Source organism: Hemitrygon akajei, chromosome 1 (assembly GCF_048418815.1).
Source record: "Hemitrygon akajei chromosome 1, sHemAka1.3, whole genome shotgun sequence".
In the NCBI taxonomy this organism is placed as follows: domain Eukaryota; kingdom Metazoa; phylum Chordata; class Chondrichthyes; order Myliobatiformes; family Dasyatidae; genus Hemitrygon; species Hemitrygon akajei.
The window spans coordinates 106,297,634-106,441,812 of record NC_133124.1 but is presented as its reverse complement, the minus strand read 5'-3'; the positions used below and the strand labels follow the sequence as shown (position 1 = coordinate 106,441,812).

Sequence of the window (144,179 nt, the reverse complement as noted above, 5' to 3'; positions counted from 1 at the left end):
GACGGTGACCAGTGGTGTGCCTCAGGGATCTGTTCTGGAAACCCTTCTCTTCGTGATTTTTATAAATGACCTGGATGAGGAAGTGCTGGGATGGGTTAGTAAATTTGCTGATGATGCAAAGGTTGGGGGTGTTGTGGATAGTGTGGAGGGCTGTCAGAGGTTACAGCGGGACATTGATAGGATGCAAAACTGGGCTGAGAAGTGACAGATGGAGTTCAACCCAGATAAGTGTGAGGTGGTTCGTTTTGGTAGGTCAAATATGATGACAGAATATAGTATTAATGGTAAGACTCTTGGCAGTGTGGAGGATCAGAGGGATCTTGGAGTCCGAGTCCATAGGACACTCAAAGTTGCTGTGCAGGTTGACTCTGTGGTTAAGAAGTCATATGGTGCATTGGCCTTCATCAACCGTGGGATTGAGTTTAACTGCGAGAGGTAATGTTACAGCTACATAGGACCCTGGTCAGACCCCACTTGGAGTACAGTGCTCAGTTCTGGTTGCCTCACTACAGGAAGGATGTGGAAACCATAGAAAGGGTGCAGAGGAGATTTACAAGGATGTTGCATGGATTGGGGAATATGCTTTATGAGAATAGGTTGAGTGAACTCGGCCTTATCTCCTTGGAGCAGCAGAGGATGAGAGGTGACCTGATAGAGGTGTATAAGATGATGAGAGGCATTGATTGTGTGGATAGTCAGAGTCTTTTTCCCAGGGCTGAAATGGCTAACATGAGAGGGTACAGTCTTAAGGTGTTCGGAATTAGGCACAGAGGAGTTGTCAAGGGTAAGGTTTTTACACAGAGAGTGGTGAGTGCGTGGAATGGGCTGCCGGCAACTGTGGTGGAGGCGGATATGATAGGGCCTTTTAAGACGCTACTGGATAGGTACATGGAGGTTAGAAAAATGGAGGGCTATGAGTAACCTTAGGTAATTTCTATGTAAGTATATGTTCAGCACAGCATTGCGGGCTGAAAGGCCTGTATTGTACTGTAGGTTTTCTATATTTCTATGTTTCTAAATCCTTCCCTTCTCTGCCATCATGCTTCTGAAACCATGAGCACTACCTCGTTATTCTTATTTTCTGCATAATTTATCATATAAAATAATGATAATAAACCTGATTATCATTCTAATTATAAATGGCTTGCTAGGTATTTGTTTAATATTCAGCCACATTTCTGTGAGCCTGGAGTTATGCACAGACCAGGTAACAACAGTAGGTATCATTCCTGAAGGATATTGATCGACAAGATAAGGTTTTAATGACAATCCTGTAAATTCATGATTGCCTTGACTGAAGCTAGTTCTGTTTTCAACTATTCCAGACTACTTAGCTACCTGAATTAAATTCCATAGCTGCTGTCTTGGAAATTGAATTCATATTCCTTATTTATTAGTTCATGCCTTTCGAATACCTGTCTGGTAACTTGATACTACAGGCTGGGATAGACGTACATGAGGTTTGTTTCCTTAACCTGAGATGAATTAGTTTAGGACAACTAAAGAAATGCAGATAATCACTGAGTATCCCTATCATATTTAGTTTCTCTTCTAGCAGTGACAAACTTTCTACTAGACTTCTAGAAAGCTACATTAAAACAATTTGAAGCTCAGCTCACTTTGAAGTTCAATTTACCGACATAATCCAATGATTAGTTTCCAGCAATGTGGCGTGACCTGAGTGGTTGCAAGTGTTGGACACAGGAAGAGTGAAATAGGAACAAGTTTGTTTCAGTCTTTCTATGATTCCTAGGTCTTGCTCAAACATTGAAATTATATCCTTTTTTTCCCCAGAGATCTCTTACTTAGAAGAAGTACCGTAGTTTCTTTACATTTATTTCTATTAAGGACATGGTTTCAGTCACTGTGAAACAAGGTGAAATTTTCTTATTTGGTGTTTCAAGTCTAAGTCTTACATGAAAATATTAATTTGTTAATATTTTGATCCTTGTCCTTTAATGTCATACTATCCTGATAATTTCCCAATCCACCATAGCTAATGCACCCCATACCCACATCCAAAAGCAAAATGCTGTTGATGCTGGAAACCTGCAACAAAAGCAGAAAATACAAGCCAGATGGCAAGTATTAAAAAAGTAAGAGCTGACACTTAATAAGAACATAAGGAACAGGAGCAGGAGTAGGCCATCTGGCCCATCAAGCCTGCTCCACCATTTAATAAGATCATGGCTGATCTGGCCATGGACTCATCTCCACCTACCTGCCGTTTCCCCATGAGCCTTAATTCCCCTACTATGCAAAAATCTATCCAACCTTGTCTTAAATATATTTACTGAGGTAGCCTCTACTGCTTCACTGGGCAGAGAATTCCACAGATTCATCACTCTCTGGGAAAAGCAGTTCCTCCTCATCTCTGTCCTAAATCTACTCCCCCAAATCTTATGTCCTCTAGTTCTAGTCTCACTTATCACTGGAAACAACTTTCCTGCCACTATCTTACCTATCCCTTTCATAATTTTATATGTTTCTATAAGATCTCCTCTCATTCTTCTGAATTCAGGTTAGGAAAACGCTCATTCTGAAGATCTCAAAGATCATCCATGTGAAATGTCAATCCAGTTTGTATCTCTACTGATGATGCATAACCTACTGAGATTTCCCAGCATTTTCTGTTTGTTCTTCATTGCCACATAAACTGCTCCCAAGATTACAACAGGATTCCATACCTGGGAATTGTTCCTAAACCAAACAATGTCATAGGGGCAGTCATGACATTCAGATGTTGAACACAAAAGTTCCTGCAGATGCTGGAAATCCAGAGCAACACCAAAATTCTGGAGGAAGTCAACTGGTCAGGCAGCATCTATAGAAGCGAATAAGTAGTTGATGTTTTGGGCCAAGATCCTTCATCAGGACTTGATCAGGTCTTGGCCTGAAATGTCGACTGTTCATTCCCCTCCATAGATGCTACCTGATCTGCTGAGTTCTTTCTGCATTTTGTTAGTGGTGAAGATGGTTGATAACCTTGAAATTCATTCACATAACCCAAAAAATAAGTGGTTCTATGTAGTTAGAAATTAACCTAGGTAGACCAAATTTGTACACATTGTATTCCTGAGTAATTCATCACTTTTTAAGAAATATGACCACTGGCAGAAAGCTATTCATTTGCTTCAACACTCTTTCTCCAACACATTAAGCCTGAGGCTTGGAAATTGGAAGTGACCATGACTGTGACTTTGAGGGCAGAATATTCCAGGTACATATGTAAGGCTGCATTAGAAAGTGTAGGAAGATCTGAGTGAGGCCAGAATTTAGACCGAGTGTTGAATCATTTAAACATAATGATTTCATGGAAATCAGGTTAATAAAACTTAATTGTCAATGTATATTTTTCAGACTGATGAAGTTAAAAATCTTATTGGAGACAGATTCTGTATGTTGAGGAATTGTGATGGGACGGTTTATGTTGGAGAAAGAGTGTTGAAGCAAATGAATAGCTTTCTGCCAGTGGTCATATTTCTTAAAAAGTGATGAATTACTCAGGAATATTCTGCCCTCAAAGTCACAGTCATGGTCACTTCCAATTTCCAAGCCTCAGGCTTAATGCAGTCTCCTTCTTAATCTATACATTTCATGGCTTGCCGCTATCTGCTGCTTTAGAGACATTACAGACTCATTCTCAAGGAAAAGACAATTTGTTATTTATTCAGCCCACAGGAGCAAGAAAGGTGGGTAGGGGCACTTTCCTGCACTGCTTGTTTCCCCAAACTACAGGTATTCACAGAGGTCACTGGTAATCTGTTACCCGGAAGGCCTGGCTGTAGCCCTGAACATTTTCCAAGGCCCACTGATGCAAATAGAATATCTTTGTCGTTATTGCTCTTTTGCAGTCTGATCAGATACTGTCGATCATCTGGGAGGACTCTCCCAACTTCATTGCACCTTTGCAACCTCCATTATTTCATCTTGAACACTCCCCAGTGATGGGAATGGTGTTGCTTGCATGATGGCAAGTCCCTTTAAAAGCAGGTATCGGAGAATATATCTGCTTTTCTAGATGCTGGCAGTTATAAGAAATTACAAGACAATAGATAGAGAATATCATAATAAAGTTGCAGTCAACTTCAATGTGGTGTTATATAGAGAAATGTATAATTTCTATTCTTTGAAGTTTGCAATTGAAGGTCATGGTCATCATATGAATTTTCCAAATAAGATTCAAGTGATCATTTTTACTGTTTTAATGTCATTAGAAGGTTGTACAGTAATTTCTGGCTCAACGTCTAAACCAATGAAAATTTTATTTTTTATTAAGTATTTTTCTTTCTCTTGGATGGCATTGAGATTCAACTGGATTATTGGAGCAGTATCATGCCAGCTAGGTTTTATTCTGACTTTTATTAGGTACTTGGTGTGAGGAATAATCAGGTCACTTGAGGCAAACCTTGTGAAGCCAGTTCAGAGTGGGACTTCAGTGATCATTATGTACATTAGGACATCCACAGTTGGACAGGCTATTGAAAATAATTCCTTAAAATTGCTGGACTAATTGCAGGATTTTATTTCCAAATAGATAAATGGTCTTTCACAGAATCATTTACCAAGTGAGTGATGAACTTGTCCTGTGGCATTGAGCCTGCTCTCTGTTTAGAAATCCTGATTAACTTGGTGATCTTAGTCTAAATCTTGAAAGTACCATCATCAAAGCAGGAAGGGTGGGGAACAGATATTTAGACAGAGTTGAAGCTGAGTTCCATCTCCCTAAGGACTCTGGGTACAATCTTGCATTGCTAATAAACATATATTTATCTTATTTTAGGAAAACATGTAGAAGGTCATTCATCCAATTAATGTTTTGTTTCTTGGCAAAAGTTAAGAGGGGGACAAACTTAACAGGACAAATTTTTTTAAAAACTGGAAAATTAACTGGAAAGATAGGAAAATGTGGGGGCAATTCATTTCAAACTAGATCCACAATGACAACAGTCTTTAGACAAGTTCCAGCAGGTGTTGGAAAGGGTAAAATGGAGCAGAATATGATCACTAAAACTGTTTGTGATCACTGAGTGTGTGTGGTCACTGAGCGTGTGTGCACATGGGTGTGATCACTAAGGATGTGTGATAACTGAGTGTGTGCACATGGGTGTGATCACTGACTGTGTGTGTGAGATCATCAAGTGTGTGTGCACTTGTTTGTGATCACTGAGTGTGTATGCACATGGATGTGATGACAGAGAGTGGGTGCACAGGCATGTGATTACTGTGTGTGCGTGTGATCACTGAGTGTGTGCAGGGGGTGTGATCACTGAGAATATGTGCATAGGCATCTGTGGGTCTGATCACTGACTATGTGCATATGAGTGTGATCACAGTGTGTGTATGCACGGGGGACTGGTCACTGACTCTGTCTGTGATCGCCAAGTGTGTGTGATCACTGAGTGTGTGTGTACAGATGTGTGTGGGTGTGATCACTGACTATGATCACGTGCCTGTGCACACATTAAAATGTTGAGTGAAATTGATGAAATTTATAAGTTTACAGTGGGATTAAATCATTAGTGCAGATCACATACCGGTCTGCAAGTTTGGCCCACTTACACTTGGAAGTGAAACAGACACACACACAAACACGCAGACACACACACACCAATTTCAGACCTCTAAGGTTTATGCCTGCACATATCTCTAATTGTTTCCTATGACATTATCAGTTGTTACAAGTGGAAAGAAATCTAAGTTCCCATTCCTCCCTCTAACTAATCTAATTTTTGCTTATTCTGGAATACTTATTAACACATTGGTAATGATGTGGTGCTGGAATATCAATCCTAGCATCCTCCAGCTACTGAGTGTGGATTACTGCGTACTTCAGTAATGCACAGCCAATTCTGGGCATGTGGTGTTGTGTGGGCATGGACTGGATTCTCTTTGTAGCTGTTCATTGTTCTTTATTTAGTGCCATGATTTGATTGATTATTACATATAATTAAACACACAGAATATTTAAATGCGTCAATTCATTGCTCAGTCTGGGCTAGAAATTTACACATGAACTTCTAGATCTTTACACCAACCTCACAATTCAATTAAGTCATGGTGGATCTGTGTCTTAAATCCACTTCAACACTTATTCACCGTCATTTTTGATAGCTTTAACTAACAAAACTCTTAATGATTTAAGTCTTGAGTTCTTCAGTAGTTCTAGTATTCGAAGCCTTTTTGTTGAATTGATCTTTTAATGATGAGTGATAAAGGAAGTGAAAACACTTCCTTTCCAATTCCAAGAGTTGGATTTAAATGCAGACTTATTAATCACATGCAAATCTAATTTCAAGTATATCATGTATTTGGGCAAAGGAACCAAAACACAAATATTTGTTCCTAGTCATTAATTGCCTGACTGAATTGATATTCCAGACCAGGAAGACCACAAGGTATATACAAATGTGAGCTGTTGTAGACTGCTCTGAAGCTGGGTTATCTTTAATCTTTCAGCCACGTAATAAACCTTCTGATTCATTGAAGGTTTCTGAACAATTAGTGAGGAGGATTTGGGCTAAGCGGAATAAAGTTCTGTACTCAGAGTAGATTCAGCATCAGGTCTGGAACTGTAGTTGTTACGGCTGAACTAAAAAAAATAGGTGACAAAAGTTGGATTTACAAAACAGAAACAGCTTATGGTGAATCAGTATTTTCTTTTTCATTATAGCCCCTAAGTATAAGGATTACTTTAAAAGTTAAAAAAGTACAATTTGATTTAGGATTTCTCTTGGGATTTGCTGCCATGTTGTATTCATAGAGATCTCATGTACGCATCCTACACAATCAGGAAACCTCACCAACATTTCTACTTTTTGAAGAGGCTGAAGAGAGCTGGACTTAGCACATCTATAATCATGTCCTTCTACAGAAGCACCACAGAGAGCATCCTGACTTGTTGTATCACTGCCTGGTACAGAAACTCCACTGCGGCGGACAGGAAGGTTCTACAACAGGTAGTCAAAACTGCCCAGTGCGTTACTGGCACCAGCTTACTTGCCATCAAGGACATATTGTATATACAGAATGTTGCCAGAGAATTGTCAGTAACATCATGGAGGATCCCTCCCACCCTGCTCATGGACTGTTTGTCCCTCTCCCATCAGAGAGGAGGCTATGCAGCATCCATGCCAGAACCATCAGACTGAAAACAGTTACTTTCCCCAAACAATGAGGCTGATCACCACCACTACTTTATTATTTCCTGCCAGTGTCACCTTATGTACAGACACTCCAATGCCTAGTGTCACTTATGAATCTGTAATCAATCTTTGTATGTAAGCTATCTAATGTATTATATGTATTGTGTTTTTATAGTATTCTTGTGCTTTTTTTGTGCTGCATCAGATCCAGAGTAACAATTACTGTATTTCGTTCTCTTTTACTCATGTGTGCTAGAGATGACCCTGAATCTAAACAATCTTGAATCCAAATCCAAATGAATTAACTCGATTTGTATTCTGCTTTCCACAACCTCAGAATGTCCAGAGCATCTTACAGCCAATGAAGAATGTTTGAAGTTCATTTACAGGATTCATGAATGAAATATAATGAAGGCACTGACAGGTATTTTTGCACACAGATCCACCCAGCTGACTATGCCCATCTCCAAGGGTGACTAATTTAATTCTGGACACACCAGGTATATGCACATGCATGTGAATGTGTGTGGCCTCCTAAATGTTTTGTATGTGTACAGATGTGGATGAACTGTAGATGAACATATCCAGATGCTTGCATGCAGGTACACTTCAGTTTATGTGTGAGTATACATGAATGAGTGTGTGTGTGTGTGTGTGTGTGTGTGTGTGTGTGTGTGTGTGTGTGTGTGTGTGTGTGTGTGTGTGTGTGTGTGTGTGTGTGTGTGTGTGTGTGTGTGTGTTTTGGTGAACGTATAGTTAACATACTCAAGTAAGAGCTGCAGCTGCTGCTCTGTGATCAAATAGACTTTGATCTATTTGGTTAGGTTTTGCTATCCCCCAAGGGCTGAGTGCCTCAGTGACAATCGACTGATCTGTGTAGCATTTCAAATGTCCAATTATCCACTTATGAAATTGAGTCTGGTGTATGCAAAGTTCTCATCTCTTAGAAGAACACACACAGCCACGAATCTTCAAATAATGCCTTTCACCTTTACCTCCAAATAACTAACCCACTGCTCTATCAATATAGCTGTTAATGGTACAGCTGGGGTTTGCAATTCACAATATGTACAGTATTTCATTTCATTTCACATCCTTCAGTCACTTCAGAAAATGTCAAATACCAATTTTAATTGTATATTATATTTGTATTGGCATCTCATTAAAATTTAATCCAGAAAAACTGGATTGTTGATGGATGAATCAGGTCTTGTCTTCAATACTCCTACAATCAGCAATACTCCAAAGTAAGATGACCAGGATTCCTTCTGTCATAGATGGCTGTTGACAGGACAATCATTAAAATATGGCATTAATAAATTGTGTAATGCAAGGCAATAATTAAAAATCTCTTGAGCACTGGAAAGGGCAGGCATTCTTTGAGGAGTGGCTATTACCAATAGCAGGAAGCTGCTGGGCAACTCACATCACTGAGGGAATATATTAATTTACCTTTACTTTGAGCTGTCAATATTAGGAATGGAGGGCTTCAGATATTTTATAGCATGCCCACATCAGTTATAACTCAACCAAATTTAGAATATGGGGGCGGGGGGTGTTGTTGATAATTTTCTTTCTCAGAGCGCACATTATTCGTAAAGAATCAGCAGGATGGTGAGGAGAATTTTTAAATTTGATTATTAATGATTGGGATCATGCTGCCTGCAAGTAGACTTAATGGTGACACTCAGGAGGAAGCAGATGCATGTTTAGTAAACTTTCACCCACATTGCCTGTAAAAGAACCTTGCTGAGTGGATTCCCTGATAATAGTTCCATTGAATACAATAAATTGGACACTACAGTGACTGTGAGTCTGTTTCATGAAGTCACAAATGAGGCTGTCGAAAGGAAAATTACCTTCTGAGTGTAGATCCTCACCCTTGACCTTACTACAATGGGTGGCTCTACTAGGAGCTAAGCACTGGATGGCATTGCTCTCCAGATCTCAGGAACCCACAAGCCTCTTCCCTACAACAAGGTGACGATCGCGTGCCACTGGACGCTGACCCCGATCTGTCAAGGACTGTGTGGTGGCCGCCCCTGCATCAGCCTCTCCACATTAAGCACAGTCACCCACAGGCATTCTCCATTGAGGAAACCAACCCCTTAGGAGAACACCACACTCAACTCAAGTGATCGTGCTACTAGTACTACCCTTCACAAGGTCAGGTAGGATAGTCTTCACTATTTACCTCGAGGATTTCGGCACCAGGAGATCATGAGCTGCAGATGGGGGAATGACCAGAGGAATCTGCCATTACATCCACAGGAGGAACACAAGGCAAACCTTTGTCATTGACCAAAGGCAGAAATGAGCTTCATTCATTAAAATACATGACATTTGTCATGAACATATACCTCTCTTATCTGGTGACTTCCAACTCAGATTGTAATTTATTTGGAGTTGCATACATAGACTGAATTTACTGGGACCAACTTGGCCATTTGCAATGAGAAAGGTTCATCTCAAACTCCTATGGAAATGGGGTCAGGGCATTTGATACCTGTGATCATTTACTATGACTGCCAAACAAAGGTTGTTATTTTAATATCAAAATAACATTTATTCATAATAAAAGGTTATTTACAAGGATAAGCCTCTTCCTTCTTACATCCATAGTGAATGTGGTAAGTAGTGTTCTACTACATTCCTTAATAAGACTGTTGCCACGTGTGAGGCCCCTAAGGGTTCTACAGTAACTGAGGGGTTCCCCATACTGTGGTTCTTCCTCACTGAGCCCTATTTCTGACATTTAATTATGAATGTCAACAGCTGCTTTAGACACCAGATTCAAGTTTCAGGTTTATTGTATAGTACAGGGCACTCTGACCTTCTCCATCTCCTCCACATCCCTCTTCATTGTACTGACAAGCAGATGAGAACTTTTGCCCCTGTGAGAATGTAGGCACGTAAATAAATGTGGTTATCACTTCTTGTATGTATCATCATTAGGGAAATTTACATATTTCTCATCCCTGGCAAATGATGCATTCCCAATATGATTTTCATATTGAGGATTGTACAGCCAATTGTTCAATCCTCAGAATGTCTCTATTATACTCAGGGAGGAACCGTAGGCAAATAAATTGCTGGGAGTGATTACCAAACTGATTGCCAATGCATGGCCATCAAACCAAGCAAAGTTTCTGAAGAAAACTGAAAACTGAAGATAACTGAGAGCACCAGATGTGAACATTTCAGCCTTTGGAAGCATTGCCTTCCTGATAGATAAAGGAATCTTGGCCTCTGAAGCTTAAATATATTTGCCTTTGGTTCTGTCCTGAAAAGTAGACAGAAAATATAAATAAAAAATACACAGTGTCTGTGGAGTGAGGAACTGAATTAACATTTCAAGTCAGTGATACTTCACCACTTGATAATAACCAACCTGAAAGATAACCCTATTCTTGCACATTGGGTAATTAAATGCTCTTGTAATCCTCTGTCTGGACACCTCCATGCTGAACAAACCATTGCTTACTTCAAAACATCTCAGCAGAAACATAAATAAAGCATCTCCTGGCTCAAAATATTAATTTAAATTTGACTTCCTTACATTTAAACAAGGCCAAAGAAGTGCTGCTTAATCTGGAAATCTAATGCAAGAGGTACCAATTAGAAAATTGCTTTAGAACAGCTTCCATTAAATGTCTTAGTGAAATTGCTGGTTCTCCAGAATAAGCAACCACGCCAGTCAATATCCATGGCCATTAAAATCTAATGGGGGTTCAGGAGAATATTTCACGTTTTTGACAATTTAATCCAATCCCCAGTCATTGTCAGCTTAATGTGAGAGGCTAATTTTAACCCTGCTTTAGCCTCACTTGCAACAAGATTTTTATCCTTTCCCTGTTCTTTTTCAGCTCAGTCTTGGGCTTCAAGATCATTTGGGTTGCAAGAACAACGACAAAGTGCCCCAGGAGTGAGATGCTTTGATGAGAGACTTGAGTCAGTGCATAGCCAGAGAGCTGTACAGCACAGATATATGTTTGTGCTGACTGGGATGCCTCCCTCTGCTAATCCCATTTTCCAGCATTTGGCTTTTATCTCCTTTTTCCTTTCCTGTCCGTGTACCTGTCCAAATGCTTTTGAACTGCGGTGATTGTACCTGCTCCCTCCACCTCTTCTTGCAGCTTGTTCCATTGATCCAGCCTCTTTGTATGAAAAACCTACCCCTCAGATCGCCCTTAAATATTTTTGCTCTCACCTTAAGCCTGTGTCCTCTAGGTTTTGCCCCTACCCTTGGCAAAAAAAAAATCACTGTGATAATCGACTCTGTCTATGCCCCTCATAATCCTATAAGGTCATGCTTCAACCTTCTGTAATGCAGTGAGAACAGTCCTAGGGTACCCAATCACTCCTTGTAAAAGAAGCCCTTGATTCCAGAAAATGACCTGATGAATTCTTCCAGCACGTCTGCATCCTTTCCATATTGTGGTGGCTGGTTCTGCACTCAATTTTTTTCAGAAACTTCGCTTGGTTTGATGGCCATGCACCAGCAATCAGTCCGGAAATCACTGCCAGCAATTTAACTGCCCAAGGTTCCTCTCAGAGTATGATAGAGATATTCTGAGGATTGAACAATTGTCCAGCCCAGTGGCAACATGGTAATGCTTCTCATATATTCAATACCTCTGCCTGTGATTGCAGACAATCTAAATGCCTGCTTCACTACACTACCCTTGATTGCTGGGTACTGCAGAAAGTGATACGGACAGCCCAGCGCATCTGTGGATGTGAACTTCCCTCCATTGAGGACATTTATAGCAGCAGGTGCTATAAAGGAAGGCCTGGAAGATCATCGGGGACACCAGTCACCCCAACCATAAACTGCTTCAGCTGTTTCCGTCTGGCAAAATGGTACTGCAGCATTAAAGCCAGAACCAACAGGCTAAAGGACAGCTTCCTTTTACAAGCCATTAGACTTTTAAATTTCCATTGTAATGGAATCATAACACAAATATTTTTACTCCCTCACGTTGTGGGATGGATGTAAGATTTAAATAAATTCTTTAAATTAAATAAATTAAATAAATCCTAATTTTATCCACCTGTAATTTTCAGGGAGTTATGAACTTGCATCCCAAGATCCCTCTCTATGTCAACACTTGCAAGATCCCTGCCTATTTACTGTGTATATCTGGCCAGGATATGACAGCTTTCTTAAGGTTTATAAGTGATCTTCTTGGGGTATTAACACAGCTCTCTACAACTTCATGATCATGACTTTTAAAATTTGAATTTGCATTCATGATGGGATCTGATCTATATTCTGTGATGTATTGGTTATATGCACCTAAAACATCTGCCTGACTGATAAGCCAAGGTGTACGATTTGTCATTTTGTCCCAGAAATCCAACAAAGAATATAGCATTGAAAATGAAAGTTTAAAAAAAACTACAAATGTTGACCAAAATACAAACAGTGCTGGAAATACTCAGCAGGTCAGGTTGTACCTTTTGAAGGAGAAACCGAGTTTTTATTTCAGCTCAAAGGTACAGAGTTTGATGAGGGATCTTTGACATGAAACCTTAGCTCTGTTTCTGTGCCCACAGATGTGGCTTGACCTTTTGTGTATTTCCAGCAATTTCTGTTTTTATTGAAGAATACAGAGTCACCGAAGCACACCATTCATTAGCACGATTTGTCTTTCATCGTATCGACTGGATTCATATTGCACTGTCAGTACAGCACACAGTTTTAAAAAAACAACCACATCAAGCACGCTGGTTTGAAAAAGCAGAGAGCACTGAAGATACCTTCAGCAAAGCATGATAGCCTGAAGGTTTCTTTGAAAGGCTCATCACCAGCAAGTATTGTGATTGGAAGCAATTTTTGTGATCTAAAAGTTCAGAACATGCAAGTGGCAAACAATTAACCATTTGACCATGGTTAATGCTGAATCAAACAGAGCATAGAAAACCTACAGCACAATACAGGCCCTTCGGCCCACAATGCTGTGCCGAACATGTACTTAGAAATTACCTAGGGTTATCCGTAGCCCTCTATTTTTCTAAGCTCCATGAATTGCATAGTGTTAAATGATCACCCATTGAAATGAGGCATCTGTTAGAGATTAGTTGCCTCAGTTTATGAGAAAAAGCTGATAGATAACTGAGAGCAACAACAATAACATCAGTTTCCACTTCTAAACTTCCTCACCTTTGCAAAACATTCCAAGACAGGGATGTTTTTCAGCCTGGTTGCTGGTTTTGGCATAGCATGATCTCATATCTGCTGGATAGGGTTTACTGTCCATTCATTCGTTCGTTATGTGTCATGTTGTATGACCATGGTCTTTCTGTGACCTCGGCCATTGCCTTCTTCTGGGCAATGTCTTTACAAGATGGGTGATCCCCATCCCAGACAAGGCTCTTCAGAGACTGTCCGGCATCAGTGGTCGCATCAGTGATATCCACCAGCTGCTCATACAAGCATGCACTACCTGAAGAGGAGGAGTGCTTTACATTGGTAGAGACACACCTTCACCCCGCCATCCATTAACATGTGTAGAACTGATTTCCACATGCAGTAGCCTGCTGGTTCCTCATCCCTATTGATAGTATGATCAGTTCCTAGGTCATAGCTTGCAGCTAGTTAAATCTACCACACTCATCCCAACAGCCCCTGCCCACACGTTCATTCTGGCTGGAATACAATAGACCTGAATCTATACTTCCTATGATTGCAGGGCAGTGCAAAATGATTTACAGAATCAAAGTGCTTTTGAGGTAAAGTCAATGTTGTAAACTGAACTCAGCAATTTCTAAGGACCTGCAATGAATAGATTCATGGAGTCATAGAACACTACAGCACAGAAACAGTAAACACAAAGTACAGTGCAGATGCTGTGGTCAAATCAACACGTACAAAAGCTGGATGAACTCAGCAGGTCGGGCAGCATCCATCGAAAGGAATGTTCAGGATCCGTTCAGGACGAAGGGTCTCAGCCCGAAACGTTGACTGCTCGTTTCAAAGGATGCTGCCCGACCTGCTGAGTTCATCCAGCACAGAAACAGGCTCTTCATCGTGTCTAGTCCCGTCGCCCTGTGCTTGGACCATACACCACCCCCCCCCACCCATGTGCTCTCCTAAATGTTGAAATCGGACCTGCATCCACCACATCCACTGGCAACTTGTTCTATATTCTCACCACTCTCTATACGATAAAGTTCCCCTTAAACCAGGGGTTCCCAACCTGGGGTCCACGGATGCTACGGTTATTGGTAGGGGTCCGTGGCACAAAAAGAGTTGGGAACCCCTGCCTTAAATGTTTCACCTTTCACACTTAACTCTAGCTCTAGTTTCACCCAACCTCAGTGGAAAATGCCTGATTGTATTTATCCTATCTATACCCCTGATGATTTTGTATACCTAAAACATTAACTTTATGTTTAGGTTGATGAATAGCAGGAAACCCAAGGGAGGCCTCCACTGTCCATCTTTGAAAAGGCGTATCTAATCCTTCACGGCTTCAATTTAAAATCTTGTCTGAATGACATAACCTCCCAAAGCTGGATGTCAGAGAAGAGCATCAATTTGGATCATATATTCACATTCTTGGCGTGGGTTTGAATTCACGTCCTATTAACTCCATACTTAGATTGTACTACTGGACCATGGCTGGAGCCCACTGCAAGAACAGCAGAAACTCCATTCTTTTTGTTGTTCACTCAAGTCCTTGAATCCTTCTGACACAAAGCAATATGAAAATTCACCCATTCCCAGACAGCCAGGAAATAAAAACAAGGATCCACAAAATTTACACGTGACTTTTCTAAAAACTTTCTAACAGAAAACATACAGGGATGATTCTGGCAAAGGAAGGCACAGGACTATTCTCTAAGTATCTTCATAAACAACAGAAAATGAAAACAGAGAGCGAACAGGAAAACAGGAGTACCTAAGTGAAAGGAGCAGAGGCACTGACTGAAGCCAAGTATCAGACAATTGGTATCTTCATCCTTTGTATATGCACCGAGATTGATATTTTATTTTCTTATTGAGATATAGAGTGGAATAGGCCCTTCCAGTCCTTGATCCTCATTGCCAGCTATCCTGCAATTAATCCTAGCCTAATCACAGGACAATTTACAGTGACCAATTGACCTACCAACCAGAAAATCTTTGGACTGTGGGAGGAAACCAGAGCACCCATAGGAGATCTACGCAGTCACGGGGAGAACGTACAAATTCCTTACAGGCAGCAGTGGGAATTGAACCCGGGTTGCTGGTACTGTAAAGTGTTGTGCTAGCCATGCCACCTGATAGTGAGATGTAAATGAGATTTATATTACTATTCTGACAGAATTCCTTTTTATCCTGTGGTCTCAAAATGGACAGAAGCAGATACAGAAATGTACACAACAGATGAGATTGTTTACTTTTACTTACAGGAAATTGCTATGTGCTAACCTTAGAGAATGAGACAGTAATGAATTATTCATTTTTGAATATTTGGGAATATAATTCCCATGATTCCCATATATTTCATGAGCTGTACCGGGACATGAACACGAACATGTGTACACACACACACACACACACACACACACACACACACACACACACACACACACACACACACACACACACTTTCTTAGTAAGAAGTAAAACATACTTGCTTTTTTTTTACATTTACAGAATATACTGTTGAGACACTCAAGTGCCATACAATGCCAGATGGGAACAAATTATTTGCATTTAGCTGCTGTGTGCACTTTTCAAATTACTTTTCCCTTTGAAAGAAACTTGCTGGTACAGCTGCTTTGTCAGTAAAGCCAGAGGAATCCTGCGCATCACACCTGTCTACCTTGGGGCAAAATACAGATCAAGCCAACTGCCAGTCAGACTGAGCAGAACCAGCCCTGTGATCCACAGCTGCCAATTCCCAACAAGCCTGTTTTGTTTTTTATCTTCCTCTCTCTTGTGGAGATATAGGCACATTTCATGGTATGATTTCATTTGTTTGTGCTGGTCGATTAAGCATTCTTTGAGATCTGGTGAAAGGTCAGAGACCTGATACTTTAATTCTGTCTTCACAGATGCTGCCTGACCTTCTGTGTATCGCCAGTATTCTTTAATTTAAACCTCTGAGTAATCATTAACTTGGTGTAAATAGGGACATGGCCTTGAAACTCGATGACCACTCAGCTCCAGAACACCTCAAAATGGTAGTCAAAATAGACTGAAGTCTATACGTGATTCAAAAATGACTCCATCACCTTCAAGGCTATAATTGAATGTCAAGGGCTCTCCCAAAACAGTATTATACAGAAAGCTACTCATGAGCTGGTGTCGCACCTAACACAGGGGAATATGACTGTGATGATTGAAAGTCAACCAAACCTAGTATCCTTGTGCCAACTAAGTTCAGCTGCCTCACCATTAACTTTCCTGCTGTCACATGATCCAAAGTGGAAGTGTTCACTGATATTGCAGAATGGTCAATTTCATTTGCAATTCATCAGATAATGAAACAGCCTGTTCCAGCATCCGGCTAACGTTCAAACATGGGCTAATAATGCAGCGGCCTTCTTGGAAATCGAATTTTTGAGAGCTGTGATGGAACTGAAGTATCTGATGAAGGGCCGATTTCAGCTGTTCTGTCTCTGCTGGGTCCATTTTGACTGGTCAAGTCTTACTGACATGAGTACAATGATGGTCCAAGTGCAATGGGAGAGACACAGAAGTGGAATGAACAGTTCATTGAGTTTCAACAAGATCTGTACAGAACAAAGAAAAATAATAAATGCTAGACTAACAGGGATGCTAACGAAAGATCTTCAACTGAAGCTAACACTGTCACTGTGGCTTGGAAGCAGTAAGTTAATATTAAATCAATACCACTCCTTTACAGAATCTATCTAAATTATTAATCTTTTTTCCCTAAATGTGGATTAAGGTAAGCAGGGAGCATTGCCGTCACTGTGCTTCAGTCAAGACTTGACAAGACTGAAACGAAAGAAAGGGAGTTAAATACATTTACCAAGAAATCCAAATTGGCTGGAATTGGCATTCTCACGTGTGTGATTGCCGACTTCCTCCAGCTGCTCACCTGCAAGAGCACCTGGATTCCTCGGGAGTGTCTGCGGTTGTGACAACTTCGGCTTTCTTAATGGAGAATGGAGGTGTTTAGAGAATGATAATGCATTATGAATATAAAGCAGTAAGAGCCAATGAATTGGAAATTGTTAACATGGTGGACAGCACATGAGACATCTTGGATGTATTTAGGAAGGGACTGGATATGGGTGACAAGATAGAATTGAGGTATGAAGAGATTGGTTTAGTAGGCAGAAACAATGAGAAACAAAGAAAAACAGCCCAGGGAGGAAGAAAAAGCAGGTAGTGCTGGGCTAGAGAATGATCAACTTGGAGGTTGGGGCAGGAGATGTCCTAATGTGCTGAGATCTGTGATGGTCAGAGCGGCAGAGGATGACCTTCATTGGTGGAGTCATGGTCCAGTGAGGTGTCTGCGAGCTACCACCTAGCCTCTGTGAGATAGAGGCCAATCCACCACACCACAATGACGTAGCCTTTGTACGGGGGTTGACGACAAAGTTGGGATTGATGTGGCATGAGTGAAGAGATATGCATTGAATGAGAGAGGCTAGACTGAGTGAGAGAAGTGCAGAAGTCAATTGGTAATTGGAAATGTAAAGGTTGAGAGATTTTTTAAAAAGCCAGAAGGGGGTTTGCAAGAGGAATGTTGAAGAGGAGAGAGCAAGGGTCTTCATTTCGGTGTTAAGACTTAGGCATGGAGGAAGGAGCATTGGAAGAAGAGCTCAATATCATAATGGGCTCGGAGCTCACTGAGGTGCAGCTGTGGGATATGAAGGTGAGGTTTCTGCTGAGGACAGACCATTCAGCATTAGGGGGAGAGTCAGAGGGGATGGTGAACACACAGCAAAGACTGGAGATGGGGCCAGGTGCAGGGTCAGAAGAGCATAACGAAAGGGAAGGCTTAGGATGCTGGTTGTAATATGTCTTGTATAATCTACATTCTGCTTGATTTCTAGTCCATGTGCCAATGATGCTATTGCAAAGAAGTTTTCCATTGTAGAGGTACTTCAGTGTACGTGTGCATATGTCAATAAATTTGACTTGAATTCACTTTGTGGGTGGAATGTTTCTTGGATGAGAGAGGGGAGAGAGCCAACCTCCTTCCCTTCTTTCCCCTTTACACCCTCAATCCTGATACAGGGTGGAGACCTAAAATTTACATTATCCCTTTTCCTCCTCACGTTCTTCCTGATCCATTGAATTTCTCCAGATGTCTGTCTTTTTACACTCCAGACTACCATTTGGAGCCTTTATTTGATTGGTTTTCCAGTTCCAGCAATACGTCTGACAATGCAAAATCAAGCTAAGCTATCCACCCATCCGCCAACCTAAACATACACTCCTTCCAATATTGGGGTGTGCATGTTTATGTGGAACCTAATCAAATATCTTTTAAAAATCAGAGATATTCCTGATTCAGCCTATTTATCTTGTTAGACAAAGATCTCTATTAGATTTGTCAAACTTGATTTTCTTTTTAAATGCTGTGAAGTACTTTGAGAGGTTTGCAATGACATCACCAACCTCTCAGTACTAATCAATAAGCTTCAAAACCTGGGCTGGCTTCTGTACCTCCAGCTACAACTGGAAGCTTTTCCTCATCGGGAGACCACAGTCGGTGCAGATTGGAAATAACATTTCCACCTCGCTGATAATCAACACCTCAAAGATGTGTGCTTAGCCTGCTGCTCTACTCTCTACACCCATAACTAGGCGGCTAGGCACAGCTCAAATGCCATTTATAAATGTGCCAATGACACAGCTGTTGTTGGCAGAATCTCAGATGGTGATGAAGAGTGAGATAGACCAGCTGGTTGAATGGTGTCACAACAACGACCTTGCGCTCATTGTCAGTAAGACCAAGGAAATTATTGTGGACTTCTGGAAGGGGAAACCAGAGTGAACACACATCAGTCCCCTTTGAGAGGTCAGCTGTGGAAAGGGTGAGCAGTTTCAAGTTTGTGGGTGTCAATATGTATCCTGGGCCCAACATATTTGTGCAACTACGATGAAGGCTTGCCAGCAGCCATACTTCATTCTGAGTTAAGGAAATTTTGTATGTCACTAAAAATTCTAATAAGTTTCTACGGATGTATCATAGGGAGCATTTTAGCTGGTTAAATCACCATATAGTGTGGAAGGCCACTGCACAAGATCATAAAAATGATGCAGAGTTTTACAAACTCAGCCAGCTCCGTCGTGGGTACTAACCTTCCTAGCATCAAAGATATCTTCAAAAAACTCATCTAGGAGATAGAAAACGCTAATCTCAAACCTCTACTGCTTTGCAGTTATACCCACTCCTGAGGAAGGCTTTGGGAGTAAATCCTGATGAAAAATCCAGAGCTGTAGTCCCTAACATAGTTCTATGTTGAGTTCAACGCTGACTGGCAATCCCTGCGATGCTGCTGGTACCAAACTGTATTGGTTTCTGCTGTTCCTTTCGATTTATCAGCTGTGTGTAGAGGGAAAGCCTACTGCATAGGCAACAGTTTGCTCTCCATATCATACAGTCCTAACTTCCGTATCACATAGACAGCTTGGACGCAACACTCATGGTCAACCCTCTAGTAATGGACGGCTCTAGTTTCTAGTGTAGGAACGATTGGAGTTCTTAGTACAGGGCAGATTAGTCTAGTGGACATTGTGATCTCTACTACAAGAGGACAACGCTGTCTGATGCAGGAGGTGCTGTGGTTTCTAATGCAATGAGACCTATGTTTCAAGGGCAGAATGGTGTAGGATCCCAACTGCAGGGTGAACTGGGTCAGTGATCTGGGGGTGGCTGTTGTTTCTGCTCCAGAAGAGACAAAGGTCCTAAGTTCAGGAGTGACCACAGTCTCTCATTCAGGGATGACTAAGCTTGTAGAGGGAGTTCCGGTTTTTAGTGCAGGAGAAACAGCAGACTCTAATTCAGGGGTGACTACGGTCTCTACTGCAGAAGTGACTTCTATCTCTAGCTGAGGAACTGAGTTACCCTTGTGCAGAAAGAGCTGGTCAATACAACAGCAGAAGGTGGAAGTGTCATGCAACTTGAACTCTCCAAGACATGAAGGCTGTGGTCTGTCATTAAGGGGAGAAAATAGTTTTTAGTACCATCGCTGCCACCACAGGAAATTAGGAAATCAAAAAGGTCAAAGGAACAATACTGTTTTAAATTTTATTTATTAACTCACTGAATATGGACATTGAAGGCAAGGCCAGCATTTATTTCTGAATTTTAATGGTTTCTTAAACTGTTGCAGTCACTCTAGTGACGATACCCCCACTGTGATGTTTGGTAGGGAAGTATAGATCTACAAAATGACTTCCATGTTGAAATGACTCAACATACAGATCACGTGATCAGTCCTAGCCATCACTTAATCTCAATCCTAAATGCTGACATGATCACTAACCATTCCCCAGGTTACCTTTCAACCCACTGCCTATGTTTTTTAAGTTGCTTAATAGTACTGATCTTCTCATTCTTGCTGAACCCTTGGACCAGCCCTCTTTCTCAGACATTATATTGTTATCCATTTCTGTAGCCTGTCTGGTGCTAGGCCATTGTACACGATCACTGTACATTGTACATTGTCTACTATCCACGCAAGGAGTTATTACAGGTATCCTACAATTTCATTCTGAATCAAATTGAGTCCATAGATCAAAGTAAGTTTATTATCAAAGTATGTACTGTATATGTTATCATACACATACAGTGAGATTCATTTTCTTTCAGGCATTTACAGGGAAAAAAGAAATACAATAGAATGTGCGCAAATTTGCTCTGCTCATATGATGAACTGAATACCAAGTCTTTGAGCCTACTCTGGGTTGCTACAGGGATTTGGATCTAAGAACTCAATTTGATTCAGACTGCTGTTGTTGTTCACCTCTACTGTGTGCATGATTTGTTTTTTCTCTTCCTCTGTGCGCATTGGGGGCTGGTCTTTTTTTAAAATTGGGCTCTTTCGGGTTCCTTGCTTTGCGACTGCCTGTAAGCAAACAAATCTCAAGGTTATATAATTTACACACTCTTCAATAATAAATGAACTTGAATAAAGACTGACAGAGAACTAATGTGTAAAGAAAGACGAAAACTGTGCAAATAAAAAAAATACAGAGAACATGAGCCATACCCATGAGTTGAGAGATATTCAGTAATGCAGACAAGTGTCGAGGTTGCAAAATGTGCAGAAGACCCATGGCTCAAGTATCAAGGAAGCAACAAATGAAGAACGTTGCCAAAAATGGTGTTAAATGCAATCACCTTCCAAGGGGCAAGGCAGTTTACGAGCTGACAACACACAAAATGCTGGAGGAATTCAGCAGGTCAGGCAGCATCCATGGAGGGGAATAAGCAGTCATTTTAGACCCTTCATCAGAATGGAAAAGGAAGGGGGACAAAGCCAGAATAATGGGGCCAACGTTTGTAATGCATGAGCTGCCTCTGAAGTTATAATGCCAGATGTCAACCAAGAGTAAAATCTTTTTGTACTTAAAAAGTTGTTGGTTAGCTGATTCTTTTTTTTGATTCGGTTAAAACATTTCTGAACTCTCCCATACCATTACAGCAAAGTACTTCCTGCTCTGGTCTAAACTAATCAAAGCTAAACCCCATGTCACCTCTGCCCCTCCCCCAACCACCCTTCAGACAAATTCTAACTTTTGCAATTTTAACTTCAACCTCTGATGAAAACAAAGCAATAAACAACTCCAAAATGTGAAAGACATTTCAATGAAGGCAGGGGTTTGGGTAGTAATTAGGCTGTAAAATGAACAAGGGACAGTTTGGATGATAACCATGGCAGATTCCTGGGGCTGAAATGAGCCAGACGCTCAGCTTGTAAGCACAGGGTGAGAAAGGCAGCAGGAATTCAAAGCCTTCCTTTTGTGTAGTAATTACTGTATCTACCTTGGTAGCTGAATGTTCTGCTAATGATACCTGTTAGGATCTGTCTGGATGATAACCCTTTAGGTTTCTTTTTACCTTCAATTATCTCATTCCATTGTCCAGTTTCAGGTTCCCAGTCAGCGAGGCTTGTAAACCCCTCTCCTTATTGTTCATAGGTAGCTCCTTGGGTCTGAAGATGGTCTGCTTCCACTCTGGCTTTATAGACTCCAAGTGACTCATCTACCCCATAAGCAGGCGCATAAGAGACGTTTAGATAGCATATGGATGATAGAAACATGAGGAGCTATGTGAGAGGGAAGAGCAAAATTGATCTTAGAGTAGGTGAAAAGTCAGCACAGCATTGTGGGCCGAAGGGCCTCTACTGCGTTGTACTGTACTATGTTCTATAGAATCAGGATCAGAATCAGCATATCACCAGCACAGGTTATGAAATTTATTAACTTTTAATGCACAGGATAAAAGCAAATGCATTTTGGGTGACTGCATTCAGTATATATCAGCGACCCTGAACTTCCCATTGTCTCTCATTCCACTCTGACCTCTCAACCTGTGGCCTCCTGTGTTATTGTAATGAGGCTCAATTATCTTCCACCTGCAGCCTTCAGGAGGATGAGCTTTAATCCAAGGAAGAGAATCTTAACTGTTCAGCATTGGTGACCTTCATTGGGAGCCAATATATACCGGCAAGATGAGTGAGTGGGATTTGTCTGTGGAGTTTTGGATCAATTCATGTTTAAGCAGGGTAAGCTGACCAGGGGAAACAGCACAGTCATTCAGAATTGTTCCCGCAAACCTGTGTGTAATCTTCCATTGTGTGGGAAAAGAGGCCTTTCCACCAACATTTATTACACAGAGATCATTACACAGTGTAGATGGCAGTCCCCTGCACTGGCTTGAAGCATAATTGGTTATATTTAGACATGAATTCCCTAATGATCCTTCATATTTCAGCTTGGACTTTTGAAATGACACAAGATGAAAAGACCTCAAGCTTACTTCAAAGCATGAAGGCGGTCTGTCCAGCTGTGACTAATTACTAGACTGTTCCTTGTAATCACTGGCTGAAACCAATGACAAATAGATGCATTTAGTTACATGTCAACACATAAGAGGGATGGAAAGAAAGGGAGGTGGGTACTTTGACACCTAATGCAAAGTGGAACCTTCTTCAAGGTTATCAGAGTTCCTACAGGGTTTGGCAAGTTGTACAAGAAAGAGAGGAGCTTTGTAATTGTGTCTCTGTGTTTCAAAATTAGAGAAAAATGCTTTTGATGAGAGTTACATATACAGGGCAACGAATGAGGTACTTCACTCATTGTCCTTCCCTCCGGTGATTATACGGTTCAGGTAAAAACAATGCAACTCCTTTCTAAAGAATCCTTGCTGGTAATCTGTGGATGCTTTCATTTTTTAGTATATTGATACAAGATAGACAGCTGGCAAATTTAGCACAGCACACAGACACAATCAACAACCACAACTTCTTAGCTTTTATAATCTCAGAAATGTAGACATGGTCAGTAAAATGCTGAAACTAGTCTACATAAAAAGAAAATAGAACTGACGACCACAAGCTTGCTCAAAAAGTCAACAAGAGTAGGGGGGAGCTCCCCAATTTACAAAATGCCTTCCCAATGTATTAATTTAATTGGAAAGATAAAACGAGTGAGTACAATTTTAATGTACAGGCAATCTTGTAAATGCTACAATGAGCATCATTAACTAGGGTTAGCGATTAATACCTATTTTTAGTCAATAGTAACAGTAATGAATACTATCATTACTATCAATCATAAGAATTACAGTCACCACAGCTCTCCATGATTACTGGCAATAATGCTATCAGTCACAATATCCACATATGAGCAATTGGGAATTTTAATATGGCAATGGACTACTTACTGGTAAATAAAATGAGTGATAAAAACCCATTTGGACACGTGATCTTATGGTTATAGGTTGTGAACTTTAAACCTTATATATGCTTTTTGATGGAATAGTAAGATCGTAAACAATGTGTGAGTGTTTTCATCATTACATGCCCTTCCTTGTTCAGTGAAGGTAGTTAATCTCCATTAAGTAAACAAACATAATGAAGAACATTTATTAGCAATATCTCTAGGAATGTAAGATATTTCCTCTCCCCATTAATACAACTTGACCTGCTGCACATGTCCTACAGCCCTGTAATTTGTCTCTTTTCATGTCACTCTCTGGCTGACCTTCCCTCATATCTTTATTTCCATGTTTTCTCTCTTTACCTGCCGCCATCAACAAGATGGCCTCCACATTCAGCTGCAAAGCGACTTGTACATTCAAGGTTGCTGTCACCAACATGGCAGCACAGATAGTCACAGTGACGGAGAAGGCATTTGGCAGACTGTCCCTCATCATTCATGGTACTGAGTACAGGGGTTGAAAGAGCAGAGTTAGGCCATTTGGCCCATCGAGTGTGCTCCACCATTCCATCGTGACTTATTTATTATCCCTCTCAACCCCATACTCCTGCCTTCTCCCCATAGCCTTTGATGCCTTGACGAATCAAGAAGCTACAAACTTGGTGTTATACGTACACAATGACTTGGCCTCCAGAGCCATCTGTGGCAGAGATTTCCATGGATTTGCTACCTTCTGACTAAAAGAAACTCTTCATCTCTGTTCTAAATGGATGCCTCTCTATTCTGAGACGGTGCACACTGGACCTAGACTTCCCCCACCATAGGAAACATCCTCTCCACATTAACTCTATTTAGGCCTTTCAGTATTCAATAGGCTTCAATGAGATTTCCCTCATTCTTCTAAACTCCAGTGAGTACAGACCCAGAGACATCAAATGCTCCTCATGCATTAATTCTTTCATTTCCAGAATCATTCTTGTAAACCTCCTCTTGACCCTTTCCAATGCCAGCACATCTTTTCTAAGACAAGGGTCCAAAAATTACTCACAACACTCTAAGTGTAGTCTGACCAATGCCTTATAAAGCCTCATTATATCCTTGCATTTATACTTTTGTCCTCTCAAAATTAGCACTAACTTTACATTTCCTTCCTTAGCACTAATTCAACCTACAGCTTAACTGTTAAAGAATCCTGCACGAAGACTCTTAAGTCCCTTTGCACCTCTGAATTTTGTGTTTTCTCCCCATTTAGAAAATAGTCTACGCCTTTATTCCTTCTACCAAAGTGCATGGCCATACAGTTCATTATACTAGATTCCATCTACCACTGCTTTGCCCATTCTCCCAATCTATCCAAGTCCTTCTGTAGACTCCCTGCTTCCTCAACACTACCTGTGCCTACACCTATATTTGTATCATCTGCAAACTTGGTCAGATTGCCATCACGTCCATCATCCAAATATTTGATATATCACTTGAAAAGAAGTGTTTGCAGCACCAGTGCCTGTGGAACATCACTAGTCATCAGCAGTCAATCATAACAGGTCCCTTTTATTTCCACTCTTTGCCTCCTGTCAACCTTCTATCCATGCTGGTATCTTTCCTGTAGTACCATGGGCTCCTATCTTGTTAAGTAGCCTTATGTGTGGTACCTTGTCGAAAGCTTTCTAAAAATCTAAGTAAGCAACATCCACTGACTCTCCTTTGTCTATCTTTTCTGTTATTTCCTCAAAGAATTCCAACATATTTGTCTGGAAAGATTTCCCCTCAAGGTAACCATGCTGACTTTAGTCTATTTGTTATGGGCCTCCAAGTACCCCAAAATTTCATCCTTGATAATGGACTCCAACATCTTGCCAACTATTGAGGTCAGGCTAACTGGCCCTTAATTTCCTTTCTTCTACCTCCCTCCCTTCTTAAAGAGAGGAGCAACTTGTGCAATTTTCCAGTCCTCTGGAAACATTCTAGAATCTAGTGATTCTTGAAAGATCATTACTAATGCCTCCACAAGCTCTTCAGCCACTTCTTTCAGAACCCTGGGCTGTTGTCCATCTGGTCCAGGTGACTTACCTACCTTCAGGCCTTTCAGCTTCCCAAGTACCTTCTCCCTAGTAATAGCAACTACACTAACTACCGACCCCTGACACTCTCGAATTTTTGGCATTCTATTAGCATCTTTTGCAGTGAAGACAGATAGAAACATAGAAACACAGAAGACCTACAGCACAATACAGGCCCTTTGGCCCACAATTAAGTGCAGAACATGTACTTACTTTAGAAATTACCTGGGGTTTACCCATAGCCCTCTATTTTTCTAAGCTCCATGTACCTATCCAGGAGTCTCTTAAAAGACCCTATCGTATCTGTCTCCACCACCGTTGCCGGCAGTCCATCCCACACACTCACCATTCTCTGCATAAAAAACTTACCCCTGACATCTCCTTTGTACCTACCTCCAATCACATTAAAACTGTGTCCTCTTGTGTTAGCCATTTCAGCCCTGGGAACAAGGCCTCTGACCACACTATCAATCCCTCTCATCATCTTATACACCTCTATCAGGTCACCTCATCCTCTGACACTTCAAGGAGAAAAGGCCGAGTTCACTCAACCTATTCTCATAAAGCATGTTCCCCAATTCAGGCAACATCCTTGTAAATCTCTGCACCCTTTCTATGGTTTCCACATCCTTCCTGTAGTGAGGCGACCAGAACTGAGCACGGTACTCCAAGTGGGGTCTGACCAGGGTCCTATATAGCTGTAACATTACCTCTCGGATCTTGAACTCAGTTCCATGGTTGATGAAGACCAATACACTGTATGCCTTCTTAACCACAGAGTCAACCTGCACAGTAGCTTTGATCGTCCTATGGACTTGGACCCCAAGATCCCTCTGATCCTCCACACTGCCAAGATGAAAAATACTTATTAAGTTTGTTCACCATTTCTTTGTCTCCCATTACTACCTCTTCAGATTCATTTTCCAATTGTCCAATATCCACTCTCGCCTCCGTTTACACTTTATAGATCTGAAAAAACTACTTGAGTATTTGATCCTCTTTTATATTATTGGTTACCTTGCCTTCATGTTTTATCTTCTCTCTCCTTATGGTTTTATTGGTTGTCTTCTGTTGGTTTTTAAAGGCTTCCCAATCCTCTCACTTCTCACCAATTTTTGCTGTATTATATGACTTCTCTTTTGGTTTTATGCTGTCTTTGACTTCCCTTGTTAACCATGGTTGTGGCATCCTCCTTCAAGAATACTTCTTCACCTTTGGGATGTATCTATCCTGTATCTTCTGAAATGCACCCAGAAACTTGAGCCGTTGCTGTTCTGCTGTCATCCCTGCTAGTGTCCTCCTCCAGTTAATTTTGGCCAGCTCCTCTCTTCTGCCACTGTATTTCCCTTTACTCTACTATAATATAGATACATCTGACTTTAGCTTCTTCCTCTCAAACTTCAGGGTGAATTCTATCATATTATGATCACTGTCTCCTAAGAGTTCCCTTACCTTAAACTCCCTAATCAATTTGGGTTCATTACATGACACTCAATCCAGAATTGCTGTTCTTATAGTGGGCTCAACCACAAACTTCCATAAAAGCCATCTCATAGGCATTCAACAAATTCCACCTCTTGGAACCAGCACCAACCTAATGTTCCCATTCCTCTTTTGCATATTGAAATCCCCCATGACTATTGTAACATTGCTCTTTTTACATACTTTCTCTATCATCCATAGTAATTTGTATCCCATATCCAGGCTACTGCTTGGAGGACATCAGGATCTTTTTTAACTTTTCAGTTTCTAAACTCTACCCATAAAAATTTTTCATCTTCCAATCCTCCATCACCTCTTTCTAAGGATTTGATTTCATTTTTTTTTCCCAACAGAGCGACCCCATCCCCTTTGCCCACCTGTCTGTCCTTTCGATACAATGTGTATTCTTGGATGTTAAGCTCCCAACTATGATCTTTTTTCAGCCATGACTCAGTGATGCCCACAACATCATGCCTGCCAATCTCTAACTGTGCTTAAGATCATCTACCTTATTCCAAAAACTGTGCATTTAAATAAAACGCCTTCAGTCCTGCATTCATCACCCATTTCGATTTTGCTCTATGTTGCACTCCAACTCACCCCACTGACTGCAATTTGGGCCTGTCATCTGCCTGTCCCTCCTCATAGTCTCCCTATACACAGTATCCGCAGTATACCATTGCCCCATCGCCAGCTCTATCACTTTGTTTCCAACCCCCTTGTCAATCTAGTTTAAACCTTCACTATCAGCTCTAGCAAACCTGCCTGCAAGGTTTTTGGTCCCCCTCGCGTTCAGGTGTAATCTGTCCTTTTTGTGCAGGTTATACCTTCCCCTAAGGGACATTAAATGTTCAATGATCTGGGGCTTTTCTCTGGAGTGAAGAAGGACGAGAGGCGATTTCATAGATGTATACATCCTGATAAGAGACATAGATGGTGCAGATAGCCAGAAAAATTTTCCCAGGAAAGAAATAGCTAACACATTGGGGCATAATTTTAAGGTGATTCAAAGTTCAAAGTACATTTATTATCAAGGTAGGTATTCGATAAGCAACCTTGAGATATGTCTTCCTGCAGAAAGCAACAAGGTAAAAAAACACAATAGAAAGCATTAAAAAATGCAACACAACAAAGACCATTAAACACCCAATGTGTGAAAAAAGAGCAAACTGCACAAACAATAATAAAGTAAATAAATAACACAGAAAATAAACCGCAGAGTCCTTGAAAAAGAGTCCACAGCCATGGAGCCGGTTCAGCGCTGAGGTGTGTGAAGTTGGTCCAGGAGCCCAATGGCAGCAGGCCACAGCAAATATCAAGGGGATGTCAGAGGTAAGTTTTTTAACTCAGAGCATGTGAGCACATGGAACTGCTTGTCAGGGGTGTGGTAGAGGCAGGTACATTAGGAAAATTTGTGGGACTCTTAGATAGGCACATGGATGATAGAAAAATTGGGTGCTATGTATAAGGGAAGGTTTAGATCAATCTTAGAGTAGATTAAAAGGTCAGCACAGCACCATGGGCTGAAGGACCTATACTATACTTTATACTTTATTGTCACCAGACAATTGATACTAGAGCGTATGATCATCACAGTGATATTTTTTTCTGCGCTTTGCGCTCCCTGAAATACAAATTGAAATAAATATAATAAAAATTTAAATTATAAATCATGATTAGAAAATAGAAAAGGGAAATTAAGATAGTGCAAGTCAGGTCCAGATATTTGGAAGGTACGGCCTAGATCCGGGTCAGGATCTGTTCAGCAGTCTTATCACAGTTGGAAAGAAGCTGTTCCCAAATCTGGCCGTACGAATCTTCATGCTCCTGAACCTTCTCCTGGAGGGAAGTGGGACAAAAAGTGTGTTGGCTGGGTGGGTCTTGTCCTCTTGGACAGGACAACTTCCATACCAGGTTGTGATGCACCCTAGAAGAATGCTTTCTACGGTGCCCCTATAAAAATTAGTGATTATATGTAAATATTTATAAATATTTTATATATATATATATATATAATCATTATGCTATAATGTTCCATTTTTCTATGTCACAGATTTACAAGATGTTGGTGAGGCCATACCTGTAATCTTCCAGCGTTGGTTACTCTTTTACAGGAAAGATGTCATAAAGCTGGAAAGAGTGCAGAGTGTTGCCAGGATTGAAGGGTTTAAGTTACAGGGAGAGCTTGGATAGGCTGCGACTTTATTCCTTGGACTGTAGGAAACTGAGTGGTGGATTTATGGTGGTATTTAAAATCATAAGGGTCATATGAGGGGTGAATGCACACAGTCTTTTTCCCAGGAAATGGGAGTCAAAAAATAGAGGGCCTAGGTTTAAGGTAAGAGAGGAAAGATTTAAAAGAGACCTGAGGGGAATTTCTTCACGCAGTGGGTGGTACAGATATGGAACAAGCTACCGGAAGTGGATGAGACAGGCACAATAACAACATTTAGAGAGGTACATGGTTAGGAAAGATTTAGATGGATATAGGTCAAATGTGGGCAAATGAGACTAGCTTAGATGGGCATCTTGGTTGGCATGGGTGAATTGGACAGAAGGCACTGATTTGATGCTGTCTTACTCTATGACTCCTATGACATTCACACACCAGGTTGTACCTTTTTTTGCATAGCAACCTTGGCCTATCCATACCTTTGTCCTCTTTGTTCTATCCATACCTCCTCTATCCTTTCTGCAATTTCAAACTAACTTGCTTCTCTCTTTCTCAGACTTGAGAAATCGTCTTTGTCCCGATCTGCTGAGTTGGATTGTATCCCCACATTTCAAAACGCCCTATTGCTTGATAAACATTTTGACCGTCTAAAAACGGATGTGAAAGGCACAATGTAAGTTTATTTATTTTATATTCCCTGGCCAAGGTTGGCAACTCAGAAAAAGGTACGGGCTCAATTCTGAAGCTTCCTTTTCTCTTGCACTCAGTGCTTTAATTGTGACAAATAAACAGAAGTAGCTCAAAACAGACATCAGATGCTTTATCATATCATCTAGTGCTGGTGTTCAGGTGAGATGTTGAATGGAAGCCTTTTCTTGATGATGTAATGCATCTCAGGACTCTTCAGACACTCCACAGAGATCAAAGACTAGCTGGTCACTTCCTTTACTTCTTGTGGATTGATATGTCAATTGATTTACAAAATTATTTTCTGGTAACACTTTTGCCTCAAATTTTTGTGCATTCTTGCTCCAGTCCTGACCTGTGCTCATGAGATTAAGATAAAGCTCTCAGCCCTCTCTGAGAGATTACCAAGAAGTAAAAAATCTTTGTGTGTCGCCTTGGAGTAAGCTAAAAACAATCTCAAGTGGTCTCGCTTGTTGGGGAGGAAGGAACACAAAGGCTTCAAGTGTGAGATAGAGGATAATGTCATGGTGTTGCAACTAAATACCATCCTTGAGGGTGAAAAATTATTGGGTAAGTGAATAGATTTATATTCAGCTTCAAATGATATATAAAAAAACTTTGGTGTAGTACCTTTCTTAATGTTAGGACGTTCTTGGGACTTCACAGTCTACAAAGTATCTTGAAATTTGGTCACAGTTTTACCAAAGGATACAGTATGTACAAAACTAGTTTGGACACAGTAGGGTCCCCTAACTACAACCAATGACCAGGTTATTCGTTGGGTGTCAGCTTGGGAACTACCTCCGATCAGCTGGAGTAGTCAACTACTCTGCCATGAAAAAACATAATTATACCATTTAATTTTACTTTGCAGAACAAATGAGGTCATTTTCTAACAATTCTTGCAAAACACTGTGCATCCCAACAACAACCAGATAAAGTCCCAACCTTCCTGCAGGAGGTCTCAAATCCACTGCCTGCTGATTCAGGGGCGAAAATTGTTTCAAAAATAATTTATGGACCATTTAGGCACTCACATTCATGTTGAATCCATAGCAAAGCATGTGAATACACAATCTTGTTAAAACTTAACAAAGAAATTCACTTGACAAGTAAATGCTATTTGGTTATTTATTGATGTGTTAAAATTGAGCACTGTAGCACAGATGACATTACCAAAATCATCAGTGGAAAATGTTAAGAGTTGTCTACAGTCACAAAGCAAAAAAAAACAGAAAACCCATCAAAATATATATACTTAATTACTAATATATACAATTCTGAAATAAATTATTAAAAAATGATTTTATTTTAGGAATACAAAATTCAAAAGCATATTGTTACAAACATGGGAATTAAAGCTCTCATTTTCTTCAAAGCCAACAATGTCTTTTATTGGGTTGTGACTACATAGCTGTTGGATATATGTTCTTATAGCTCACCACAATTACCATTTAACAACTTGCACTTATACAGCACATAGATGTAAAAAAAATCCTCCAGTGCTTCACTGCAGACAAACATAGACCCTCGGTCTAAAAATTAGGGATTGGAACAAGTAAAGAAGAGCTTGCTCAAAGGGGTAAGCTTAAAGAAGGGTCCTATACCAAAAGGGGATGGAAGGTCACTGAGGTTTTGAGAGGAAATTTCAGAATTTGACCTATAGATAGCTAAAGACACTACCATTGGTTTTTGTGACAAAGGAAGTGGAGAGTGGACAAGTAGTCATATTTGAAGAAACATGGAGGAGATTATATAGAAAGAGTGGGGTGTTATTGATTATATTGAATAAGCATCATTTAACATGTAAATCCCAAGTGAAGAGACATGTTGACAAACAAAAAGACAATTGAATCAGAATTAGGAGGATTTTTGGCGAAGCAAACTGACTGTGAGTAAAGATGATAAGCTGAGGCATAGGAATGGGAGTACTCCATTTAGCTCTTGAGCTTGTTTATCAGTTCAGTGGCTGTTCTGTAACCTGAATCTATATTCCTTTGGTGTTCTAATATCTTTGGTTTAAAAATAGTTTAGTGAATCACTACTGATTGTTATAATCGTCTTCTTTGACCATGCAAAATTTTCTAACTCTCAAAATGCCATAGTCTGATTTTTAGACCATCCTAGTCCTAGGCTTCCTAACAACTGAAACAGAAAGAACTTTCTTTACCTAATCATGCTTTAATCAAGTCACTTTTAAATCAGTCTAAGTACCATAGAATTAATCATATTTTCTGAAATATTTTCTCAAGACTTAGTTCGACAATCTTTTAGACCAGTCTCACTGCTTCCAAGGCCAAAATGTCCTTTCTAAACTGTGGTGCCCAGAACAGTTGAAAGTACTCCAGGTGAGGTCTAACTAAGGCTTTGTCTAGTTGTGTTACAACACACTCTCCGTGCTTTCTTTGTACCGAGACATAAAAAGGCCTTTGCCTTGTTATGGTCTGTACCAAATATAACATTTCAATGATCTTTTGACATGGACCATACATTCTTTTAGGTCTCTACTACTTCTAGCATTTCATCATTTAGGAAGTATTCTTTTCCATTGCGTATACACCCAAAATAAATGATTTCTTCCTCAGCTTTATTGAAAAATATATTGACTATATTGTACCCATTTACTTCACACTCTAACATCCACTTGTAATTTATTACTTCCGCTTACATCACTCACATTACTACCCATCTTTATGACATCAACAAAACGGATATGTGACATTCTGTTACTTGTGAATATACAGAATGGTTGTGAAGATAATTGCTGAATATTATGAGACACCTTCTGCCAAATCAAATGCCTGTCCATAGACAAAAATTTTGACTCCTGTTGTATATGTTTCATTTTCATGAGGTTTAACCTTAGTTGGCAATGTCTTTTTAAGAAATGACATTCTGTCTGCAAAAGTAATATGTGTATGCAGTCCCCTAATGATTCCTTAAGAGATCAAGCATTGCATACTCTTTACAAATCTTTACCTACAAAATTCCACACTGTTCAGCAATGCTGCCTTTAATTGCATACTCGTCTAATTTTCAAACAAAATGAATGGGTATGAGTCCTTAAGTTATTTCATCACCGAGAAATCTGGCTTCAACTCCATAAAATGTTATTTTCTCTCTCCCCTACCACATTCTCTGCAACAATCATCAATAAGTAAATAATATGAATATCTGTTTCACATCTTCTTAAAAGGGAAAAGCAGTGATGTATATATAAGTATATGAATTTTATGTCTAATGTTTGTCACATACACAGTTTAGTTGGACAGACTGTTACACGAGATGCAGAGGTTAGATCAGATTTACGTCTCTTCGTGATTCGTTATTTTCCTGACATTACCTGCAGTTTTAATAAGAAGATGAGCATATTTAAATTACTTGTCTACCTTTCACTTCTCTTTTAAGATGCTCCTTAAAATATCCTCATTTGACCAAATTTTCTGTCATCTGCAATTACTGTACTGTATGTCATTATGCCGTTTGGTATATATTTTCGTTTGAAAATGACCTTGTGAAGTGTCTTGCAGTATTATTAAATATGTTCTACAAACGGAAGCTCTCAATAAAATGTAGATAATAGATTTTAGGTGAATAAAACAAAATAGTGTTACCAGTAACAGTGCGACATCAGTACATGTTTTAAATCTGCAAGTAAGTATACATTCAAGGACAGGAGTGTGCTGCTACACGATTAGCCATCCCCTCATTGGAATAGAGCATTCCTGAGAGCTTGGTCTGACTACTTATTTATGTTTTCAACAGAAGGCGGGGCTGATGGTGAGATAGAGAAGATGACTAATCTATGGGAAAACTTTTTAGGCTTCAGTGTCTTTCTTCATCTGATAAATTCTAACACTTTATAAATAGATTGGAAAGTGTTAGCAGATTTTCCCTTTCGTTTCTCAGTCATGGGACTACAAAGAGGTGGATCACAGGAGGAAATTAGGTAGGCAAATCACACCTGTTACACATTTGGTAAATAAACGTGCAACCAGATGATCGTTGCTTTACATCTCTGCTCTATTGTCTGAGTTCCATTTTTTGTATTTTCATTTTCATTTTTTGCTGTCTGTTTCACAATGTTCTACCCATTGTCTTTCAAGAAGGAAGTATGATCTAATATTCACTCACTATTGCAGTGGTGTGAAGAGGAGAAATATTGTGCTTGAATGACAGGTGTCTGACATTACCATCTTATTGCAACATAAGCTTGGACTAACAATTATTGGAACATTGAATCAAAATGCATCACGATATAAGAATTTGGATGCTTTTGTCCAAAAATCTGGAAGTGTAAACTTGCTGTTGGTGTAAGTGACCATAAAGATGTCAGATTATAAATGGAGAAACTAGACAATTCTAAGATAAATAGTTCAGCTCTAGAAACTCCAGATGCACAATTGTGTAGTATTCACCAGAAACAACACAGCAAATGTCAAGACCTCAGTCATTAACCAAAGATCCCATTAGCCACTTTATTTGACCCTCTGGGGGTAATGATCAGAGGGAAAAAATGGTCCATTAACATCTGTGGGCTTACTGTGAGCTGAGGTTTACCCAGAATATTCCAAGGTCTGAAACTAACTTAGTAGAATCCAAGTGAAAAATAGTACAAAAACTGCACATGGTCTTCGACTGTTCACTATTGCTTGTAGATATGATACAATCCAGTCTGATTCATGGATCATTCCAATTCATATGTTTCTCACTGTAAAAGGCTTCTTCCCACTTTGACCGATTTCTAAATGGAATCAAATACCTATTTCCTGACCTTGGTCATCTTTTTGGATTCTTGAGTAAAAATGAGAGCATTGTATTATTTTCCAAGACCTAAACAATGTTGCTAAAATATCAAAAATAGGTGAGGATTATTTTTTCCTAGATATAAAAGGAAAGCTCATGTATCGCCTGATGGCTGGGCATCACACTGATGGTAAAGCATCTGTGTAGTGTTTTGATTGGTAACTGTCAAAATAAGCTCAAGAAATACAGATAATCTACACCTTATTGAATGAACAAATACTCAATATAATGGATAATCCCAGTAGGTCGTTCCATTCAACCATGATGAAGAATATACTCTTGAAAAATATGGCTATCCCAAAATGAGCAGTCACATGAGCAAATAGGAGTAAATAGATCAATAGCTTTTAAAATAACCTAAATGATATTTACGTAATGTTAAACACAATAGATTCTGCAGATGCTGGAAGTCCAGAGTAACACATACAAAATGCTGGAGGAACTCAGCATGTCTGGTAGCATGTACAGTATGGAGAGGAATAAACAGATGCTGTTTCAAACAAGACCCGAATCTTGATGAAGAATCTCAACCTGAAATGTCAACTGTTTATTCCTCTCCATACATGCTGTTTGACGTGCTGAGTTTCTCTAGCATTTTGCGTGTGTTACTTAGATAACCTGCTGTGTTGAAATTTACTCACAAGGACCTTAACACTTCACAGTAGTTACGTTACTGCAGTTAACCTAATACAGAAAATGTTGGAAACGTTCACTAGGATAATACTTGGTACTGTGCATAGGGGCATCATGGTAGCACAGTGGTTAGCGTAATGCTTTGCAGCGCTAGCGACCAGGGTTCAATTCCTGCTGCTGTCTGTAACGAGTTTGTACGTTCCCCTTGACAGTGTGGATATCCTCCAGGTTCTCCGATTTCCTCCCACATTCCAAAGACGTATGAGTTAGTCGGTAAATTGGTCACATGTCAGTAATTGAGCAGTGCAGGCTCATGTGCCAGAAAGGCCTGTTACTGGGCTGTATCTCTAAATTTAAAAAAAATGAAAGGACAGGCAGTATTTATGGAAAGAGAAAAAGACGTAATGTTTTAGGAAGAAGACATTTCATCAGAATGAACATCAGACAAAGTGTCTTTGACTTGAAATGTTAACTTTCTTTCTCTTTCCATGGATGTTGCCTGGTCTGTTGAGTGTTTCCAACATTTTCTGTTTTTTTTATTTCTGGTTTCCAGCATCTGCTTTTTCACAGATTACTGCATTTGCTCATTTGGGTCTTGCCGTTGTGTTTTAGTTCTTCACCAGCTGTATGTTTAAAATAAAGGCCTGTCTCCTTCTAGGATTCCCTTTTCGATTATATGAGCAAATACTAATTCCATTCCTTTGATTTAAATGCTGAATGGAGGAGCTTGCGGTCCATTTTGTTTATAAGGCACCTTTATTTGTGTTTTGACAGCCATCCCTTGAGGAAGTTTCAATGCCTTGTAAATCATAATCTTGCTCTGTCTTTTTGCAGTCAGGTTCCAAGCTTAAACTGTGTGAAGGTTCAGCCAACATTAGTTTTTTTACTCATTTATTAGTATTTAAAAGGCATTGTCTCCAAAATAAGATCAAAGCTTAAACTTGAAGCTGAGCCCTGGCTTAAGATCTTGATTTTCCAATACAGCAAGATACTTCGGTTCAGGACCATCAGCAATTCCTTGGATGGCCTCTTCCTCCTTCTATTTACAGGTATGAACATCGTAGATGCGTGTGCACTCTTGGCAGCTGACGTGACAGCACCAGTGGAAGATGCAGTGACACTTCTCTTTGCGTTTCTCAGTCCTCGTATCAAATCCGCGGCCACAGCACAGCAGCTCACACCCATCAATTCCGTGCGATGTGACGTTGCACTTTCGGTGCCGCGTACCAAACGAGCCAGTCTCGGGATTGGGGTTGCAGAAGTTTGGTGACAAGTCGTAGTAGATCAGATCTCTCTCTGTTGGAGCTTTGAATAAGGCATACTTGGGGCTCAGGGTCTCGACCCAGCCCCTGGATTCCTGGTGTTTCTCCACGATCATCTCGGAGGCACTGTCATATTTGTCTTTTAAGTAATCTCCTATTACCCGGAAGTCAGGCTGCGACCACCAGCAAGTCTTCACCTCACAGCTACCCGATAGTCCGTGACACTTGCACTTCAGATGCATGTGGTCCAGAATAGCCTGGAAAGAAAATGCAACAGCACCTCAATGGCTAACATTCAGACAACCGCACATGAACAATCTCAACACTTCACCTGATTCTCAGCTGCTTAGTAGATGATGCACGTCACACCTCAATGGAATCCCCAGTCAACACTTCCTAAAAGAGGAGAAACAGCTCCCAGGAAGTTGGAGGTAGGCGAACTTTCTTCTTCTCCACTATAATCCATGTGCTGTTGAGAGCCTCACATTTCCTGTCATCCCCAAGGTACCTCACCCAAAAGTATACATGTATGTCAGCATGGATTGCAGGAAGGGTCATGAGATCAAATCCCACTATGGCAGGCTGGGAAATGTAGTGATGTGGGGGGATGACGAGAGGAAATATTATCCTTTAACATTACTACATTGGCTCTGTCTACACTGCCTTGAGAAAGCCGCCAGCATAATGAATGGACTCCTCTCACCTCGGTGATTCTCTCTTTTCTCTGTTCCCATCCATCAAAATAGATTAATATCTGAGAGAACGCGCCACCAGACTTGGGGACAGCTTCTGTCAGACTCTTGAACTGAGCTAAACTCTGGATCTCCCCATCTACCTTGTCACGGCCCTTGCACTGTACCTGTCTACCGGCACTACGCTCTCTCTCTCTCTAACTCCAACACTACATTCTGCACTCTGTTTTCTTCTCACTACTTCAGTGTAATTATGTATGCTTCAATCTGTCGGGATGGCATGCCAAACAAAAGCTTTTCACTGTCTCTCAACACATTCAAGAATACTAAACTAAATGCAATAGGCTCATTAATATGCCTCAGCTGAGGGATCTGAACTTTCCAATTGTCTGGAGCAAGACTTCATGCAACTGACTTACAAAGGCTCTGGGGGAGAATAAGATCATCCAGTGTGGTCCACAAAGGCCCATTAACTGCAGCCCACTAACCAGCTCTGTTCTTCATCCCTCTGCCCCAAATAGTCTAGTGCTGAAACACAGGGGCTACTTTATGTAAAGATAAGTAAATTTGGTTTTCCTGATTCATTTATCTTTATGTTTCTAATTCTACCACAGGTCATTTGGATTTATCCTGGGATTTCCATGTCCCCACCCTATATTCTCACCGTAGGGAACACTGACCATGCGTCCGGCTTCATTATTGTGCCGATTCATAGCAGATCGCGCGTCCGGTCTGTTTTCCCGAGCATCCGCGAACTCCCGGGACACCATGCTCCCGAACTCGACATCTTCACTGCAGCCTCCCCACTTCCAGCCTTCCCCCGGCTTGCCCTTGTGGCGGCTGTCACAGCCGCAAATATTTGCGGTGCCCTCGGCGCAGGAGCGAGTGATGGCGAAGGCGACCCCTGCAGAAGCGATGGCGTGTACAAATGCCGATTCCCTTGTCGCTAAAGCAAAGAAACCCAAAATCTTCAATACCAGGTCACAAACGTGTTGGAGAAAATCAAATAATTTAAAAATGGCATGGACAGTGATTCAAAGGGGAGAGAAATAATGCTGTAAATGGAAGACAGAGCCAAGTTTTCAAGGTCTGAAGTATTAAGGCTGGACACTGGACAAGTAGAGGTTCGGCACTATTTAGTATCAGAATCAAAATCAGGTTTATTATCATGTTTTATATGACACGAATTTGATGTTTAGTGGCAATAGTAGGGCGCAAAAATATAAAATGATTATAATCAGAATTAGGATTATTATCATTGATATTGCCATGAAATTTGTAGTTTGTAGTGGTATAATAATACCTGACAATTATTATAAATTACAATAAGAATATGTAAAACAAGTAAATAAATAATGTAAAGTAGAGCAAAATAGTAAGATGGTGTTCATGGGTTAATGGACTATTGAGAGATCCAGCGGAAGAAGTTGTTGCTAAAAGACTGAGTATATATCTTCGGGCTCCTGCACCTCATCCTTGATGGTAGTAATGAGCAGAGGGTATAACCTAGATAGTGAGTGTCCTTCATAGTGGATGCTACCTTTCTAAGGCATTGCCTGTTGAATATGTCCTTGATGGTAAGGAAGCTAGTGCCCACGATGGAGCTGACTGTATTCATGAGTATTCATGTATGGGGAAATGACAATTAAGCTTGAATTGAATTGAATTGGTCAGTTAGGTAGAAAAGCGGCAATGGAATTTACTGTAAAAAAGTGTGAGCCATGGCATCTGAGCAGGTGCTTTAAAGCAAAAATTATACAATAAATTGAAGAATAGCGAAAGGCGTGGAGCAACAGAAGAACCTTTTAGTACCCATGCATGGATTCTTGAAGTTAGAAGGGGAGGCCGATAAGATGGCTAAAGGCCGACTTGTAAATTATTTTTTGTTCATAGAACAACTAACAGGAAGATTATTTTACAAGTGCATACAACACTATTAAGATCACAGTCTGAGTATTGCATACAATTCTGGTTATCACATCCAGAAGATACAACTGTGATATTGGCAGATGAAACATTTTAGCTTTAGGAAATGATTGGATTTGGTGGGATTGTTTCCTTTGAAGCAGAAGTTTTTGAGGGACGACAATTGAAGTGTATATAATTGAGGGAGCTACTACTAGGAATGATCTATTTCCTTTAATGTGGAAATTCACTTTAGGGCAACATAGTGGTGTGGCTGGTAGAACTGCTGTCTCCCAGCTCCAGCAACATGGGCTCATTGACTCTTGGGTTCCGTCCATGTGGGGTTCGCCTGTTCTCCTTGTGTGACCTCATGGGTTTCATCCAGGTGCTCCAGTTTCCTCCTGAAGCCTTGGGGGTTGGTAAATTATTTGGACAATCTAATACAGTCCCAGTGTCGTAGAACGTAGGGAGAATAAAATAGGATTTGTATGGAATTAGTGCAAATGGGTGGTTGATATGTGGCACAGACCCATTGGGCTGGAGGACCTGTTTCCATTCTCTCTCACTCTACAACTGAAACAGAGAAGTCCAGTGTCTTAAACTTTAAGTCATTTACAGGAGGGTTAGAGGTGAAATGAGAATTTCTTTTTACTTATTGATGGTAGCAGATATTTGGATCTCACTGCCTGGAAGGATGGTAGGAATTGAAACCCTGGACACATTTAAACCATACAAACACTGCAACCTGCTGGTGCAGGGGACCGTGTGCTGGGAGATAGGAGTAGGCTGGGCAGCTCTCTTTGGATCTTCATTGGACACAGTGAACTGAACAATCTCCTGCTATGTTCCATGCCTTCATCTGTGATTTTGTTCAGATGATACAAAACTTGGACATGTGTTGCAAGGGAGGAAGAAAGCTGTTAGAATAGTTAATTTTCCCTGAGAGTAGAAAAGTGTTACAGTTAATTCATTTCAGGGAAATATAAGGGAATAGATTTAGGAAAAATGAGCACAGTCAGGGAATATGTGATACTGTATATGATTGAATATTAAAAAAACTAGAGGAATAGAAGCTCTTGAAGTACGTGTTCACATCTTCCGAAGACTGCAAATCACTTTAAAGACTACAAAGACTATAGATCACTTTCTCTAATAACTTAAGTATAGAACAAATTAGATAATACTGTATAACATTTACATCATCACAGTAAAGACAGGATATTTTAGCATTGAAGAGAATTCAGAGGAATTTGTGAAGAGATAGATAAATGTGAAAAATATAGCAATTTGGAAAAGTTAGTAGGTTGAATTAGGTGTTGTATAGTGAAGGTTTAATCCAAGTATATATCATGTCCATATAATCCAAAGAGCTTTTAGTGGAGCAGAGAGATCACTGGCCCAAAACAGTAGATTTACAGTAATTGATAGTACACTCAGTTAAGATTTTTTTTTTAATCTGGAAATTTATTAGACTCATTGCTGAAGGAATGATGGAAGTTGAACATCTCATTCAGATTAAAAATTATTTTGCTATTGCCTTTGTTGTTGTAATGTATACAGCTACAGAAAATGTAATGAAGAATGGGATCTGATTCAATGGATATTTTCCCCAATCAGCTGATTTAGACAGTGCAGGTTTCTTTAAGGTTGTAAATATCTATGATAGTACACTTCCTATGTGGTGCAACAACAGTTACTACTTTATAATTCAATTTTGCCCACCTGTGACTCTCTTCCCAAGTCAAATCCAGTGCTATTAGCAAAATTATGTTCAAGAATACCCAGAATGAACCCATAAAAAGTGTATGTGACTTTAGCAACTTCCAACATAAGGACAATTAATATAAGGTAAAAACATAAGGTCTGGATCTGAAAAGATCCAAGATGGCGGGGCGACACAGCTTGCAGCAGCCACTCCAGAACTGATTATCTGTTATTTGTGAAGTGGGGTGCCGTGCGCAATCATAATCGATTGAAAACGGACGTGGAAGCACGAGAAACATCGGGAAATTCCAGGAAGACCTTCAGCATTGCTGCTGCTGCTGTGAGGTCCGGGACTCTGCTGGGAAGAACAGGCCCCCAGTCCTCGGGGTCACGTTGCCAATGGCCGTTGGTGGGGCCGTCTTAATACGCTCAGCAGAGGATGGTGCTCGGAGAAGCTGTGCCGGAGGGGATGGTCGTCGGCTCGAAGGTTTGATGGACTCAGGTCGCTTTTGGTGTGTGCTGCGTCTGCGAGGCTGGTTTCGACGGAGCTTCCATTGTGTGCTGCGTCTGCGAGGCTGAGTCGGGCGGTGCCTTGGAAGTCCATAGCGGGGGTACTCCCTTCTGCCGCCGGCGTGGGATGGCGAGTCTGTCAGGACCCTGGGGACTTGTGGAAACTGTGGTGATTTCTTTTGAACTTACAGTCCTTTAACATCTTGGACTATTTTTACTGTGCACATAGTATGTTTTTTTTTATCAATTATGCTATTGTTTGCACTGTTGTAACTATATGTTGTAATTATGTGGTTTTGTGCAGGTCTTGTAGCTTTAGTTTTTGGTCTTGTTTTTGTCTGGTGGATTTGGAGCTCCTTTCTGGGGATCGCGCTAGATGGTAGCGCGATATTAATACACAGCAGCCTCTCCGGACTCTGGATTGGGGATTGCCAAATGTTACGTGGATTTTCTGGTGTAGTCTGTTTTGTCATGTGCTTTTGTGATATCATTCTGGGGGAACATTGTCTAATTTTTTAACTGCATTGCATCTGTGGTTTCTAAATGACAATAAACTGAATCTGAATCTGAATTAATTTATCAAAGTGAATTGTCTCATTACTGAAGAAACTCATACACTAATCAGTCAAATTCTCTTCTGCTGTGGCATGTTCATGGAATTATACAGTAGGTACAGTACACATGTTAATGAGGCCTCTCAGAACAACTTGGCAACTTTGCACCTCGGCATTCAGTGAATTCACTTCAGTCCTGATCTCTATTTTCACCATGCCAGATCAAATTCAAAGCAACCTGCTTAGTCATTTGGATGTTGTTTCATGGGATAGCAAGTGATCAAATGAAATCTTCTGTGGCACTTAGCAGTGTCAAAAAGTTTGGTTAAATATACCATCCTTCTACAAAAACAACCTGTCCGAATTTCCATTTACAGCATCTGATTCATAACTGGCTCTGTTGACCAGTGTTTGAGGGTAACCTTCCAATTAATTCCAAGCTTTGTGTAATTAAATTCTTGCTACTTTTGTATTAAACTTGTTCTCCCTGATCCTGAACCCAAACTCAAGGGGTTATCTGAAAACACCATTCCACAATTATTTTCTGTATTCCCTTCAAGTTACCCCTGTAATACCCCACTCAGGGCCATAAATCCCTAACTTATTAAATAGATTGCCTTTATTGTTCTCCTCTGTGCTCCTCTTTACACATAATAAGCTCCTTCTGCAGTTCAGTGTCCTAATTTGACCTCATCAGCATTGAGCCCAACTGATTTGGTATTATTACCTTAGTTCTTTACTGCCAGACATGATGCTAGAAACTCTTTCACCTCTTTCAACATCTTTGGGGTATGTTAGTAGAATGCTTATGCCTTTTATTTCTACATTATTCTACTCCACGTGCCTTCATTCAAGGTTTGAACATTATTGTAATCCCACCAAACAGAACTGAATGGCTGTTCTCTCTTTGCTTTCTTTGAGAGGCAGGTTTAAACAATTTATGTAATCCTTGTAATTTAAGGCCCAATTATTCTAGTCACCTGCACTGCATCCACACCAACAACGATATATCTTTCCTTTGGTGCTCAAAATTGAGTGCAGCTGCTCAGACAGGCTCTGTCCAAGACTCTGAAACTCTGAATCTTCCTCCTTTGTGTATTCCTTGGGATAAGTACCAACATTCATTAGCCCTTTTTTAAAGTTGCCTGCAAATTTTAAATGATTTATTTGCTTGGACTCCCAAATCTCATCTAATTTCTTGTTATTTAGAAAGTTTTTTTTCTCTCTTAGATGAAAAATAAATGGCATCATTTTTACTCTCACTGAACATTACTTGATAAATACTTTTTCCAGCTCACTTAATCTGCATTTTTCATTACTCCATTTGTAGTGTTCTGCTCCCATTTATAGTCTTATTATTGCCTCAAATTCTGTCCTATTTGGATATTAAACTCTTTTATCCCTTCATTTAAATTAGTAATAGAAAGTGTTGAAGACCAAAATACATTAATGGGTTTCATTTGGCTTCAAACCATACTGTTAAGCATACCCAAATCCTATTTCTTGTAATGTATTATGAGAAAGTGTTGTTGATGAATTTCAGAGACTTGTGCTTGTAATTACAGAGTACAGTAACTTTCCAATTCAGCAATCCCAAGGAGGCATCTCAGATTTTGGGATGCAGATTTTTTGGAAAATCTTTTGCAGAGTGTGCATAAATTTCAGTCTGTTTTCCCAATTGGTGAGACTTCTGAAGTCAGGTGCACATGTAGGTAATACGTTAATCTAATTCTTGATAAAAGATTACCCAGTAGTGTGGTGTTATAGTGGTCCCATGTAAAGGATTAGAGATGGTGAGTTAAGTGAATTACCTTTATCCAACACAGGTCCAAAGATTGCCAGATTATCCTCAACAGTTGTGCAGTTCCATCTCCTTCCTCGAAACTGATGCTGGCATTCCTGAATCCCGATTTTCACTCCTTGTGCCACACTGGGCATAATTTCCATGTAGTTCCGGCAAAACCTGAGCTGCTTTGGTACAAGGCCAGGGATACTTCCACACAGTATGGGCTGAGTTGCCAGAGTCGAATACTGATGACCAACTGCCAAAGACCTGCCCAGGACATGAAAGAAGGAACTTTTTAAACCAGAGGTCAAATGATTGAGCAGAGAACCTTCTCAGAATTTCCTTTGCTTAGGGATGATTTATTTTGACAAACTTGTACCTTGTGATAGGTTATGTTTAATCGGTGTAATGTATAATCGATTATGTATAATTGGTGACATTCACCGATTATAAAGTCAGTTTCAATGCTAGGATTTGAAAACAGAAACACAGTTCTGGTCCAAACGATCCACAGTAGAAAATGCTTGCATTTATATAACACCTTTCATGACCTCAGGATGTCTTCATGTATGTAGGAAACCCTGAAAGCATGCTTCTGCAAACAGAAACACAATAACTAAATAATATTAAAAAATATAATGATGATTGAGGGATCATGATTAGCAAGAACACTCTGCTTATTGTGATAACATTGCACTGATATGTCAGTCCAAATCTATTGAGATTAGTTTGAACACATGGTCTTCTGGGTCAGAGAAAAGAGTGTCATTAGTTGAGCCACATCTGAGTCTTTGATCTGCTAACACACAGAGCAGAAACAACGAGATACCACCTCTCCACTTTCACACAACTTTACAATTTCATTTATTCCTATGTTATTTTCAATTACCCATGTTGTTTTTATTCAGATAGAACATGAAACAGCAGAGGCAAATTGTTCAGCCCATTATGTTGTACCCAACTAATGAAATCAGTGAAACCTTCCCCACACATTGACCATATTTATCTCTTCTCTGTACATTCATCTGCCTTTCTAAGAGTCTCTATAATCCCCTCAGCCTCTGCTGCTCTAGAGAAAACAGCTTGTCCAAACTCTCCTCAAAAGGAGGTAGCATTCCGGTAAATCTCATCTGTACTCCCTACAAAGCTTCATTTCCTTCCCAAAATGAGGCAACTAGAACTGAATGCAATACTGTAAATGATAATGAGAGAAATCATATGTATATTTTCTCTAATTTACCTTTTTTAAAACAAAAACATCTTTTATCACTTCTCCCAGGAAATTGCAGATGGAATAAGAAATGAGACAGAGGTTATGGTAAAGTTAATGAAACTGGCAGATGTTCCACCTTGGTCCTGGACCTTCTCTCTTCACAGGACGTGTGGAAAGAAGATTTCTTGATTTATTTTTACATAATTGCTTAGGAATTATGTACTGTGTCCTCCCTGTGAACTTTATTTCTTCTCTACCCATTATTCACAAAATGTATTCTTCACATTTGTCTGTCAATTTCTACCATTAGAAACCAGTATGTCAACATTTTTCATTTAATTTTAATATTTTAGTTGTCATAGTTGGTCATATGATCAGGCTATTTGGTTGTCTGGTGAAGCAAAGCTGCTCTCAACCACTTCAGACTTGTATATAAAGTAAAATGTAATTACCAATAAATCACAGAAATTCACTAACCCTGTCATTTTCTTTTCAAGTGAGTTACCTGCTCCATCTCCCTCCAATTCATGATATCTGCATTCGTATGTTTTAAGTAGAAATGGAATTTAATGTGTAATGGAAGGGCTTGAGAGGAGATAAGAGAGAACTTATTTTTCATTACAAAATTATAAATTCTTGAATTCGTTACTAGAAAGTGAGGTAGAAATGTAAGTCTTTAAAAATATATAGAGACATCTGAAGTGTTTTCAAGCTTGGGAATAAAATATGGAGATTAAGATAAGGTAAGATAAGGCTTGGATGATATGGACCTAATGAGCCTCCTTCTATGCCATTTTTACAATCCCATTCTGCTCTTGGTATGTGAAGTTCATCAGTGTAGAAAACAGAACAATTTCTTACTCTTTATGGAAATCTCCCATATTACTTCTCTCAATCTCTCCAAATCATTTTGCACTTGACATATTGCCTTACACACCCATACTCTTTGATGCTTAAGTAGGATTCTTTAGCATTACTGTACTTACCTCTATTCTTTACCTGTGACACTGACAGCTGTATCATCTTTGCCTAGCCACCTGAACTGAATACTGCCTATTGTTACCATGTGAGTATCTCATTCTCTGCTCCAATCCTTTGTTCAGATCTAATTCAATATATTTTGGATCAATTCCAAGAACTTAAAAACTCAACAAAAACAATCTTCCATGAACAGACATTTAACTCTTTTTCTCCTCAACTTCAATCTTCTAAACTTGTCTATGTGCAGTTTGACTGTTGTCTGTGTTCTCTTAAATGAACAGAAGTCCTGGATTCTGCCACAGGTCTCTTTTACAAAACTGGTGTAAAAATTGGCAGTAATTAATAATTACCATCCAGTGTGTCCCTGCTGGGAAGTGCATCTTTCTATGCAACGTTACAAAAAGTTAAAGTTAGTTACTATGATGACTTTCTTTGATTGAATGGCCTACCGGGTTTTATTTATTTTTTGGAATGAGGATGGTGCTGGAAGGCAACATTTACAACCCATCTCTGATTGCTGAGGTTTCCTAAATTCGGACATAAAATATAAAACTGGAATATTTATGATAATCCATAAGCTTCTCTGCAGCTGATGCACGGGTGATCTGAACCATTGATCACTTAGATGGAGATTCTGTCCTTGGACTTTGAAGAGTCAACATTGACTCCAAGATCTAGACACAAGCCTTATGTTGTTGACCAATAAATCATTGCTAGCAGAGACAATAAGTCTAAGACACTAATGAATAAGTGAGATCAGGTTAAAGACGCTTCATCAAACTTCCAGAGGTGATAAAAAACTAGGCTTTGGATTGGAAGTATTAACTCGATATCTCCCTCCACACTTATCTGATCTGTTTTATGCCTGGACACCGCACCCACTGCACACAATGGCTGTCCACCTTCCAGGACTCTGCATTGCTCATTAAAAAAAAACTATTGCCTTAAACAGGTAAGGTTGCAGTCACACCATCCAGGCCATTCTTTCCTCTTGCTGCTGCCATCAGAATGAGGTACAGGAGCCTTAGGTTCCACACTACCAGGCTCAGGAACAACTATTATCCTTCAATCATCAGGCTCCAGAATTATAGTGGATAACTTCACTCACCTCTACACTGTATTTGTTCCACAACCAATGGACTCACTTTCACAGACTCTACAACTCATGTACCCAGTGTTATAGATTTACACTGAATGTCAACCTTTGTCTGTAGTTTTCATTGATTCTGTTGAACTTCTTTGTTGTACTATGAATGTCTGCAATAAAATAAATTTCAGGCCAATATATGGTGACATATACATATGTTGATAATAAATTTACTTAGAAGTTTGAACATAGATCACCACCTGGAAGAGATCACTGAGCTTGTCTTAATGCCATTCTTAATAGGTAAAGTATGTGAAAGCTCATCAGTTTGTTTTGAAAGTTTTCAGAGATAATCCAGAGGCAATTATTTTCTATAGTCCCTCCCATTGTCAATGATCCTCTCAACCCCACATTTCAAAGGCTCATTTTATTGACAGATCATTTACTTGACAGATAGACCTCAGTATGTGCGGTTGGGAGACTGTAGGTCTGACACGGTGGTCAGCAGCACAGGAGCGCCGCAGGGAACCGTACTCTCTCCGGTTCTGTTCACCCTGTACACATCAGACTTCCAATATAACTCGGAGTCCTGCCATGTGCAGAAGTTCGCTGATGACACGGCCATAGTGGGGTGTGTCAGGAATGGACAGGAGGAGGAGTATAGGAAACTGATACAGGACTTTGTGATATGGTGCAACTCAAACTACCTGCATCTCAATATCACCAAGACCAAGGAGATGGTGGTGGACTTTAGGAGATCTAGGCCTCATATGGAGCCAGTGATCATTAATGGAGAATGTGTGGAGCAGGTTAAGACCTACAAGTATCTGGGAGTACAGTTAGGCGAGAAGCTAGACTGGACTGCCAACACAGATGCCTTGTGCAGGAAGGCACAGAGTCGACTGTACTTCCTTAGAAGGTTGGCGTCATTCAATGTCTGTAGTGAGATGCTGAAGATGTTCTATAGGTCAGTTGTGGAGAGCGCCCTCTTCTTTGTGGTGGCATGTTGGGGAGGAAGCATTAAGAAGAGGGACGCCTCACGTCTTAATAAGCTGGTAAGGAAGGCGGGCTCTGTCGTGGGCAAAGTACTGGAGAGTTTAACATCGGTAGCTGAGCAAAGGGCGCTGAGTAGGCTACGGTCAATTATGGATAACTCTGAACATCCTCTACATAGCACCATCCAGAGACAGAGAAGCAGTTTCAGCGACAGATTACTATCGATGCAATGCTCCTCAGACAGGATGAAGAGGTCAATACTCCCCAATGCCATTAGGCTTTACAATTCTACCGCCAGGACTTAAGAACTTTTTAAAAGCTATTATTAATGCTTTTTGAGATAGTGATTTAGATGCATATCATATTTTTTACTGAGTTAAGTATTGTATGTAATTAGTTTTGCTACAACAAGTGTATGGGACATTGGAAAAAAGTTGAATTTCCCCATGGGGATGAATAAAGTATCTATCTATCTATCTATCTATTGTCAACGTATGCATGTACAATACAACTCTGATATTTGTCTACTCCAGATAGCCACTAAATACAGAAAGACCATGGTGTTGATGAAAGAAAAAACATCAATCCCCCCCACATGAAAAGGAACAAAACTTTCCCCTCCCCACAGCAAAAAAAGCAGCCACAGTAGCAATCACCAACACCCTACACCCTTCAAGCACCACATTCTTCCTGCTTTGTTCCCCTTTTTCTAGCTGTCTTCCCTCTCCCTTTTCTCTTCCCACAACTACCATTAACAGTGGCAATTGTTTAGCCTTGATCACCATTTTCACAGAAGAACTAGGTGTATGTCTAACTGACCTTTTGGAAGCTTGCTCTTTTGCATATGGCTGCCACAATGCCTGCAAAACACTCATATTAATTCAATATGATTTTTCATAGTTGAGGTCCTTTCAACTACTTCAGAGAAATGTGTATGAAATCAGATGCAGTTCCCATTCTTTTTCTAAACAATGACTCATCTCTTTTGCACAAAATTAAGAAACTAATCTTTATGTGCATATTATTCAAAGTACACTATAGGTGCCAGCTGACCAACCCTGTAACATATTTTTCTGTAAATAATGCACGGGAAACTCTGTTATCCTTGATTTAACATTCCAGTTACCTGTTATTCAATATCATTACCTGCCAATCTAGAAAACTGGCAAAAGGTCACTGGCAGCTTCAAAAAACTTGGCAACATGCGAATAAGCAAGATAGATGTATGCAACATTTCTGGCTTTGGGTTGAAGAAAAACCAGTACAGACCCACATACCTTTAAATTCAGTTGCATAATGTTATTTCTTAAGTGTTATGCAAACAAAATATAAGTGAAATATGGTAACAATAATTTTATGTCGATCAGAAATTTGACTGGAGATTTCCTGATGTGAGTCACTCTTGCAATCCTGATGTGAGTTTTGTATCAGGCCCGCACACGATGTTATCATTCCTTATGCAGTCCCGTTTTTGAGATGTGGCTTGAGAATTTGGTCACATTGTCTTAGAGGGCCTTCTATTGGGCTTTCCTAGGGCAATTGTTTAACTTGCTCAAAACTGAACTGGAAAGCCTACATGCTAAGAAATTATTTAACTTCACCCGTGTTCCTCCATCTGCTGGACTCCCAAACATCCACCATGAACTGATCGATGCTACCACCTCCACTGCTTTCCACCCTGATCTCCTGATCTGTGAATCTGTGTGTTGTGTTCTGCGTCTTTAATCTATTAACTACATCAGCAGGAGGACAGCCTACCATGAAATATGAAATCTCATGTAGTTTAGGAAGAATTTTACCAATCAATGTCCCGTTGTTAATATTAACCACTTTTTGATATATGTTACTCAGGCATTCTTTGACAATTCTCACTACAGCATTTGACATTGGTTGAAATGATGAATCAAGTTGACCCAAGACTAGTTTTGACAGTATTCTGCAGCATGAGAAAAACAGATCTCAATTTTCCAGTAACACATCCTGCCATGCTACAAAACTCAATGCTTCTCATCAATCCATTTTGCGTGACTATCTGTGAGTCTAAAGGTTTAATCAGTCCCCTCATACAGTAATCAATTGCTTCCCTGCTTGTAATTTATTTCAGTCTGTTCAGTAAGACTTTCTTCAACAAATTTGTGCTTTCAATATACTTGGTACAAACACTCTGTCTTCACAACCTTGTTCAACCACCATCTCATTGTATACTATATGGTATGACCTTTTTACTTTGAACATTTCACAGTCATTTTTTAAGGTTATTCATGGATTTCTAGTAGAAGTATATATTTTTTTGCTTTCTTTTTTTTTTACCATAAATAGAAAATTATCTACAATGAAGAAGGTCACACTTTCAATGAAATCTGTGGCTTTTTTTTCCCTCTACTGTGAGATCTTCTCTCTATGAAGAATTCATGCTACAAGAATTGTTTTGATTACGGGCTATTGTTTTGGCAGTTAAGGCATCCTGCTGTTTTGAGTTAATGTACTTGCTGTGGTTTCTATTACACTTATAACAGCAATTTGCACAAGTCTCACCCACATACATTATATTTTACTTTGAAATTCTAGCCTTTGCTGTCATTCTATGACTGTAAACTGTCAACACGTTGGATAGATTGGAGGAAATTCTTTACTACTCATTAATGTCATCTCTATAAATGTAATTCTGCAAGATCAAGGTGAGAATGTGTTTTATGACTTAATTTATTGTTTAAATCACAAAGTCTAAGAAAGAACATAAAGTAAGCCATTACATTTTGTGCATCTTCTTCACTACTCAATAGGGTCATGACTCATCTTCTATCTCAATATCACCATCATGGATTGACTTCTTCTCCATTGATCCCTTAGTATCCAAAAACCTACTGATCGCTGCCTTGAATATATTCAGTGACTGAATTCAAAGACTCATCCCCTTTACCACAAGGAAATTTCCTGCCACCTCAGTCCTGTTTGGCTAACCATACAGTATATGTTGAGACTATTATCCTTGGTTCCAAACCCCACAGCAAGGAAACAATCAGCGCTGGTGACTACCCTAACAAATCTTATAAAGATTTTGTATGTTTCAATGAGATCACCTCTTTCGCTTAGTTACTCATCATATGACAAACCTTCCATTGCAGAAATCAGTCTGGTGAAACATTGCTTCATTCTTCCTATTGCAAATAAGAAGACTAATCCTATACACAATATTCTAGTTGCCTTCTCATTCTGGGTCTATTTGGTTGGAGCAAAATATCTATGCTTTTGCACTGGACCTGTTCTGGACACAGCACGTAAGTTCAATTGCGCAGAAAGCACGATTTCATAAGAATACAAGAAAAGAAGAAATAGGAGCAGGAGTAGGCCATCTGGCCCATTTATACTGATCCATCATTCAATAAGATCATAGCTGATCTGCCCATGGACTCATTTCCACCTACCTGTCTTTTCCCCATAACCCTTGATTCTCCTATTATGCAAAAATCTATCCAACCTTGCCTTAAATATACTTACTGAGGTAGCGTCATTGGGCAGAGAATTTCGAAGATTCACCACTCTTTGGGAAAAGCAGTTCTTCCTCATCTCTGTCGTAAATCTACTCCCCCAAATTTTGAGGCTATGTCCTCTTAGGGGTCTTGAGGAGCCTGCAGAGATTCAGCATGAATCTTCTACTTTTGACAAACTTCTACAGATGTGTAGAAGTTTGATAAACTTCTATAGATGTGTGGTGGAGAGAATATTGACAAGCTGCGTTATGGCCTGGTATGGGAACACCAATACCTTTGAACGGAAAATCCTACAAAAGGTAGTGGATTGGGCCCAGTACATCACAGATAAGTTTCTCCCAACCATTGAACACATCAACATGAAACGTTGACGCAGGAAAGCAGCATCCATCATCAGGGATCCCCACCACCCAGGGAATGCTCTCTTCTCACTGCTGCCATTAGGTGGAAGGTACAAGAGCCTCAGGACTTGCACCACTAGGTTCAAGAACAACTACTACCCCTCAACTATCAGGCTCTTGAACAAAAGGGGAAAACTACGTGCACGTGCCCCATCATGGAAATGTTCCTTCAACCAATGATCTCACTGAATTCTGCACTCTGCTTGATCTTTTGTTGATCCTGTTATAGTTACTATTCTACAGATTTGCCCATAGAAAAATGAACTTCAGGGTTGTATATGGAGTATATGTACTTCGATAATAAGTTTACTTTGAACTTTGAAATTCACTATAAATTAAGATCAATGTACATTTTACCATCTTAATTGCTTGCTGCAGCTGCATATTTACTTCCAGCGATTTGAATATAGGAGCACTTGTCTCCCTCTGATATGCCCTATCATTCAAAACTACTCTGCTTTTCTGGTTTTCTTATGGCAGCATCACTAAGGATGAAAGATGCAGTGTTGAGCAATGAGACAATACACTGTCCCACTTGACTTCCAGCTCTCTCTTCCAAATCCATTTCTCTTCTAAATTTCAAATTAATAATCCTACCACTTTTGTAACATCTTGTTAAGGAAGATGTCATTTGCTTTATGCAGTACGCTTTGGAACACATTGTGCTTGAGATCCAGTAGTATGGCACCAATATGTGCAAGCAAGCTATTTATTCTGCCTCCTCTAGAGTATGACTGGTATGCTCTTCCTTGCTTAGCTTGACAGTTAGTCATAACTATGCTTATTAACTTTGGTCATGCCTCAAGCTGCTGCTTTGGCCATCTTTGCCATTGGCTCGGAGATGAGGCTCTTCGTCTGACACAAAGTCTACATTTTCTTTACATCACATGATGTCCACTCTTTGCATCCTCAATGCTAGTTTGTAATGCAGGTGAAAGCAGTAATACATGAGCACGTGTTCCACCTGGGTGTAGTTCAGTTAACATTGGGAATCACAGGAATGACACCTAGAACTGTTGGAACATACACATTGTCTAATTGTCAGAAGCTACTTCCAGTGCACAGGGAACCCCAACCAACCTTGCTCTAAAAAAAAATAAGGCCAGACCATTATGAAGGCTAATTTTCTACAAGAAAATATCATAACTATTTTTTCAAGTGATATTTAGGTAAATAATTTTAAATCTGAGTTTGAAACATCATTAAGTTATGTAATAGAAGCACATACAGTACCTTGAAGAAGTATTCATCCCCCTCAACTATTTCACATTTTACTGCCTCATTTTCTAAATTTACAACATATTGAAGTAGGATTTTTTGAGCTAACCTAAAACATTGTGGATCATGTCAAATTGAAGACAAATTCCAAAATCTGTCAACAATTTTCTAAAAATTAAAAACAAATAGTAATGCTGAAAAACTATCCATCCTCTTTGTAATTACTACTCTAACTTTCCTTAGCTGCAGTACTGTGTATTACCTTACAAATTAATTCAATTTGTTGAAGCAGAAAACTGGAGGATCACCTGAATAAATACTTGCTCTCTATAAGGTCCAACAGTATAATAGATTTTCAACAGACCAAACCAAATGAAGACGAAGGAGCTTTCAAGGCAAGTCATGGAAATGTTAATAGAGAAGCACAAATCCAGGGAAGGGTACAAGATCATCTCAAAGTATTGAACTCAGTGCAGTCCATGGTGAAAAATGGAAAAAATATGAAACCACAGCCATACTGTCAAGGTCAGGCCACCCCTCTAAACTTAGTTGCTGGAGAAGTATGGCTCTTGTAAGAGAGGCTACTGTGATGCCAGCAATCACTCTGAGTGAGCTGCAAAGTCAATGGCTGCAACTGGAGATGAAACTTATGGCTTCATAATTTCTAAGGCCTTGCACTAAAAGGGGATTTATGGAAGAATTGCAAGGAAGAAGTCTTGGCTAAGAAAATAAAAGCATATCCTTTCCTGTAAGGACTTTGCAAAGTGTCACTTAGAAGATACTGTAAAGATGTGGCAGAAAGTCTTGTGGTCGGGTGAGACTAAAGTGGAAATATTCGGCTTCAACGGAGGTATATGTGGCATAAATCTAATACTGCGCATTAACCATGTAACACCATCCCTTCTTTAAAGTATAGCATCATGCTATGGTGATGCTTTTCAGCAGCAGGGACTGAAAATCTGGTCAGGATTGAAGGGAAGATGAACACTGCTAAATATAGAGAGTTCCTGGATTAAAACCTGCTAGAATCTGCCAGTAAGGTTAAACTGGGGAGTAAATTTATCTTTCAGCAGGACAACAACCCAAAGCACACTGCCGAAGCAACCATGGAGTGGCATGAAATGAAGAAAATTGATGTCCTTGAGTGGCCCAATCGGAGTCCTAACCTTAACCCGATCAAACTTCTCTGGCAAGACCTCAAAATTGCTGTCCACTGCCACTCCTCAACCACCCTGGCACGGCTTGAGGAATTTTACAAGGAGGAATGGGCAAATCTTGCTCCATCACTTTGTGTAAAGCTAATAGAGACTTATTCAAAAAGACTAATAATAGCTTTGAGAGGTGGTTCAACTAAGTACTGAGCAAAGGGGGATGAATACTTTTGAACTGCTATCACTTCAGCTTTAGAATTTTTAGTTTTTAGGGCTTTACAATTTTCTCTGTTTTGGAATCCCCTGTGAAGAAATGAGCATGTGATTCACAAATAAAAAAATCTCAATTAAATTGATCAAAATCCCAGGCTCTAATACTCATTTGTGTGAACAAAGGGTTGTGGCTGAATACTTTTATAAGGCACTCCAAATGGAGCAAGATTCAGTTAAACAAACTAGGTTTGCCGGTTTGACCTCATCTTCAGAAGATTGGCATTTTTCTCAACCCTTTCAATTCAGCCAAGCTATCTTCCCACCTTGCCCTATCCTTTTCCCATTTCCCTTCAACCCACTTCTCCACATTGCCAGATCATACTACAAAATACAAGCGGTTAGAAAGACTGGTGCACAAACATGTGTCACCATTCTACTTCATTTCAATTTGAAGTTAAAATTTATGTATAATAAAGGGAGCCTCACCTTGTAACTAACCCATGTTACAAATGTTGGTGTGTCCCAAGAAATAATGTACCGGCAGCTTCACTTCTCATTCAATTTGTGCTATCCATGATTTAACCAGCCAATGTGTGTTTGTGGTATTCTGCTGCTGTAACGCATCCACTTCACAGCTAGACATGCTGTTCATTCAGAGATGCTCTTCTGCACACTACTGTTGTACCGTTACTGTTGTCTTCCTGTCAGCTTGAACTAGTCTGGCCATTCTCTTCTGACCTCTCACATTAAAAAGGTATTTTCACCACAGAACTGTTGTTTACTGGATGCATTTTAATTTCTCACACTACTCTCTGGAAAGCTCCACAGACCATTGTGTGTGAAAATCCCATGAGATGTAGTGTATATAGATTTCAGCAAGGCATTTGATAAGGTTCCCCATGCCAGGCATATTGAAAAATTTAGGAGGCATGGGATCCAGGGGACCTTACTTTATGGATCCAGAATTGGCTTGTCCACAGAAGACAAAGAGTGGTTGTAGACAGGTCAGATTCTACATGAGATTGGTGACCAGTGGTGTGCCTCAAGGATCTGCTCTGGGACCCCTTCTCTTCATGATATTCATAAATGACCTGGATGAGGAAGTGGAGAAATGGGTTAGTAAATTTTCTGATGACACAAAGGTTGGGGGTGTTGTGGATAGTGTGGAGGGCTATCAGAGGTTACCACGGGACATTGATAGGATGTAAAACTGGGCTGAGAAGTGGCAGATGGAGTTCAACCCAGATAAGTGTGAGGTGGTTCATTTTGGTAGGTCAAATAGGATGGCAGAATATAGTATTAATGGTAAGGCTCTTGGCAATGTGGAAGATCAGAGGGATCTTGGGGTCCAAGTCCATAGGACACTCAAAGCTGCTGCGCAGGTTGACTGTGGTTATGAAGGCATACGGTGCATTGGCCTTCATCAATTGTGGGATTGAGTTTAGGAGCTGAGAGGTAATGTTGCAGCTATATAGGACCCTGGTCAGACCCCACTTGGAGTACTGTGCTCAGTTCTGGTCGCCTGACTACAGGAAGGATGTGGAAACCATAGAAAGGGTGCAGAGGAGATTTACAAGGATGTTGCCTGGATTAAGGAGCATGCCGTATGAGAATAGGTTGAGTGAACCTTGGAGTGACAGAGGATGAGGAGTGACCTGATAGAGATGTATAAGATGATGAGAGGCAATAATTGTGTGGATAGTCAGAGGCTTTTTCCCAGGGCTGAAATGGCTAACATGAGAGAGCACAATTTTAAGCTGCTTGGAAGCAGGTACAGAGGAGATATCAGGGCTAAGTTTTTTGATGCAGAGAATGGTGAGTGCGTGGAATGGGCTGGTGGCGATGGTGGTGGAGGCAGATACAATAGGGTCTTTTAAGAGATGCCGGGGTAGGTAACCATATAACAATCACAGCACGGAAACAGGCCATCTCGGCCCTCCTAGTCCATGCCAAACTCTTATCTCACCTAGTCCCACCTACCCGCACTCAGCCCATAACCCTCCACTCCTTTCCTGTCCATATACCTATATATGGACATGGAGCTTAGAAAAATAGAGGGCTATGGGTAACTCTAGGTAATTTCTAAAGTAAGTACATGTTCCGCACAACATTATGGGCTGAAGGGCCTATATTTTGCTGTAGGTTTTCTATGTTTCGAAAGAAATTATAGAATTTGGGATTAGTTAGAGCTGATCAATTGATGAAGGCTGATAGATGTAATAGGATTAATTATCAGGGATTGAATCAATGGTTTCAGAATTTAAATGGCAGTATGGAATAGGGGGAACTAAGTAGTCACATGGGATGGGTTTGGTTTAGGAAGGGGATTAAGTAACAATCTCTAATTATGATGAGATGCCTGAAAACGATCTGGTTAAATGCTTACATTAAGGGTTCCTTGTGCAGGCTGGAGTCCAATCAGTCAAGATACTCATGACTGCAATGGGCTTCACAGTGGCTGTGAAAGTTTGTTCCTGCATGAGTGGCCCATGGATTTTGCAGATAACATCATTGTGTTACATATGGCTAATATCATTGGGCAACAAAGATTTTTCTTCCTTAATACTTTTCTTTGTATCTTATTGATTTTGGGCTGCTCATTCTGAAAATCACCATGAGATTTCCCTATCACACCATTTTTTTTTCAAATGCCTATATTTGTTATTTAAATTCATAATTCAAGTCAATTAAAATGTTACCCACAATGTAAGCTGCAAAGATTTCTCTCTTGGTCAGGCATGCCAGTTGATTATACAAATGGAACACATCGTCAATGATTGGCAATTCAAAGAACTTTTAATGGGACTGGAGAAAATCACATCGAAGGCATTCAAGGATGTTGTTGAAAAATTTCTTGGCAATGACAGAGTACCAAACTACGTGCAGCTGGCTGACAACATGCTTCAGGCTTACAAAACCATGAAGTAACACCTGTCACTTCAAGTTCATTTTCTGCGTTCCCATTTAGACTTCTTCCCTGCATATCTTGGTGCTGTCGGTGACGAGCATGTTGAAAGTTTTCACCGGGACATTGTGGCCTTGGAGAAACGGTGTCAGGGCAACTGGAATCTATTAGTGCTGGCTGATAATTGTTGGACACTTTAGTGAGAAGTCTCAAACAGAGTACAAATGAAAATCATCAAGAAAACATTTTTAGTTTTGTTGGACTATTGCAAAGCGTCAGCACTGTTACGCAATTACATGCATTGCATTCAATAAAAGTTAATTTCTTGTTTCTCCAAATCCCTACGTGATACAATTAGTCTGAAATTATATTTGTGTTCAACTTCAAACAGTCTACATTAAACATTAAAAATCTAAGGAAGCAACATTTCTGAAAAAATTGTTGTCCAGTGTATTCAAATACATTCATAAAAGCAATGGTGCTTCAAAGCACCATGAATAAAACTACGTTAATAAACATTAGCAATACATTAAATTATGCTAAACACAAACAATGAAAATATATATTGTTGCTACAAATTCTAAGTCGACTCTATATCTGTATTATACTATACAATAAACCATTTGTGGAATTATGGTTAATTGTGGAATTGGCAGTACTTTGACAGTAATATGATCACTATACTTATCACTCCACTGTGTATTTGTGTGGTTTAACTTGCTTTTGCATTTATTTGTAAAAGCTTGCACAAAAACTCAGTGTACTTTGGGTGTCACAAGCAGCTGACAAGGTTCTAAACAATGGCAAATTTTAAATAAATACATATAATTATTTTATGGATGCATGCAAGGCAGGCTGGATTTCCTTAAAGGAGTGCACAATATTGTAAGATCTGTGACAAACTTTGGCTGTGTTTGTACAGCAATGCTCTATCTATCCTGAGGCTCAGCATCACAGTATTCCCTTATTCATTCATTCTTTGGCCCTGATAATCAAGATGTCATATTTACCTCTACACATTAGTGGCATACGAGGAGAGCAATGAGATAAGGCTATCATCATTTAGGTTGTGAACCATTGTTGTAATATTGAATAGTGTCAAAGGCCATGGGTCTTCAGTGTGACCCAGGAAACTGGAACCCACTCTGCAGAGAGAATCTGAGTCAAATGGCAAACATGATTCATCAGAATCTTGCTTTAAAATACAAACTCAAAAAGAAATCACACTGAACTATAAATACAAGCCTGATCCAGTTTTAGAGTCAGAATGCCATAAATTATATTATGACAATCTGTGACAACCATCTAGATTTAATAATAATGGGCAAACAAGCAAGAGAAACCTATTTAATAGACATAGTGATTCCAAACACATATTGATTTCTGTAAAATCTATAAGTGAAAACACCAGAAATATGCTGAATTAAAAGAGGAAATTGGATGACTTTGGGACATGAGCAAGGTATACATTGCCCCGATAGTAATATCTACAACTGGTGTCATCCCAAAGTCACTGCACAATAGAGATTGACACTAATATAATATCTATGTAAATCTTCACAATACTGAACACCACAAGAGCAGTCCAAAAGCTCCTAGCAATTGACAAGTGAGTGTGCTTGGCTATGCTTATACCTCAGGTTTTTCCAGCTTGAGCTGAGAACAAATAAATAATAATAATAATAATAATAATAACAATAATAATAATAATAATAATAATAATAATAAATAATTAAGCAGTAAGTATCAAGAGATGAAGAGTCCTTCAAAGTGAGTCCATAGGTTGTGGGAACAGTTGAATGATGGGGCATGTGAAGCTGAGTGAAGTTACCCCTCTTGTTCAAAAGCTTGATGGTTGAGGGGTAATAGCTGCTTCTGAAACTGGTGGTGTGAGTTCTGAGGCTCCTGTGCCTTCTTCCTGATAGCAGTGGCGAGAAGAGTCAATAATCTGGGGAGTAGGGTGAATTGATTTACCTTGGAATGTTGAAATTGAGGGCAGAATACATGATTAATAGCCGGATTCTTAACAGTGTGGAGGAACAGAGGAATATTGAGAACCACGTCCAAAGATCCTTCAAGGTTGCAGTGCAAGTTTATCGAGTGCTCAAGATGGTGTATGGTTTGTTCACCTTCATAGTCAGCAGATTGATTTCAAGAGCTGTGAGATAATATTTCAGACAGACAGACAGACATACTTTATTGATCTTGAGGGAAATTCGGTTTCGTTGCAGCTGCGCCAACCAAGAATAGTGTAGATGAATAGCAATATAAAACCATAAATAATTAAATAATATTAAGTTAATCATGCCAAGTGGAAATAAGTCCAGGACCAGCCTATTTCAGCTCTATTGCGTACTGTTCTATTCACCTCATTGCATGAAGGATGTGGAAGCTTTAGAGAGGGTGCAGAGATTTACTAGAGTGCTGCCTGAATTAAAGAGCTTATCTTATGAGGATAGGTTAAGCAAGTTAGGGTTTTTCTTATTAGAATGAAGGGAAATGAGAGGTGACTTTGTAGCAGTGTACAGTATGATAAGAGGCAATGATATAGTGGACTAATCATACTAGTGCCCAAGAAGAGCGGGGAGAGCTTCCTCAATGACTATTGCCCAGTGGCATTCACATCTACAGTGAAGAAGTACTTTGAGAGGTTGGTCATGGCTAGAATCAACTCCTGACTAAGCAAGGATCTGGCCCCACTGCAATTATCAGCCCATTGCCACAATTGGTCTACGGCAGATGCAGTCTGCTGTTTGTTGAATACAGCTCAGTGTTCCACCCCATCATACCCTCAGTTCTAATCAACAAACTCCAAAACCTGAGCCTCTGCACCTTCATCTGCAGCTGAATCCTTCACTTCCTCACTGGGAGACCGAGTGTCTGTGAGGATCAGAAATAATATCTCCTCCTCACTCACCATCAACACTGGCTACCTCAAGGATGTGTGATTAGCCCATTACTCTACTCTCTCTACAGCCACAATTATGTGGCTGGCACCAGCTCAAATGCCATCTATAAGTTTACTGACAACACATCTATTGTTGACAGAATTTCAGATATTGACAAGGAGGTGTACAGGAATGAGACAGATGAGCTGGTTGAGTGGTTTTGCAGCAACAACCATGCATTCAACATCAGTAATCAATCAAGGAATTGATTGTGAACTTCAGGAAGGGGAAGTCGAGGGAAAACATACCAGTCCTCATCGAGGGATCAGCAGTGGAACGGGTGAGTGGTTTCAAGTTTCTGGATGTCAACGTCTCTGAAGATCTACCTTGGGCCTGACATACTGATGTTACTACAAAGAAGGCACGACAGTGACTATATTTCACTAGGAGTTTGATTGAAGAGAATTGGTATGTTACCAAAGACACTCGCAAACTCCTACAGATGTACTGTGGAGAGCATTCTAACTGGTTGCATCACCAGCTGGTGTGGAGGGGCCTCTACGCAGGATCGGAAAAAGCTGCAGGGAGTTGTAAACTCAGCCAGTAGCATCATGGGCACTAGCCTCCCCAGCATCCAGGACACCTTCAAAAGGTGATGCCTCAAAAAGGTGGCTTTCATCATTAAGAGCCCTCATCAATTAGGATATGCTCTCTGATGATTGGTACCATCAAAGAGGAGGAAGAGAAGCCTGCAGACCCACATGCACCATTTCAGAAACAGCTGCTTCTCCTCCGCCATCAGATTTCTGAATGGACAATGAACCCATGCACCCTTCTTCAGTACCACTTTTTCCTCTCTTTTTGCACTACTTATTTAATTTAATATTTTTAGACTGTATCTGGCTGGCCGAAACTCTAGCCACCAGAAGGTGCTAGCTAACCACAAGGCTCATGATGACAGTGTGCAGCCAAGGTTTGAACAAGGAGGCTGCTGACAGTGAAGGGAACATTGAACAGCGAAGCTGGCAAATGTTATGTGTAATACATCGAAGAGACAGAGCCGATTCTCTCGTCAGCGCCTCATGATCAGTCAGCCTACGATGCGCTCCTCGCTCTTCTGTGCGTGGGCAGCAGAAGCTGAAGGCTGCACACAACGCTCTGGCAGTGCAGGAAACGTACATTGCACAACCTGAGATGCCATGAGGCTTACAGTGGGTGTTGGCCAAGTTTCGGCTGTGCCAAAGTAAATCAGGCACAAAACAATAACTAAAATCATACACAGGTGTAACACAAGTTCTATTTTTTTTACCTAGTTTGGTTGGGTTTCACTTGGTGTATTAGTTTTGTTTTACTTACATATCATTGTCACATATACCAAGGCTCAGTGACATACTTCATTATGCATGCCATCCATATGGATCGTTTCATCACATCAGTACCCACTCGGAATGTAGAATAAAATGTTATGGGTACAGAGAAAGTGTAGTGCACACAGACAATAAGGTTCAAGGCCATAGTAAGGTAGATTGTGAGGTCAGAAGTCCATGCTGTCATACTAAGGGGGCATTCAACTAAGTGAGATACAAGCTGTCCTTGAACCTGGTAGGACATGCTCTCTGGCTTTTGAATCTTCTGCCTGATAGAATGCGGGCAAAGAAAGTGTGCAGTTTCACTCGAGAAGGGGGGCAAGTGGGGTGAGAGAGGAGCTGAACTCTTAAGGCAAGGGTTTTTACTAAACTATCTTTGGATCAGGAGGTGTAGGAGAACTTCCTCCAGTGCCAGGCAGTTACCTCAGCTCCCAAAGTAACTGCCTACTCTGTATTCTCCTACCAGTGTCCTATAATTGAACTCCTAAATTGACCTTGATACCTTCTGATCCCATTAGGCTCAGAACCCTTGCATCCAATAGTGCAGGACTCCTCACCCAATATGAATCTGTCACCCAAATAAAGCAGTGGATAGGATATCTATGAGAAAGACATTGGAATGATGCCTTATATTAAAAACTATAGGGCTTTTTGGAAACTTGTACTTTAGGAATCCTCTACTTCTAAACATTACTTCCACTCTCTCAGGCTCCGAGCTGGTCTTAGATTCATTAATCAGAGAGTAGAAACAGGCCCTTCTACCCATTATGTGCTCAATTAGCCAACTACACTAATCACTTGCTCTGTGGCTTCCTAAACCTTGGTGATTCAAATGCTCTCTGAATATATCTAGTTTTGAATACATTGGTTTTCATTGTCTCAAGATGGAGTTGTATACAGGAAGCCCACTCACAATCTGTATTTTCCCCAACTATAATAACTGCTAAGGGAACAATATTCCAGTGATAGTAAATTTAATGACAAAAATTGTGTCATCCAGTCAAAGAACATGAATAAACCAAGAAACCAACATCAAAAATAAATTAAACAGTAAAAATAGCTAAACAGTAAAATATATTTGCAACCTGTTGATATATAGCACAAACTAATACTAAATTCTATTATATTTTTTAAATATTAAAAGAAACAAATGGGAATTTCTTAATATTGAAGTTACTATTAAAACATCATTAACATGTATGAATAGCAGCTGATTATTACAATGTATAATAATGTAATAATACAATGTGAGGTCATTCAGAATTACCGCTATTCCAAAGTGGACTCTTTTCTGCATGATGTGCCTTCAAACAATGGTAGGACTGGGCCACACTAGAGATACAACAGTTCATCAGCTACAATGATTACATGCTGACATCTTGATTGTCTTACTACTGAAGTGGTTATGGAAAATTTCTTACCATATTGTATTAGGCTTAGAATCAATAATATATTTACATATAAAATCAATTAGTATATGTTAACCGATTATTCTCTTATTTATTTATTCATTTATTCATTCATTCATTCTCATATTGCACTTAAACAGGTGACCAAGAAGAAGGTGGTAACCTGTCTCAAGGACTATCGTCCAGAAGTGCTTTGAGAAGTTGGTGATGAAACATTGAGCTCATGCTGAGGAGTGACTTAGATCTGCTCTAGTTTGCCTACCGTCACAACAAGTCAACAGCAGATGCAATTTCATTGGCTCTTCTCTCAACACCTGAATAGTGAAAATGTGCATATCAGGATGCTCTTCATTGACTCAGCATTCAGCACCACTATCCCCTCAAAACTAATCACTAAGTTCTCAATAACTCCTTGTGCAAATAGATCCTCAATTTTGTCACTTACAGAATCCAGTAAATTCAGATTGGAAACAATATCTCCTTCACAATCACCATCAGCACAGGTGTACCATGAGGCTGTGTGCTTAGCCCTCTGTTCTACTCACTTTATACTTACGCCTGTGAGGCTAAGTACATCATATTTAAGTTTGCTGATGACACCACTGTTGTTGGCTGAATCAAAGGTGGTGATGAGTCAGCGGATAGGAGGAAAATTGAAAGTCTGGCTGAATGGTGCCATAACAATAACCTCTCACTCAACATCAGAGAAACCAAAGAGCTGAATAATGACTCCAGCTGGAGGAAACCGAAAGTCCATGAGCTAGTCCTCATCAGGAACTGCAGTGGTAAGGGCCAGTGACTTCATATTTCCATGTGTTATTATTTCAAAGGATATGTCTTGGGTTCAGCATGTAAGTGCTATTACAACGAAGACATGACAGTGCCTCTACTTTCTTAGAAGTTTGCTAAGATTTGGCGGCACGCCATCTAAATCTTTAACAAACTTTGACAGAGGCACAATGGAGAGTATCCAGACGGGTTGCATCAGGGCTTGGTATTGGAGTTCCAGTACCTTGAAAGGAAAAGCCTACAAAAAGTAATGAACCCAGTCCATCACAGGTGAAGCCCTCTGTACTATTGGGCACATCTACAAGGAATACTGCCACAAGAAAGCAGTATCCATCACCAAAGGCCACCCTGTCCCCACCATCCAGCAATGCTCTCTTCTCACTGCTGGCATCAGGAAAGAGGTACAGGAGCTTTAGGACACACACCACCAGGTTCAGGAACAATTATTACCCCTCAAACATTAGGCTCCTGAACCAGAATGCATAACTTCACTCACCAAACACTGAAATAATTCCACAAACTATGGTCTCACTTTCAACGACTCTACAACTCATGTTCTCAATATTTAATATTTATTTATTTATTATTATTGTTTTGTTTTCCTTTTTGTACTTGCATATTGGTTGTTTCGAAATGTGTGCAATTTTTCGGGCTCTTGAACCAAAGGAAATAACTTCATTCAACTTCACTTGCCCCATCAATGAAATGTTCCTACAACCAGAAGACTCATTTTAAAGGACCTGTCAATTCATGTTCTTGATATTTGTTGTTTATTTTTAAATTATTATTATTTCTTACATTTTGTATTTGTACAGTTTGTTATTTTTTGCACACTGATTGAACACCCAAGTTGGTGCAGTCTTTCATTGATCCCGTTATGGTTATTATTCTATAGATTTATTAAATATGCCTGCAGGAAAATGAATCTCAGGGTTGCATATGGTGATGTATATGTACTTTGATAATAAATGTACTTTAAACTTTGAGACGGTGCTGAGTTGTTTTATTAATTTATTTTAATATTTAATTTATCTGTTTATTGATGTGGCACACAGTAGGCCCTTCTGGCCCTTCAATCCACATTGCCCCAGCAACCCCCGACAAACCTGATTAACCCTTACCTAATTATGGTTGGATTTACAATGACCAGTTAACCTACCTGTTACGTCTTTGGACAGTGGGAAGAAACTGCAGCACCTGGGGAAGAGCCACATCTTCCACAGGGGAGACATACAGAGTCCTTACAGTATGACACTGGAGTTGAATGCCGAACTCTCGGACATCCCGAGCTGTAATTGCATCATGCTAGCAATTTTTTTTTTGAGGGGGCTCATGGTGAAGTTTTCTGGGGGAAGAGAGGGGAATTAAGGGTCAAGATAGGGATTAGAGAGAGTTATGTGGTGAATTAAAGGAATTGGAGAACAGGCCTTGTGTTGGTTGTTTACACAAATGACACACTTCATTGCATATTTCAATGTACACAATAAATAAACCTGAATCTTGAAGCTTCCTTTATATTCATTCTTTCATATGAAAAGAAGTATTGTGACTCTCAACATCAGTCATTAAATGAAAATACATTCACAGTTAACCCACCACATACATTCCTGGATAGTCATCACCAGTCAGCTGGATATCACATTCAATGCTCTGACTGACATTGCTTGTGGCTTTCTGACGCAAAGCTGCAGGAACTTGTCTATAACCCGAAATTGTCAGTCTGGGTAGACTTCAGTCAAACAAGGACCTGGCCCTCTTCTTCAGAGACTTATAAACAGCTGCCAGTCAAATCCATTACTTTGTACAAAGCTCTGAGCTGTGATCGGATTCTCTTCAGACCTTTCATTTCAAACTGGGAGAATGGAACACACCAGCTTTGCAGTACAAATGGTTCTGGCAACAATGTTTGTCATACAAATTGAATGGAATCTTTGGGAGTAAAGGTATGGGAAATAAACCAGCATAAAGCTAAATTTACAGAACAAATAACTTATAACAGGGGTTAGAGTCATTGTGTTATTGAAAAGCACAGCAAAGAAACAGGTTCTTCAGTCCATCTAGTCTGTGCTGAAACATTTAAACAGCCTGCTCCCTGTTATGTTTGTTCTTAATCAAGAAGAACTCAGCGTGGGTAAAACTGACACATTTCATTTTATACGGTAATGGCTCTAGCTCCACACAATCGTGTGTGACCAGCTGATGGCTTTGGCTTGACCTGAGTGTGCACAACCAGCTCACCAATGTCACTTCCAGTTCCAAGTGAACCATCCACATTGCACGCTAGGAACTGAAGTTCTTTATTATTCTGGGACCATAGCCTTCCATGTCCCTACCATCCATGTACCTATCCAAATTTCTCTTGATCGTTGAAATCGAGGTCACATGCACCACTTGCACTGGCAGCTTGTTCTACACTCTCACCACCCTCTGTGAAGAAGTTCCCTTCATGTTCCCCTTAAATTTTTCACCTTTCACCCTTAATCCACGACCTCTTGTTGTAGACCTACCCAACCTCAGTGGAAAAAGCCTGCCTGCATTTACCCTATCTTTACCTCTCATAATTTTGTCTACCTCTACTAAATCTCCCCTCAGTCTTCCACATTCCAAGGAACAAAGTCCCAACCTATTCAATCTTTCCATATAACTCAGGCCCTTCAGACCTGGCAACATCCTTGTAAGTTTTCTCTGCATTCTTTCAACCTTGTTTACTTCTTTCCTGTAGGTAGGTGACAGGTACAATGTCAACTTTGAAAAAATATCTTGGAAACCAGCATGGACTCTGTCTCTATTTGCTGTCACTTCTCTCCCCTCTCCCATTGGCCAAATGATACAAAAGCCTGAAAGCACATGCCACCAGGCTCAACAACAACTTCTACCCACTGTTACAAGCCCATTGAATGGTATGAGATAGACTCTTGACCTTACATTCTACCCCATTATAACCTTGCACCTTACTGTCTACCCGCTCTGCACTTTCTCTGTAGCAGTCACACTTAATTCTGCACTGTTATTCTGTTCCTTGTACTACCTCAATGCAATGTGTAGTGAACTGACCTGTATAAACAGTATGGAAGATGAGCTTTTTACTGTTGCTTGATGCATGTGACAATAATAAACAAATACCAATATTAATATATTTGGCCAGGTGCATGAATAGGAAAGGTTAAGAAAAATATGGGCCAAAATATAGAAAAATGGGTCTAGCTCAGACACAGTAGGTGTCTTGGATAACATGAACAAGTTGGTCCCAAGAACATGTACGACTCAATGAACCAAAAACTACATACCTATAGCTAGATTATGGTAACTACTTAGGAACTTCCTTGCTATCTTGAAAGGGAAGGTTCTCATCATCTCCCCCAAAGAGCTGCTGCACAAATCTTTACAATGCAGAACCTCATTTCCCACAGGATTGGAGCTAATCATCAGAACAACTGCAAACTGTTCAGCTCATTGGCGATCAGACTCTAGAACCAAGGTTATTCAAAGCTCAGGAGCTGAGCTGAAGTGTGTGAATAATGGTTGCACTTTCACACACTTACGTGCCAGTTTCCAAGCCGTAGCTGACATGTTTGTTAAAGCATGTGAGAGGATACACCTCATATCTACATGACAAAGATGCTCCATCAACCTGATGGCAGCATACATCATAGCCCTCCAGCACTTGAAGTTACATCAGCACAGACATTAGTTCATTGAGCAATAAAGTGTCTGAAGATCAAAAGATAAAGTTTAGCTTTATTTGACAAATGCACTTTGAAGTATCAAAACATCAAGTGAAATGCATTGTTTTGTGTCTGTGATCACCACAGTTAGATGACAGTGCTGGGGCAGCCAGCAAGTGTCACCACACTTCCAGCACCAACATGGCATGACCACAACCCTAACCGTACATCTCTGGAATGTGGGAGGAAACCCACCTTCCCAGGAAGATGTCCATGTGGTCAGGGGGGAATGCATACAAACTCCTGACAGACACCGATGGGAATTGAACTCCAATCGGTGATCACTGGTTCTGTAAAGCGGTTGTGTTAACTACTACACTACCATACCTGATACAGAACTAGTGGTCTACTACAAAGCAGAGTCGCATGTCCTCCTGTGACCTGGATTACCTATGGTAACCATCTCAAGGCAGTGGGAAGATTCCACTATCTCTGCAAAATCCTCCAAATTCGCGAGAAGAATAAGCAAACCAACTTCAATGTACTCTCGCAAGGCAACGACCCCAGCTTTAGTCTCAGTCAGTTTCTTCAGTTAAGCCCTGTTTATTAAATGGCTGATAGCTGACTCCCAAAACAGGCACACCATTCCAGGTGCTGTCACAGGAAGAGGAAATGATTCAACAACATTTCTACCATGGGATTGTTGGGTTTGGCTGAATATCACTCAGTGATATCCAGGGAGGCATTGACAATCTTCAAATCCGTGCATTGGGAGCAAATAGAAGTCATGAATAAATGGCTCACAGATTACCCATAAACCTTGCACTTTCAACCTCATTTATGGAATAATCCAATGATCCACAATGGCCTCAATCATCTTAAACGTCCCCTCCCCCAGATGTTAATCCAAATTTAGGCAGAATAATTTCATAGCAATAGAACAACATACACATTTTTCCATCAGATTTAGATGTACATACAGTCTTTCGCAGAACGTGCTTTGAATGCAATTTTAAGAGAAGTTATGATAACTTCTAACAGCAATTCCTGCTAACAGAGATCACAAAATCACGTTAATGGATGGGAGGGACTTTGGAGAGCTATAGTCCAGGAGTGAGTTGATGGGATTAGGCAAAATAACAGTTTCAGCATGGACTAGATGGGCCAAAGGGCCTGATTCACTGTTGTAATGTTCTATGACTCTATAACTGTCAAGAGGTGCTTTACAACTAATGACTTTTAAAATCCAGTTATACAATATGAGAGTATTTTCATATTGCTAAATATTTCATGCCTTTTTTGTTTGTTGAGACAAGGTAAACTGTAATAAACACCCATGCAGGAGGACTGCCAGGATGCTAAAAAAGTGGCTATTGGGCTCTTTTTGGACAAAGATTGGCCTAGGTTTCTTTCCTGGTGTGTGTGTCCACCATCAAGAGCGTTGCTTAAACTGAGTTGGGCATTGAAGAGAACTCGAGCTACAAAAGTGTTTGTGTGCACTGGCCCCACCTAAGACAGAAATGGGTCAGCAATAATCATTGTGCACAAAAAGCACTGGAAAGCCTGGTGCTCGTAGATGCCGATGGTGGTGATAGAGGCAGATACATTAAAGGCATTTAAGACTCTCTTAGATAGGCATATGGATGAAAGAAAAATGGAATGCTAAGAGGGAGGGAAGCGTTAGATTGATCTTGGAAGAGGTTAAAAGGACGTCACTCCGCTGTGGGATGAAGGGCCTGTACTGTGTTGTGGTATTCTATGTTCTAAGACAAATAAACATACTAGCCACAAAATTACAAAATGCCAACAAATAAATATAGCAGTAACATGCAACAGATGACCTTTTGATAAGTGAGCACATAATATTCTAGTTACCGTAGATATAATGACAAACTGACCGTAACCAGGATTTCTATGTTAACGGAGATCACAAAGCTGTGCTAATGAATCACTCCTTCACACCCTTTGCTGCTTCATCTTACTTCAAGATAACCAAGGGAAATAAACTGAGTTGTTGTGAATGGATGTACTTACCAACTAATCTTGTTTTAAGACCCCCTGAAAACGTTATACTTTGTTCTATGATGCTGGGGAGGACTTAGAGACAAACAAAGCCCTAATCACTGCTTAGCAAACTTGCCAACCCTAAAATAAAACTATAATTATGTATGTGTAATGTAGTTTGCTCAAATAAATATTTCCAAACATTACATTTTAAAATAAAAAGCTTTCATGATTTTTCAGCTATCAGCATAACAACTTTGCGTCTTTCAATATCTATTTATCACTTTCGAAAACATTTAAAATGCCAATTAGAATTCATTTTCCATCCTGGCTTGTTGTTCATAGCTGGGATGGTAGTGGGGATAAGCTCCCACTACCTAAAAATTACTCCAAATGGCATGCGTCTAATGGCCTCTGACAACCAAGTCCAACTCTTGGCCTTCAGGTGTGGCTTAGCTACTAGGTCTGGTGGAACCTTTTCTACTGACAAGAGAAGGGGCAAAGGCAAACCACTGGTGCCTCAAAACCAGTTGCTTTGGGCAAGTGGGGCTCATCACCCTTGGACGGCAGCCCGCCTAGGAGAAGGAAAACTCTGATTTTAAACCTCCACTGCCTTGCGGCCCTATCCACCCATGGGAAAGGCTTCGGGAGTAAACCCTGAGGAAGAAATCCAGAGCAAATTTAAGGCAGATTGATGATGTCTACAACTCCACTCTGTCAACCTCTGCGATGACACTGGTGCCAAGCTGTACCGGTGCTTGCCCTTCCCTTGGACTACATCAGTGATGTGGAGAGGGAGAACTCGCTGCATGGGCAACAGCCGGTTCTTCAAATCTTCCCGCCCAGGCTGGCGCCCTGGAGAGGACACAGTCCACCAGAGGCACAAAGCCATGATCCCCAGGATCGAAGCCTGCTGACCACTACTGTTGTCTGTGAGGTTTCGTTTTGCTTGATTAACTCCTCAGTGATATCAGAGTGGCTACTTGTCTGTGTGCTATTGAACCGACACCTCACTGATAATGGAAGTCTGGCCACAAAGATGCCATATTTTGTGGGCAGTTTTCTTTGAAGCCAACTATGAATGCATAGATTTGCTGCTGACAAGAATGTCTAAGCTATCAAATGGAAATATTTTTGCTACGCTATGGATCTCATGTCTCCAGATGTTCAAACATCATAGGAATTATTACCTATGTAGTGGGATAGCCACTTGCTTTGACAGTATGTTTGGCTTGAAATGCATGCAGAGCGTGCTCCCACATGTATCATTTCTTGTCTGTAATTGCTTATATCGCAGATGTACACAGCATAATTTTCACATCAAAAATGATCATAATCCCATCTTCATAATTTTAAACAACATGCTGTTCCACAAGCTTCCTTTTTCTAGAGAGCATCAACAGCTAGTTCAGTCTTCTTAATCATAACATCTCAGTTCTGTAGCAACGGGTGAATACAAGCATAGATAATGCAACTATTTAATAAATCTGATAATTTATTCCTTTAAGTTTATTTGGATCTAAATCACAATCTCTCCAAGATGGAAAGAATCATGTTGACCAAACTTACATTCAATATTCATGAAGCATCGCTTCCTTCCATTGGTTATCCACTTGAGATAATGGCCAATAGTACATGGGCAGTTTGGACTACCCCATCCTACCCTATCTAATTACCAAAATGGCTGAACTTCAAGCAGAAAGCCTAAAACTATATAGGCTTTCAGATAATCTCTAATCTTTCTTGCTTTTATTAAATCTCAAAGATGATAAGGCTTGCGTTAAACGCAACACTTTTTGCAGCAAAATGCTTCTGCTTGATGCCTCACAACTTTTACAGGGTTTCTGACATGTTAATCTCTTGGTATCTGACATATATTCTTGTTTTATCTTAGTCCCTTTGTATCTTGTTACCCAGGGGATTCTAGTAGTATACCTCAGTAATATGCAGAATATCAGAATTGAAATGAGTTAGAAAGATACCAATATTTGAAAATGACAGCTGCAAGAAAACACTAAATTACAATACAGTATATCAATCTAAGGTACCTACATAATAATATACCAACTACCTAAGTAGACAAAAAAAGGCTAGCAAGTACGAATACAGGTAGCTTTGCTATGACTCATGTTTCCATAACATGGTTTAAAACACAATTAATGGATTAGTGAACACGATTTACATTACATGGGTCGCAATGTTTATAGTACAATTATGATCAGGAAAACCTGTTTAAATCTGAGCTTTAAAGGCAACTATAGTCTGTTCTGCTATAATGCAACTTTCTATAATGTATGGATTCTTAGGAATACAACTACAATGGATTCCAGTTAATTGGGACACATCGGGACCAGTACATTTTGGCCCAATTAAACAGCTGCCCCAATTAGATAAAAAGATAGATAAAAAGTTATTAAAAAAAGACAAAGTACTGTTTAACAGAGTGAAAGATTATCTATTTAAATGTAATAGAGAACAAATTAAAATACTACCAATACTACTATAATGCAATAAAACTGTGTATTAGTTCTTAAAAATGATCAATGGAGTAATTCATCCAGTGTACACTGCTGTGTTCTTTTGTCTGACTGTAAGTGAACAAAATCAGTGCAGACACTTAGTACAGATGATGGACTACCTTCATACAATGCTCTGGATGATTGCATCCTCCAGATCTTCATTTTCTTCATTGTAAAATTCAAGATGATTGTTGATACTGTGCCCTGAAATTCTTCACAGAACCTAACTTGTTGAAGTAGTGAAATCGTTTCATTTTCACTCCCGGCCATCTGTGGCATCTCCAACCACGAGTGCTTAAAACCACAGTGAGGAAAATAGTTCTCAATTGTCTTACTGCTTATTTCTTGCTAGCTATTACTGACAAACATCACTGCTTTTTGAACAGAAACATGTAACCTATGCTATTTAAAACTTTTTTTTCTAGGCAGGGTGTAGTGTGCAACGGCCACGCAAGAGACACAAGTCAGAAACTCTTCGGCAACAGTCTGCTGTCCCAATTAGGCAGCATCCCAAATAAATTAAGGGAATACCGGCTAATTTCTTAATTAGTTTTCATTCCTTAAGAGTTGTCCCAAATAAACAGCTGCCCAATTAACCAAAATCCTGTGTATTGCATAAGAGCAAAACTACCTGTATTCAAATTTATGAAAAATGTTTAAAATGATTGTTTGCCAGCACTGTTTACAAGGAACATATAAATACTAAAGTGTACTTGTATTAGCAGAAATATTTAAATAGACTTATATATATCAATGTGGCTGCAACATTTTTCTATGTTAAATCATAACATCTGCAAGGTTTCCATGATTTTGCCATCCTTTCTTATTATATCATGTAACACTAACAAAAGCATGATCATCACTGTGACAACTTAGTCTAGTCTATCTCTTTCATTTCTGTTGTGTTTTTGAACTATTAATATTTATATTGTGTTCCTTATTAAGATTAATTCTTTGGCACATTTAAGTGATTTCCTATTCACCCTCCCTCATGATTACTTCTCCCAATGTTATAACCTTGCACTTTCCTTCAATAAATGTTATATGTCTTCAATCAACGCTATTATTAAACTTGTATTATCTATTATCATTATATTAGTTGTAATTTTCTTCATGTCTAACTACTTGAGTCATTTCAAATGTTGAAATAATTCCTTTTACACACACACACACACACACACACACGCACGCGCGCACGCACGCACGCACGCACACACACACACACCTCCTGTACCTAATAAAGAAGCCACTGAGTGGATATTCAGGGTCTCCTGCTGCTGTAGCCCACCACTTCAGGGTTCAACATGTTGTGAATTCAGTGATGCCCTTCGGCACAGCACTGTTGCAAAGCATTGCTGTTTGAGTTATTGTCTCCTTCATGTCAGCGTGGTCTCTCTCCTCTGACGTCTCTCATTGACCATGTTTTTGCCCATGTAACTGTCGCTCACTAGATGTTTTTTGTTTCTCACACCATTCTCTATCAATTCCAGAGTCCGTTGCTTGTGAAAATCCCAGGAGATTAGCATTTTCTGAGATACTCAAACCACCCCGTCTGCCACCAACAATCACTCCTTGGTCAAAATTCAAAGTTCATTGGAAACTTATTGTCAAAGTACATACCGTTCACACCAACATATACTACCCTGAGATTCATTTTCTTGAGGGCATTCACAATAAGTACAAAGAAACACAACAGAATCAACGAAAGCACACACACAAGAAACACAAACAACCAAAGCACAAATGCCAACAAAGTGTGAAAATACAAAAAAAGAGAAAAAATTGATATTGCTAAATAAATGAACAATATCAAGAACATGAGCTGTAGAGTCCTTAAAAGTGAATCCATAGGGTGTCCACAGGTTTTGGAATCAGATCAGTGTTGGTGTGAATATAATTATCCCCTTTCATTCAAGAGCCTAATGGTTGAGGGGTAATAATGGTTTCTGAACCTGATGATGTGGGACGTAAGGCTCCTATGTTTCCTTTCTGATGAGAGAAGAGACAAGGGAATATGGCCTAAGTTGTGGGGTCCCTTGATAATCGATGCTGCTTTCCTGCAAAACTGTTTCTTATAAGCGTGTTCAACGGTGGGGAGGTACTTTACCTGAGATGGACTGGACTGCAACCTTTACTTTTTATAGACGTTTCCATTCAAAGCTCCTGGTGTTTTCATACCAGGCCTTGATGCAACCAATCAGTATACTCTCCACTGTGCATCTATAAAAGTTTGTCAAAGTTTTAGTTATCATGTCAAATCTGCACAATCTTCTAAGACAGTAGAGGTGCTGCTGTGTCTTCTTTTTAATGGCACTTAGATTACATTTCTCCCACGTTCTGATGTTTGGTCTGAACAACAACTGACGATGTCCGCATTATCTTATGCATCGAGCTGTTGCCACATGATTAGCTGATTAGATATTTGTATTAAGGAGCAGGTGTACAGGTGTAGCTAATAAAGTGGCCGCTGAGTGTACATCATGAGGAATTGTTGACCTAACCATACAGCAGCATTATTTACCTTCCCCCAGTAGGTAAAATCGCAGAATGAACAGCATTGAAATCGGTGAGTGATCCATTATACCTGTGCCAATTTGTTGAAACTGCTATCCAATTAGTCCAGTTTCTCATCCACTCACATCACTTTACACAAATCTTACTCTCAAATAGTGATCCAATTTTCCTTTTAAACATATTAATCAATGTTCAAAGTTCAAAATAAAATGAGAATAACCAATGACCCTGAATATCCACTAAGTGGCTTCTTTATTAGGTACAGGAGGTACCTAATAAAGTGGCCACTGGGTGAGTGTGTGTGTGTGTGTGTGTGTGTGTGTGTGTGTGTGTGTGTGTGTGTGTGTGTGTGTGTGTGTGTGTGTGTGTGTGTGTGTGTGTGTGTGTGTGTGTGTGTGTGTGTGAGAGAGAAATCTGATTTAAGACTTAAGGAATTATTTCAACATTTGAAATGACTCAAGTAGTCAGACATGAAGAAAATTACAACTAATATAGTGATAATAGATAATACAAGTTTAATAATAGTTTTGATTGAAGACATATAACATTTATTGAAGGAAAGTGCAAGGTTATAACATTAGGAGAAATAATTGGGAGAAAACTGGAAAACAGTCACAGGAAAAAGTTTCCAGCAGTAAAGCTACCAAAATTGCATCTGTTTATGAGAAATGTTATAGCTATACTTAGTATAACTATTTGCTGTGGTTTACTTGTCAAAAATAAAATCAGTTTCACTTTTTGAAGATCAAAGCTTATTATCATTGTAGAAAAAAGATTGATATCATTTGGTTATTCATTCCATTACATCACTTCCTTTGTATACATTTGTTCATAGTCCAAAGTAAATTTATTATCAAAGTATGTATATGTCACCATATACAACCCTGAGATTCTTTATCTGGCAGGCATACACAGTAAGTCTACAAAACACAAAAGAGTCAATGAAATACCACACCCAACAGGACAAACAAATAACCAGTGTACAAAAGACAACAAACTGTGAAAATACAAAAGGAAAACATAGATATATACATAAGAAATAATGGAAGTTGATTCACTACCCTTTCAGCAATTCATTCCAGATAACAACTTGCTGTGTAAAAGAATGAAAACTTGTCATCCTTCCTGCAGCTCAAATGCCTGCAGCATCTTTCTCTACTTTTTCATTCAACTTTTCTCTCTTTTAATAGTGTTTATCTTAACCCTTATTGAAAATCTATATAAAACAGATATTGAATGACCTTTAGTAAATAATTTGTCATTTGATTACTCTGTTGCTTGACATAAGTTGGCTTTCTGAATCCATTGACTGTTGAAGTACACTCAGACATTCCTAAGTTAATTGTACTGCATTCTGCGGATTCTTGATATTCACCGAAAACTGACATCAAGTTGATTAAGGGTTACATTGTCCACTTAATGAAACATTGGAGATCCCAAGCATCTTTACTGATAACTGGAAAGACCCCAACTGAAGACAATTGGTCCTTTTTAATGGATAAAACTTAATCTGGCGTGTTATCAGTAGTTTTCAATATCATAGGGCTTGAGAAGAACTTAATAAATTCATTGTTGATTTCTGTAGTGAAGATCTTCAGCACTGTAGTTTGAATTTTGTCATGGTTCCTGTTCTTCACTATATTCCATCATGTAATCTTAGACAATTTTAATAATTACTACCATGTGGAATTGAAAGAACCTTGGGAGAAGTAGAATAGTCATCTTGGTGCATTTCACTAAAATTGTTTTTATACGCATTATTTTTACCTTTTACACCTGTGTTGGATATTATGGGGAAGATTCTGATTGGGTAAATCACTTCCCTATTGATCATCAGCAGTTATAAGCCTTCAGCAGCAGCACTCAACTGGAACCATTGCCATAATGTTATTGTCCTCTATCCTATGACAGATATTCCCTTTCTTCTCCCTTTGCTCTCCCTCCCCTACACTACAGCTTGAAAGATGCTTGATTTACAACTTTTCTATTTCTGATGCAGTGTCATTGGTCAGAGATGTTAATGATCAGCTGTGTAATTCTTGGATTCTTTGCTTTTATTTCAAATTTCTAGCATTTGGATTTGTTTAGCTTTTCAACATTCATGCAGTGCTTTTACGGCGAGTTCTGTGGATGACATTAGTCAATCAATCATGTCCTCATCACATGATGGAACAATGATAAGTACAAATGAGATACCTAACTGAGTCGTGCCACAGAAACAACCTCTTGCTCAATGTCAAGATAACTAAAGAGCTGATTGTTGACTTCAGGAAAGGGACAAACATGGACCAATCTAGACTAGATGATCAGCGGTGGAGAGAGTCAGCAGCTTTCAATTTTTGAGCGTTAGTATATCAGATAATCTGTCCTGGGCCCAGAGGATAGATGATGTCATAAAGAAAGTGTACCAGTATTATCTTTAGTTTCTTAGGAGATTAAGGTTTGGTGTGTCACTGAACACAACTATTTTTTACAAATCTACTGTAAAAAGCATCCTCTCTGGTTGGATTATAGTCTGGTATGACAATTTAACTATGTAGTCATGATAAAATTGCAGGGAATAGTCGACTCCACCCAATATATCACCAGCATTGACAGTATCTACATGAAGTGCTGCCTGATGAAGGCAACATCTTCATTAAAGATCACCACCATCTGGGCCATGATACCAACACAAAGGTACAGAGAACTGAGCTTCCACACCACCAGATTCAAGGACAGCTACTTCCTTTTAACCTTTCACTTCTTGAACCATCTGGGAAATCCCTAATCACTAGGGTTTAGCAACATTGTGAACACTTTGGCCTCTTCACACTGAACTGGACTTGGTTTTGTTCCAATTGTGTTTTCTTGAAAAATAATGTGCGTAATTTATCATTAATTTACATTTTTTTCTGCTGCTGATCTGAATCCATACATCTGTCATGCTGTTGCAAGGGAATTTTTCAATGCATCTGTGCATATATGTACCTGGGCAAATTAAAATAAATGCAACTTTGACAATCTGGTCATTACTGTTGTAATGGCAAATCTTTAGCATCCTCAATATTTCTGAGAGAGAAAGAAATTTTCCAGGGTAGCTGAAAGAATGAGCAAGAGAATAAAGCCATTTAGTTTGAGCAAATTGTACAATCAATGGACAAAAGAGACTGCAGATACTGCAAGCTGAAGCAACAAACACGATGAAGTCAGGAGGAAGTCAACAAGTCAGCATCTGTGGAAGGAAATGGAGAGTCAACATTTTGACTCTTCCTTTCACTTCATAGATGCTGCTTAAGCTCCTTTTACCCATCGGTTTGGCAAACCTAAAAAGAACTTGTTCTAAGCTCTACTATGGGGTGCCACGTAGTGTAGCAGTTAGCACAATGCTATTACAGCTCGGGGCGTTCTGGGGTTCAGAGTTCAGTTCCGACTCTGTTCTGTGTATGTCCTCCTCATAGAATGTGAGTGTTTCCCTGGCCGCTCCAGTTTCCTCCCACAATCCAAAGATGTACCAGGTAGGTTAATTGATCATTTTAAATTATCCTTTGATTAGTTTAGGGTTAATTAGGTTTGTCAGGGGTTGCTAGTTCAAAGGGCTGGATAGGCCTAATCTGCACTGTATTGCAAAAAAATACATAAATAAAAAAATATACGTGCTCAAAATAACATGGATGAGACTGAAAGGTTTCTGTGAGGATTAGCAAAAGACTTATGAAGTAATCTCAGAAATATGTCACAATATTACAAGGGAAAATGTTGCTGGTTGTTAACCATAAACATATTTTGTCTGCTAGTTATACTTCATGCACATTCAGGTCTAAAGCTGCACCGGTAACTAGAAATGGACTTTGAAACTTCCAGGTGTGTGCACGTTCAGGGACAATGTACTACATCTCTCTCAGTAACTGAGAGCCAGAAGGGGAAATGAAAGGGTTTGCTGAGCTGGATTACTACTAAGGTATTTTTGTGTGTGTGACTAATAGGATGACTAGATTGAGAGTAGGACTGTTCAAAGATAAAGGGAGAAACATGAGGTTAGAGGTGAAGGAGAAGGTCCCTAATGGATATTTTGCTTCAGTGTTCACCAGAGAGAAGGACCTTGACAAACAACACGTACGGTATAAAGAAGCAAAGACATTTTCTTCTGTTACTACAAGAAGTTGCTGGCAGGAGGTGGTGGCAGAATTAATACAACAAGTCACATTCCCTGAAACTCAATATGTACTATGTACTGACAAAAAAATGCTAAACTGAGAGCTTAAATACTTTATTGTACACCTAGCATGTGCTCCCTACACTCAGCTGACTCAGGTAACACATTACATGCTCCCACTCCGAGAGAAATATTGGCATTCTCACCCACACTCCAACTCAAAGATACACTCCTAATCATTCATACACACCAACACTCCTCACGCCATTCACAGGAAATGTACGGAGATCGATCACTATCCTGGCCCTGAAGCATTCTTGATTAATTAGGCCAAAGCCTTAAATGTCCAGTCTTTTCACATTAGCATGGAAGACAATGTCAATTTACGCTCTGCACTCAGCATTGGAGTGGGCAAACAAAAATACGGCTTGTTTGTAAGCAGTTAAGTGCTGCATTAAGGTAAGGCACAATCAAACAATCTCCTTGGTCAACTGCTTTTCCCATTTATTTGCTACAAGATATAGGAGAATTCTCATTCCTGAGGCAGATGGTCCTGTGTAATTGCTTTCCTTCTAACACGGTCTCCTCCTCCAGCCTTTGAATGCTGATGAAGTAGAGGGACTTTGTAATATCTATAATAATGAGTTCATCTGCAGAACAGACAGTCAGCTTTCTAGGAACAGTTTCTTCCTGTCCACCATCGGATCTCCGAGTGGTCCATGAACTCATAAATACTATCTCACTATTTTGCTTTCATTTTGCATTACTTACGCATTTTTAATATTTCTTACTGTAACTTACAGTGTTTTTATGTATTGCACTGTACTGCTGCCATAAACACCACCTTTCACGACATATGATAACAAATCTGATTCTGATTTTAAAATGCTTGTGTTTTCAGAGAACATTGATAACAGCAGTGTGATTCTTTGGATTTTGTTTTATAGTTTTCTAATTTATCATGATCAAATTGGTGTGAGTAATTCAAATTCCGCATTAGAAGTACTAAATGTTCTGATCATCAACTTATTCTTCTATCAGATGCTGCATTAACAGTATTCCCTGTTAGTGTCACACAGTCGAATAACTGTTGAGCTCTATGGTCAAACTTGCCTAATCCACCCAATGCTGCCTGATCGGCAATTGTATTTTTATGAAAATTGCAGACACAGACTCAAATATTAAGGCCAGTGCCTCTAAGGCTCTTTAGTTAAATAATATGATTGGAATTTTAAATGTTACCAAATGGTTGCAATGAAATAATGCCCCATGTATATCTTTTGTCACCGGATATCAATTGGTGAAGGCTGATGTGGTCTTATTTACAAACTAGCCCTTTGAAGCATTGAACACTTTTGAAGACCAGGAAACTCTGCATGTATGCATACATCTGAGGTTCTCTTTCCATTATTAACAGTAATGTTAGAACCATGAGTAGATGCTTCCTACTGATCATTTCTAGCCACATGTGTTCCTCATCCCTACTCTGTTGTTTTTTCTGACATCTTCCGCACGTGAAACCTACAGATATTGAAGGGAAAAGTGGCCGTGTGACTTTCATCCTATGGTCCCTTTACAGATGATAAGTGTCTGTATGTGAAGTGACTTTGTTCTACTCCATTTCATGTACATTCCATGGTGTATGGAATGAGTTAGATTGGAGAATCTGGTCACAATTAGATCTTCTGTGAAAATACACCTTGAGAAGAATGACCATTTATAAAATCTGCTATGATCTCCATCCAGTGTCTTCTGCTGTGCTAGAGGTTGATCTTCCTGCCCTTCGTCCTCCACCTTCTGTTGCTCAAGGGGCTCAAATAAGGTTTGGGGCTCCTCCTGGTTAGGTCATATAGTATTATGCAACAGACAATGATATAGAAGGAATCCTCTCAAGCGAGTCCTGAGGGGATCTCAAAAGTAACAATGTGTAAATAGTTATTTCTCATTTCATTTTAGTAAACATTCGAATAATGCTGAAAACACAGCACTATGTACTTCTGTTTCTAGAACTCTTTTTCATTTGTATCACACAACATAGACAGGAACCATTTAGTGTATTTTACCTGCACGGGTTCTTTGAAGGAACTATGCAATTATTCCTAAATCATTTAACTTTTAGTATCAGCCCTGCCATTTTCTTCATGTTGCATTATATCACCTATTTTCTATCTTTTATTCTGTTCCTTCTACAATTATTTTTGACTGCATAGTACTCAAAATATTTTGAAAAAATTTAGAAGGGAAAATCTAAATCTCTCTTTCCTTTGTAACATTGATAAGCCTGAAGATTAAACTATTATTTACCAGTCTCAAAATAAACTCACAAATTTCCATTATGATAAGCAATCAATAATATGGGTGCAAGTTAACAGACCATTATTAATATACATTAGCTGCATCTTAATAATAAAACACCACCAAAACTGAAATCTATTCAATATTCAAACACATAGACAATCCATTAACATATATTTGCAGTTAATTGTGAAACCAATCACACATTGCTGTTCTCATCAATACATATTAAAGTTAAAACATATTTGTAACATGCTTACCGTAGGCATGCCATAAGCATGTTCATATTGAAACATACAACAATTTATTGGTACTAAAATTAAATAGTGTATCAACATTGACGTATACCAGAAATATACTACAATGCAGCCAAAACAACATCCTCTTGCATTTCCATATATCACCAGCCAATATCAAAGCAGTTCCAATACAATATTAACATTATTATACAGTAGCACTGCACAGATATTAACATATGTCCAGACTACCCCAAAATACCAGCTATTTTTTAAATTTCTCTTCCCAAAATATACCAGAATCATAAAAAAACCAAACAAAACCAACAACATTCCAATACAAACACGAGGAAATCTGCAGATGCTGGAAATTCAAACAACAACACACACAAAATGCTGGTGGAACACAGCAGGCCAGGCAGCATCTATAGGGAGAAGCACTGTCGACGTTTCGGGCTGAGACCCTTCGTCAGGACTAACTGAATCTCTTACTATCTTTCCTTTCAGCCAATACAAATATTTTGTAAGGGATATATGTTATTATTGAAATATACAAGGTACTAAATGGTAATTGGAGCACAGAAACAGAATATTTGGTAGAAAAGATACTTTTATCCCTCCAGCCTTTTTCTTCCAACCCCATTACTAAATCATTTTTTTATGTGTGTTAATCTATCTTCTGCAAACAGAATTGTGCTTTTGGCCTGAGTCTTTTTATTTGGTGAGATTTCAAATTCTAATCAATATGTGAAATTTCTCCATGGATTCATTAGTAACTCTGACACTGGATTCTGGTCTCAAGCACTTTCATAATCTTAGACTTCTACAGTATAGGTTCTCTCTCCATTCTTCTCTCATAAAAATTCTTGGTCTCTTATCTTTTCTGCTCAGTACAAACTATTCACCTGGGTATTTTTCTAGTATGTCTACATTCCAATTTTTTCACTGCACCTACCTTTTACACATAATATGAATACCAGAATTGTGTGTAGCTCTTAAAGTATGATATAACTAAAGTAATATTGCTTAGGAGAGACTGACAGCGCTAAGATAGAGTCAAACTGAAATGACAATCATTGAAATATGTAGCAATGCCTCAAGAATTTTCATAACCTCCATAAGTATGATAGGAATGCTCTGGTGTTCTAGATTAATAATCCTCTCTGCTGTTAATGACACTCAACAATTCAACATCATCTGTCAATTTACTTTTATCAATTTTAACGTATTCCAGTCATATATCGATATTGGCAGTTACTGGTAACATATCAATGGTAATCCACACCAACAGTACAAATACACCATGCCTGCTAAATATTGATTCTAAAATATTATATCATTATTGGAATATACAATCAGGATACCAGAACTTATTTTCCTTATTATTTCATTCTAGCTAGTGTTATATGAATTGTTCTCTAAACTCAATTACAAAATATACAAGATTAGACAAAACTGAAAAATTGTGGCCAAAGTTTATGACAGTATCAAGGGTTTATGCCACCATTGGGTACCTAATTCCATAAGACCATAAGACCATAAGACAGAGGAGCAGAATTAGGCCATTCGACCCATTGAGTCTGCTCTGCCATTTCATCCTGGCTGATTTATTATCCCTCTCAACCCCAATTCAATTGCCTTCTCCCCATAATTTTTCACACCCTTACTAATCAAGAACCTATCTAACTCTGCTTAAAATATACCCCAATGAATATACCCTCCACATCTGTCTGTGGCAATAGATTCCACAAATTTACCACCTTTTGGCTGAAGAAATTCCTCCTCATGTCTAATCTAAAGGGACATTCTTCTATTCTGAGGCTGTGCCCTCTGGACCTAGATTCTCCCATAATAGGAAACAGCTTCTCTACATCCACTCTATATTCGATAGATTTCATTGAGATCCCCCTCATTTCTTAACTCCAACAAGTACAGGCCCAGAGCTCCTCATACCAAATACCCCCATTCAGCCAAATACTGATGCTAATGGCATGTCTACAGTTTTGTCCAGCTGTGTTCTCCTACTGTAGCAACAGTAACATTCCTACTATAATTTACCATACAAGCAGCAAAATATTTACTTTTACTATTCTGCCATATATCAATCCTACACATTTGGACTCCCTCCTACATCTTTGAAATGAACTGTCTCCTTTAAACCTTTCATAATTAGATGTATTAATTTTATACTATCAGCTAGCATTCTTTCATTTTCCCTCAAAGCCCATCCAATCTTGCGTTTGACTAACCTATTATGTATTTCATCGTCTTCATAATGAGTTTTAGTATTGTTGAGCATTTAACACTTAACTTTCTGATTATTTTAGTCTAATTAAAATTTTTCCATTTATCTTAAGACTTCTTTGAACAATTCCATATTTCAAGAGTTGATATTATCATCTCTGTTAACCTTTCAGCATATTAATTTGGACCAGAGCCTGTTTGTTACTATCCTTAAATTTAACTAAACTTACATGCTGTTACAGTTTTTCACCTTTGCTCATGGTACAGAGAATATTACAGCACAGTACAGGCTCTTCACCCCACGATACAGTGCCAATCTTCTCTAAAATCATCTTATCCCTTCCATCCTACACAGCCCTCCATTTTCTTACATCCTTTAAACTTTCTAAGAGTTTCTAAAATGCTCCTAATGATTCTGCCTCCACCATAATCACTGGTAGGGAGTTCCATGCATTCACCACTCTCTGTGTAAAAGCCTTACTTCTGTTCTGCTCCTTGTAATTTGTTTGTCTTAACTTCCAAGAACTGAATGAAATAGATTTTCTCAAGGAACATCCCGCAAAGTAGTGCTGAGTTCATTTTAAGAACATTGCTCAGACTGACCCCATGTTTTACCTTTATTCCAGTGCATCTTGGGATAGTTAAAGTTACCCAATATTATTGCCCTTTCCTTTGTCCTTGCGTATCTCTCTGAATTGTCTCCTTCTATCTCATCTCCACTGTTTGGTGGCCTGTAACGTACAACAAGGATTTACATTTGCATTTCTTAACTTTAATGATATGGATTCCATCTCAACATGACTCCCTAGGACATAAATACATTGAAGCTATCCATCAAAGTCCTTTATCAGCACTGCCAAACTTTACTTATTTTCTCAAAATATTGTAATTGAGAACAATAATTTTCTGTCCCTGCTATGTGTTTGACTCAGCTATTTTCCTAGATCTTACATTCCCAACCCAAAGCTATTGCTGAGCTGTACCTGCGTCACTCTGTAGAAGGTCTGGTGTCCAGCACAGCTGTGGGCCTTTGCCAGTGGAAGACCTTCTGCCCTTTACCTTGAGCTGCTGTCTGTAGCCTGGCAGACCTGCCTCTGGCCCATATCCCTCTAAACCTTTCCTTTTCACATACCTGCCCTAGAGCCCTTTAGGTGTTGTTAATTTACATGCCTCAATTACTTCCCCAGGCAGCTCATTCCATATATTGACCGCCCTCGGGGTGAAAAGGATGTTCTTCAGGTTCCTATTAAATCTCGCTATTCTCTCCTCGAACAAATGCTGTCTTTTCTTGATTACCCAACCTTGGGCTAAAGATTGTGCATATTCACCATATCTCTACCCCTCATGATTTTATACACCTCCATTATATGACCCTGACTTCTATACTCCAGTGACTGGAGTATAATATTCCTCTGGACCTCCATTCCTGGAGCCACAGTAAGAGCAGTGTGAATTTTATCTGCACTCTTCCGACTTAATGGCACTTTTGCTGTGGCAGAGTGATCAAAACTGAACACAACATTCCAAGTGCAGACTCACCGATGTCTCTTTCTAACGCAACATAACATCCTGATGTCTGTACACATTTTCCTGACTGATGAAGGCCAGTATGCCAAAAGATTTCATTACTGTGCTTCTACCTGTGACTTCATTTACAAATTCAAGGTAAATTTAATAGCAAGGTATATCTCACCAAATACTACCCTGAGATTCATTTTCTTGCAGGCATTAACAGTAGAACAAAGAGGTAAATAGAATAATTGAAAAACCACACACAAAGACTAATAAACTGTGCAAATACAAAAAGAATCAAGTAATAATACTACTACTAATAATAATAATAATAAAAATAAAAATAAACAAATAATTAATACAGAGAACATGAGTTGTAGAGCCTCTGAAAGTGAGACCAGAGGTTATGTTCAATGATTAGTGAGTGAAGATGTTCATGCTGGTTCAGGAGCCTAATGGCTGAATGGTAATCGTTCCTGAATCTAGGGCTCTTGTACCCCCTTTCTGATTTCAGCAGAGAGAAGAGAGAATGGCCTGGAAGGTGGGGGTCAGTGATATTGGAGGAGAGAGCTTTTCCTGTGATGAACTGGGCTGTGTCCACCACTTCTTGTAGGCTCTTCAGTTCTTGGGCACTGATGTTTCCATACCAGGCCATGATGCAACCGGTCAGGATACTGTCCACTGTGTATCTATAGAAGTTTTAGATGACATTTTGCATCTGTGCAAACTTCTAAGAAAGTAGAGATGGTGCTGTGCTTTCTTTCAAAATGTCATTTCATGCTGATCCCAAGGTAGATTCACTGCTATGACAACACCCAGGAATTTAAAGTTGCTGACCCTCTCCACCTCCAGTTCCCTAATGAACACTGGCTCCTGGACCCCCAATTACTTCCTCCTGTAGTCAATATGTACATGTACTCTTAGGTCTTTCTGTCCTACCACACTCCCCTAGGCCCTATAATTCACTGTGAAAGTGCTACCCTGATTTGTCTTCCTAAATGCAACATCTTGCACTTACCCGAGTTTCCCATTCCTCAACCCTCTTACCCAATTGATTAAGTTCCCGCTGTAATTTTTGATAACCATCTTCACTGTCTATGACACTGCCTAGTTTAGTGTCATCTGCAAATTATCTCAGTTCTATAAGGTATTAGAATTGTTGATACGTTTTATCTTCACAAATGGATTTGGGAGTGCATTCTTTTTAAATGTTGTTACAAAATATAGGATTTCCACACAAACACATAGTTTTGAATTGCTGCCAGTTTCTCTCTTGTAGTTCACAACTGTGCTCCGACATTGGTCAGCCCAGTGAGGCTGTGACAGCTTTCAAACAATACACTGGGCAATCTTCCTAACAAACTTGAATTCACAACTCTGTTCTTCTTTAACAGAGAGGAAAAAATTGGGAAGGAACAAGCCAGTAACAATAGACAACAATTTTATTGAAGCTCTTGTTTCCTCAGAATTCTTCTGTGATGATGATAGAACACTTAAAGCTGAACACAAATATAATTTTGGACTACTTGTATCACATAGAAATTCGAAGAAGCAAGAATTTAAATTTTATTGAATATAATGTGTTTGATGGCATCACGGTGCTGACACTTTGAAAATAGTTCAACTGAGTTCAAATGGTTTGTTGATAATTTTCATTTGTAACTCAGTGTCTGAGGCTTCTCACTTAAGTGTCCATCAATAATCAGCCAGCTTTGATGGATTCCAGTTGCTCTGATACCGTTTCTCCATGACCGCTATGTCTTAGTGAAACCTTTCATCAGCGCCAGGGTTTGCAATTCTAAATGGGAATACTACAAATTAGGGGAGCCCAGGCTTTGTCTTGGTCACCAAATTTACACTGAAGTTACAGCTTGTAGCTTTCTTAATAAGAGGAATCATGCTCCATCTTTGAGATTTAAGCATACACTCGCCACAAATACAACAGAAAGCTTTGGAGTGGCTCTAACATTGGTGAGACACATTGCTATCATAAATACTCCTGAAATTGCAATTACTTTATTATAATGAGTACACACAACATACTATGTGCATAGAGCATGCGCATCAATGAGATCACATACATGTAAATGCAATACAGAGAATGGTGGTGCGTGATACTTCCATAGCCATTCTAAAATTTGTCCTGGCATGCCTGGACTAGATAGAAACCTTTTCAACTTTCATTGTAGGCAACATTTTAATTGACTTGAATTATGAATTGAAACAACAAATATATGCAATTACAAAAAAATAGTGCATTTTAGGGCAATTTCATGGTGATTTCATGGTCAGCAGCCCAAAATCCATAAGATACACCTAAAAGTATTCAGGAAACAAAATCTTTGTGGTCTGGTGTAATCAGATTATTTACAATTTTGGCGTTCATTCAGTTCAGTGTTGCATCTTCAGCTGTTTATAAGCAGTTTAAATGTACTTAAGTGTTTAATATATTGATTAAAATTATAATTTTTAATTGTTTGATTGCAGATGCATTCAGAATTTTTTGAGTTTGCTGACAGGTTTTGCTAGCTCTCTGATGCCAGGAGCAATGGTTAGTCAGACATCAAAGAAGTTGTTCTGAGTTTTCAAGCATGGAACTTGTTTGATTTCAACTCTTGCCTCCCTCTCAGTGCCAGTAAAACATTACACAAACCCTAACTACTGAACATGGAGCTGGTTTGGGAGGAGCTGACTGTAGCAGAAGTTGTGCTTAGCATGTAGATCAGAAGTATGCATGTGTGGCTTGTTGCCGGTTTTGGTCCAATTTTGCTTTTGTTCTACACTTGTTTGTTTGTTCTTTTCCTTACAACAGATTATCTTGCATTCACTCTGGGCTCCATGCCTAGTGAGAGACTTTATGTTGCTAACTTGACTCAACTTCAATGTAATCTATTCTACTATACAAACAGTGAGTGTTACTCCTTTGTTCCTATTGTTATAATGCGGGGATGTGTTTTCTTAAAGTTTGCTTTGCCTGTCTTGTTATCCAAGACAGGCCTTAACAGTGGAATCCAACTTCACATGTTACTGTCAGGAGACCACAATTATACCTTTGCCAGTGCATACCATACCCACTAAGATTTTATTCTCATTGAGAATGCTCACAGGGCACCTACAATATCAGCACAGTTTAATAGAAAACAGAATTAGTAAAGTATAAAAGATACCCAGTTTCTATTTTATCTTGGATATTCTTACAGTAATGTGAAATAAATTCAAGTGATGTCTGGAAAGCCATTTGGCCCTTGGTCATGGGATCATTGGATCATGAAGTCAAACAGTACAGAAACAATCACTTCTGTCCATCATGTCTATGTCCACCATCCATACTTGTCCCATTTACCAGCATTTAGTCTGTAGATCTCTATATCTTTGCTATTCAAGTGCTTATCCAAACAGTTCTTAAATGGTGTACAAATACCTACCTCCACCACCCACTTATATATGTTACAGGTTTCAAACACCCTCTGGGTGAAAAAGCTCGGCTTCGTCAGATCCTTTAGAAACCTTTTATCCTTTACTCCATCAGAACTGATGAAGGGCCTCGGCCAAAACGTCGACTGTTTGCTCTTTTCCATAGATGCTGCCTTGCCTGCTGAGTTCTTCCAGCATTTTGTGTGTATTGCTTGGATTTCCAGCGTCTGCAGATTTTCTCTTGTTTGCAATTTGATTAGATGCTCACAACTAATGCACTTGCTCATGTTTCTGTTCTTCTGGAAGGCATGTCAAGGCAATTTGGTAAGATAAGCTCAGATTCAGAACAATAAAAAATGTTTACTTAACTCGGAAACATTAACGAACATATCGATTTGTTCTCACTTAAAAATTGTAAATCAATAAAATTGCCATGCTTCCTTCGATTAAAACAATTTCTTATCTTAGCAGAAGGGTTTCCAATTCTGTGGTCCTTCTCTTCCTTGTAAGACCTTACAGTGAATGACTTTGTCTGTATAATAATCTTGTAATAAGTAGAATTCAGTTGAGATCAGCTCAGTGCCTACTGTCAAGGATCTAGTAACACAATTGATTTGTCCATCAATCATTTTTTTGTCTCCCACTTCCTTCACATCACTATTGTAGACCTGTATTTAATCGACTAAGAATTCTTCTCTTAACCCTCCATCTGTCTCTCCTTCTTTGTGGCCAGGATTGTGTTCAACATCTTAATATACCCTACTTTGATCCAGTGTCAGTCATATAAAGCACCACTGGGATGTTTGCTTCAGTACACTTTCGATATAAGTGCTTATTGATCTTTGTTCTTAGTTATTGGGGTCCAATAAAACTTTGTACAATAAATTCACCATTTCTGGGGTTTGATTGAAACTTTCTTGATTTGCATGACTCAGCTACTGATGATTGCAATCATCTGAACAATGGAACTTCAAGCAGTTTTGAAGTAAATTGACTGATGGACACTTTCATTTTGCAAGGGTGATTAAGCATTTCACAGTCAAAAAGGCCTGATTGTGGTTTGGCTGGAGTCCAATGACTAGCAGCATTAACCTTCAAAGACTGAGTAGATCATTTATAGTGCATTTTAAAAAAAATCCTATGAATTATCCTATAATGCATTTAATGGCACCTTTTGGCTTGTGTTTTGTTGTCCCATCCCATGATATTAACTATTTCACTTTGTAATGGTTGAACATGACTAGTAGAATTCACCTGGAGTTAAAATGTTTATGTGGTGTTTTTAAAGGTTAATTTGGGAACACTCCTGTCACTTTTCGGAGATTCAGTGATTAATAAATGTATCAACATCATACATAAAGCTTAGTCCCCATTGGAATACATCGCTTTTTTTTGCAAACCAAACCAAATTCATTCACCATTGATGGGCATTTCACATCATATCCCTTGTTTAGTTCTTATTGGTAGGTGTTCACAATTTGCAATGTGTTTCTATTTTAAAATTTATTGGAGGCCATTATTTCATACTTTCCTGAAAATTCATAGAGATTCTCCCAATCTTTCCAGAATGGCAACATAGGCAGATAGAATTATGAAGAAATGTCTGGCACTCTTGCCATCATTGGTCAAGAGCAGAGTTGGGTCATCATGTTACAACTATACCAGATGTTGATGAGACCACACTGTTTATAATTGTGCTATAAGCCATTGAGTCTATAGCTGATGTTTAGATTGACATGGATATTACTAAGAGTGGAGGTCTTGAGCTATCAAGAAAGAACAGATAGGCTGGGCCTTTTTTCCCTGGAGGATAAAAGGCCAAGGGGGTGATCTTAGGTAAAGACTGATTATAGTCTTTTTCCCAGGGTAGAGAGTCTGAATATAGAATGTGTAGCTTTAAGGTGAGAAGGGTAAGATTTAAAAGAGACTTGAGAGGCAATCTTTTCTCAGAGAGCATTGGGTATGTGGAACAAGGTGGCAGCGGAAGAGGTAAATGTAGGTACAATTATAATGTTAAAAATACATTTGATGGTTCATTGATAGGAAGTATTTAGAGGGATATACAGTAGGTCTAACGTAGGCAACTTGCTTGACATGGAGGGTCCATGCTGTATAACTCTATGACTCCAATTTGGCAAAATCCTTAGAGGCATCCTGAAGTTCGTAACTTGTTTTATATTTTCACTAGTGTTCTATTGAAGTTTCAGCAGGTGATCAGGAGAACCATTATGGTTAATTGATGCACCTTCAGAACTATGATCTAAGTTGTTGGGCTTTAGTGCCAGTGGTCCAAAAGCTCTGAGAATGTGGTAGAACCTCTATGTCACATATAAATTGGTATTTGTTGCATTTCATATAAAGATTGAAACCTAACTGAAGTAAATCCAGTGAGAGTTACAGAGTGTGTTTAATAAATTTTAACAGACATATTGATAAATAATTTACATCAGTAGACTTGATAACACCATCTAGACTATTGCTTCTTTGTATTGCTGAGAGAAGCTTGCAATGCCGTAATTGCTGCTTTCTGAATGATTTGCACTGAATTTCAGAATCAATTGTATTATTTTTGGAAGAGTCAGAATTCAATGAACATGACACAAGAAAACCTATTCTGCCATTTATCTCTTAGCTGTGTGCAGCATCTTCCATCTTAGAAGAATACCTCAACAATAAATATTGAGATTGGAAAAACTTTGAAATATCTTAAGTTCAATAGTTTTATGTTTCACAGTCATTCCTTTTTGATGTTGAAGACTATGCTTAATCCCAATTAAGTTGTCTTTCACATTTTATAGAATTCATTTTGTTGAGAGTCATGACCTTTTTTTAAATTGTATTTATATCTCTTACCCTTCAAATAGTTAGTCTGATGCAGCCTCAAGGGTAGCAGAGAGTGCTAACACTCTGATTTATTTTCCTTCCATGCTGGCTAATCCATTGATGGGACCTTGAAGTGTCCTTGGATGCACTCAATTGAATCAATACAAAGAAAACATGAGGAGAATTTTGGATTATTTTGATACACATTTGCCATTATCTAGCAAATATAAAATCTTTAGCTTCATCCTCAAATACCTCCATCATCTATAACGAATAAAGTGATGTCTGTAATGCTGAAGGCATTCTCTTCATCTATAATTAATCATTTATGTGAAATAGATACAAACTTTAAAGAAAATTCTCTTTTCATTCTGAGGGCAGCACCTGAGGCTTTTTTGCTCTCTGCAACACTCACACTCTAAGGTTGCTGGAATGTAAACTCAATACTCTAGAATATTTCATTAATTAACCGCCACTAAAGAATGGTTAACAAGGTGATAGAGCTAAAATCTAATTAAAACTCATAGATGGTTTTAACCTAAGATATGGTGAATATAAAAGAGGCAGGCAGACAGACTGGAAAATAGAAGTCAAAATAGCCCTTTCACATAAGTTAGCCACACACACCCATTGCAAGCCAAGTGACTCCCTCAACTATCTTGACCATAGTCCTATAAGAATGTAAATTCCTGTCTCCTAGCTCTAGTGCAAGAGTTCCCAACCTGGGACCCATGGACGCTGAGTTGATGGTAAGGCTCCATGGCATAAAAAAGGTTAGGAACCCCTGCTCCAGAGTCTGTATTGTATCTACTCTTTTAACGAGGATTTTTCTCTCACTTCAAAAATGTTTTCCCTCTAACATAGTTGGCAGAGCTGTTCACCACCTCTGAACTATTTCCCACACATTGACACTAACCTCTCTCCTTCTGGTCAGAGCAAGGCGTGTTTTCTTTGTGTGCATTTTTCTTCCTATTGGCCTGCACATTCAACAGATCATTCTTTGTAATTTCTGCTACCCTTTAAGGATATACAACTACAGCACCATCTTATTCTCCTTTCTTCCATGACTCTCTGGTCTACCCTTGCATTTCCACCAAACGTTTCCCTTCTTTGACACGTTCCTATGCTACTTTGAGAGATACAACACCTGCTGTTTAGCTTTAATTCTTCCCGACATCCAGTGACCAAAATCTTCTTCTAGGTGAAGCTGCATCTCATTTGTATTTCTTCCAACCAAGTGGGTTGCATTCAGTGCTCATAATGCGATGTCGACATTGAAGAAACCAAATGTAAATCTGGTGATCCTTTTGTGGAGCACCATCATTCAGTCTGATAATCCCAAGCTAACAGTTATTGATCACTTTAATCCTCTATCCTGCCCTCAGTCTGATATATCAATCTAAGGCCTTCTACATGGTTCAAGTGGGGCCTGAGGTAAGTTTGAGCAACAACAACTCAGTTTATGTCTGATCACATTGCAGGCTTTGAGATTTAACATACATTTTAATAATTTCAGTGATGTCACTTTCCCTATATCAGAAATGTTCAATTAGGTCATTTTTGCTATAAGCTTATCTTTCTGCAATATTACTTGGCTTTTCACTTCCCAGCGATACCACCTGCTGGGTGTTACCAATGTTCTCCTTCGTCTCAGTGCCCTAGAACATTTCTGACATGCGTTTCACAGCTTTTATGCATTTCTTAGTTTGTTTTCTATCTCTAGAACCTTCTCCCATTAGTCTAGCTTTGTTAACAGAGTGGACGCAAGAGATGACAGATGCAGGGATCTGGAGCAAAACATGGAGCTCAGTGGCAGCAGTCCAGATGAAGGGTCTTGATGTGAAACACTGACCGTCTATTTCACTCCACACGTGCTGAGTTACCCCAGCAATACCTTTATTTTGCTTTTCTTCAATCAGCAAATTGGTTTATTATTGACACATACACTGAGCTACAGAGGCAATCTTTGTCCTGCACGCCATCTGGACAGACCATTTCATCACATTGAGGCAAAACATCCTGTTACAGATACAGAGCAAATGCAGTACAGGCAGGCCATAAGGCGCAAGGAAATGACAACTGGTCTTTTCATGCGGGAGTTCTAATCAATAATCATACAATAGTGAGAAATAAGTTGTTTCAGACTTTTATGTCTTGTGCCAAATTGTGGGGGGTGGGGGTTTGGGTGGAGAAGAGAGAAAATCCAGGAGGGAGGACCCTTTATTATGTTATAATGATGTAGGAACAGCCTGTTATCCTAGTAACCATGACCTCAGTTTATCAGAGAAATCTTTCATTTTATTAGCTTTATTTATCACATGTACATCAAAACGTGCAAAATGTGTCGCTTCTGTCAATGACCAGCACAGTCTGAGCACCACCAAGCCTTTGGCACCAATGTAACATACTAACCATTTACTAACCTGCACGTCTGTGGAATGTGGGAGGAGACCAGAGTAAAAACTCCTTAAAGGCAATGGCGGGAATTGAACCCTGATCGCTGGTGCTCTAGAGTGTTAGGCTAACCACTACTCCACTCCATCGCTCCTTTTTGCAATTTAAAACAAGCTGGTTTTCTCACTTTCCCAGTTTTAATGACCAGAGAGCTTAGCTCATTTTTTTACTTTCTACTGAAACTGTCAGGCCTGCTGAGTGAACCTGGGATCACATCCAAGTCACGTTAATAGAAGGAACCACATTGTTTGTGATACTCCTCTGTGAGGTGGGTTTGGGTCAGGTTGATCTGTTTCCTAACTCCTCATTGAAAATAAGCAGCAAATTGCATTTTACTGTGAGAAATCTCAGGCTGTTTCCAGAGATGCACGGATTTTCAAATGTGCTGGCCTTTAAAAGCGGATCAGCATGCTTATCCTTAACAATATGTAGCAAGTGTGCATGCACATTGATAAGTGTAGGTCTTTTTAAAACTTACCCATGTGGATCCTCCTCAGTTATTCCCCGACCTGTCACCTACACGCCAGTACCCTACTCCAACCCCTACACTGATTACTATGGTAACAGATTGCCTTCTGAGGCTGGCCTAATTAAAGCTGCTTAGAGCAGAGGGATCTCTGTGCCCAATGAGGAAGAGCTTGATAAAGCTTGCCACACTTGTCCTGTGGGTCATCGGTGCTGAGCTGCATGCTTGCTATTGTAAGTGTTCATTTACACATAGTATTAGCCTTCATAACTGCAGACAAGACACTTGGAAAAAAGCAGTGTTTAAAATGAATGATTGCACGCTGGTCGTCTATGTGACACTTACTGACAGAAAAGAAAATCAACTTAATGTGAAGTAGGTCACTAATACTCCCTTTTAAATTTTTGCTTTCAATAAGTATCAATTTTATACCAGAGGTTTTATGAAATATCCTTTGAAAGTCTCTCCTTAGTTATTTTTTATAATAATGTAGCTTCAGTTGTTTCTATAACCAAGGAGTGTGGAGACTATTTCCACTCTAGCACCGAGGCAAAATGCATACGAACACTAAGATGTGCCATCTTTTTTAAAGGATATTAAACCAAAACCAGATCCTATAGTTCCTATGAGGAAACAAGCTTTCCCTGAATTTCCCTGAATCAATGTTATAAAGAACAGATGATCATTTATTAATCCAATGCATTTCTATGGGAAAATTAGCTGCTCCATTAGGTACAATTATAGTGGGGTCATTAAGTTTCTAGACAAGTAAACGAGAGCCCTGAGCTAACAATCCAGAGAGCTAAGTTCAAAAGCCCTGCTAGTGACTTAATAATGACAAATGAAAACAAAACTTACATTAAACTACCAGATCATCATGTAAACAGATGTGATTCACTAACTGTCTATTGGGGGATAATTGTTTTCACACCTGTAACCTGTGAAATGGATGGACCAAATGGGTTCCTTCTGATTCAAAATAAGTCCAAATCCTACTCTTGATATTCAATGGCATTACCATCAATGAGAGCCTCACCACTCGCATCCTGAAGTTCATCGCTGACAACCACCTTAATTGTGCTCACTGCATGAATACTTTGGGTACAAGAGCAAGTCAGAGATGAGCTATTCTACACTGAGTGTCTCACCTCCCAACATCCCTAAACCTTTCCAACGTCTACAGTAATTGATAAAGTTTTAGATACTAAGGGAATTGAGAACTATAGGATAAGTGGTGGTGCTGGGATAAAAGTTTTGTATTATTTTAACATTTGCTGGATGTTAGAGGAGGCGCCAGAGGGAGAATAGTGTACTCTAACTTTTACTTTCACTTCTGTGCCTATGTACACAGCACATCAGGTGCATGATGGAATACTCTCCACTGACTGGACAAATGTAGCTCAGTATCCAGGCCAAGCAGCCCCTGTGATTTCACACCATCCACTACTCCAAATATTATTTCTTTCCACCCCAAACTCCAGCACATCATGGCTGCAGTGGGTAACAATTACAAAAAAAAATGCTGCAGTCATTCTTCTCCAAAAACAGTTCCCAAACCCATAATCTCTACCATCAAGAAAGATAAGAGCAACAGATCATAAAAATGCCACCACATGTAGGTTCCCTCCTCAGGCTTACACAATCCTGACCTTGAAATACGCAATATATTGCAATATTGCTGGACCCTAAATTCTAGATCTTCCTATAGCATGGTGGGAATGCAGTCACCATTTTCTCAAGAGTAACCATGGATGGTTGACAAATATCAACAATACCAGCAGCACATACAGCTGGAAAACAGATAAATAATTTCTTACATTATGAATTGCTTATGATTTTCTAATCATTTTAGATATCTAGAGTTTATGGGCTGTACAGTTCCAAGTTCAAAGTTCAAAGTTCGAAGTACATTTATTATCTAAGTATGCATACATTATAAATCTTGAGATTTGTCTCCTTGCAGGTAGCCACAAAACAAGAAACTTAAAGGAACCCATAAAAAAGACCAACACCCAATGTGCAGAGAGAGAAAAAAAATCGTGCAACCAATATAAGTAGGAAAATAACACTCAGCACATCAGGTACATCGATCAATAGAGATGTATACACTGCAAATATCTACTATTACAAATTTTGTAGTTGAAATCACCTTAAGATATTCATTTCAACATTGTTACCTCAAAGAAGTACTAAATTTAAAAATATTCAAGTTAAAAGACCATAAAGTCATCCTTTTTCATAGGATAATTCACACTCTGTATTTCTGAAATTTGCATCCAATGGCCTCCAAGGAACAAAGTTTCAATAGCAGATTTCAAAACACAGGTGCTACTGCATCATAGGTTTCTGCATAAAGGGGAATCTTTAACCCCTGTTCATTCTTTCCCAGGATCACCCTAAGTAAGGACCACTACTATGTAAAGGTTGTTTTCTCTGACTGATCCTTGCACCTATAAATTATGAAATTAGATTCCTAGGAACACATTATTTGTACATTCTCCCTGTGGCCTTGTGAATTCCCCAGGTGCTCCGTTTTCATCCACATTCCAAAGATGTGCGGGTTAATTGGTCACCAAGGTGTAACTAGCCAGATGAGCCTATTACCTGGCTGTAATTCTAAATGAATAAAATAAAAAAGAAATACCCTAGTAACTAAATTTCCATTTATGAACCTTTCCAGCTTTGTGTTATACTATACTCTGAACCTTGGCCATTTACTACATAGTAAAATAAAAGATGATTTTTTGTGTGTAGATCATTAACTTTTCTTCTGTAGCCTTTATGTGCATCCTAAATACCTACAAACTGATTTCATCCACCTTGTACTTTGACAGCATTTTACAATAAATTTTCCCAATCTGAAGAACAGCATCTGTTCTGCAAGAAGATAAAAGCAGAACAAAAGACTGTATATTACCAGATATGTACTTTGTGTTCTACTGCAATGCACATTGAATTGGTTTCTCTGCAGGCTGGAATTTAGGTTTGGATCATTAATGACGTCTATTGAGTTAGAAGGATATGGAATCAAACACCATGTGAGACAAAACACACAATGTACACTGAGAAACAAACAACTTCATTTAGCACCTTTATCATAAGAAGTTGACCGTTTGTGTTTCACAAGAGGACAATCAGACAAAAACAGAGATAAAGGAAGAAATGAGTTCAGGGCTAAAAGCTTTGTCTATGATCTACCTTCTGTGAATTATCATAAAAAGTTGTAGAAAGGTGGATTTAAAAAAAACACTTAAAGACTAAACAGCTGAAGGTACAGATCTCAACACTGTACTGAAACATGCCAGTGGGTCACTGTCAATTGTTCCAAAGAGTGCGAGTGAAAAGGAGAAACATATGGAATTAGTGTAGGATTAGTAAATGCTGACCTGCATTTAATGGGTTGACGGGTTGATGGGTTTGTTTCTCTCCTAGATGTTTCTGACTCTTTAAGTAGTACACACAGTCATATTGCATGAGTGTAGAGTTTGTGACAGAAATAAAGAGCAGGAAGAGATTAACAAATTAGTGAGAGAAATTTTATATGGAGATTGAATTCTTACATTTCTATTGCAAATATAGATTAATCAAATGGTGTGGGTTGGGTTTTGGATCAGATCAGATCAATGGTGGGTGAGAGCTGGAAAGAGAGCATTTCATTAGCAACAAGCAATCTGCTGGAGGAACTCAGCAGTTGAGTATTATCTGTAGGGTGAAAGGAACTGCTGATGCTTCAGGTCAGAACCCTGCGCTCAAATAGTCAAGGTGACAATTGTAGAAAGAGAGTTTTCAGGTTTAATGATGTACATTATTACCATAACTGCTGGTATTTAAATAAACCTGTACGAAGAGTTGAGCTCAGTAGCTTAGTGGAACCTCCTGACCCTTGCATCAGTGAATGGCTCTCATTATAAGTGGTCTGGCAGCACTGACGTGAGTCAGCAATCCTGGCCTGTCAATGTGACAGGAAGTTAGTCAACAACTTGCAGAGCATGAAATGAGCAACTGCAGGTGCAGAGAATGATGGATTAATGATGCATTATGTGCATTGATATAATCTGAGCTGTGAATGAACAGCGGCATAAAGAACGATCATGATATTTGCATGGTACACGGTATGGAATATTACTTAATCTCCTTGATATAATTTGCTCAGCCTTTCCGAACTTTGGTCTTCCAACAACCCTCCCAATCTGCAGCATTTCCAAGCCAGTGTCACACTAGGCTTCTCATCCAACGCTGGTGGGATGGCAGTGAATTTCAACAGTGGTACAGAAAGGAGTGGTCAGAAAGGAGTGGTACAGAAAGGAGTGGTACAGAAAGGAGTGGTCAGAAAGGAGTGGTACAGAAAGGAGTGGTACAGAAAGGAGTGGTCAGAAAGGAGTGGTACAGAAAGGAGTGGTACAGAAAGGAGTGGTCAGAAAGGAGTGATCAGAAAGGAGTGGTACAGAAAGGAGTGGTACAGAAAGGAGTGGTCAGAAAGGAGTGGTCAGAAAGGAGTGGTACAGAAAGGAGTGGTCAGAAAGGAGTGGTACAGAAAGGAGTGGTACAGAAAGGAGTGGTCAGAAAGGAGTGGTCAGAAAGGAGTGGTACAGAAAGGAGTGGTACAGAAAGGAGTGGTCAGAAAGGAGTGGTCAGAAAGGAGTGGTACAGAAAGGAGTGGTCAGAAAGGAGTGGTACAGAAAGGAGTGGTCAGAAAGGAGTGGTACAGAAAGGAGTGGTACAGAAAGGAGTGGTCAGAAAGGAGTGGTCAGAAAGGAGTGGTACAGAAAGGAGTGGTCAGAAAGGAGTGGTCAGAAAGGAGTGGTCAGAAAGGAGTGGTACAGAAAGGAGTGGTACAGAAAGGAGTGGTCAGAAAGGAGTGGTCAGAAAGGAGTGGTACAGAAAGGAGTGGTACAGAAAGGAGTGGTCAGAAAGGAGTGGTCAGAAAGGAGTGGTACAGAAAGGAGTGGTCAGAAAGGAGTGGTCAGAAAGGAGTGGTCAGAAAGGAGTGGTACAGAAAGGAGTGGTCAGAAAGGAGTGGTCAGAAAGGAGTGGTACAGAAAGGAGTGGTACAGAAAGGAGTGGTCAGAAAGGAGTGGTCAGAAAGGAGTGGTACAGAAAGGAGTGGTACAGAAAGGAGTGGTACAGAAAGGAGTGATACAGAAAGGAGTGGTCAGAAAGGAGTGGTACAGAAAGGAGTGGTCAGAAAGGAGTGGTACAGAAAGGAGTGGTACAGAAAGGAGTGGTCAGAAAGGAGTGGTACAGATAGGAGTGGTCAGAAAGGAGTGGTACAGAAAGGAGTGGTCAGAAAGGAGTGGTCAGAAAGGAGTGGTACAGAAAGGAGTGGTACAGAAAGGAGTGGTCAGAAAGGAGTGGTCAGAAAGGAGTGGTACAGAAAGGAGTGGTACAGAAAGGAGTGGTCAGAAAGGAGTGGTACAGAAAGGAGTGGTCAGAAAGGAGTGGTCAGAAAGGAGTGGTACAGAAAGGAGTGGTCAGAAAGGAGTGGTCAGAAAGGAGTGGTACAGAAAGGAGTGGTCAGAAAGGAGTGGTACAGAAAGGAGTGATACAGAAAGGAGTGGTCAGAAAGGAGTGGTACAGAAAGGAGTGATACAGAAAGGAGTGGTCAGAAAGGAGTGGTACAGAAAGGAGTGGTCAGAAAGGAGTGGTACAGAAAGGAGTGGTCAGAAAGGAGTGGTCAGAAAGGAGTGGTACAGAAAGGAGTGGTACAGAAAGGAGTGGTCAGAAAGGAGTGGTCAGAAAGGAGTGGTCAGAAAGGAGTGGTACAGAAAGGAGTGGTACAGAAAGGAGTGGTACAGAAAGGAGTGATACAGAAAGGAGTGGTCAGAAAGGAGTGGTACAGAAAGGAGTGGTCAGAAAGGAGTGGTACAGAAAGGAGTGGTCAGAAAGGAGTGGTACAGAAAGGAGTGGTACAGAAAGGAGTGGTCAGAAAGGAGTGGTACAGAAAGGAGTGGTCAGAAAGGAGTGGTACAGAAAGGAGTGGTACAGAAAGGAGTGGTCAGAAAGGAGTGGTCAGAAAGGAGTGGTCAGAAAGGAGTGGTACAGAAAGGAGTGGTACAGATAGGAGTGGTACAGAAAGGAGTGGTCAGAAAGGAGTGGTCAGAAAGGAGTGGTACAGAAAGGAGTGGTACAGAAAGGAGTGGTCAGAAAGGAGTGGTACAGAAAGGAGTGGTACAGAAAGGAGTGGTCAGAAAGGAGTGGTCAGAAAGGAGTGGTACAGAAAGGAGTGGTACAGATAGGAGTGGTACAGAAAGGAGTGGTACAGATAGGAGTGGTACAGAAAGGAGTGGTCAGAAAGGAGTGGTACAGAAAGGAGTGGTCAGAAAGGAGTGGTACAGAAAGGAGTGGTCAGAAAGGAGTGGTACAGAAAGGAGTGGTCAGAAAGGAGTGGTACAGAAAGGAGTGATACAGAAAGGAGTGGTCAGAAAGGAGTGGTACAGAAAGGAGTGGTACAGAAAGGAGTGGTATAGAAAGGAGTGGTCAGAAAGGAGTGATACAGAAAGGAGTGGTCAGAAAGGAGTGGTCAGAAAGGAGTGGTACAGAAAGGAGTGGTACAGAAAGGAGTGATACAGAAAGGAGTGGTACAGAAAGGAGTGGTCAGAAAGGAGTGGTCAGAAAGGAGTGATACAGAAAGGAGTGGTACAGAAAGGAGTGATACAGAAAGGAGTGGTACAGAAAGGAGTGGTCAGAAAGGAGTGGTCAGAAAGGAGTGATACAGAAAGGAGTGGTCAGAAAGGAGTGGTACAGAAAGGAGTGGTCAGAAAGGAGTGGTACAGAAAGGAGTGGTCAGAAAGGAGTGGTCAGAAAGGAGTGATACAGAAAGGAGTGGTCAGAAAGGAGTGGTACAGAAAGGAGTGGTCAGAAAGGAGTGGTCAGAAAGGAGTGGTACAGAAAGGAGTGGTACAGAAAGGAGTGATACAGAAAGGAGTGGTCAGAAAGGAGTGGTACAGAAAGGAGTGGTCAGAAAGGAGTGGTCAGAAAGGAGTGGTACAGAAAGGAGTGGTACAGAAAGGAGTGAATCAGAAAGGAGTGGTCAGAAAGGAGTGGTACAGAAAGGAGTGGTCAGAAAGGAGTGGTCAGAAAGGAGTGGTACAGAAAGGAGTGGTCAGAAAGGAGTGGTACAGAAAGGAGTGGTCAGAAAGGAGTGGTCAGAAAGGAGTGGTACAGAAAGGAGTGATACAGAAAGGAGTGGTCAGAAAGGAGTGGTACAGAAAGGAGTGGTACAGAAAGGAGTGGTCAGAAAGGAGTGGTACAGAAAGGAGTGGTCAGAAAGGAGTGGTACAGAAAGGAGTGATACAGAAAGGAGTGGTCAGAAAGGAGTGGTACAGAAAGGAGTGGTACAGAAAGGAGTGGTCAGAAAGGAGTGGTACAGAAAGGAGTGGTCAGAAAGGAGTGGTCAGAAAGGAGTGGTACAGAAAGGAGTGGTACAGAAAGGAGTGGTACAGAAAGGAGTGGTCAGAAAGGAGTGGTACAGAAAGGAGTGGTACAGAAAGGAGTGGTCAGAAAGGAGTGGTACAGAAAGGAGTGGTACAGAAAGGAGTGGTCAGAAAGGAGTGGTCAGAAAGGAGTGGTACAGAAAGGAGTGGTCAGAAAGGAGTGGTCAGAAAGGAGTGGTACAGAAAGGAGTGGTACAGATAGGAGTGGTCAGAAAGGAGTGATACAGAAAGGAGTGGTCAGAAAGGAGTGGTACAGAAAGGAGTGGTACAGAAAGGAGTGGTACAGAAAGGAGTGGTACAGAAAGGAGTGGTCAGAAAGGAGTGGTACAGAAAGGAGTGGTCAGAAAGGAGTGGTACAGAAAGGAGTGGTCAGAAAGGAGTGGTCAGAAAGGAGTGGTACAGAAAGGAGTGGTACAGAAAGGAGTGGTCAGAAAGGAGTGGTACAGAAAGGAGTGGTCAGAAAGGAGTGGTCAGAAAGGAGTGGTACAGAAAGGAGTGGTCAGAAAGGAGTGGTCAGAAAGGAGTGGTACAGAAAGGAGTGGTACAGAAAGGAGTGGTCAGAAAGGAGTAGTCAGAAAGGAGTGGTACAGAAAGGAGTGGTCAGAAAGGAGTGGTCAGAAAGGAGTGGTCAGAAAGGAGTGATACAGAAAGGAGTGGTCAGAAAGGAGTGGTACAGAAAGGAGTGGTCAGAAAGGAGTGATACAGAAAGGAGTGGTCAGAAAGGAGTGGTACAGAAAGGAGTGGTCAGAAAGGAGTGGTCAGAAAGGAGTGGTACAGAAAGGAGTGGTCAGAAAGGAGTGATACAGAAAGGAGTGGTCAGAAAGGAGTGGTACAGAAAGGAGTGGTCAGAAAGGAGTGGTCAGAAAGGAGTGGTACAGAAAGGAGTAGTCAGAAAGGAGTGGTCAGAAAGGAGTGGTCAGAAAGGAGTGGTCAGAAAGGAGTGGTACAGAAAGGAGTGGTCAGAAAGGAGTGGTCAGAAAGGAGTGGTCAGAAAGGAGTGGTACAGAAAGGAGTGGTCAGAAAGGAGTGGTACAGAAAGGAGTGGTCAGAAAGGAGTGGTCAGAAAGGTCCTGCTCTGGGTAGGGCCTCGCCAATCCACTAGCAACTTATCACCTGTTGGGAGAATCCATTAGAAACAGTGCTTTCCCAGTAATGTGTAACCATCAAATTTGGACATCTCAACAGTTTTTGCCCCAGTGGTGATATGAGGGCAGTTTTGACGAAGTTGGAATCTCTAGTCAGGGGCAAACAGAATACTAAAGCTTTTAAGAGTCTGAGTCAGTCTGAGGTACATAGGTGTCAAGGAAGGGAAAGGAATCGGAAGCTATGGAATAAGGCATGTATCAGAGTCTGAAGATAGCGGTTATGTTCTACCCAGTGATTAAGTAGAGTGACTTTCTGTATTTTCAGTACTGTATAGTAGGCAAGCAGCCAGGCAATATGGAGAGAGATGATGCAGTTTAGTCCAATAAAAATATTGAATCTAGATTTGAGCACAAAGTCGAGACAATCCATTACAGCCCTTAGAGAATGCTACACTCTGAACGGTTCCCTTTTTTGCATAACTTGTTCAATTGAGAACCTGGCTACTCTTTCAGTTTGATAAAGCATTTTGGTTTGGTATTGGTTCATTGAAGAGCAGAGGACTTACTTGTATCCTGGCAATATTTGTCCTGCAATCAAGATGAACAAAGAATATTAAACAATAAATACAATATTGCTCATTGAGTCATCTATCTTTAGGCATAATATCATTGCAAACACAGTAGCAAGTGCTTCATTGATAGCAATGTACTTTAGGATGACCTGGGAAAATGAAAGATGCTTAATAAATGTATCTTCTTTTTCATTTTAGGAGCAGTATATAAACAAATGTAGACAGAAAATCAATGGAATCAGCCGGTGTCACTCCAGTATGGTAAAGTATGAAGGCAAAAGCTACTTCAAGTGTTATGTTCATTTTCAAAAATCAGAAGAACTCTATAGATGTTGAAAATCTGAAGTATAAACATCATTTAAAAAAGCTAGAGATGATGAAAGGTTGTCAACCTGAAACATGGATTATCTTTCTCTCCACAGATGCTGACTAATATTTTCTGTTTTAATTCCATTAGCCTTTCCTGGATTAATTGGAATAGAACTAGCTGGGGATTCCCATTGGTTGGAAAAGCAGAAACGAGTACTGGAGATTCTGCTGACTAGTGTGGTGGATAAGGAGGGATAGTGTATAAAAATAAATCTTCATGCTACAGTATTTGTGACTGGAAGACATTTCAAAATACAGTAAAGCCAGTGGAATATCCTCGACGTGCAGTAACAATGGTCCAATTTTGATTCTGATTCTTAAATTGTGGGGTCATCACGGGCTTAACACTGTTTTATGAGGTTTACATATGAACTTGGAGGAAAGATTGGCATAAATTTGTGAGACGACAGCTATTTCAAGAAAATAAAAGGATGTGTAAGAGGGCTAACAGTTGAAACCCCTTTGAATACTAATATGATCACAGCAAAATCCATTCAGCTAAAGGAAAGGAGTCTTTTATGATATCAACTGGCATGGTGGGCAGGAGGTTGACCAGTCAGAAATTCAGTGTCAAACACAGCAGGAGTTGAACTTCACGAAGGAATCACGGGCAAGATGGGAAAACCACTGGAGATAACATGGCATTAAATATAGAAGACTCACCCCTGATTCATCTTCATACTGGTAAGCTAACAAATGGTACTTGCTTGGATTTCAATCCCTTTAGTTCTTTCTTGCTTCCACTGAACTCAAATAAAACTAAATATTAGGAGTGGAATATACCTATTAATATGGTGCTCAAGTGGCACGAACTACCTCAGGTTTTACCCTAAAGAGGGAGAAATGAGCTGGTTTTCCTTCCTTGAGGATGCCAATGGACCAAGAGTTTGCAGGACTATGAGAGCCATTTAACACAATATCAAACACAGCAGAGGCAAGGGACAGAAAATATTCTCAACCTGAATCATACTCAGACCATGAGCTGGTCTTGTAAATACAGTGGAAGGAAATGTAGCCCATTAGAAACTGAGAAATATTAAGAAACCATTAAATATAAATAAATGAACAAAATAAGCTTGTTTCATCATTTTCTGGCTCATGTTCCATGAATCATTTTATAATAACTGTTTATCTATTTTATTTGTTTATTTATTTTATTCATAAACAGTATGAACATGGTAAGCCTGGGACCAAGGCACAAGTTCAGTTGCTACTTCTGACTGAAGTTGGCAGGCTTGACTTGCAGTGCTTTTGATTTAAATGAATGGTTATAGATAAAGGAAGCAGTGTGCACTTTTATTACACAAATAGTTGAGATACTAATTGTCATGAGATGAAGTTTCAGGCTTGGGAACTAGTTTTTCATATATACAGAATATGTAGAAAATTAGTTTTCATATATACTGTATAGATAGACAATTAGTTTCCAAGCCTGGTACTCCATCTCATATTGATTAGTATCTCAACTATTTGTGTAAAAAAACTCACAGAAAGATGCATAAATAACCATAGCTGAAGCTGATTTATGAGGTAAGGTGTCAGTTTTAAATTCTAGTGCAATATCGTTTCTTTCTTTGTCATATAATTGTGATTTTTAGGCACTATCAATTATTTTGATAGTTCATTTAAACCTGTTTGTCTAGCTGCACAAGTCTAATGTACACTGTGAGATACATGGTTAACTTATGTTTGACTGTGTTATGATAACATTATTGCATTTCAGGAAATATTAAGCATTCACCTAGTATTTCTTTCATATTGGTTAGATTTGGAGTGAAGAATGTGTACTGCGAACAACATTAGATGTACTTCAAAATCAAATAATAACCTGGTAAGCTATAAGCATGTGATACAATAGAATCAACATGCAATGAAGAGAGGCAAACAATCTCACAACCATTGAATTAGATCTTTGTTCACTCTTTCATGCCACATCCAATAATGAGTGGTGGTGGGCAATTAAATTGTCAACAGGAGAAGGTGATTTATCTTTTAACAGGATGGAAGTAACTAATGAATGCAAATGCAAGGCTGAGATATTTACAAGTATTTGCAGGTAGACAGACAGTAATATTAAGTGGATTATCCATCTCAGCCTCCTTTTTAAATCTCTATCTTTAGAGAAACTGCATCAGCCAATATGAATTCTTCTGTGGGATCTAGAAATTGTTTCAAGTACTGGATACTGCAAAGGCTAGGGGACTAGTTAGCATTCCAAGTGTTTTAGTATAGCCACAGCATTGGCTGTACTCATTCCTCAAATAACCTTTCACCTGAAATCTTAACTTTGATTTTTGTTCTTTCCATGGATGCTGCCTGAACGGCTGAGTTTTTCTCATATTTTCTGTTCATACCAGGCATGATGATTGAAAATGTTCAAAGCTCATGTTGAAGGATGTCAATAGACAATAGACAATAGACAGTAGGTGCAGGAGTAGGCCATTCAGCCCTTCTAGCCAGCACCACCATTCACTGTGATCATGGCTGATCATACACAATCAGTACCCCGTTCCTGCCCTCTCCCCATATCCCTTGACCCCGCTATCTATAAGAGCTCAACAGGTACTATCACAAAACTGGCCTTAAACATTCCTTCACTCAGTCACAATTTCCTGTTATGGCTAAGATTCCTTATTAGGTTCTAAAGGTATTTGAAGACTAAATTTCCAGAAAGAGAAAGCCAAGACCAGAATATCTGCTGCTTCTTAATCTTCTCAGCATTCCATGATTATTGATTATGTGTCCTGTTAACTCCTGAGAAGTGGCTTCTGGGTAGAAGTGACTGACAAGATATGCTCCTTTCCACCATCACTTACACTTTATAGTTATGCTGCGAGACAGATGATCAATAACACGTGATCATTGCTTCCTCAACATACAAAAAAATGTTGTTCCCATGTGGCATACAGTGCTGTCCCTCGATTCATTAAACCCCCTCCCATAATAAAATGATACATAATAATTATCTTTATTGCCAAATGATGCAGTGAATGATTTCTTACAACCTGAGCACAGTGAAATCTTTTCACAGGATACGTATCATGCTGGCCAGGCTCCAGCTAGGTAATTGCAAGGACATTGGATGGTATGTTTTGAAATCCTCGCAGATGTGGTGTGCATGCCATTATTTGTATAGTAAATAGTTACAATGACATTGCTATTTAGAAATTATGTTATTGTTCAATTGTCTTTTTAAAAATATTAATAATTTTTGAACATGCTTCTAAGATGCTTAATTTGCTCCATCAGTCACTGTTATATGCTTATCAATAGTAAATCAATGAATACATGTAAATAAGCAACAGGACTCATCCTTTTTCCAGAGATTATCAATGATAATTTCCATTCAAAATTACCTTAGCAAGTAAGAGAGTTTTTAGAAGATTATTGCCAATTTGAGCATACACGCTCAATGAGATTATCATTGAGGATAGAGGGGCACCCTTTCAAATCAGAGATGTGGAGAAATTTCTTCAGCTAATGGGTGGTGAATTTGTGGAATTAGTTGCCACAAGCAGCTGTGGAGGCCAGGTCGTTGGGTGTATTTAAGGCAGAAATTAATAGGTTCTTGATTGGACATGGCATCAAAGGTTACAGGGAGAAAGCTGGGAACTGGGGTTGAGGAGGAGATAGAAAAAAAGGATCAGCCATGATTGAATGGCAGAACAGATTCGATGGGCCAGATGGCGTAATTCTGCTCCTATGTCTTATAATCTTATGGTTTCATTCTTATTCCTTACTACCTGATAAACATCAAATGATCAATCACACTTTTAAAAAGTCCCATTATCCCAGTATCATCAATTTTTCAGAGTAGCGTGTTCTAGATCTTCACATGACTACGTGGAAGAACTGGTTGCTGATCAGATGTTAATGATATGTTTCTAGTTTAAAAATTATAACTCTTTGTTTTTGATTCCTTTATTAGAGGAAATAAATTCTTTATGTTCACCATAGTGAGACTTCATATTTTTAAACATCTACGTTAAAGCATCCCTCAACCAAAAGAATAAAATGGAATCTTTTACAATTTAAGGGTTTATGTCTGGTAAGTCTGCAATGAAAGCTGGGATATCTTCCTCAGTTTTTATGTCAGAAGTGATTTCAGTAACCTTGTGGTTCGATAGGATTCTATATACCTGTAAAATCATACTTACATCTCTGCATGTATGTCTACCACTGTTTGAGTTTAGAGATATATGTGCATGGCTCAGTAGGTTGGTAATGTGAAGATTAAAATAAAGTAATTAAACTAGGTCAATGAAAATGAAAAAAAGTGTTAGTGGTTTAAATAAATAATCTTTGTACAATACACAGAATAAAGCGAGCAAATGTAACTAACTCAAAGCGAAAATTCAACTTGTAGAGAAGGATAGATGTTATTGAGACGTGACAGCAAGCCATTCAGGACTTGACCCTAACTATATCTTTACAGAAAGGATCCCAAAAATGTTAAAAGTAAATGAGTACCCTTAGTGATTAAAATAGACTTAACTAATTTGCAAAGACTTTCTAGCAGGGGTTCCCAACATTTTTTATGCCATGGAGCCTTACCATTAACTGAAGGTTCTGTGGACCCCAGGCTGGGAACTCCTACTTTATGGGTAGAATTATGAAACAGAAAATAACTTAAGATTGCAGTAGGTTGTAGAATCTCCTGTGATTTGGTGCAACATATAAATGCTGAGATTAACTTAACCTGTAGTAAAGGCAAAGAGATCTTGATATGGATTTTAATTAATATATACATTAAGAAGATGAAAGTACTTCCTATTAGAAAGGTAACTGTGGTCAGCTTAATTGTGGTCAGCCAAAAGGAGCAGAACATAGTAAATTTGATGATGATTAATGAGGCAAATTTTGTTGACCACCTACTGATGTGCGATTATTTATCTGACAACAATCGTAAAGGAATTTATCTTGGCATCATAAAGTTTGTTATGCCACAGAAGGATACCGCTCAACCTGGGAGTGAACTTCCTGTTGGTCAAGCAATCCACCAGTCCAGTTTACATACTGATTTGAAAATTATTCCCACTCAGGGATTTACCTGTTTCTCTTTTGAAAAAAACATGATTCATTCTGTATTTATCATTCTACAAGCAATAAACTGCAGTTCTGAGTTAAAAAAGATCTTCCTTCATGAATCTCCTTTACACTCAGTGACCACTTTATTAGGTACACCTGTACAAACATCTAATCAGCCAATCATGTGGCAGCAGCTCAATGCATAAAAGCATGCAGGCATGGTCAAAAGGTTCTGTTGTTGCTCAGTCAAAACATCAGAATGGGAAAGAAATGTGATCTAAGTGACTTTGACCATGGAATAATTTTTGGTGCCAGATGGGGTGATTTGAGTACCTCAGACATAGCTGATCTCATGGGATTTTCAGACACAACAGTCTCTGGAGTTTATAGAGAATAGTGTAAGAAACAAAAAAAAAATACAGTGAGTAGCAGTTCTGTAGGAGAGGTCAGGGGAGATCAGCCAGACCAGTCCAAGCTGATAGGAAGGTGACAGTTACTCAGATAACCAGGTGTTACAACAGTGGTGTGCAGGAGAGCATCTCTGAATGCACAACATGCTGAACCTTGAAGTGGATGGGCTACAGCAGCAGGAGACCAAGAAAATACAATCAGTGGCTAATTTATTAGATGGAGGAGTGTATATATGTAGCTCCTGGCTGTAAATCTGTAGGCCTTAGTCTCATAGTTTTGTGCACCTCTGTCAAAACTCCCACGAACCTCCTTTACTCAGAAAAAACAACTATAGCTTCTTCAGTCTGAATGATTGCTGAAATCTCTCATCCCTGCAACAGCGTTAGCAAATCCCTTTTGTGCCTTATCTCAGACCTTCTCACCCTTTCTGATACTGGATAATCAAAACAGAATATTGTACATCAGTTGGTGAGATCAACAATAAGCTTATTGTTACTCATTGCGCATTGGAGGCAGTTTGACCGCAGTTTCTGGAGTTGCACCACTGCAGTTAAAAGTAGAATTCCACAAGTGTCCATTAGTGATTCACGGCTCATCCACAGAATATGGACGGCTACTCAAACTGGCAGGATGTGACTTGTAGAAACCCACAGGCATTTGCACTGAGGCCACAGCTCCCTAGTTGTATATCTATAAATTACTGAAGTGGAACACGGCACACTCTAGGAATAAAAAAGACCAGCAATGCATGGAGTGCAGATTTAAGAGTTCTATCACAAAGAATATTACTTACTTAAGCAGATAGTAAAGAGATTCAACTTGATTTCACTATGTTTAGATGCAAGCTCGCCACCGTTGTGTACTTTCTAAATGATGAGAAGTAAGAAAGAACAGCTATCTAAAGACACACCACACACTGTGCATAGCTCATGGAAGTACTATAGATAGAAACAAGAAATTATTTTGAAAAAGTTAATCGTAATCTAGCCTTTCAATGCTCATGACTGGAATATAAGGTGTCATAAGGTGTCATACAGCTACTTAAAGTGCCTTAAGTTCCTATCATGAAGATACAAAGGCTACAGTAGGATAACACCCTAGCACTGGGAGAACTTATGGGACCAGAAATATTGGCATTACAGGGATTGTGGAATAAACTTATCAAAATGATAACTGGATCCTTAAGGTCAATTTAAATGAGGTCATACATCCCAGAGTCATATTCACTGGTATTTGAAGGTTTCAAGATATTAAGTAAAATAGATAAAATTGAACTTAGGCACATTATTATTTCCAACGGTTTGAGCTAGTTGGGGTTCAAGCTACGTCTGTATGTTAACCTGTCTATGTCTGAAAACGTCTGGCATTTATCTGGGGCACAAGAGGTTGCAGATATTGGAGCAAAGGGCTTGTTTCCCAATCTTCATTTCTACATCCCTCCCTGAATCTTCTGAGTGCATTTCCCACCCCGCTGGGTCTTATCTCTGGTCAGTGTCATAGAATTCCATGCACCTCTTTCCCTGCCTCCCGCTTATCTCCCAACTTCTTCAGATCTCATCCTCCACCTTTCTCTTCCTTCAGTTTTCTCACTCCCTTTCTTTCCCCATTCTGCACTGATTCTGGCTCACTTCTCTTCCCAAGTGAGGCTCAACGCTTGTATTACATTCACACCGATGGCCGGATGAAAAGACGGTGTTGCGCGCCATACAGATACGAGCTTTAAGTCACACAGATATTAATGGTTTAAACAAATGGGGAAAACTGCGGCAAATTGATTTCACTGTGTACAGCTGTCAGATCACCCGCTTTCTACATGGTGGACAATAAGAAGCAGCAGATATCTAAAAAGCCACAGGGAATCACTCTAAATCAGGATGTGATTTGTAACGCTGGCATTTGTAACAGATTGGGCAGATGGAACATTGTAAGGAGAGCAGTGGAAATAGATCCCGGAAAACATTAAAGGAACAAACAAAGCGAGTAATCGGCGGTGAAAGGGAGATTCAAATAAACAGATAAGTAGGAACAGTGTGGGAAATAATGGTAGGATAGGAGCGTAGAGACGCAGGAGAGTGGTGGAAAGTTTCAAGGAGCAGAAGACCAGCTGAAGGAATATAAAATCAAAAAGAGGTTCTGTTCATAAATCCGGTCATAACCGCACCCCCTCCCCTCCCCGCTTTCAATCCAGATCTTGGGAAAGCGGACGAACGCATCTCAGAGACAGCTACAAGGAGCTGAAGGAAAATGCGCTACGGTGTTAAACATCACTATTTGGGGGGGGGGGGACCGATAGAATCAAACGAGGGTATACACATACAGCGAGAACAATATAAAAACTTTCGATTCAGACACTGAATGCCGCAGAAAATAAACTTAAGTCACTTTGTCGAGTCAGACGTACATGGAAAGAAGATTGGCTCTTACACCCGTTCATTCCCACGACCCCGTCTAAACAGTTTTCAAGCTCAGTTTAGTAACAGCCTCCGTCGCAATATTTGCACTTTATAACAGGAGAGATGTTCGTAATTGGTTCTGGAATAATCTTCCCGCTTTAATCAAGACCCATCGTATTCACAGCCAGGTACAATCAATTTATTTAAGCATCCATGATATCTGGAGAAAGCCAACTGGCGTCATAATATAATTCAAGGTATTGCTGTCATAAGAGTTCCTGTTTTAGCAATTCTCTTTTCCTTTTCTTCCCTTTCTCTCAGCTCACCTGGGCGTCAGATCTCAACTTACCTGCCTATTTTGCTCCAAGCAAATATTTCCAACACCTGATAAACCAGCAGAAGCAGACACATGGATCCATCCCCGCAAACACAGTCACATGCGGGCATTCACACACAAATCCCAGTGGATAATTATATAACATAAACAGCATATATACCAAAGTATACGCGCAGGCATAACTAACATAACAGTATACACAACCTCGTGTACTGACTGACACATAACTATGCACAAACAAACGCCGACACACATACTTATTCACATGCGCTCAACAGAAATTAATTTGCATGTGCACAAGTGTACATGTAAACAAATATGTACACAAACACGCGTGTAAAAGTTACTGTAAACATCGGAGTGCCACTTTCTGCTAGCTCCCCCTCCCCTCGCCTTCGCGATGAAAGGCGAGGCGGACAACACACACACCTGATACCGTATCCTGTAACCAAACCAATTGGAGGATGCTGAGGGTTAAAGACCAAATTCTGTTTTCTTTTACATATTATTTCTTACAGAAAATCAACATCGAAACATTTCGTGCGAGGTGCGTGTCCAAGTCAAAACAAGTTTGTTTAAAACAAAGCTTTGAGAAACTTTTTCAACTTACCACCAAACTGGATAACTTGCCATGACTTGCTTCATGTTCAGTAAAACCAGGTAATATCCAAACAGCTGCATTTCCATAACTAGTCAGCGAATTAAACCTTATTCTTTCAATATAGGTTCTTTGCAATAGAACTAATGTTTTCCTGTATTCCCTTTTCCTCAGCGTTCAGTAAATGCCATTCAAAACGTCAAAAAAGGCTAGAATCGCAGGAATCAACAAAGTACTGGATACAACAATAGAGACTAAATTATACCAGAGAAAAATATTAACCCAAAAAAGGAGAGTTGACTGGTGTCCAATCAGGAACCATTGCCACAGGGAAAAGGGTGACTGTACAGTCAGGAACTGTCAATCAGGAAAAAGCTCACCACCAGGCGATTAACTGCAAAGAAATATTTTAACACTTATTGCAGCTTCTGTTAGATATAGCAGCTTGAAATATGTATTAGAATTAAACTGCAAACGTTGATGGAGTGGCAAAAGGTGCAGAGCTTAAATATAGTGTGTGTGTCTAAGAGAGGGAGAGACAGAGAGGTTATATGTGTTTATGTGAAAGGGGTTGTGTGTGCATTTGCGACTGTGTGTATAGGTGTGTGAGTGGGCTAGGTAGGAGGGCATTGGATCAGTGGACAAGACAGTGTGTGTATGCAAGCCTGAGTATGAGTATTGGGGGAAACTTGGCTCCCTAGGCTTTCTACTCAAGTCATCCTGTAGGAGTAGCTCTTGGGAATTAGTGTAATGCTAAACTATTTGAAGTTTTGTAAAATTGATAAAACTATCTTCCTTAATTTCCTAGTAGCTTGAAGTGATTAGGTATTATCCCACCATTGGATGCAACCAATGAATATGAACAGAATAATCTTCCAAAGAAATGGATTCAGAGGAAGGAAAGTAAGATCAGCGAAGTGAGATCTATTTCCTTAAAGTATTACCTTTTGTTTAAGCTACCTTTTATTTATTTAAATTCATATTTATTTCCATTATTAATTTCTCCACCTTAATTACAGGACTGCCTAGCAGTCTCTAGTGTTGTAACACATTCATTTGTTGGGAATAAAACTGTAGTGCCTCTGCTGGTGGGAGGTAGCAAATACAAGGTTAGTTCACATGGACAGCTCCCAGTATAAAAATGATCAAAGGAGGAAGTAAGGTTGCCATTAAATATTTATATCAAATACAAAGGAAGTTAATCTTTCCAGAGTCTACTCCTATTCGTCCATGGAAGGGCAGTAGATACCACATAAAGTGAATAACATAATATTGGCAATGGGCTCGAAACATTAACAGTGGCTCCTTCCACAGATGCTGCCTCCTAAACGGCTGAGTGTTTCCAGCATTTCGTGTTTTTTTTTAAGGTATTGGCATTGTTGCTCTGAGGATCCCACAGTTCCTACACGGAAATGAAGGCGTTCCCTTTAGCCAACTTCTCTGCAACTGGCAAGCTGATGCATGAGGGCTGTCAGGGAAATACCTAACTGTGCAAGTTATATGGTCTGCAAAGCATTTCCTGAAGCCAGGGTGGATGTAGATTCCATAGGGTGTTTCCTTTGCACTTTCAGATGAAAAAGTGCAGAATGGCCGACTGGTAGTTCTTCAAAGAGCCTGCAGAGATGCCATGGAAGTGCTCAATGCCGTAGGATTAAGATTCACAATTTCTCACTTCAAATGATCTGACCGATAAATTACTGTGTAGACCACAATAATATCACCTTTATCTTGCGTACCTAGTAATCCAGTGGTCGTGTGTGTGATCACATAGGATAACCAGCTCCAAAGGAATAAGAGATGTGATATGTGTTGACGGTCAGAAGTGAGTGCATCTGATTTCTTGTTCTGGCCCTGGATGTGCCATTGACTCCAAGCACTTTTGAATACTTATTCAACCCTGGGGTAAAATATACATCTGCTCCCTCTTTCTGGAGTTTAGAAGAATGAGGGGGGATCTCATTGAAACCTATCAAATATTGAAAGGGCAAGGCAGAATGGACAAGGAGAGGATGTTTCCAACAGTGGGGCAGTCTACGACCAGAGGGCACAGCCTCAGAATATTACAATATCCCTTTAGAACAGAGATGAGCAGGATTCTTTGTAAGCCAGAGGCTGGTAAATATGTGGAAATCATTACCAAAGATGGCTGTGGAGGCTAAGTAACTGGATATATTTAAAGTGGAGGTTAATAGGTCCTTGGTTAGTCAGGGTATCAAAGGTTATGGGGAGAAGGCAGGAGAATGAGGAGAGAAAGATAAATAAATCTGTCGTGATGGAATAGCAGGGCATATTTGGTGGGCTAAATGGCCTAGCCTGTTCCTATGTCTAATGGTCTAATCATAGCTGGTGCATCTCCTGTTGCTCTATTCTCTGTGGCTCTTGGACTTCATTTAAAAAGTAAAATTAGATAAGTGTCTGATTTCCTTTTAATTTATGTATATTTTAATTAATTTGCAGCAATTTTGTGTGTTCTGAAATACATTTACTATCTTTCTAATTGTTCATTTTAATAATGTTCTCAACTGTTTTTCAAATACCACTGCTAACCAGAGACATTTAGAAACAATATGTGGCTTACTGACAGAATGAGCTGTGAAAAAGCCATCAGAGCAGCCTATGGATATGGCCTAGCTACCTAGCTCCAACTTGCTGTGCTTCATGAAAGGGCTGAAGCAGAGATGCCCACATTATGTTTGGAGCCATCTGGCTGCAAAACACAGTGCAGTTACAGCCTATTATGGGCATCAATAACCCGGTGTGAATAGGGGTCATTACAATCTGCCGTCATAATCTTACTGTGTATTAGGGTCACTGTTGTCTAGATGTTCCTTTATTTTTTTGACTGCTAATCCACTTTCCTCTTCTGCATTGAATAGAAAAATCCTTCCTTGTTGTTTCTTTTTAATATGCAGTCAGTGGCTACTTTATTAGATACACCTGTGCACCTGCTCTTCAATGCAAATATCTAATCAGCCAATTATGTGGCATCAGCTCAATGTATAGAAGCACACAGGCAGGGTCATAAACTCAGTTGTTGTTGTTGAGACCAAACATCAGAATGTGGAAGAAATAAGATCTGAGTGATTTTGACCATGTTGGCCATGTTAATGAGAGAAATTAGAAAATGAATGACCAGACTAGTTTTAAGCTAACAGGAAGGGAATAGTAATTCAAATAAGCATGTGTTACAACAGTGGTGTGCAGAAGAACATTTCTGAATGCACAACATGTTGAACCTTGAAGTGGATGGGCTACAGTAGGAGAAGACCAAGAACATACACCCAGTGGCCACTTTATTAGGTACAGGAGAGCCCTGATAAGGTGGCCTCTGAATGTTTGTTAGAATGTGGTCCTGTGTACTTTTGTAGGAATTCTGTTGTCTTACTACTCTTTATCTAACTGTTCTGTGCAATTACTATGAGAGCAGTTGAGCCCCCTCAACCCATTCCCCCACTACAAATGCAGATGAAAGTTACCATTGAATCTGGCTTCACTTCTCTTTCATGGAGTACATTGTAGATCATAAAAACTTGCACCAGTAAATAGTTGTTATTCAACACATTTTCACTCATCTTTATTTTGTCTGTATTACATTCAGCAAATGAGAAAACAATACTAACTTTTGAGCTTTTAATTCAGGTCATATTTACTTCCATGGCCTTTCAAGAGAATATATTCAACAATATAACAAAATATCTTGAGGAAACCAGCTCACAGCTAGATAATATTTAAAGCAGACTGAAATCACCCCCAGTATTACTTGCTTAATTCTAATGGCTCTTCATCATTTGAAGATCCTTTGATTCCCACCCTTTTTAATTAATAAAGGTACATATGGTTACAAACTCACAAAATACCAACTAGGCACTTATGAATGCAGCAAGATTCCATGGCCCAGAAATGAGATAGATCACATGCAACAATTTTGTTAATGGTATTAGTTAAGAAAACTCTGCCATGGGTGGTCCCAAGCTCAGCTGTGAAAGGAGGAGGGTTGAGCATGGGGCTAGCAACTACATCCCATAAGAAAAACCAGAGCTACAGAAACACCAACAGAAGCTCCAAAGACTTCATCCCTGAGAGAAGAAGCAAAGACTGGCCCAGGACAGAGGATGTTCCATAATCCACAATAAAATCCAGCCTGTCCTTTGTCCTGTTTATCAAGCTCTGAGAAACGAGGCACAGCAAATGCCTGGGGCTGGGGAATGCAAATCCTGCCTTGGCTACTAGTCAAAGTGAGTTGAACAAAATTCCCTGCAGAGATGAAAATCTGTTAATATTGTAGGAACAGCTTGAGTTGATGCACTCAAATGCAAATTAGATGGATTATTTATTTCAAAAAATAACATTTTTCTATAAAGTATAGGGAGCTTGGTTTGAAGTGTGAGGTAAGCTTTGATTGATTGGAAGGGTGATCCCTGTCCATGGCAGGTCTGAAAGCGCTCCACGGCAGGTTTTCTTTAGTGTTTGAGTCTGTTGTAGATTCATTGATGGAAATTGGGCTCTATTGATTAATTACCAACTCAGCTATCAGGATAATATAAGGAAAATGAGAAAGAATTTAATCTTTTTGAACCAATGGTTTATGAGATCTGCTGGAATAACCCTCAGTTGTTTGTGATTGTTTTTTACTCAATTGACTGACTACTAAAAAAAAGTTAGTCAAGGTGGGTAAAGAATTTCATAAGTATACTGGTACGTGTTCTGATTCTGTCAGGTTTCATAGACCTGGAGTCAAAATGTACAGTAGGTTCTTCCTTTTGTAAAACCAATCATAAGTTTACTGCTATCATCTTCTTCATTTACAGTAACATCCTAAACAGTTATTAGCCCTGCACTCAATGATTCATTTCAGCCACAGGTTATGCAACACTTCAATTCCAAAAGCTTGGTCCAAGGCCACATACTCTCCTCCAGTCATGCACCCCTCGGTCATATCTGTACCCGTCTTATTCTGAACTCTCGAGTGTCCTGAATTCATTTTGCTCCAACATTAGTTTTGGTTGATGGCCTTGCTTTATTTGTAAAGCCTTAAGAATTCAAATTCCTTCCTAAAGCCTCAATATCTGCTATTTCTTCCATTGAGTCATTGTTGCCTTTTAGACATAATGTTATTCTGAGGCTACAGCTACATTTTGAATTAGTGCCTCAGAGATCCTATAACATTAATTCATAGACAAGCAGAAAGGTTATTCCGAATATCCTGGCCAAAATATATCCCCACCCCAACCTCACTGATGAGAAGGTATTTTATATTTCTTGTCTTGTTGTTGCATATAAGCCTTACTCTGCAAAAAAAAAACAGACGTTTGTATTTTTTACAGTATCAAAGGGATGCAGTTCAAAACTAATTTAATGATTGTGAAAGAATTAGTGATGTCTTGATGTTGTGAATGGTACCTTTCTGTATGTTCGTTTACAGGTGTGGGCATTTTCAGAAAGGTCAGAGTTACTGCCTGCCTGAATTGGCCTTGAAAATGAGGTGGTGAACTACCTTAATAAACTACAGCATGGTCTGATCTACTACCGTCCTGCTCCATGTTAACCTCCTGAAGGGATGTTGACAAGTCAGGATGGAGTGTGTCTCAGAGGGAAACTTGCAGTGGTGACCTGTTGCCCTATTCCTCCTGAATGGAAGATTGTAAGTTATAAATTAAATTGTGCCTATGATATACAGTAGTTTGGTTTGATAAAATACTGTCTTTTCTTCTGAAACCAAACTATTTAAACAAACTTTTGATCAATGTAAAATTTTGTTTGATATCACTCTTATGGTGCTATGTTAATGAATAATGTAAATAAAAATTGTTGCAATTGTGTTGTTTACATCTTGAGATGAACCTAAATGTTGCCTGAAGCTTCCACTTCCATTGACATAAAGGATTGGGTTTTTGTTCACATTTTGATCTTGTTCTCCTTATCCTTGTAATTATATATACTCTAGCACAGGGGTTCCTAACCTTTTTTATGCCATGACCAATAAGGGGTCCATGGAACCCCTGGTCTAGAAAGTTTATGTAACTAAAAAAAGGGGAGCATAGGTAAAGTCCAATCACCACAAGAGAAAACCTGCAGATGCTGGAAATCCAAGCAACACACAAAATGCTGGAGGACCTCAGCAGGCCAGGCAGCATCTACGGAAAAGAGTACAGTCAATGCTTTGGGCCGAGACCCTTCAGTAGGACTGGAGAAGAAAAGATGAGGATTCAGAGTTAGAAGGTCAGTGGAGGGGAGGAGGAAGAAACATAAGGTGATAGGTGAAACCAGGAGAGGGTGGAGGGGTGAAGTAAAGAGCTGGGAAGTTGATTGGTGAAAGAGATACAGGGCTGGAGAAGTGGAATCTGATTGGAGAGGATAGAAGGCTGTGGAATAATGAAAAGGGAGAGGAGCACCAGAGAGAGGTGGTGGGTAGGTAAGGAGATCTGGTGAGAAAGGGAAATGGGATTAGGGAATGGTGAAGTGGGGGTGGGGGCATAACCAGAAGTTTGAGAAATTGATGTTTATGCCATCAGGTTGGAGGCTACATAAATGGAATATAAGGTGTTGCTCCTTCAGCCAGTATAATTAATTTGTTGATTTCCATGAGAATTATCCTTTAGCTGTTTGGCCTGGACAGGCCTTGAATCTTCACAATGTTGCTTGTTTTTTTTAAAAACTGAATGAACAATATAAAAATGTTTTCAAATGGAATGTCAAAAATCATTGACTTCGGTTAAGGGTAACCAGGACTTCTTAAAGGAAGAGTATTCTCTAATTATATGACAACAGGTGAGTTAACAAGATTTTAGATGGTGGTTGGAGAAGGTCGATGGGTCAACGAGTACCTATAATGTCACATTGGAAATCTTGGTCTGGTAACTTGATTGGGAGGAGAATACTACCCCTTCTCAAGAGCCCTCAGGAAATACCTTTATTGCCGGTAGAAAGAATTCGTAATGAAATCTAATTATTGATGCCAGAAACTTAGTTCCCAGTACATCACAGCAATTTGAAAAAAAAAGATTTTGATCTTGTCTGAGTGGTAACGTTAACTACCTTACTCTATTACTCTCTGACTCAAAATATTCTTCTCTTCCCTTCACAGGGTTAAAGTGACTACGATAAGGATCACAAAACCTCTGTTGCGTTGAGGAATAAAAGGAATGATTCAGGTGAAGTGGGGATATTTTGCTCTGCTGGAGCTTTGACTGATGGTCAATAAAGTATTAATCTTTTTGTTCCTCTTGTTGCCACCCAGTAAATATATTTCCTTCGTCACCGTAGCTGTGAACGGGCTCAAAGACGACAAACATACAAACACAACATTAGATTGAAAGAGTCAAAACCCAATTTAAAAGGCTTTTGATGTCATTTTCTGGTAAGTTGCCTGGAACCTAATGTCTAGTTATACCATAGTTAGCACAAATAGTTATATAATTGGTGTAAAATTAATTATTGTAGACTGCTGCCAGAGTGGCAGCCACCACACAGAGAACAGAACCTCCTTCTGTTGATGAAGATACATGGAGATGTGGCTGAAACCCTTGGGACCTGGAGATGCTTAGGTGAAATCTAACACTTTCTTAACACCATTGCTTTTTGAGTATATTAGGATGTCCTGGAAAGGACATAAACAACACTTTATTTAAGAAGCTTTATTTAAGAAGTGTGTCACAGGTCAGTTGTTCCATACCAAAAGCAAGCCATGCAGCAAGTTTATTTGTTAAGGGCTATAATCGTAAAGCAGATAAAAGTCACACGGAAGTGTACAAGACTCTTGAGAGAGGGAAAAGGGTAAATAAGTCTTCAGAAGGATGTTATTAGATCTACAAGGTTGTAGGAAAACATAAACATGGGAATCTTTTACATCTTTAAAAGTGAGGACTGAGGAGAAAACCAACAGAAGATATTAAAATTGATCAATTTTAATATATAAACCATGTAGCTCTATCTGAGCATGGTTTAATAATACAAAATCTTCCCAGTATCTGGAATCTTCAGTTAGAAATCAATCTAAGCACACATTTAACCAGAGTAACACACACAAAATACTGGAGAAACTGGAGAAAGCCAGTCAGGCAACATTTATGGAGAAAAATTAAGAGTCATATTCTTACCCATTCTCATCTCCTCATCTGCCTAACACCCCCCTCTGGTGTCACTTCTCATTCCCTTTCTCTCATAATCCACTCTCCTCAATTAGATTCCTTCTTCAGCCCTTTACCTTTTCCACCTACCACCTCCTACCTTCTCACTTCGAACCCTCCTCCCCACCCACGTTGCTTCCCCCTTACCTGGCTTCACTACCATCTTCCACCTTGTACTCCTTTCCCTACCAATCTTCTTATTCTGGAATCTTTCCCTTTCCTTTCCAGTCTCAATGAAGGATCTCAGCCCAAAACATTGACTCCTTATTCCTCTCCATTGATGTTACCTGGCTTGCTGGATTACTTCAGCATTGCGTGTTTTAATCTGGATTTCCAACATCTGCAGAATGTCTTGTGTTTGCACAGTTCACCAGCAAACTCAAGATGGCAAATTGAAAGCTACTGTAGCTCCTCAGCACGGACAAGAATGACTTACAACGTATATGGAGTAGTTTGCATTGCACTTCAAACTAGGAAGCTGAAGATCCAGGAGTGGAGGTAGGCTAAGTGAAATTGGTTTAGAGGTGGGTGGCATGTGGGGCTTGGCTTGGAGGTTGGCAATGTAGCAGAGATAATGCAGCTGAAAGGTCGAGGCAGACAGGAGATACAGTGCTGGAGAGGATGTCAGGTATAGATGATGTAGTGTACTAAAATATATGACTTGAATTTGCAATGCATGTGCATACGCGCCACATAATTAGAACTGAACAAGTTGCACATGTTCTAGCAGCTCTTCTTGTCTCTTCATGTTTCACTGTATATTCTGCAATGCTCTGGTTTGATGTGAGGAATGCATGTTCACAAATTATACATTAGCAATATTAGCTGATCTACAAAAACATGCAAATTCTTTGGGTCTGCTGATGAGAGTGAATAGATATTTCATGGGGTGAGTCTGGAAGCATTTGGCATCTTGCATTAAGTTCAGCCATGGAGTTTGGTGTAATTCCATTGCAAACATTGTGTTCAGAGAAACATTAATACTCAGATAAAATGCCCAAGAAAATAGTAACTTAACACATAATGGAGACACAAAAGATTCTGAAGATGCTGAAAATCTTCAGCAATTGAAAGGTCTTGTCCCAAACCATCGACTGTTTATTTCCCTCCATAGATGCTACTGGACCTGCTGAGTTCCTCCAGCAGTTTGTGTGTGTTATTTAATACAGGATACTACTTTAACAAAAACCACATTGTATGAGGGGATTCAGAAAAAAATAAAATGGCTGCTTCAACTCAAGGTGTTGGAAGGTTGGTACATTAACCTTTCACTTCACACATGGAAGGCGTAACAGTGGAGAGATGATGTAGTATGCTTGCATTGGGCTATTGAAGCATCGGAAAGCTAACTGGAATAAAATTACTGTAGAAAATGTTGGGAATGCTTGGTGGGTCAGGCAAGATCTGTGGAAAGAGAGACATTTAATATTTCAGCTATGGGATCTGTGGTCAAAACAGAGACAAATAGTTAATTTACACTGGCAGATGAAGTCAGGAAGGATGGTTAGAACAAAGGGACTATCTCTGAAAGGAGTTGAAACAAGTTAATGAGGGCATTTGCAAGCATACGGTACTTCACTGTGAGTGTGTTTTACTATTAATAGTGAGGCTATGCCACTTTCTCTGCAAGGCCGACCATATGGATAGGTTAGGAAAAACTGATCATGATAACTCCGACCATTTGGACACCAAATTTTTAAAAAATGGGATTTATATGCAATGTAGGAAGGAGCCAAAGTTTTTTTTACCAGTCCACATCTTTCATATGTTTATTCCAATTGATTACAGACTACGTGACTGAGAAATATTTGGTATAAGGGTCTTGTTTTAGAAATTACGTTAATAGTGTAAAATTATCAAGATCTTCCAAACTATCACGACAAGGTACAACAAGGAATAGGTGGAAGGGGGCATTTCTCAGCTATTAGAAGACATGTTCAAGTGGTAACATGAACACAACTTAAAGCCCAAAAGAAGCACGTGTTCATCCATACAGAAAGAAGTAGCTTATCTTGAGATAGAAGTAGGTGCAAAGAGATTACAACCAAACAGTGGAAAAATTGAAGCAGTTGTAATGACAAGGAAATCAGAAAGTATTGTAGAGCTCAATTCATTCTTAAGCAGGGTATCGCACTATGTGAGACGTCCAGGAACTTGAAACTGTTCTACCTCCACTATATTAGCTTGAACGAAAGACAAAAATTAGTATTCGGGCAAAAAATTGCCACAGTTATTTAATTTATTTAAGAAGAGCCCAACAGTTGAGTTTTTGTTGGTACACTTTGATAAAGTACATATTAATTGGGTAATTGGTTAATCAGGGCAGCCACTTATTAGGGACAAATCTTAAGGAACAAAACCTAATTGAGAAAATTGCCAGGATTCCCTTTGTTTATTTGGGACACTGTGCCACTTAGTTGGGAAATGCAATGAAGGCAGTCCATTATCTGCAATACGTGTCTGAGCTGATCTTGTTCATTTGCAGTCAATCAAAAGAACAGCAGCAATGAATTATCCTATCGACAACCACCAGAAGCTAATGCTGGAACTGTGCCAGCCAGCGGTGTAGTGGCATCCACACCAGACTTCGAGGTGACTGGTTCGAATCCGGCCGGCTCCTTGCAAGCTTTCCATCATGAGTATAGAGCTAGGTAACTCAACCTTGTTAATAAAAACCAGACAAGTGCTAAAGAAATGGCCTGGTAGCTGTCTGATGTGCCACTAAACACATCGTGGAACAACAATTCTACAGGTTTTTAATAGTGTAGTAGAAATGGCCATGTTCTAATTTGTTCTGTGTTTCATTTAAATGCACAATTTGTTACTCAGATAAATGGTAGTTTGTCTCTGTTATGACTTTTAACTATTTCCATGAAACTTCGGCTAAACTGCTGCTTACTTGGGCCAAAATGTGTTGGTCCTGATGTGTCCCAATTAACCACAATCCACCGTATATTTATACTTGTGTGAGATACTTTTAAGTTATGGATCAGGAACTGTTACCCATCTTACAATGAAGCATTGTCAACATTGAGCACTGGAACATGTTCATCAGCCACAATAAACTATTTAAGCTAGTAACTAAATGCCTAACTGCAACTAGCAACTAAATTTCACTTCTGGGGTGCCATCAAAAAAGGTGACTCCTGTGAACAGATTAGGAAAGAGGTACAGAAGTCAGATGGCACGCAATCAATGATTCAGGAACAGATTCTTCCCCTCTGCCATCCGATTTCTGATTTGACATTGAACCCTTGAACACTACCTCACTACTTTTTCATTTCTGTTTTTGCACTACTTATTTAATTCAACTATTTAATATATATATATATATATATATATATATATATATATACTTACTATAATTCAATTTTGTTTTCTGTATTATCATGTATTGCATTGTACTGTTGCTGCAAAGTTAACAAGTATCTCAATGTATGCCAAAGCTATTAAACCTGATTCTAATTCTGATTCAGATTCTGATTCTGAACTGAACTAATCCCTTCTGCCTATATACAGTTCTGTGCAAAAGCCTTAGGCACATATACGTAGCTCGGGTGCCTAAAACTTTTGCACAGTACTGTACTTGTCAATGTCGAGCGGAGTGCGAATTTGTCATCTGGCAGGAGCAAAGGATGTTGGGAATGGTGAGGCTGGAGTGCCACGGAGGGTTGTGGGAGAGGTGGAGAGGAGGACTGCCAGGGGATGAGGGGTGGCATGAGACCCAGCCTTGAGACTGCAGCATAGGTCAGTTGATTCCAAATTATTGATCAGTACGGACTGTCTCTTTGGTGCTTCCTCCTCCCTTCCCTCTCTCTTTCCTTTTCCCAAACATGATTCCCCTCTCCCTGTCCCCTTCCTATTCTCTGTCCACAACAGAGACACAAGACTATACAACATAGGAGCCGAACTAGGCTGTTTGGCCCATCGAGTCTGCTCTGCCATTCAATCATGGCTGATCCTTTTTACCCCTGCTCAGCCCCACTCCCTGTAACCTTTGATGCCGTGTCTAATCAAGAACCTACAGTATCAAGCTCTGCCTTAAATACACCCAACGCCCTGGCCTCCACAGCTGCCCGTGGTAACAAATTCCACAAATTCACCATATATCAGAATCAGGTTTATCAGGACTCACATATGTTATGAAATTTGTGTTTTTTTTGTGGCAGCAGTTCAGTGAAATACATAAAATTACTCCAGTACGGTGCAGATGTCTTAGGCACCCTAGCTACAGTATATATACAGTACCCCACAACCGTCTGCCCTGGCACTCTTTCTCTGCCACCTGTTCCATGGCACTCCACTCTCACCATTCCCAACATCCTTTACTTCTGCCAGATTTACAAATTCGCTGCATGTCGACAAATACAGTACTGGGCAGAAGTCATAGGCACCCTAGCTATATATATGTGCCTAACACTTTTGCACAGGACTGTAATTTCTATTTCCCTCCATTTTCTGCAGATTTATTTGTCTGTCTAAGAACCTCTTAAGTGGTTCTATCATATTTGCCTCCTCTGCTACTGATGCACCATCAATAACTCTTGGAGACGTGAGGTGAGATATAGCTTTTATTGACTGGAAGAAAGAACAAGCAGCAAATGACCACCACACTACATCCTGGAGACTGAGGCCGGGGCTGTGTCTCCAATCGCCTTTATACCGGGGTCAGTGGGAGGAGCCACAGGAGCAGTCAGCAGGGGGGGCGTGTCCAGACAGGTATATGTAGTTCACCACATTCACCCCCGCTTTGTTTTAAAAGAGAGTCCCCATGGGGCGAAGTTTCTTACAAGTATATTTACAGGTTAAGTCTATCAGGTGGTCGAATCTGTCGCTGCGATCTACATAGCACCGGCTGTGATTGCACAGATGCCGGTGGTGGTGATTGCACAGGTGCCGGTGGTGGTGATTGCACAGATGCCGGTGGTGGTGATTGTACAGGTGCTGGAGGTGGTGATTGTACAGGTGCCGGTGGTGGTGATTGCACAGGTGCTGGAGATGGTGATTGCACAGGTGCCGGAGGTGGTGATTGTACAGGTGCCGGTGGTGGTGATTGCACAGGTGCTGGAGATGGTGATTGCACAGGTGCCGGTGGTGGTGATTGTACAGGTGCTGGAGATGGTGATTGCACAGGTGCCGGAGGTGGTGATTGTACAGGTGCTGGAGGTGGTGATTGTACAGGTGCTGGAGGTGGTGATTGTACAGGTGCCGGTGGTGGTGATTGCACAGGTGCTGGAGATGGTGATTGCACAGGTGCCGGGGGTGGTGATTGTACAGGTGCTGGAGGTGATGATTGCACAGGTGCTGGTGGTGGTGATTGCACAGGTGCTGGAGATGGTGATTGCACAGGTGCCGGAGGTGATGATTGCACAGGTGCCGGTGGTGGTGATTGCACAGGTGCCGGAGGTGGTGATTGCACAGGTGCCGGTGGTGGTGATTGCACAGGTGCTGGTGGTGGTGATTGCACAGGTGCCGGTGGTGGTGATTGCACCGGAGACGGTGGTGGTGATTGCACAGGTGCCAGAGGTGGTGATTGCACAGGTGCTGGTGGTGGTGATTGCACAGGTGCTGGAGATGGTGATTGCACAGGTGCCGGAGGTGGTGATTGCACAGGTGCCGGTGGTGGTGATTGCACAGGTGCCGGAGGTGGTGATTGCACAGGTGCCGGTGGTGGTGATTGCACAGGTGCCAGAGGTGGTGATTGCACAGGTGCCGGTGGTGGTGATTGCACAGGTGCCGGAGGTGGTGATTGTACAGGTGCTGGAGGTGATGATTGCACAGGTGCCGGAGGTGGTGATTGCACAGGTGCTGGTGGTGGTGATTGTACAGGTGCTGGAGGTGGTGATTGCACAGGTGCCAGAGGTGGTGATTGCACAGGTGCCGGTGGTGGTGATTGCACAGGTGCCGGTGGTGGTGATTGTACAGGTGCTGGAGGTGGTGATTGTACAGGTGCTGGAGGTGATGATTGCACAGGTGCTGGTGGTGGTGATTGCACAGGTGTCGGTGGTGGTGATTGCACAGGTGCTGGTGGTGGTTATTGCACAGGTGCCGGGGGTGGTGATTGCACAGGTGCTGGTGGTGGTGATTGCACAGGTGCCGGAGGTGGTGATTGCACAGGTGCTGGAGGTGGTGATTGCACAGGTGCCGGTGGTGGTGATTGCACAGGTGCCGGAGGTGGTGATTGCACAGGTGCTGGAGGTGGTGATTGCACAGGTGCCGGTGGTGGTGATTGCACAGGTGCTGGAGATGGTGATTGCACAGGTGCTGGTGCTGGTGATTGCACAGGTGCCGGAGGTGGTGATTGCACAGGTGCCGGAGGTGGTGATTGTACAGGTGCTGGAGGTGATGATTGCACAGGTGCTGGTGGTGGTGATTGCACAGGTGCTGGAGGTGGTGATTGCACAGGTGCCGGTGGTGGAGATTGCACAGGTGCCGGTGGTGATGATTGCACAGGTGCTGGTGGTGGTGATTGCACAGGAGACGGAGGTGGTGATTGCACAGGTGCCGGAGGTGGTGATTGCACAGGTGCCGGTGGTGGTGATTGCACAGGTGCCGGAGGTGGTGATTGCACAGGAGACGGAGGTGGTGATTGCACAGGTGCTGGTGGTGGTGATTGCACAGATGCCAGAGGTGGTGATTGTACAGGTGCTGGAGGTGATGATTGCACAGGTGCTGGTGGTGGTGATTGCACAGGTGCTGGAGGTGGTGATTGCACAGGTGCCGGTGGTGGTGATTGCACAGGTGCCGGTGGTGGTGATTGCACAGGAGACGGAGGTGGTGATTGCACAGGTGCTGGTGGTGGTGATTGCACAGGTGCCGGTGGTGGTGATTGCACAGATGCCGGTGGTGGTGATTGCACAGATGCCGGTGGTGGTGATTGCACAGGTGCTGGTGGTGGTGATTGCACAGGTGCCGGTGGTGGTGCTTGCACAGGTGCCGGTGGTGGTGATTGCACAGGTGCCGGTGGTGATTGCACAGGTGCCGGTGGTGATTGCACCGGAGACGGTGGTTGTGCTGGTTCCGGCCTGACTGGAGGTGTCAGCCCACTAGGCGTCAGTGATCCCTCATGCGTGTGCGGGGCACCTGGTATATACGCGTACGAGACGCCCGGTATACGAGTGTCGTGTAGAGTCTGTGTAGGGCTCGGTGTGCGTGGTGTCACCTCAGGTACAGGGTTCATAGTTACCGTGGAGTGTTCGGGGTAGTGGTCTGCTGCTCCTGCGGGCGCCAGGTCGCGGACGGAGACCGTGTCCTCCCGCCCATCAGGTAAGACCACGTAGGCATACTGGGGGTTCGCATGTAGAAGGTGAACCCTCTCGACAGGTGGGGAGTATTTATTGCTCCTCACATGTTTCCGGAGCAGCTCTGGCCCTGGGGATGTCAGCCAAGCTGGTAGGGTGGTCCCAGTGACAGACTTCCTGGGAAAAGAAGAGTCGCTCATGAGGGGTGGCATTGGTGGACGTACATAACAGGGAGCGGATGGAGTGGAGTGCCTCAGGGAGGACCTCCTGCCATCGAGAGACTGGCAACCCTTTTGACTTAAGGGCTAAAAATGTGGCCTTCCACACTGTGGCATTCTCCCTCTCCACCTGTCCATTTCCCCGGGGATTATAACTCGTGGTCCTACTAGTAGCAATACCCCTAGCTAGCAGGTACTGGCGCAGCTTGTCACTCATAAAGGAGGACCCTCTATCACTGTGGATATAGCAGGGATATCCGAACAGAGTGAAGAGATGGTGCAGGGCTTTTATGACGGACGTGGCAGTGGTGTCGGGACAGGGGATGGCAAAGGGGAACCGCAAGTACTCGTCGATAATGTTGAGAAAGTAGACATTGCGGTCGGTGGAGGGAAGAAGGCCCTTAAAGTCAACACTCAGTCGCTCAAAGGGGCGGGTGGCCTTGATAAGTTGCGCCTTTTCAGGACGGTAGAAGTGCGGTTTGCACTCAGCACAGACTTGGCAGTCCCTGGTCATCGTCCTGATGTCCTCAAGGGAGTAAGGCAGGTTCCGGGCTTTAACGAAATGGTAAAATCGGATGACCCCCGGGTGGCAAAGATCTGCATGGAGGGCGTATAGCTGGTCGAGCTGTGCGCTAGCACACGCTCCCCGGGATAGGGCATCAGGGGGCTCATTGAGCCTTCCAGGCCGGTACAGGATATCATAGTTGTAGGTGGAGAGTTCGATTCTCCACCGCAAAATTTTATCATTTTTGATTTTGCCCTGCTGTTGGTTGCTGAACATGAACGCAACTGAGCGCTGGTCGGTCAGCAAGGTGAACCTTTTGCCGGCCAGATAGTGCCTCCAGTGCCTAATAGCTTCCACTGTGGCCTGGGCTTCTTTCTCCACCGCGGAGTGCCGAAGTTCAGAGCCCTGAAGGGTACGAGAAAAGAATGCTACTAGCCTGCCTACCTGATTGAGGGTAGCAGCCAGCGTGAAATCGGAGGCATCACTCTCTACTTGGAAGGGAATGGTCTCGTCCACCGCATGCATCGTTGCTTTGGCAATGTCCCCTTTAATGCGGCTGAAGGCCGCGCAGGCCTCGGCAGAGAGGGGAAATGTGGTAGACTTGACCAGGGGGCGGGCCTTGTCTGTGTAATGGGGGACCCATTGGGCGTAATAGGAAAAGAAGCCCAGGCACCGTCTGAGGGCTCTGAGGGTGGTGGGAAGAGGGAGTTCTAACAGGGGGCGCATATGGTCCGGATCAGGGCCAATGACCCCATTCTCCACGACATACCCAAGGATAGCGAGTCACTCTTGTCCCTATTATAAGTAAGGTTCAGGGCTTTGGCCACTTGGAAAAATCATTGGCGGTTGGTGTTGTGATCCGGCCAGTCGTGACCGCAGATGGTGATGTTATCTAGATAGGGAAATGTGGCCTTCAGTTGGCACTGGTCCACCATCCGGTCCATTTCCCTCTGGAAGACAGAGACACAATTCGTGACACCAAAGGGGACGCGCAGGAAATGATAGAGCCTGCCGCCCGCCTCGGAGGCGGTGTAGGGGCGGTCCTCTGGGCGGATGGGGAGCTGGTGATAAGCGGATTTCAGATCTATTGTCGAGTACACCTTGTACTGAGCTATCTGGTTGACCATATCTGCGATGTAGGGTAGGGGGTACGCGTCAAGCTGCATGAACCTATTGATGGTCTGGCTATAGTCCACGACCATCCTATTTTTCTGCCCAGTCCGAACAACAACCACCTGGGCCGTCCAAGGACTTGTGCTTGGCTCAATGATCCCCTCCCTGAGCAGCCGCTGCATCTCTGACTGAATGATGGCCCTGTCCCCCGCGCTGTACCTCCTGCTTTTAGTTGCCACAGGTTTACAGTCGGGGGTCAGGTTGGCAAACAGCGGTGGGGGAGGGATCTTGAGGGTGGAGAGGCTGCAAGTGGTGTCAGTAGCGCGGCTGTCGGCATGGTGTGTAGGTCGGTGTGTGTGTGTGGTCAGTAGCGGGGTATATGGCGAAGTCCCACAAAACTGAGGATTCCTGACAGTGAGTGGTGGGAGGGGCCCGTCATATGCCATAGTCACACTTTCGAGGTGGCTCTGGAAGTCCAGCCCCAATAGCACAGGCGCGCACAGTTGAGGCATGACCAGTAGCGCAAAGTCCCGATATTCTGTGCCCTGCAGCACCAATGTCGCTACACAACCCACCCGGATGTCTGTGGAATAAGACCCAGAAGCCATGGTGACCCTCTGGCTTACAGGCCGTGTCACGAGTCTGCAGCGTTGCATCATGTCCAGGTTAATAAAACTCTCAGTGCTGCCTGTGTCAAACAGGCAGCTAGTCCTGTGCCCCTCCACCAGGATGTCTATCATTGACCTTGCAAGCTAGTGTGGTGCGCTTTGGTCGAGGGTTATGGAGGCCAGAGTTGAACAGCCGTCTTGGTGCCCGGTAAGCACTGGTGGGTCGGGGGTGGGGCGAGGTGGTGCCGACAAACATGGCCGCCCCCATGTCTCGCACGAGGCGGGCAGGCAAGATGGCGGCCCCCATGCCTCGCACGAGGTGGGCAGGCAAGATGGCGACGACCAAGATGGCGGCCCCCATGCCTCACACGCGGCGCTGCCCGACCCCGCTCGTGGTTTAGACTTACAGACCTTGGCGACATGGCCCTTCTTTCCGCAGCTGGAGCAAGTTGCTTCTCGGGCCGGGCAGCATTTTCGGGGGTGCTTTTCGAGTCCGCAGAAGTAACACTGTGCGGACTTGCGACTGGCAGCAGCTGTGGTTGGTTTCGGGGAGTTCGTGGACTCGCGACTGGCAGCAGCCAAGGTCGATTCGCTCGTGGGTGGCGGGGTCTGCGGTGTCCACGGAACCGGCGGGGGATCGCGCGGCTGGACAGCGTCAGCGTTGTGCAGAGCAGCCTCCAGCATGTCGGCCGTCTCGATCGCCGAGTGTAAGGTAAGATCGGCATTTTCCAGCAGCCGCTGGCGCACATACACTGACCTGATTCCTGTAACGAAGGTGTCTCGTACCAGCAGCTCCGAATGTTGTTCCGCTGTCAGTCCTTTTCAATCGCAAGTTCGCACGAGTGTCTGTAGGGCTTGGAGAAACTCAGAGCTCGACTCTCTGGCCCGCTGCCGCCGCGTTGCTAAGCGATGTCTTGCATAGACGGTGTTCACCGGCTGCAGGTATTGTCTTTTGAGGGCGTCCAGTGCCCCTTGGTAGGTCGGCAGGTCTCTGATAAGGGAGAATACTTTCGGACTGACTCTGGAAAGGAGGATTTTGTGCATTGTGGCAGGCTCAGTCACGGGAATCACTTCCAAGTATGATTGGAAGCATGCAAGCCAGAGTTCAAAGGCAAGAGCTGCTTCTGGAGCTTGAGGGTCCAAGTCTAATTTTTCCAGACGTAAAATACTCTCCATGTTTTAAAACTTCCAGCCAATAAAATTGATGCACCATCAATAACTCTCGGAGACGTGAGGCGAGATATAGGCTTTTATTGGCTGGAAGAAAGAACAAGCAGCAATTGACCATCACACTACATCCTGGTGACTGAGGCCGGGGCTGTGTCTCCAATCGCCTTTATACCGGGGTCTGTGGGAGGAGCCACAGGAGCAGTCAGCGGGGGGTGTGTCCAGACAGGTATATGTAGTTCACCACAGCTACTACAGCAGCACATTCAAGGCACCCAACACCCTCAGTGTAAAAGACTTGCTCCGCACATCTCCTTCGAAAATACAATTGCATTGTATCTTCAGCATTGCTAAAGAGAGAGGGAACGTACGCTCAGGTTATGAAAGTGGGTTTACAAATTGTCTTTGGAAGTAAAAGGTTTCATTAATTCCTATTGGGAAGACTATAAGTCCTTATTGGCAATTCTTTGTCCTAAGTTGGCAAAGCTGACAACAATACATTGTCCTGATGAAGGACCTTGGCCTGAAACATAGACTGTTGATTCTTTTCCATAGACGCTGCCTGGCCTGCTGAGTTCCTCCAGCATTTTGTGTGTGTTGCAATAATACATTGAAAGTAGGATGAACACTTCTCTAAATCTCAAAAACAGAATTAAGTTTAGAAGTTCAAACCAAAATGCTGCTGCAGATTCAAGGTCAAGATTACTCTAGTAAAAGCAAGTGTGACATCACTACACGACACACAGTATTTGTTTATATTTGCTCGTTTGTCTAACTGTGGGCGGTTATAGGCACCTTTTTAAGCACTCTTGTCTTTTCCACTTGTTTCTCATTCCACACTCTGCATGTCACTGCGTTAGTCATTAGTAACGTAGTAATGAAAATGCTGAACACACCAAGCACCACAGCAGCAAGATTAATCTCAGCTACGTGCCGATGTAAAACATGGCCTGCAGAGTTCTGACAAGGGCTGGAGAAATGGAAGGAGGGACAGGATACAGAATAGACTGAGCTTATTGTCACTGGAATGTAGAAGATAATGTACAGTATATAAGAGCAGCTCAGTCCCAGTTCAGGTTGTACTGTGAGCCCCATGTTTATGATCAATCGTATGAGCCTTTTCACTTGTATGAGGAATGGAGGGAGATATACTTCAGGGCAAGCAATATTCTTGAAATTGAAAATGATGATGTAAATTATGCTTGCTTAAAATACAGTGATACAACAGCGTAAGAAGCAATTTAATGATTAGAGATTGGTATCAATGAAGATGTCAAGCACAGAGTAGCAAAGCCAGAAGCTGCAAAACCGAGCCTAGGTCATGTGAGATTGGAGGGGAAGGTTGCTAACAATGAAATCAGATCATCCACAACAGGTGTACCAGTGAATGAGAGACTTCAGATTCACAGAAAGCTAAGGACAGGTAAGGAGGGCATTTGGCCCATCAGTCCATAACTTATCATAAAAAAGTCTTATCCAACCTTCCAGCGCTTAAACAAGGTAGCATCAGTGCTTAATATGGGGTTAGTAGCTCAAAACTGAGGTGCATGGAAATTGCTTTCCAACAGGTAGCAAATCTCTGGAATATTTTGTCCCCAGTAGTGGTAGAAGCAAGATCATTGGATATACTATATATAAGTTGGAGGTAGATAACTGAAAGATCAAGGAATTCAGGGTTACTGGAACTGGCACAGAACAGGAGTTCAGGCTGGCATAAACCAGCCCCAATGATATGAGCAGCTGTATGGGTCAGACTGGAGGGCTCAGCAGGCCCAAGCCTCCTATTTTCTTCTGTTCCTGTGCTCTTGATCTGTAGCCTTACACGTCACAGTTCATTCAAGTTCTTTTGAAATGCACTGAGATATTATTCCAGTACCATTGTTTGAGGAGATAAGTTTCAATCCTCTACCAACATTTTGGTGAAAATTTTCTCCTTCACTTCCACCCTAATCTGCTTACTAATAAGACTATAACTCCTGTTTCAGACTCCTCTGCTAAGGAAAGTAATATTTCTTCCTATTAACACTATTTTAATCCCTCACAATATTTTACACCCTAATTAAGTGTCCCTTCAGCATTGTCTATTTTATCCTATTTCGAAGAAAATAATTCTAGGCTATTAGAGCTATATTTTACTACACCAGGTAGTGCCCTTGTAATTTTCCTTTATACCTTTTCCATGATAACTACATCTGTATTTTAAAATAGTAACCAAAACTATACACTGAACTTAAATTCTCCATTAGTGGGAATTGCACACAATCTAGCATAACATCCCTACAATCTGTATCCCTTTCCACCACCTTGCTTTCCTATCCTGCTACTATAAGGTTACAAAGAAACACACTCAGAAGTGCATCTGCTCCTTCACACTTCTCAATCTCCTTCTCAACACTTCTTAACTATAATGCATTCCCTCACCTAGTCCCATCTTCCCAAATGATATCCTTTTCCTGCTCAACTGACCACATCATCCGGATCCTCCTAAGGTGGAAGCATTCCTCCACCCTGTCAACCACATCGGTATAATTTGCAAACTTCTTCATCGTGGTCTCCACGTTCAAAAAGTTAGTGACTGAGTACTGAGCCCAATGGCAGCAGCCTTTCAAATATAAAAAAAAACTATCAATCATTGTCTTCTGCCCCATTCCTTTGGGTTACATGCACTTTTAATTTTTTCATCGGTTTGCCACATTGGAATTTGTCAAAAACCTTATTGCAGTCCCTGCAAACCATATCAGAGATTTTGTCCTCATCAGCTCCTTAAACAATATTGAATATGATGAACAGTGTGAAGAGCAAAGTTCTGACAGCTCAGATGCCATTGATGATATTAATAAAAAATACAGCAATTCCAAAATTGATGTGGAAATTAATAAGACAATATGAGCATGAATGTAGCTGCTGACTATACTTTTCTCAGAAGCAGATTTATCAAGGCATTCAGTTCAAAAACAATATCAAAAAATGTACCAAAATTGAAGACAAATTCTAGTGAAGCACTGAAGACTGTAGATCAGATGCACGATGAAGTCGCTCAGTCTAGTTGAAAGTGAAGCTACCAATCACAGTTAGGAAGCATTGGCTCAAGGAACTAAACATGGATTTTAAAACGCAAACACGAGGAAATCTACAGATGCTTGAAATTCAAGCAACACACACAAAATGCTGGTGGAATGCAACAGGCCAGGCAGCATCTATAGGAAGAAGTACAGTCGACGTTTCAGGCCGAGACCCTTCGTCAGGACTAACTGAAAGAAAAGATAGTAAGAGATTTGAAAGTAGGAGGGGGAAGGGGAAATCTGAAATGATAGGACAAGACTGGAGGGGGAGGGGTGAAGCTAAGAGCTGGAAAGTTGATTGGCAAAAGGGATACAGAGCTGGAGAAGGGAAAAGATCATGGGATGGGAGGCCTAGGAAGAAAGAAAGGGGGAGGGGAGCACCAGAGGGAGAGAGTGATTGTGAGAGGGGCAGAGAGAGGAAAAAAGGTGAGAATAAATAAATAAATAAGGGATGGGGTAAGAAGGGGAGGAGGGGCATTAACAGAAGTTAGAGAAACCAATGTTCATGCCCTCAGGTTGGAGGCTACCCAGACATTGTTTATAAGATAAGGTGTTGTTTCTCCAACCTGAGTGTGGCTCCATCTTGACAATAGAGGAGGCCATGGATAGACATATCAGAATGGGAATGGGACGTGGAATTAAAATGTGTGGCCACTAGGAGATCCTGCTTTCTCTGGTGCACAGACTGTAGGTGTTCAGCGAAATGGTCTTCCAGTCTGCGTTGGGTCTCACCAATATATAAAAGGCCACACCGGGAGCACCGGACGCAGTATACCACACCAGCCGACTCACAGGTGAAGTGTCGCCTCACCTGGAAGGACTGTCTGGGGTCCTGAATGGTGGTGAGGGAGGAAGTGTAAGGGCAGGTGTAGCACTTGTTCCACTTATAAGGATAAGTGCTGGGAGGGAGATCAGTGGGAAGGGATGGGGGGGATGAATGGACAAGGGAGTCACATAGGGAGTGATCTCTACGGAAAGCAGAAAGAAGTGGGGGAGGGAAAGATGTGCTTGGTAGTGTGATCCTGTTGGAGGTGGCAGAAGTTACGGAGAATTATATGTTGGACCCGGAGGCTGGTGGGGTGGTAGGTGAGGACAAGGGGAACCCTATCCCGAGTGGGGTGGCGGGTGGATGGGGTGAGGGCAGATGTGCGTGCAATGAGAGTGATGCGTTTGAGAGCAGAGTTGATGGTGGAGGAAGGGAAGCCCCTTTCTTTAAAAAAGGAAGACATCCCCTTCGTCCTGGAATGAACAGCCTCATCCTGAGAGCAGATGCGGCGGAGACGGAGGAATTGCGAGAAGGGGATGGCATTTTTGCTCTCAGGATGGAAATCCATTAAATGGATTTTAATGGTTGGGTTGAGTTGTTCTCTGATTTTGGCAATTCATTTGCGAATATTTTATTACCATACGAGAAGACAGTAGATTTTAAGGATGGATTTATTGGGAGCACCTTGCAACTCCATCTGGATAAACTTCTGGAGCAAGTACAGATATGTTAAGATATCTATACAACATTAGGGAGCACAAAGGTTGCATTCACTGAGGACGCAAAGACAGGGGTGAAGGGGACATAAGGAGGCTGCCAAACACACAGATCGGCTAACTTATGAATAAAGATTGAGGGATATTCTGAGAAAGTGTCTCTTTCAGCAGCAAAGAGCACTGAAAAAAAACATAATACTTAAATGACTGAGATTGCAGAGCTCTGGGTAACAGAAAAATAGCACAGAGGTTTGTAATCAGGAAACTAAATGCTTAGGAAAGCAAATGGAATATTATATTTATTTGTGGAAGAATTAAACACAGAAGTATGTAAGTTTTAGTTATTTATGGGCCTTGATCTGATCGAGGGCTGTAAGACAAGATGTACTTCATTCAAGGAATCTGTAGATGGTGGTTTCCAAGTCCTCCATGACTTTGTTTTCCCTGACAGTGGAGCCCATGGATTTGGGGAAATTCTGGCTGAATAAATGAAGCAACTAACTGCAGTGCTTTTTGTATAATGGCACAGCCTGCAGCCACTGTTACTGGTGGTGCAGGGAATGGTTTTTTAAGATGGCAGTCAGTTGGGCTGCTTGCGTTGAACAGTGTTGAACTGCACTCATGCGTCATGTGCCTAGCTTTGTTACATGGCCACGTGGGTAGTAGTAACAGAAGTCTGTTTATTAATAGTTGCAAGGAAGGCCGGGGAGTGAGAATTAGGCTGAGGGGAGCCAAGGAGCGAGTGAGGCTGGACCGGGGATCGAACCCGTGTCACTACAGCAAAACTCTGGCGTTTAGTGGCGGGACTTAGGCAGAGCAAGGATGTGGATCAGGGGATGAGCGTGGCTGGGAAAGAACAGAGGGCGGAATGCTCTACTCCTATTAGCATGGGGGTAAATTAACAGAGGCAACCAGCACAGGAACAGAACTTAGAATATAGAAAACAGTGGTCGAGAGACAGCATAAATACAGGCAAACAGCATGGGTGGGCAGAGGAGCAGTAGCCTGGCCAAACTCTTCTTGAGCCCGGGCATTGGTGGAATTGGTCTGCTAACTGGAGACAGGTGGCAGGCAACACTCCTCTTGCCATGGAGCATTAACTGGAAAGGTAAATGGCTGGTAATCCTTATCTCCACACAGAAGAGCACAGACAAACAGCAGGTAACTCTTCTCTTGACACGAAGTAGCACCTGAAGACGCAAACGGCTGACAATACTCATCTGGACGTGAAACGACAAAACCGAACAACGGCAGACAATTCGTATCTTGACTCGGAGTAGCAGCAAACAGCCGGCAATTCTCAGCTGGACACGAGACGACAAAACCAAATAACGACAGACAATTCATATCTTGACGGAGTAGCGACAAACGGCCGGCAATCACATAGCTGGACACGGAGAGATAGAATTCCCGAAGCATCCCCAGGCACCGAAGCAACTTAGAATCCACCATTCTCGATGGCCTGGAACATGCATTGCCGTACTGGCTGAGGTGACGGTCCAGCCCTGAGTAGATGTAAGCTGGAGTTTTTATGCTGCCGGATGGAATGAGAATCAGGTGCCCCAATCAAGGAGCCCGGTAGAACACGGGGAAAAGGGAATTAACAGAAAATAAGGAGTCAATGGACAGGACCGTGGCAAGCTTATACTTTGTAGATGATGGAGAGCTTTTGGGGTGAGAGCAGATGTTGCTTGCTGCAGGATACCCAACCTCTGTTCTTTTCTTATTGTCACAGTACTTATCTGGCTATTCTTGTTGAATTTTAAATCCATTCTAACCTCCAATGTGTTGATGGTGGGAAAACAGAAATGGCAGTGTTACCAAATGTTAAGGGTCACTCCATCAAAGTCTTGTTGTTAAATATTGTCATTGCCTGACAAGTTTGCAATACAAGTGTCACTTCTACTCACCTGCTCATCTCTGAATGTTACTTGGGTCCATGCAAGCATGTGGAGTGGCAAATTCTGCAGAATTCCCTATTGTAGAACCATCAGTGACCATCCCACTTCTAACCTTAGTCATGAAGGAAGATCGTTGATGAAACAACCAGTGATATTTGGTAGTAAGTATCTTTGTGGGAGATGCTTGAGTTGGCTTTGGTTAATAAATGTATTGTATTTTGTAGATGGTACACGGTGCCACCACTACACGCTAGTGGTGTAGGGAATGAACACTTTGCATGGTGAACCAGTAACAATCAAGCTTTACCTTGGATGGTGCTGCACTTCTTGAGAGTGATTGGGACTGCATTCATTGAAGCATGCAGAAACTATTTGAATGTGCGCTTGATTTGTGCCTTGTAGTGGTGAGAAGTTCCTTGCTGTGAGTTGGTGAGTCACTCATGCAGGATACCTGGGGCTTTTGACCCAATTTTGTAGCCTGTGTTTCTTTGGCTAGTCCTGAATATTGAGTCTTAAATTGAATCTTAATATTTGAATATTAAGAGCAGGTGTTTAGATTTTATATTTTTTCGTATGGCACTTAACATAGTTGGGCCTAGGACACTGCCCTAAGGAACTCCTGCAGTGATGTCCTTGAGCTGGGTTATAGACCTCCAAAAATACAGCCACCATCCATTTTCTCAAGGTAGGACTTCAGCCACTGAAGTGCTTTACTCGTAAAGCCATTGACTTCCGTTTTGCCTGGATGCTTTGTTGTCACATCCATTCAAAGGTTACCTTGATGTCAGTGGCAGTCAATCTCAGCTCACCTCTTGAACTTCATATTTGCCAAATGCTGGGATGAAGTTTGAAGCTGAGTGGTGCTTGTGAAAGCCAAACTGGGCACTGTTGAATGAGTTATTGATGAGTGAATGCCACTGCCAGAGATATAGGTTCCACCACATAGCTGGTGATTGAAAGCAGAATGATATCGTTGGATTTATTCCTTGTGAAAACAGGCTAAACCTGGACAATTTCTGGCATTGTCAGGTAGATATCATTTTAACCTGCTCTGTAAAAGCTTCACTCAAGGTACAGCTTGTTACGGAGTGCAGATTTTCAAGACTACATCTGGGTTGATGTTTGGACCAGTGCTCTCAGTTATTTCATGATATCATGTTGACTGAAGTAAATTATTGAAGACTAGCTTCTATGAATGCGAGTATCATAGGAGATCCAGTCCTGAAGAAGGGCCTCAGCTCAAAAAATCAACTGTTAGTTCATTTACAAAGATGTTGCCTGATCTGCTGAGTTGCTCCAGCATTTTGTGTGTGTTATCCTAGGAGGCTGCGATAGAGAAGGTGGAGAGGGAAGCAGCTAGTCTATGTTTGTGGGGTAGATGAGAGATAACAGTGAAATTGGCGCTGAGGGGTGAGGAGAATGAAAAAGAAAGCAAGGGAGAGTGAATTTTGTAAAGTGGCTGCAATTTGTTTATAGGTATGTATTAAACCCAGAGAAAAGAATTTTCTTACAAATAATGACAGTGGAAAATATCTCTGGTTTCGATCAATACTCTCTGGGTTCCTGGAGATTACTGAATCTGAAATAGTTACTATATCATTAGTTTAATGCTGATGTTGCAAATCTGTAAACTGAATTTCAAAGAGCATAAGATTTTATGGAGTTGATTAAAATAAGTAAATATTTACTAATAGCATTACCTGTAACCACCTGTATTATTGTGTGGTGAACTGTTTTTTTGACATTTATTTTGCGATCAACACCTTATTAAAAGCATAAAAAGCAGCCATTGATTTAAGTGGAAATATGTCTTTATTCTCCTCAGAATAAGTATGGAATGAAACTCCCACCACACTCAACAGACATCCAACAGACCTTCTCAGCCCCTGCTCTTCATTCTGCTCCACACGCGACCAAGTTTCTGAAGGAACTGCAGCACCCTCTCATGGTCAAGGTAAGAAGCTCTTCTGCAAGCTAACCTTGTTTTCTTTGGCCTCCATGTTTGCTCTTTATAATTATTTAAAGGTGAGGAAAGCAATATGACCCATCTTAAATCATCCATTCAGAGAGTCTGCATTCAATAATTTCTTAAAATGATTTCATTGCTTTGCATTCCCTGCTCTAAGTGGAAGGTTATTCTACATGTTAATCCGTCTGTGTGTTTGAAGAAAAATTTCCTGATACTTGTGCTAAAATTACTGCTGATTACTTTGAACCTGAGACCCTGCAGCTTAATTTAATTTTCTGGGATAATTTTCTCTCCATTTGCATAAAGCTCCATAAGTCCACTGCTCAGGCACCAGTTTCCCAAGTTTAAAAATATATGTCTTTTATGTGTTCGGTTTTCTGTTTTGTTTCTGTCCATTATTTTTTATTTTCCAAAACTGCACATGAATTTCAAGGTTCAGTCAGGACAAACACTATTTTGATTTGCTCCTCTAACTTGTATTGTACAATTGCACTGAATTATTCAATATCCTGTTGGCTTTGTTGGTTGCTGCTCTGCATTTGTTGAATTTGTTTGTAGTCAGGCTTATTAAGAGTCCATGGTCTCCTTAGATTTCACTCTTAGCTATGTCAACATTGTTCAAAGGGAATGGAAAAAAGATCAGCTTTCAGGACTCAACATTAAATTCAACAATTTCAGATAATCAACATTTCCAGCATTTTGAATTCGGTTTTCCATGACTCACTGCTTTTTCTTCTGGTAATTTCAGATACCGATTCATTTCCCCCCATTTATTCCTCCTCCAGCCAGACCTCTGGATCTAATGAAAATTAATCAACCAAGAATATTAAGAGTTTTTCTCTCTCCAAAGATATTTACCTGACCTGGTTAGTATTTTCAGAATCTTCTGTTTTTATTTCAGATTTCCAGCAACCAGAATATTTTGTTTTTGGAGAAGTTGGAATGGATTCCAAACAATTTCCTTTCGCCTTCTTTGCACTCACCACATCCTCAACAACCACTGGAAGACAAGAGCTGTTCCTTACTTTCTTCTTCACTCTCCACTGTTAGTCTCTTTACTAAGCCTGTCTACCCCTTTCTCAGTTTAAAGGAGACTACCAAACCCACCACCTCCCTTTTTTTAATACTATCCAAAAGCCTGGTCACCTATCTTTGAGATCTATTCCTCAGAATGGAGCAGTTGTCTGTTCAGCACAAGTGGTTGATAGCAGTAGAGAATAGTAGTAGAAATGAAGTGACTTATCGTAGCCCATTAGTGGCATCCGGTGTTTCCTTGTGGAAAATTTACCAGCAAACTCCTATCAACCCCATAACATCAAGCCACTACCTCCATCTTGCTGTAAAACAGAGAGATTTTGACCTCATTATGTTCCAAAAAATTAGAAATTTGTAGTACGTATGTCTACATATTTCAACTATATCCATTTATGAAAATCATTAATATAAAAATGCATCCTTTTAAGCATTGCTTAATGTGAAGAATGAATGAATTGGCATCTTTAAATTGTAAGTTACAATGAGTGCTTTTTTAATATGTCAAAGTGCTTTGAATATGATTTTTTTCTCAGTTCCTCCAACTCCAGTGCATCCGTTCTCAAGATGAGACTATGCTTTACCAAACATGAGACATCCTCCTTCTTCACAGATTGGGGTTTGCCTTCCTCTTGGTCATTGATGTCCTCATCCACATCTCCAATTCCCTGCCATTCACCCTCACCCCATCCTCCCTCTGCCATAATAGGGATAAGGTTTCCTTGTCCTTACTTACCAATCCACAACACCTCATATTCCAAATGGGTAATTTCCAACCTGATGGCATGAACATCGATTTCTCTAACTTCCAGTAATTTCTTATATCCTCCCCTTCTCTCTTTTTCCATTCCCCATTTTGACTCCCCTCTTACCCCTTTTCTTCTCCTCACTGCCGATCACCTCCCATTGCTGCCTTTCCTCTTCCCCTTTCTCCCATGGTCCACTGTCTTCTTCTTCAGCCTTTTCTCTCTTGCACTCATAACCTCCCAGTTTCTTACTTCATCACTCCTCCCCCACCCACCTTCTCCCTCACCTGGTTTTATCTATCACCTACCAGCTTGTTCTCCTTCCCTCCCCAAACCACCAACCCTCTTATTTTGGCTTCTTCGCCTTTCCTTCCAGCTCTGATGAAGTGTCTCAGCCTGAGATGTTGACTGTTTATTCCTCTCCATAGATGCTGCCTGACCTGCTGAGTTTCTCTCACAATTTGTGTGTGTTCTTCTGAATTCCCAGCATTTGCAGAATCTCCTGTGTTTAATATACTTACTGTATAATCTAGACCATACCAAAAGATGATGGAAGTATATTTAATTGTCACTCTTAAGAAGGACTTAAAAGGAAATAGTTACAAAGTCCTGTGGAAAGAGAGGGGACTGTGGGATAATTGAATGGTTGACTTTGAGATGGCAGAAGTATGATGTGGCAAAGAAACGGTTCCTGTATTGTAAAATTCTAGTATTTGATGCAGAGAAATTCTTGGTGTACAGGTAGCACTTAGAAAAGAAATACAATGATTATTTAGTATAGACAATTAACATTAGAGATGAGAAAACAAATACCTACTTAACACCATTGAAAAGAGTTTATTACAGCAGTATGGCAACTGTAACAGATTGGCCGCTTGATAAGGAGAGGGTGACACTTGGAAAGAAAAGCAGCAATGGCACATAAAAAAGCAAGTAACGGCATGGAGTTTCATTTCCCAAACTACATCACAATACCTGCGCCAAATTCATCACAGACCCCTAAGTTCAGAGACATCTGGATCTGGAGTTAATTACAGTTCTTAGTTTCTTTCCGCTCTCCTCTTTCATTCATTCAATGATTCCGGAGCATAGAGGATGTTCAAACCACTCCTGTGATTGTGTGGTTCATCTCAGATTTGCATTTCATCTTGTTTTTTTAGCTTCATTATTTGGTGAAAGGTTCACCCTCATTTTGCCTAAAAATCCATTTCAATGTCTGAGGAAATTCTGAGGAAAATGGAAATGGAAAATGTTGATAGGTTCCTGGTTTGCTCAGAGCACCAAAAAATATGGTTCAAAGGTGAGCAAGCACTGTTGGGATATAGATAGGCTATCAATTAATATAATGGTTGGACAAGCCTGGGAGGTGAATGTCTCAGGGCTCTGGAATCACTGAATGAATGAAAGAAGGGAGCAGCAAGAAACAAAGAAGTGTAATTAATTTCAAACCTGAAGCAAAGGCGGACAGCAGCGGAAAAATAATCCAGGAGGAAGAATTTGGACCCCAGGACTGGTCACGGCCCCCAGGCCCATCCTCCACTCCTCGAGTTTCCACTGCATGCTGATTGCAACGTGTCCTGTGACAAGAAGCAGCTCAAACAAGCTCTGCACAATAAGGCTCCGTGCAGCGCCAGAAGGCCAACTATTGTTCCCCGCTCTGCACATGATCTTTCCACGAACCAGCCCCATTACCATGGCCCCAAGGAAGGGCGACTGAACTCCCAGGAGGAGCTCAAGTGTTATGTGGAAGCACCACGTGTAGCTGGATCCTTGGCAGCACTCCTTGCTCTTGGGTTAGAAGGCAGTCTCTGGTGAGATCCGAATAAAGGAAGTTCATTTTTTGAGACTTCAAAAGTGTGCTGTCAAACAGAATGAGTGGTCTGATATGTTAGCTTCTGTTGCTTTTGGCTAGGAATCTGAGGAAACTTGGCATAGGTCACAAACCAAGCTTCAGACAATAACCTCCTTACCTGTTAAAATACTTTACAAAAGAAAAATCATACAACTTAATTTTAAACAGTTGACAACTAGCCAAAGTGCTGGATAAAACTAGGGGAAGGGAAAGTTCAGAAAAATAAAGAGGACTGGATAATGCAAATCATTTAATACAAATGTATAAAATAGAGT

The 144,179-nt window shown here is 40.6% G+C and overlaps 1 protein-coding gene across 1 annotated transcript; it reads right to left on the bottom strand.

Annotated features, from left to right (window-relative positions):
- Positions 1 to 34,576: 34,576 nt before the first annotated feature.
- wnt3a (wingless-type MMTV integration site family, member 3A) lies at positions 34,577 to 113,108 on the bottom strand. Its single transcript, XM_073048989.1, has 4 exons — positions 112,895 to 113,108; positions 44,292 to 44,533; positions 38,488 to 38,753; positions 34,577 to 37,372 (listed from the first exon to the last, which is right to left on the bottom strand). The coding sequence occupies exons 1-4, from the start codon at positions 112,969 to 112,971 to the stop codon at positions 36,893 to 36,895; spliced, it is 1,065 nt and encodes a 354-aa protein (XP_072905090.1). The 5' UTR covers positions 112,972 to 113,108; the 3' UTR covers positions 34,577 to 36,892.
- Between the last annotated feature and the right edge of the window lie 31,071 nt (positions 113,109 to 144,179).

Coding starts and splice junctions, on each gene's coding strand:
- wnt3a (XM_073048989.1), bottom strand. CDS start 112,971: ATGGAAATGCAGCTGTTTGGATATTACCTGGTTTTACTGAACATGAAG. Junction 44,534..112,894: donor GCAAGTTATCCAGTTTGGTG/GTAAGTTGAAAA, acceptor TGTCCTGGGCAG/GTCTTTGGCAGTTGGTCATC. Junction 37,373..38,487: donor ATAATGAAGCCGGACGCATG/GTCAGTGTTCCC, acceptor TTTTCTTTCCAG/GCTATTCTGGACCACATGCA.